The 119,728-nt window shown below is 39.1% G+C and overlaps 1 protein-coding gene and 1 long non-coding RNA gene across 6 annotated transcripts; one reads left to right on the top strand and one right to left on the bottom strand.

Moving 5' to 3' along the window:
* Positions 1-21,340: 21,340 nt before the first annotated feature.
* On the top strand, positions 21,341-62,197 carry ets1 (v-ets avian erythroblastosis virus E26 oncogene homolog 1). 5 transcript variants are annotated; one of them, XM_057348145.1, is made up of 10 exons: positions 21,341-21,450; positions 23,481-23,588; positions 30,420-30,570; positions 51,181-51,300; positions 52,636-52,836; positions 52,963-53,037; positions 53,241-53,486; positions 55,445-55,705; positions 59,394-59,512; positions 60,288-62,197. In XM_057348145.1, exons 2-10 carry the CDS (start codon positions 23,520-23,522, stop codon positions 60,501-60,503), a joined length of 1,458 nt encoding a protein of 485 aa, XP_057204128.1. In that variant the 5' UTR covers positions 21,341-21,450; positions 23,481-23,519; the 3' UTR covers positions 60,504-62,197. The 5 variants fall into 5 exon arrangements, with proteins under 5 accessions (XP_057204128.1, XP_057204126.1, XP_057204125.1 ...); XM_057348143.1 differs by having other exon boundaries at positions 52,960-53,037; XM_057348142.1 differs by having other exon boundaries at positions 52,636-52,842; positions 52,960-53,037.
* A 43,142-nt stretch (positions 62,198-105,339) lies between these two features.
* On the bottom strand, positions 105,340-118,218 carry LOC130563027 (uncharacterized). The gene is made up of 3 exons (XR_008964027.1): positions 118,030-118,218; positions 106,752-106,829; positions 105,340-106,593 (listed from the first exon to the last, which is right to left on the bottom strand). It is a non-coding gene; the product is annotated as an uncharacterized LOC130563027 (long non-coding RNA).
* Between the last annotated feature and the right edge of the window lie 1,510 nt (positions 118,219-119,728).

The following is a 119,728-nucleotide window of genomic DNA, read 5'->3' as shown; positions in this document are numbered from 1 at the left end:
TCACTAACTTCATTTCCTCACACCGAAAACTCCTTCAAAGAGACAGCGCATTTACAGTGAGGAAAGCTGCTGGTGCGTGACGCTTGACGCTCAGCAAGGAACCAAACGCCTGATAAAGACGATAATTGATCTAACGTGAAGGAGGGACGATTATTTAATTTATGCCTTTATGAGTGTTTAATAGCTGTACATTTGATTGGTTAACATACATTAGTGTTCATATTACTGTGTTTGCATAAGTACTGAGCAATACTATGAACAGCAACACCAATTGAACAACTACGTTTAAAGTTCAATTCCAGGAATGGCTTATGAAATTTCTATACTTATTGCTAATGCATTTAACTATACAAATCAACATAGATAATGTAATAAACGTGTATAAGTTGCCAAAAGTTGCACAAGACCTTATAGCAATTTGTTTATTTCATTATGACTAATGTTACAGACCCAAAAACAATGTGACTTATTTAAAAAAAATCTTATTTACAGAAAAAATGCACCTGAATTGAGTAAACTTAAGTAAACTTTACAAACGAACAACACACCACTTCCATGTAAGATCACATAAATTCTTTTGAACAATAGTAGGAAACTGCCACCTTAGCCAGACAGGAAACACATCTAGCAACAACCATGCTATGTGGTATGTCGATGTATCATGTGTAAGATGTAAAATAGAACATACAATAATGCAGTCTTGCAACCAACATTTCTGCAGTGCTCTTTTAAATTTGTTGTGATTTTTTCTCAAATCTATTTTGTCTGAGTATATGCTCCTGGCATCTTACAGTTGGGCCGCAGGATAAATGACGCACTTCCATCCAAATTCCTCCTGGTGAGAGTGAAGGAACATAAACAACAGTGCGAGTTAGTTCTCAGAAACTGGATTTCTTTTCTTCCTTTGTCTTGCTTCTTTAAAGCTTTTACAGTAATCACATAAAGAAAGCAAATCTGAGGTCAATAATAAGTGAATAATCCTCCTGAGTGCTTGTGCAAGAACATTACATTTTAGACTGTATGTGTCCTTTATGTTATTTCTGTAAAACAAGGGCCAGATATGAACTTAATAATAGCTTTAGTAAAATATGCAGTATTTTCAGTATTTTTGACCAGTTTTTGCAGATGTGCCAATAAAGACATGCCAATAAAGACATTCATGTATACTCATTTTTCTGATTTAAAAAAAATATTGGCACTGGTTATAAGATTCTACAGTTTTTTTGTCAATAAATAAATAAATAAATTAACCAAGTGTATTTATTGTTTGAATAAGTTTATTTGTTTTTCCTATTTATTGATTTATAAAGACCCTGCTTAGTGTTTAGTGATACTATACTATTTTATACAAATAAGAGAGAATTAAAAATGCTTATAAATTATAGGTTACCTGAGCATTCATCACAACTCTCAATACAAGTAAAAGGAAACAAGAAATGATATCTGTTCTGCCCAAGTTATGAGTTATGACAACAAAATGTGAACGTGAGGCAGAGTATAGCTCAAAAAACGTGTCAGGTTAATATTACGACTGAAATGTAAAAATTAACACTTTATGACAGATTAACTCTTTACCACGTTCTTTATTGTACCTTTCAGGACTGATAATTTAGCACCGAAAGTAAAGATGGGTCTGAATTTCATCATAGAAAAAAACAAAGAGGGTAAAAATCAGGGTCAAATGTAACTGCCTCTCATGCGAGCTAGCATCTCACAAACAGAATTCCCGTCTAAGATCAACCCCTGTGGAAACTTATCTCAAAGTTCTAACTCCACCTCCTGGGACCTCTAATTTACATTTATATTTACGCTTTTTGCAGACGCTTTTATCGAAAGCGACTTACATTGCATTGTACTGTACATTTTTGTATCTAAGTATGTGCAATCCCTGGGATGGAACCCATGACCTTGGCGTTGCTATAGCGTCATGCTCTAACCACTTATATCAGGCTAATTAGGAATATGCAGAAACATACAGACGTGTCTGATTACATCGAGTATGTAGTAATGAAGGCTTGGGTCCTCCAGCATAATGTCTATTTATTTAACTGGAGAAGCAAGAGAGCAGCAGAGATGAAGAGGAGATGGAGATCGCTCATTTTCCACATCTCTTTGTTTTCTCAGGGGGAAAGGGTAAATGCGATGCCGGCACCAGTAAAGGCAGGGCAGAGCTCTTTTCACGCTAACCCTGTCAAGGCCCACACGCAACAGGATAAACCCAGGGGCTTTGGACAACTCAACCAAACTCGAGACAATCATACTCTAAGCAACTATTGCGATTTGTTAAATTTTTAAGAATCCAAAATCTGGCCTGCAAGAAGAAAGTTGTTAAAGAACTGAATTGTGTATAGATGCATAGGAACCTCTTTAAGCACCATATTTGCTGAACTTGACCTCTCTAGATTCATGGTTTGTAATATCAATTCACAGACAGATGAAACCAGACCTGGAAAAGAATCTCTGTGCAAACATTAGACCACTTATGCGTGTCAATAGAATTTGCGAAGGGAAATGAACCGCTGTGGTGCGTATGTAAGAGGGCATTTAGTAAGCTTAGGGAGATGGAGGTGCTGAACTTCGAATAGCAGTTATCCACGGCTGTAAATTCAATCCAAACGAAGCGATTGACCTCGTGCTGGTGCCATACATCTGGTTCAATCACATTCAGTGCTGTCTTTCTGACAGAAACGTTTAAGTTTAGATATACAGTATATTGCGCACAACGGCCACGTTCACACAACAGAATACAGATGTTAATGTTTTATTGATAACTCACAGAAATAAATGAGCTGTGTCATCCGAAGATATTATTACATCCTGTTGCTGTCTTCGGTCAGAGATGATCTCATCCATTTGAAGGTAGTAATGGGCGCTTTCGAAACAGGCTTCATGACGCTTCGATACCAGTATCAAGTCTTTTGTATCAAATCAGTGCTTCGAAGTGCGTATCAAACTGGTTAAGTCACCTGATTTTTAGCAAACAAGGCTTCATTACGTCATTACTGTTTCTAAACATTTCAAAACTCGACAACATTTCGCCACTAGGGGGTGTTGGACATTTATTGGATCTGTGTTCCTTAGGTATATGCAGAGCTGGGTAGTAACTGATTCCAAAAATCAAGTACTTGTAATTGAACTACGTTACATTTTCAGAGTGCAGTTACTATTTTATTGTTAAAGATTACATTACATAGATTACATTACATTTTCCTTTTTACTTTTTTGATAAGCCTACCACTTTAACTGTTAAGACAACCAACCAACCCACGATAGTAAGTCAGACATGTTTTTGTTTACAAGCATTTTTGTTCGCTATGTATTGTTTAAGAAAAATGTTAATCTTCACAACCTAGCAACAATAATGCTATGATTTGCACGATTAGTGCAAATCACAACATTCATTGCAAAACTGCATTAGTCATAAATCCCAATAGATTTGTGCAGCTGCATTTTCCATGCCCAGCATTCACAATATATTAACCTTTTTTCAATTTTTTTGTTCACAAAGGTAATACATGTGAAACATATTGATATATCTTCCATTGTTTAAATAGGATTTTGTATAAAATAATCACAAGCACAGGTGGGTGATACATTTAATCTTTCACAACTTGATTTTATTGTTTTGCAACTGTGTGCACCTGTCATTTATAATTCAGTTTTTCTGTTGTGAACATTTACGTTTGCTATTAGCAAACTGTTTTTAATGTGGCTATAGTATATGCAGGTATTTATAAATCTAAATTATGTAGACAAAATCTTATAGTTTAGATTATAAACTTATTGTCAGATTGCCGTCTGAATACTTTTTGCTTTGTCCATCACTGAATATTACATCCATTTAAATTGATTTGGTATCTACACTGGATATGTACACTGTAAGGCCTTTTTTTCTATTCTTTAACAATTTATTTGTTGTATTGCAATCATTCAGTATAATGGCATTTGACTAACTTCGAGTACTTCAAGTAATTTTATATAATTTTAATGTTTTTAAAATTTAACAAGAAAAGTATTGTGAACACATAAGAGATACACCAGGTAAAGATCAAACAGACACTTGTAAACAGATGTAATCAAAAAGTAGTCAGATTACATTACAAGAAATGTAACCTAAGGGATTATGTTATAGGCTACTGACTACAAATTTTGACATGTAGTTTGTAATCAGTAACTGATTAAAATTCCCAAGTAATCTATACCCAGCTCTGGGTATGTGTGTGATTCACAGTGACTAAAAATTCTGGGCATCTCATGCCCAGTAATTAAATAACACAATTTTTAAGCCCTCACATACTATAAAAAGCTATACAACATAATACAAAAATTAACAACAAATTTATTATTCTTTTTTTTTTGTAAAACATTTACAGCCGTTTTCAGAGTAGTAAAATGAGGGCTTCAGGGCATTTGTAAAGACCCAGCATGAAGGAAAGTATTTCCTACAAAGCATTACTGAAGTACATGGTTATGGTATAAGTAAATTGATGTAAAAAAAAAAAGAAGTAGGCTAAGTCCTTCAACAGCAGAGCAAATAAAATTTTTGATTAAAAATGTTTTCATGTAAAAATGTAAGACATTGTGGTTTGATTTCATTTATTAGGCCTATCTTCATTTTCACTGCCAAAATAGCCCATATCATTTACAATGAAGAGCCTAAAGTTTACAAAACCAAGCTTAAGCAGTTGTCAGACATATAGCTACTTAAAAATACAAAATTTTCAACTGTAAATTGCGGCACATTTGATTAAACTGTTTCAGTGTTTCACGAAGCCTCGCTCAGCCCACCACTATTTGTAAGATGCAGTTGGCCACACTCGGTTGTAATGCATTCAATACGGTAAATAACTTGCAGGGGTAAATTGCGCACCTCTTTTAGACCCGAGCTTGTTGTAAGCAAACTGAAGCGCAATGGTCGTCGCCATCTTTGATATTAGGTGTGTTTTTGATTGCGCATATCCCAAACGGCGACTTCAAAATACGGCGAGAGTGATAAAAAAGAACAGACTACAGGTGTTCCCAGCTAGGAAAAAACGGACTGATATCGGTTAGCCTTTAAAAAGAGAATGACCCACATTGATAAACTATTTACAATAAACACTGCAATATTTCATGAAAAAATAGGCATTGTATTTTTTTATTTCACTGGGACTTTAATAACCTTTCAAGCATTTTATTAGATTTTCTCTTTGTATATTTATAATTGAAACATTTTATACAGTATTTTATTATTATGTGTCTTGCTGTATTTGTCTGTTCTGGAAGCTTCAAGAACCAAAGAAAATTCCGTGTGCAATAAAGCTTGGCTAGGAGTTTTCTAATCTGTACACTGTTAGACTTTTCATTGTATTTTTGCGGTAAGTCACTGGCAGCACTATTGCCAGTGACTTACTGTAAGTGCCCCCTTACAGCAGCTTAACTGTATATGTACCTTACAGTAATATGACTGTACTGCAACTTCTTTTTACAGTATAATATCCATACTGTAATGTCATTGTACAGTATAAAACCCTTACCACAATTTGGCTTCACGGTATTATAACTCTACAGTAAGTTTACTGCAATTATAACTTGTTAAATAGTATTGTAAAATGCATTCCTTTATAATAATTTTACAATAATTGTATTTCATATTATTTTACAATATGTGCCACTAGCAGTACAAAATCTCTATGATTAGTTTACATGAATACTGTTAAATTTGATAAATTAAAAAAAGTGACATAAGTACATGTACAACAATATTTTTATTCAGTACATTATTATTTTTTACATCTATTAATAATGGCTTTTTGAACAATGTGATACAACAATGCCTGATGACAACTGATGAAATCATAACAATATAACAGTATCTTTAAGAATAATCTAACAATAGGTTGAACACCGTAATTGCAGCCAATATTTTGGTTCAAAATCTATTACAACAAAACACACCAGGATGATGTTAATGAGCCTACAGGCACAAAGCTCACAAGATCCATTCTAGGCTTGTCACTGTTCTGGCGTTGAACTGGCACCGGTTCATTGCTAGACAGATGATCTAAAGAGAAACAAAAAGAAAATGTGTGAGAAATGGTCATGGATTTTCTCTCATTTAAACTGTCGATGAACAGACAGGCTAACAGTTTATGCAACAGCATAAAATACAACAATCAAAATATTATTTTATTTTCTTCAAACCACCAACTTTATACAGTTTATACGATTAGTTGGAATATGAACCAAACTTGTGTTATTTGTTAAATCAGACAAAACATAGCACATTTTCTTTCTGTTAATATTTTTTACAATTTCACACAAATAAACTAATAAAAATAATTACGTGTGAAAAATAGAGTCTCACATGGATGATGTTTTTTTAGTTAGTGCCGCACTGGTTCCCTCGACCGAGAGCCACTGGATTTTTTACATAGACATTTGAAAGATTGCAAAAAATTTGATCTGTGATTAACAAAGGTTTGACACTTATATGCTTTGTCTATCAGGATAATCTTTACAAATTAACACCACATGTATGAATGAGATGTATAACATGTATAACACCACATATATGAAGCCTATCGCCAGAAATAAAAAGCTAACATGAAGATATCCGGGTACAGTAGTTGACAAATAAATCGTGTCCTATGGTGTGACATAGCAAAATTTAGAAAACAAACTTTTTACATAATTTGATGTTATTAATATTAATATTTATAATATAAAACAGCATAAGAGAGATTTATCTTCATTGTTAGTTTTTTCTTAATTTTTGCCATCACTCCATAGGATGCATTTGCATATTAATTTGCCAACTACCCATAAACAGACTATACCATGGTTGCTCAACATCAATGTCACCACCACCAAGCCTTCAAAAACACTTTCAAACTTAACGTCAAAAATAACGTGTTCCCTAATAAGTAAGTAAGGTAAAGCTTTAAACAATTGCGAGCTGGTGTGTTGTATGCCGTATAATAAGATGTGAAAATATTTACAGGTTTTGTTAACCATATACCTTATTTCATTTACCCCATTAAAAAAACCTTGAATTTGGGGCAATGGAACCAGAAGTGGTTCCATTGCCTGCATTAGAATTAGAATTTTAAAGTTTTAATTAATATTGCATATAGGAATTTATAGTCTGTTTAATATTTGACCTGTGTTTCTCTCTCCTTTATCTTAAATGTGTGCTTTCACTGTGCGTGCGTGTGTGTCTGTGTGTGTGTGGGGGGGAAGGGTAAACCCTACGGTATGGAGACAAAATGTCCCCACAAAGATGCAATATCCAAAATCCTTGTCCTTGAGGGGACATTTTTGGTCCCCATGAGGAAACAAGCTTATAAATCATACAGAATTAACTTTTTTGAAAATCTAAAAGAGCAGACAGTTGTGTGTGATTGTTAGGGTTAGGGGTAGGGAATATGATATACAGTTTGTACAGTATAAAAACCATTGCGTCTATGGAATGTCCCTATAAGACATGGAAACCCAACATGTGGTGTGTGTGTGTGTGTGCGTGTGTGCGTGTGTGCGTGCGCGTCCGTGTGTCTGCGCATCCGTTTGTGTGTCTATGTCTATGTGTGTTAGTACGTGTGCATATTGTGTGTGTGGAGTGTTTTGTATGTGGGTATGTCTGTCTTCTGTGTTTTGACCTTTTTCTTGTTTTTACAGGTATAACTTTAATTGTTTTGCTTATAGTCAATATCTCTCATGTACAGCTGCTTTGTAACAATGAAAATTGTAAAAAGCGCTATATAAATAAAGTTGAGTTGAGAGGTGAGTAGTTGTACTGTATATTCCTCTGCTTTCACAGTCCATGTCACAGAGTAGGCTTAAATGTCTTTGTTCCATTTAAAGCCACAATATGCAAGAATTTTGTTATGAAATATCCAAAAATCACTTGTACAGTGTGATATGTTTCATGCAGTTGTGTACTTACATTATCCCAAATGTTCCCAAGAATGTGAAAATCCAGAGAAATTCCTGTTTAAAATAATGGCCCGTCCCTTGTCTCCCTTGTATTTGTCACATATCAGTGACTTAATATCCGGTGCTCCGCACTACCCTCAGTTCCGGGTTGTAGAAACTACGGCAACACGCAAATGCAGAAGTGGTTCTACAGCATCTGGGATGCAGCATCTGTTGTTCTGTTATTAAGTATCACAATTATTCTTTGGCAAGTAAAGGAAACCCAAAAAAGCTTTTCTAAGTGGAGAGAGCTTCGCGACCAACTTGGACTCGACAGAGACAGGAAAGCAATTTTTTTTATTGTACACGAAATAACGTTACTCATGCACAGATTATTTGAATAGTTATGAATGCAGTTACCCTATTGAAATACAGTATATGTCGCACAAAAATATGTAGCCAGTAACGTTACTTGTAAATACTGTGGGTTCGTTCAAATTTACTTTTTAAACGACGACTGTATAAACACGTAAAACTGTGTAGCATTACGCTACCAAATCAATTGACAAAGTCCAATATCAGTACACGTTTCTTGCAAGCTAATTCCTTACAATGACATAAAATTAAATTCATTCATTACCTCACATGATGTGCGATTTACATACGCATCTGGATGGTGAAAACTACATGTCCCATAATTCCACTCTCCTACATAACGTCATTTAGCTTCGCCTTTTGTTGTTGTTTCGAAAGTGCACCATCTAGCGATCCAAATATTCCATATTGTGGCTTTAAGGCTCCTGTTTTTGAAAAAAAAATTGGGTACAAAAGCACGTGGTTATAGTTATGTGACTTTTTAATATTAGAATTTTTGTTGGGGATTGCCCCACTGAAGGCAAGTTTTGGATATTACTGACTGCCAGAACTCCGGTCAGTGGAGTCATCAGATGATTCGTTGCCTTTATTATGCAGCAAGACCACATAGGCTACACTTGTAAGCATCTGAGGTAGTTTCTGGAGACAATACAACAATGTACAAATGAATAAACAGTTTGAACACCACCAGTATCCACTCCTCCACATGTATATGACGTTAAATATGTAACGTCATATAAATGTATAAATACAGCAGCATAATACTGAGACATCACATTGTGTTAGTGATATGGACCTGTATTAATCACAAACAATATCTTATTTTATTATATGTAGCAGCAGATTACCGAAATAAAGTGCATAAACATTAGCCACTTAGACGCCCCAGCGGATTTAAACCGATCGTGAAAACATGATTAAAGCACTCATTTGGAGCGTCTAAAATCGCGAAACGTAGACACACAAACCCTGATATTACATGTAGCAATGCCTGAATGATTTTATGGTTGTCATAAACATATAAGCATAATTAATTATCTCATTAATTTATCTGATGGTTAACCGCTACAGAGACATCAGAGCCAGTGGTGAATAAAGAAGCACTTGCCGTGGTGAGGCTGCGTTGGGCGGAGTACATGAGCTCTGAGCGCCCGGTGACTGTCTGGAGCTCATATCTCCGAATTCGTCCAAACAATTATTTTTTTTTAAAGACGCTATATCTTTATTAACCGACTGCAGATTTGAACTTTAAAACATGCATTCTCGCCTAAAATGTCTTAAAACGGCATTTTGTGACAAAATAACAGTAATATCATACTTTTGGCAGTTTTACTGCTCCACTGCATGTTAAATTTGGGAAATATGTCTCTAATTTCTCTATTTCTGTAAATTCCCAAAATACAGTATGTCACTGTAAATTACAATGTTACGTCATAAAAATACTCATAATGCAATGTATATTACAGAAATTAACAGCAAAAAAAATTATAGTATTTTACTGGGCATTTTGTAGTAAGTAACTGTAAAAATTACACCAAAAAATATGTAATACAAAACTCATAAAACTGGTAATATGGGTCAGTTGTATATTTGTGTTTAATATTGCCACAAATCCCTTAAACTATATGGTAACTGTACCCATAAACATGGCTAACTTGCATGTTTGTGCTGTAGATCACATACCTTCTGAGGACCAACTACATGTCATTAAACGTAAGTAGGCCTTTGTATAGATCTCTAAGAAAATAACAATGGTTTTTATCATAGTTTTTTTTGGGTGGATTTGTATTACTATAGTTTAACTACAAATGCATAGTTAAACTATGGCTACTGTAGATAAGCCATACATTTGTGGCTGTTATGGTTTTACAGTAACTCCAGAGCATCACTACTCAGATGAAATAAAATCCCTCAGAGGAACGCAGCAAATCCAGGCATGTGACTGCACACCTCGCCTGAAAAACTTTACAATCATCTCTCCTCCATAAATCCCCTGACCACTCATCATTCAGCAAGCTTTTAGCGGGCCCTTAAAGGAAAGCAACGAGTGAAATGAATCCGCTGTCACCTCTCATTTCTGTCCGCGGCCCGGCACTGTGAGAGAGCGCGTTGTTCCCGGAGAAGTGGGACGGGACTCTCCGGTTTAGCGTGCCGTGCTCTATTTCTCAGGCATTTGCTTTGAGATCCCCCCCTTCCCCTACCAGACGTGTCTGACAGCCTGAACTCGACGTGAGCCGCTCACCAGACTACAAAACTCATTCATCTGTGGCCTCCGACGGTCAAATCTGGATCCAATAAAGCATACTATTGATCCCTTGTCTCACTCAAGCTTGCACTGTCGGTTCCTCACCACTAGGGGGTTCTCTGAACCAGGTTTGAGACGTAATCGTGCAGTGAGCTGCTGCTTTATGTGTGTGTTAATAGGTGATATTATTAAAACCAGAGACAACTGTTTTGAAATGGGTTCCATGAGTCAGATATAGAGGCCTAACTCGCATAGGCCTATATCTAATATTGGGTACAGTGACACAAGCACATGTGGAACAAGGTTTTCATCGCTCTCCATGACATCTGGTCACATCTCAGCCCGCGAGCAGGTTTATTTCATGTCCATTCATACCAATACAAAAAGTAAAGGGGATGAAAATGAACAGATGCATATGTTAATATGCACTTGCAGATTAAACATCTGGCCATATTTTAAACCCTAAAATAAACATGATTTTTCTAAAAAAGGAAAACAGTTCTGACATCAAAAGATTGTTTAATTTCCAGCTCAGTAATCTAACATACGCACATTTATGACTGTGACTCCTTTGAACAAAAGGTCAGATTTCCTCAGTTCCATTAAACATTCCATGGAAATTCCCAGTTTGTGTTGGGATAATATGAGTCATCAGGTGTTGCACAAACTAGTACAGTCCATGCCAACGTGAGTGCATGCTTTCATTAGAATAGGGAGACATGCTTTCATTACAATATGGAGACACGCCAAATACCAAACAATATTAAATTTGTGCACATTTTCAGATTGTTTTTACCTCAAATAACTGTTACACTAATAATACATTTGGTGATGAAAAAAAAGTGTATTTAATTGTTGAATAGTATAAAAATAGAGGCATTGTCACTAGTGGCTTTGGACTGTTGTATCCCACTAGTCAGACAGCAGCTAATGTTTGTCTGTGTATGCAGGTATTTGTTGCAGCTGGCAAACAGAAACAGATCCAGTCACATGTTTGTCTGGTGAGTGAGAGGATTTACTGATCATTTTTTGAGGAAAAACGCTCAAAGCAAATAGAAGTGCAACATGACATGGGGTGTCTATCTAAAAAGATAGAGCCAACTTAAAAAAAAGAAAAGAAAGAAAAAGGGAGAGACAGGGAGTTGGGCTTAAACTGTGCATGTGTGATGCGGGCTGCTGCTCTAAACGCCCTGTCAAAAACCACAACATTCTTCTAAAACATACACAGATTAACATGGTCTTCTGTATGGTTGTCTATGTGAAACTTAGACAACTTTTACTTCTGGACTTTTCAACTATTGTTGTATAGTAATTGAACATGACCTTTTTTGTCTTACATGTCTAGCCCTTTAAGTTCAAATCTACAGAAGACATGCAGTAATGCACTAATCTCCATTGACTGATAGAGGGCAGAGTTGAGCTACGAACGAGACCTAACGTTTCACTGAGAGCGTCAGTGTCTATTAAAAATCTTAAAGAACCTTAAATGATCATTTTACCAAATATATAAATAAATAAATAAAATATGGAGTAGTAAATAATTAAAAAGCAAAATAAAGCTAATTCAGCTATGCATTTCTAAAAAGTAAACTTGACTCAAAATGTATGATAATCTCAATTAGAATGATTCATTTAAGAATTGATTTATTCATTTGTTTATGTTAAACTCAATTATAGCCAATGTAATAAGCCGCATATGTGCCATTTTTTGTTACTATTTGTTCTGTGCATGTTTTTCACAAGCTATGACTCACACACTTAATAACATCTGTAAATAAGAGAGCGAAACTCTAAAGCACATGCACACAGACATGTAACCAAGGCAAGCACGCACACATAAAAGTAAAGACAAATGTGAGAACACCCACATACGGTCACATTAGCATACATGCAAATGCGTGCTAGCGCTCCTTTAGCCGCACTGACACACTTCTCTCATAAACACCTGCAGTTTTTTCAGCATTATCTCAAACGTCTTGTGTTACAATACAGATTGAGCGTATTTTGAGGCGTTTTGTTAACTCTGTAATGATTTTCTTTACAAATTCTGTTGTGTTTCATGTATTTTCTTTAGGGTTGAGTTTAAGGTTTAATAAATGAGCGTTGCGTATGAAGATAACAGTGGTTGAGGATGAGAGGCTGCACATTTTTGCTGTGTGTTGGGCGCTCTGATTTGAGCTCTGATTAAAAGTGGGACATGAACCAACCACATTCACAAGATTGCTGATAAGAGCAGAGAAGGGTCTAAATCACCAGCGGAGAGAGTAAGCGAGGGCGAGAGAGGTAAATGAAGACTAGAGGAGGGAGTAGAGCAGTTCATTTCCTCACTGAATATCAGACTACAGGATAGACGCTACATCCTTAAATCAGTCTAAAAATACTCCTTGTTTGGTGTTAGGATTTTATGGGCGTGTGTGAGAGAGACATAGAGAGAGACACGCTGAGTACACATGCAGTATTGCCATGCTATTGTCTGGTTGGCTGTTTAAGCATAAATAAACTCACAAGCTTTTTTGTATGCGGTGAGAATCTGGGAGTTCCTTCATTCTAGAATGAAGTTTGATGGGAAAGTAGACTGATTATTTATGTTGTAATCTAACCCCATTCACCTGCGCTCAGATCCCCCCACTGTCACCATCCATTACTCAATGGATACACCATCCATATCCATGCCTCAATATGCTTTGTAAGGTATGACCGTCTTCTGTAGCTGGTTCTTACATCCTCACACAGGTTGCAACACCTGAAAGCCATTTCAGGAACAGTTGTGATGGCTGATGTTAGTGGACATTAAATATAATAGCTTAAAATTGGATTTTAGGCCAGGTTTGGGCTTGACTGTACACTGTGTGTATAGGCTACTGTATTTAGTAGTGCTTGTTGAAGCAAGTGTCATTGTTACTATGGCCTATGTGGTTTGGCTTAAAACCTTTAACCCTTAGCATTAAACTGTATTACATCTCTCATGCCGTTCATTCTACAGACCATCATACTTGGAATTATTGGTACCTGGGGCATATCTTAAAAATGAGTTATTAGAAAAAATAGTTGTTGAGCTATATTAACTTGGACCTGGTTAGTTAGTTAGTCTGTAATTTATTTATAAAGTACATTTAAAAACAACCCAACGGTTGACCAAAGTGCTGTACAGAACATTAGAAACAAAACATAAAAAGAGAAATTACAATAAACAGAATAAAAAAGACGCAATAAAATACATTAGTTGTTAAACGCCATAGATAAAAATAAGTTTTAAGCTTGGATTTAAACAAGGAGAGAGATGACACCTTTCGAATTGACAGTGGTAAGCTGTTCCATAGTGTAGGGCCTACCGTAGTAAAGGCTCTGTCCCCTCTATATTTTAGCTTAGTCCTTCACACAGAGAGTAATCCAAGATTCCCAAGTGACCTAGTAGGGTTGTGAGGGAGTACCAAGACAGAAAGGTAACCTGGAGCTAAGCCATGTAAAGATTTATAAACAAAGACTAAGATTTAAACTCTTTTCTAAATTTAACCGGTAGCCAGCGCTGAGACATCAGGATGGGAGTAAGTAATCAAATTTTCTACTACCGGTCAACAGTCTAGCAGCGGCGTTGTAGACGCCCAATGGATTAACTATTAACTCCGTGATAAAGTGAATTACAATAGTCAAGATGTGGGGTGATGAATGCATGAATAACTGTTTCAAAATTCCTGAGAGAGAGAAAAGTTTTAACTTTAGCAAGTCGACGTAAATGAAAAAAGCATGATTTGACAACAGAATAAACTGTTTATCGAACCGAAGTCCTGAGTCAAATAAGACACCAAGGTTTTTCGCACACGGAGTAACATGAGAACTTAAGCAGCCAGATCACCCCATCATAAAAATCACTAGGTCCAAACAATACAACTTCAGTTTTTTTCTCATTTAAGGCCGAATTTGTTTGTGGCTGCCATGATTTCACCTAGTTTTAAGATCTGGACTCCATTGCGTGACCAAGGACTGCTCATAAAACTTGTGAAAAAAATCAGGCTTCTTCCATTTTGAACTGATCCTAAATTACATGTAATATTTTTCAACATCAGGAATGGTAGTCACCCAACAGCAAAGTGAATGACTGAGAGAAAGAATGAAGATGCATAAAACATCTGATTGACATGTTAAGCAACTATTTTTTTCTTAAACACGTCGCACACATCTCCCGCAAATACTGTGGAATTCAACTTAAAATCAGATTGTCTTCAGAAGTGTTTGTGTGTCACGCCCATAGACCGTTGACTGAACATGGCGGAGGCTGTCTTGGACCTATAGCGACCACCTGGAACATCCTAGCAACCATATACCAATGCCCCAGCAATAATCCACCTTTTTCATAAAATGTAAAATCCAACACGATCTAGTAACTATTTTACGAGGTGGCTACTTTTGGCTAATTCATATGAATTCACACAATCTTTTTTGTACATTTTAGAAAGATTTTTTTTCACGCCAGTGATGTTAGGGGTGGGGCTTCAGTAGTAGTCGTACGTTTTTGAATGATTCACAATGTACGAATTCATACGAATTAGCCACCCCATAAAATGTTGAACTCTCGTGAGATCGGGTTGTATAATAACAGTGGATCAGCACAATGTGTCGTACTTTGACATGGAAGCTAAACAATGCCATTGGTTAAAAAAACAGAGAGCTAAATCGAATGTAATGTTTTGTAACGGTTTATCTCGTATCCTTTTGGTGACTTTCTAATTTGCAGTGAAAGCTGTGCTGTAAAAAACAGAGACCATGACAGCTGGACTTACTCAAGTCTTACCATACCCCGTCAGTACAAATACGAAATGGGCCATATTGAGGACATCCCTCTCATAAACCCCACAGACACACACAGATGAACAAATATTAATCTGTGTTAGGCACCCCGTCTCTTGAAAAGGGGAGTTTCTGTCATCTGCACAACTCTCTTCCATCCTAATTATGTCTATGTGTGTGTGTCTAAATACCAGATTTTATACTGCTAATGAAGAGAAGTTCTGGGTGCTGCTGGATGTTGATGCTTGTTAGTTTTGGACCGATCCCAGTATTTTATCAAGACTGAGAATACATTTTTATTTCTTTGTTGGAGTTCCCTCATTATAATCCCCTTTTCTTGCTTTCCAACACACTTGCTGGCACGTGTTAAACCCTGTCACAATTCATTTTCACTCTGAGATGAAACACCTGTTTAAAATATCACTCCAGGTTTGATTTTATTGTGCATGTTGCAGTCACAAACTTCAGGAATGATAGTCACCCAACAGCAAAGTGAATGACTGAGAGAAAGAATGAAGATGCATAAAACTTGTGAAATGAATCTGGCTTATTCCATTTTGAACTGATCCTAAAATACATGTAAAACATGAATATGAATTTGTTTTCTTTGCCATATACAAGATCTGCGAACATTGCATCCTCTTTTTTTTTACTTTGACCAGTCCCGTTTCAATTTCCTGCAAATAAAAAACAATATTTTCATTTGGAATATGGGAGAAATGTTGTCACTTTTTTTTCGCATCTGCACTGTATAGTAACAGATGTTTTCATAACACTGAATACTCTCCATATAGTGTCCTTTGCAAAATAAGGGTCGAGTCGCTGTGACCTTGTTGACGCTGTTGGCCAAACTTCACACCTCCATGGAGCAAAACTGTATCCGATCGTGGTCAAAAGTCCTCACAGTCAGACCCTCGCACGTGGTATCGGCCGAGCGACACTCCCTGCTCCCAACAATGTTCTTTTAACTGAGTTCCGGCTCTCGGGTCCTGACCATGGAGGGCGGCGGAGCTCTGTCCCATCGTGAAGCTCTGTGGAAGGGCAACTGGTCATTTTAGATCCTTCTTAAAACTTGAAACATCTGGAGAAGGCTGCACATTTTTCACAGCGTCAAATAGTGGGGATGTTTGTATGACTTAGCAGGCTTATTTAGAGGCTGTTTGCACAAATCATAAAAAGGATTGGGGACTTAATTAAAGATAATATCAAGGGCTAATGCCGCTTCCAAAGAATACAGCTTTTCTCAGGGAGCAACAAAGTCACTGTTCTTTAGATGCACTTGGAGTCACTGAATCATTGGCACGTTTGCATAAACTCCCTCATAAAGTCTCCCTGTCAACGCTACTATGTTTAGTCAAAACATGCAACGTTCTTACTGTAATACCAAAGTTTAGACTTTTTATTCATTAGGGACCCAACTTGGGTTTGGGCGATCAAGAGTCGACACTGTCACGGGGCATTATGTGTTTTCTTTGTCATCATAACCGTAGCTTTTATCTAAAAATAACTCGGCAAGAAATAAAAACAAGGCTTCAGCAGAAACTCGGCCCGTACCTCTCAAAGCAGCAGAGCTCGGAAATACAGCGGCCTAAAATAGACTCGCTCTTCATGAAGACCTTCTTCTTTGTAGTCGCTGGAGCAACATCTGTGCGGCAGTTTCTTTAGGGAAAGAGCCGGGCACTGAATCAAAGAGAGGAAAGATCTCCTGCGAGAGATGAGTAGGAGGAATTTTTATACGCATTAGGCACTATCACTCGCTCTTTTCGAAAAAAGGAACCTGCAGAAATCGGGACGTATCTAATAAAAGCCCATTAATATTGTCCATCCCGGGGTATCTTTGGAAATAACACATGAGGACAATATGGAGAAAAGTTGACTCAGACTCAAGTGTCATAAAATATACTTTATTTAGACTCTTAATGGGATAGTTCATCTAAAAATAACAATTCTGTCATATTATATTGAATCTCATGTCACTCAAAACCTGTATAATGGAAGTAAATGGGTCCAATTTTGCTCTACAAATTAGGGGGGCAACATTCTACAAAATATCTTCTTTTGCATTCTGCAGAAGTAAGAGAGTCATACAGGTTTAAAAGGACATTAAATGAATAATGACAGAATTTTCTTTTTGGGTGAACTATATATGCATATAGAAAGCAACTGTACCCAAAAAAGATTTAAGACTCAAACTGGACTTGTGACAAAAGACTTGACTTGGTTTCTCTTTCAGAGACATTTGAACATGTCTTAAATAGAGGATGTGAGGTCTGCTAGCACTCAGCAAAGCTCTGGGACAATTAAGGGAGGAAACTTTGATGAAACCCCAGTCAGGACGGCAGATGCTCTTGTCAAGACTGAGTCAAAGACTCCTATAATAAGCCTTTGATGTTGTTCTATCATATTTGATGTCTAACAAAAAGTCTAAACGCATTTAGACCCCACCCCATGTTCCTTTGGCCTACATCTTGAAAACCAACAGTGCAACAAGTGTGAGGTTGATAGCTGAGGTGTATTCAGGGCGACGAGAGGGTGAGACCTGGGGGGTTACAGATCTGTGAGATTTAGTTTAACGCCTGCTTTGCACTTGCAACCATGACGGCAACAGAACGGACATGAGCAGTAAAGCAGTCAGACACAGTGAGTGATGAACGTTTAGAGCTGCTGAGCTCTGTTTAATGTATAGCGTGACCAGACCGGAGAGAGGAAGAGACAGAGAGAGATATGCGTGAGAGTGCCAACAATGGATAGGAAAAAAGTAATAACGGGATGGGACAGAAATAATCAGTTTTAACTTTCTGGTATGACGCAACAGTAAAACATTGTCAATAAATGAGTTGTGTATGCTTAGGTCCTTAAAGGGATAGTTTACCCCAAAACCACTGAGACATTTCTCAAAACATCTTTTGTGTTCCACTAAAGAAAAAGAGTCATATACAGGTTTTGAACGACATAAGGGTGAATAAATCATGAAATTTTCTTTTTGAGTAAACTATCATATCTAATTGGTTTTTCAGACAGCAATGACTTGGAGATGGAGAGCATGGGGAAACTTTTGCATTAGTCACCTGTTCATGTGTGTCTTCTTCTCATGTCACAAATCCAAAATGTCTGCAATAAATGTAAATATGAACTCAGACATTTCTCAGCAAAACCAAATTTCCTGAGTTAAGCTACTCTATAGTTTATAGAGCTAGTGAGAAAGAGAGAGAGAAAGAAGGTGAAACAGAGATATAGGGAGAGAATGGATGAAAGGTGTTGGAGTGATAAGGAAGGCGTAAGGAATGCAGGAGGTGATGAGTGTCAGATCATGTGGAGCAGAAGTGAATCAGGCCTCTTCTTTGAACCGCTCATCATGTTAATTGAAACAGCATTGTAGGCACACGTGGAAGATCTGGATCGCATTCACCGCCTTTTATTCAATTTGGCTCATCAGAAGGGTTGCGTCTCTTACTCCTCCTCGCTCCCATTTCTTTCACCACATGGCCATAAGTCACACAGCAACCCTTTTGCCCCTGACGTGTTGCCCCTCCTGAGCCCGGGGGGATTGCTTTGCACCAGATTCAGAGCGATTCTCCTCCGAGACGGCGCAGGTTGACATGGCACCTCTTCACGCCTCTCACCTCAGACTTGAAAGCACATTCAGATTTACTTTCAAGGACCCGCATGAAAGATCTTTGACCACGCACTTTCTAATTCAAACAAATGAGAGCGCGGGGTGGCAGCGGAGGGCTTATCTCTCATCCACAAGGTGTTTCAGAAGAGACGCGGACGGACCGCTAATAAAAACTACTGTACATAGCAGCTGTAAACTAAACGGAACGCCATGAGTGACTGATCTGCAGTGCTGTATACTACTGCAACTCAGTTTGTCATACAGATTGAAGAAGGGGTGATAAAAACAGTTGTATAATAGTCCGTTTTTAATTATATTGAATAATAAATAATATAATATTATTATTATTATTATAAGAAAATGATTGATTTATATAATTCATATAAATTAATAATATATTAATAAATACAATAGTTATTGTTTTTAATAATCATTTTCTTTTTTATTATTATTATCATAATAATAATAATTGTTATTATTATAAAAACAAACAAACAACAACAATGATGATGATAATAATAATAAAATGATTAATAATAATAATAATAATTCATTATTGAAGTTTGATTATTTTGAAGTTTACACAATTGATGTAATTAATATTAAAAATTAATTAATATTAGCCTATATTAATGAATATAATAGTTATTGTTTTTAATAAACATTTTCAATATACAAAATATTCACTTTTCAATAGTTTTCAATATTTCACAAATCTTATTTAAAATACAACATTTTTCTAACTTTGTGTAGTTTAAAATGATGCACTACTTGTGGCAGTGCATTCTGGGATTAACTTTCTCCAAGAAGGATATATCTGATTCTAGTTAAGAAATGGGAAAAAAAACATCAAAATATATTGCCTGTCATCTGGCTATTGTATCAGGTCTGTAGCTTTTGTTTCAGGAGCCTCTACAGGTACTGCTCACTAGGTTTTGTAAGAGATTAAAAGCATGAATGCTGTGTATACACACACACACGACAAATAGACAGAACTCTTAAAAATCATAATACACCACTGAGGCTTCTATGTCAACGAAGCTGTTGTCCGAAACCGGACCAGATGTTTTAATGAAGACAAGATCGCACAGATCTCTGTTCACTTCACATTAAAACAATCCACATTTGTCACACACAGCTGGAGTCTTTCTCCAATACACACACACACACCTCATATTCCCTCAAACACATGAATATACAAACACACACGCGCAGGTCGTGACCACCCAGGCCTTATAACTTTTTGTTCATGTGCTCACAACAACACAGCTGTTTTTGTGAATGATGCATGATAAATAGTCCATGTTCTTCACTCCTCTATGTCCAAAACTCAGGAACATATCACAACTCCAGCCAAAAACTGGCTTCCTCCCACTACGAGCATAAAAAGGGGACCTTGGACAGGACACACAAACATACCACTCCCTAAACCTCTCCCTGACTCTACCAAAGTACCACTCTCCTCCTCCCCACCGCCGAGCAACCTGCAGGACAGATATCAGAGGAAATCCATTCATTGTGACCCCCAAGGCTTTCTTTTCCTTTTCCTCCGTATATGGACATTTCCTCCTGCCCTGTGCCGAATCAGAACAGGCTGTGGGACACATCATCAACTAAACTGGGAAACATCATTCTATACACTTCCTCTATAACCTCTGTTGCTGACTGTATGTGGTCAACAATAACTACAACAATAGTTGTTGAACGTCATGTGTGTGGCATAACATTAAAAGTTGAAATATTGAAAATATGAAATTGAAATATTTCCCACCACACACGCGGAAGTACAGTAATGTCTGGATTAACTAACTTCAAAAGTATTTAGTAACATTAAAACATTAATGTTACTAGTGATTTATAGCATCAAAACATCACAAATATCTGTTAACATCATCAGAGCACCGTTCCATAAATGATTTCCGGATTGAAGTGGGAATTAAAGAATTTCCGACAGCACGTGAAGGCATATGAATAAAAAGGGTCAATAACACACGGCATGTATGTGTATTCGTGTCAAGATTTGTGTCAATTTATTGGGAAAAAAAGTAAGCTTTTTAAAATAATTTTGATTCAGATCAGTTATAGGTTCAGATGGTATTCAAATTGTGTAGAAAATATAGACTTATATATACGGAACTTTAATATATATATAAAATATTGATATAAATATAATCCTAATATCAATATTTCCTCATCTTTCTATCATTCTATATTTTTCACAATACAAATAATAATAAAAATAATTAATATTCACAATTAATTTTTTTAAAGAAAAGATAAGAAAATATATTATTATTTATTATTAAAGATACTAGTAGGCTACAATCTTCTGATCTCATGACGTTGTTCCCAGATCAGTCACTGGACACTTGTTTGATGTGGAAAGTCTTGAATGGGTTTTGGAGTGAAGCGCTGTAATTGGGGAGGGTGGGACTCCGGCAAGTGCGCTTTATCCTTCCTCTCCTAAGACGAGCCAGGTACACACACCAGCTGACAGCTCACCGCAAACAACCTTCAGCGTATCAGCGAAATAACGGTAAGGGAAAGTTTATTTGATTACTTTGTCGATTTGTCTGCAGTAGAAAATGGTTCAAGTGAGCAATTTCCGAGCGCGTAAAACGAGCAGGCACTGGCGGTGCTCCGCTGGAGCGCTTGGCTTTGAACTTTCTGTTTGGATCAGGATGAATCGCGCCGTTATTCTGACGCCCAAAAACTTACTCAGCATCAAGAATTTGAATGGATATTTTAATAATGATGAAAGAACATTTTGTTCTCTGACAAAAATGTTTTTAAACGTTTTGCAACTTTTCCACTTTTCAGAGGTGGAGTTTTTAAATCCATTATGTAGCCTATTTCATTATTACGTGTCAGAAAATCTTACATTAACTTAATAGATGTATTAAATTTAGATGTTAAAATGTTATTGTGACTACAAAAATAGTTTACATTGAAATTACAAACTGTTTTATTACTATTCATCAAACGCTGTTCTTAATTTGCTATTCTGACCGTGCAATACATATTCATTCTGTGGAATGAGAGACTGTTTTGCTAACCTCTGGAAGATTCATCTGTAACAGCCACCTCAACCTTTGACTGAGTGTAACATCAGTTGCCACACTCTCTAAGCACTTCAAGATGTTCACTATCTCTCTTACACACACACACACACACGCACGCACGCACGCACGCACGCACACACGCACGCACACACACACACACACACACACACACACACAAGTTTCTGTTTTAGGTGAATCCTCAGTCGTTGCCCTGCCTGTCCGTGTACGCGTCATGAACTTCTTCCAGAAACAGAATCCTCACAGCTGGGCTCCAGCTCCCTCTGCTAATGGCTGCTCTAGTAAACAGTGATAAAGGCATGGCAGTAAGAGGACACTGACAGAATGAGTAGGGGGGTAGAAGGGGAGGGGTTGGGCAGAAACCAGGCATTGGACCGTTTCCAAAGAAACTGAACTTTTATACTGTACTATTAAGTTTTGATATTTAATATTGTTTTATTATTTAACACTGTCTTCTTATTAATGTTGCTTGCTGAACACAAAAGAAGATATTTTGAAGAATGTTGTTAACCGGCACCCCATGACTTGCATTGGTTTTGTGTCCATACAAAAGAAGTGAATGGGTGCCGGCGCTACCAACTTTCTTCAAAATATCTTCTTTTGTGTTCTGCGGAAGAAAGGTCATACAGGTTTGAAAAAACAAGAGAGTGAGTAAATAATGAAAGAATTTTCACGTTCATCACTTTAACAAACAAAAGAATGTACATTTGGCCTACACCATCTGTGTCATGAATTATGTGCTAATATTTTGGGATATCAGGCTATGTTTTTCACCTGAGCTGACATCACCATCGTATCATGTCGGTGAAATTTACCTGGGCTAACATCACTCAAAGTTAGTCCTTAAAATGTAAAAAAAAAAGAGTTATTTTTACTACTATGAAATAGTGATACTTATATTTAACAATTATATTTACGACTAAAACAGCCAACATGTTCTGTTTTTTAAGCATTTAATTGAATTTGTGTTATAAACAGTGACATTTAAATCTAATAAATTCCTTCAGTTACATTACACAATTGGTATTTTACCACGCTGCATGATTTCCAAACATAAATATCTATCAACTCATCTTTCAACCATTTAATATTGGAAATAGTAAAAAAAAGCTTCCATCCATATACTTTAAGTCATGTAAAGTCATGTAAAGTCATAGTCATGTAAATTTAAAATGCAGTGACTGTTCTTTAAATGATCTGATGTGTTGCACAGCGGTCGGTTAATACACACTTAAGCAACATTGCAGTAACATTGCGATATACAGCCCCTGTTGAACGCTATCACTCTACCATCAGGTCCCGCCCTTCTGCTTGTTTTGGTTCATCCAATGTCATTTATATATCTGAGTGACAGGTTATTACAAATCCAGGTTAACCGCCTGCAGGAGTCTTGTCTCCAGGATAAACAGTGTCTGATTGATTGAGGTCCGTGCCCTCACCCACCTTACCTCCAGTGTGGCCATGTGTTTGTGTCTTTTGTCCACAGGCTTCCATCGCTGCAGCGGTTCCAGCAACAGCTTGTAGAATGAGTTACTACTTGGATCCAGTTTCCTCCTATCAGACTCTTCAACCGCCCAACTGTCTGGGTGCAATGGTAAGACCCCTCCACCTTCCACTATAAATCACATCTGTTTGGCCTAAGCTGCCCCACTGGCCATGTGCAAGGCAGCAAGTGAAAACACATCCCTCCATCAAGTTGACGGTTGAGCGAGGGTCGGTAGGTTTTGCGTATCACAAGCATGGTTTGCATGGTAATTCAATTTAAGATAGATAAGTGCATGGGATGTGTTAAAGGGGTCATAAGGCGCGAGTACATGTTTTTATGTGTCTTTGGTATGTTATAAGTTGCCCATGCATGTATTAGACACGTAAAATTGCAAAAATTAAAGTGTCAGAACAAAAGATGCATTCTATCTAAAAGCGAATGCTCACCCAGACCTGCCTGAAACGCCTCGTGTAACCACACCCCCACAAATCTACGTCATTTCGTGGTATGACTTGACTAAGACCACCTAAATCTATACGCAAGTAAGGTGAGCGTAGTTGTAAATCTCATTGTATCGTCGCCGCCACAGCCATGTCGTGGAGACGCTGTGTGTTTCGTTGCGAAGAGAAAGCCTCTTTGTTTGCCCTTCCAAAAGATGAGACAACTAAAAACGAATGGTTACATTTTATTTACAATACTGTTCCAGAACAGTACAATCCGAATATTCAAGTGTGTGCAGCGCATTTCACAGATGATTGTTTCATGAACCTGAGAGAGATCAAGGCCGACTGTGCACGAAAGCTTTGGTTAAAAAGTGGGGCAATTCCAACCATTACAACTTCACAAGGACAGTCTGGCACTTCAGATTCACAGCCTGTAAAGATATTTTAATTGTAAAAGACTTTGTTACGGACTAACGCGAGTTTAGTTTCTCGTGTGTTTGTGATCTGCAAATGCAGACACACGCGCAACGTGAAAAAAGACAACATAAGTCCTAATAATCAGTAATTATGTTCCAACTAGAGGCAACAAATGTCGTGTTTATTATGGAGTTTATTGTCTTTGTTGAGTCGCGATGAGACATGGCGTAACACTGGTTGATCACTAACGGCAAATCTTTATAACATCGTATATAAAAGGTAAAACAGTTAGCTATAGTGTTTAACTATTTAACATAATATATTTTTTAAAAACGTTACCAATCGTTTACATTCTGCTCAAGTCGCGCTGGCAAAGTTGACATATCGGCTTTATCATTTTAATTTTCCGGATCAGATTCGGGCTCGAAATGATAAGGAAAGCACAGATGACAATTTATCACCTGTCAGTACAATTGCTTTGGAACCTGATGTTCCGAATATGGTAAGAGGCGTTACATTTCCGTCACACGCTTGCAGTATTCGACCAATCACTACGCACTGGTGAACTGGCCAATCATAGCACACCTTGCCTTTCAGAGCGATGAGCTTTGTAAAAAATCTGCGCGTTTCAGAGAGGCGGGGCAAAGACGAGATACAGTATGTGGAAAATACAGCGTTTTTTAACCTTAAATAGCGTATACACATTGCATTACATCTAAAACAAACGATAATATTCGTTTTAACCATGTCATTTGATCCCTTTAACTGCAGTTCTCTGCATGAAATTCAAACACGCTTATTTTAAATTTGCAATATAACAGTGGCAAAAATCCTTATTCTACTTTGCTTAATGCTTTGTTTTGCTTCCGCTCACAAGAACACAAGAAGTGTAAAAAATAGTGAAAAAAACTTTTTATAGTTCTTGTACAATTCTGTGGAGGAAATTATTGTGGTATTTGTGGTAGTATTTTCAAGTAGCATCAATGTTTTAGTGTATAGTATTTAGCTCAAATACATTTTGAGCATATATCATTAATTACGATATATAGGTATATTGCAAATAAATAAAATGTTCACATATTTGAAAAAAAAATTTACAAAAAAAAAAAAAAAAAAAAAAAAAAAAATCTGTAGCACAGGGAAGGTGGGAGGAAGCGATGGGTTCTCAGTTTGTGAGTTCAGTATTAGTCATAAAAGACAAAAACGATCAAATGTACACTTCTGAAGTTTTGGACAACTCAATTTTAGTAACTGTTATGTTAAACATTTGTTTTGAGCTCAGTGTTATGCCAGTAGCTTGTTATTTATGGGTACGAGTAATAATACAGAAATGTACAAATGTGTGAAAATATTTTTTTGTTTTTTGTGAGCACTGTCGATGGTAAAAAAATAATGTGATATTCGTATTCAGCATGTTAAACTTCATAAAGAAACAGTAAAAATTATAGCGAAATACAATTATAAAAATAAAAAAAAGTAACATAGTGTTATCTTCAGGCTCTTTCATCATGTTCATTGCATCTGAAGGTTGCGTTTAAATTCTGTTATCTGAGCAGTGTGCGGTTTTACAATGCATAAGATGTAAATGTGGATGTCAATGTGATTTCAGTGGTATTAAAATGATCTGAACCCAGAAATGACACCAAACCGCCCTGGATGCCAAACATTGGACACAGAATGCTCGGAGAAACGCTCATGTCTCAAATCGAAAGAAAAAAGGAAAAAAATTATAATGTGAATCTTTTAAGACAAAACATTAACCTCGTTTAATCCCTCACACGCATTATCTTGGGGTCAAGGTTGTTTGTTGGGTCGGTAAAAAAAGGAACATGTTAGCAGTCCTGCCGAAGAGAGAAGTCAGGCAGAGCATATTGGGATTCCACGCAGGTGAGTTCAGAATGAAAGGTGTCTAATAAAGATTCAGGGAGGACATTTAGGCATCAGTATGCACAGACAGGGCTGTTAGTCTTCGAGACGGAAAGGGTCGCATGCTAATCCGCACCCGACCCGGCCTCCTCATGCAGGAACTCACCGTTCAACTAATCTGCTCAGGTGGCCTCCGTGGCTTTTGAAATCGAGATGACTGTACGCTTGTCTCCAACCACGGTCAAAGGCTACGTGGAGGGGGCTTTCCTCCCGGTTCATTAATTTACATGTACTGAAGAAGAAAAAAACATTCTCTGATCTTATCACCTCCTCCTCCACCTCTCTCTCGCTCTCTCTCTCGTGAACTAAAGATGAGGAGACCAGAGGAAGCGAGATAGATAGATGTTCGTCTGTGTCATCAAGTAGATTATTAGCACCGAAGTCTAACAGAACAAGATTGCCTGGTGTTGTTGTTGTTCTGACTGAAGTACGTCTGTTGACACGGCACACTTAATTTTTCTTAAGGGCAGCTCGAGAGGGTTATGTGAACCCCACTTCATCACGGAACACGACTCTCGAAACGCATCGCATTTGGTCCTCTTTGATTGGATGTCAAAAAGCGCAAATCGTGTTGCTCTGCTAATTTTCCGCTCATCATCAGACATTCTGGCTCCCTGTTTCAGCCATGAGGATGGGGGACGGAGTGGCAACGCTCTTTGAATCGGACGGGACCCCATAAATCCAACTGCCGTCCTCCCTACTTCCTCTATATCTCCCTCAACAACCATCTATATCTCTCTCCGTTCCCCATGACCCCACTAGCGAAGCTTCAGACTAACCTATGATCTCCCAGCGCAACCAACCCCCCCATCACTGCCACTACAACGACTACAGCTCTATAAAGCTGCTGCCAGGTCTTGGTTGATAATCACAGGCTTGCCTCAACAGCAGGCTTTATCAGATGGGCAGTCAGTCAGGCTGCAGACGCCTCCCCTTTACTAAGAACAGGCCTGGAGACAGACAGTAGCTCAGATACCCGGGGCTTCTGTCACCAGAAACACTCGAGATGACAAATCTGTTGTCAACCTTTGAAAACTTTAGAAGTATAATACAGTGTCACTTTATTTTCTCTTTTGTCTTTACCTTTCGCAGCCTGTGGGGTGTTAACGTGCCGGTTCACCCAAAAATGAAAAATGAAAACCCCCATTATTTAGGGGGTACTCACCGTTATGTTGTTCCAAACCAGTTTAGCAGAATATCATGCATTAACTTTTGCCTTCTATAGATGGTTTCAAAATTACAACATAAACAAACGTTACTGCGCATGCGCGCGTTTGTGGGCTGAGCTCAACTTCCGATACACATTCACAAACAATAGAGTGCCTGTGTAGATTATTTCTGATAACAAGCAAAAGAAACCGAGAAGAACCATTACTTGGCTAAACTTGTCTCTCCGATATTTTGAATTTAGACTGCGATGCCAAGCTCAACCGCTAGATGTCAATGTACCATACGGTTTCTTTAAATGCGACCAAACTTCAGAACCCATTCAACAAAATGTTTATTTAATAAAATGAACATACGACAAAATTCGACAAATTGTTTATTTAATACAATCATTATACAAAAAATAATAATACAAATTAATATTAACATAAATAAAATAAAATATAAATAGTTATATTATTAGACACTATAGCCAAACACAGACTAGTTAACTGCAGTCCAGACGCGCGTCCAATGAAACGGTCTAAATAGTGAAAGTGGATGGTGACCAAGGGCTTCTTTTACAGGCTGTTTACAAAACAACGTTTTCAACAAAAAATGGAAAACTTTTGTTTTGGCTTTTTGTTTAAAACACATTTTGGGGCTGCTTTGGTGGACTGAAAACACATACAGGGTTAAAGGTTTTTTTAAAACAACGACATTGTCATTTCTGTTTAAACAGTGAAAGATTGACAGCATGCGCATGCATATTTCGTGTTCAGTCTGTATGCATGTTTCTTTACATCGCCAACTACTGGCCTGGCATGCATAATGCAGCGTTTTTTGTTTTTCTTCATTTTTGCACATCTTGGTCATTTTAACAACGGTGTCATGTGTACGTGAATGAACAGAAACAAAAAAATCGGTATCATGTAAACTTACTATTAGGCGTTTACATAGACAAAAAGAATCATAAAAGCAATTAACTTTCAAAGCACTTTATTGAAATAATTGCTTTGCATAAAATATTGTCATAGGATCATCCATATACTCACAAAATAAATAAAAAAGTGACAAAGATAATAAAAAAACATTAAAACCTTTTAAAAATGACCTGTGGATGGATAGATGTTGATCAATGCATTTTGCTATAAATAATTCAGAAACAGAAAGTCAGAAAGTTCAAAAGACATGAAGTGAATAATTACTTTTAGACCTGACTCTTTCTTTGAATACAAGACTTCTTTCTTGACTTTTAGCTTTAATTGGCATTATCTATAAAGAGCAAGAGTGGTGCTCTTATGAACCAGTCGCAGGCCCGTCAAAAGGCACACGTCAAACTCTTTTCTTATGCTCAACACTTTTGTGCTTGATAAATCTCATCAAAGCATGCAGCGTCTTCTTTTTTTCAGAAAGATAACGATTTAGACAGATAAATCTCGAGCAGTATCATGTGCAAGCACAGCAGTAATGCTGATTTATTTACCACAAAGATGCAGATACTGTATCAGTTAACCTGTTCCTGTGCCCTGCGCTTCACAGAATGTGTGTGACTACAGATCGCATATCAGAGCGAATTCAAGAATGCACAATAATCTCTCAAACTGAATCACTTAATGCCTTGCTCACAAAAATTAAATTGTTTCATAAATCTAAAACATTCTTTTCAAGAAGTTTACCGAGACTGTCAACAACCCAAGGACAATGTCTGTTTACTGTACACACAATCTTCTACACAATAACATGTGATGGCATGTGCTATTGGCCAAAGGAAGTTGATTTGGGTGTTTCAATGGACCTTTATCTGTGAGAAACCGTTTTTTGTATGAAGTATTTTCCCTAAGAATGGGGCTCAGAGGCTGTATTCAGAAAACATCCTGCAGATTAAGAACTGTTTGTGAATCTGTTCGGCCTGTACAAAAATCACAATGGAGAATATTGAGATATTGAGTGGCTAAAACACTGCAGCTCAGAGCAAACATTTGTTTGTTTTTATTTCTTTTCTCTTGTTAACTCACTCTTATTTAGTAACACACACAAGGCAAAGGCTGATTCTTGATCACTTCCTAAACAATTCAGCTTTTTTAAGTTTTGAGTAGTAAACGTTGTTAAGAAACCAGCTGACTCAGCAACGTTCTTTCTCTCTCTTTCTTCTGAATGTCTGACTTCCCCTCTCCTGGCCTGACGTCAGAGTCCCACCGAGATCAAAAGAATCAAAAATGCTTCTCAAGTGCTTCAATTCAACAGAAACCCGAGCCGCCTCAGGGAATTTCATATGTAGAAGACTGAGCGTTTGCTGCTTATTGGTGGTGAGCGGTCATGAATGAAACCCCAAGGATGACAAAAGACCTTTGACAGATCAAAACAAAGTTCCCAGATATGTATTTAAAACACTATAGCACTATTGCACTAATGAAAATGCATAGCATTATCAAAATATAACCATATGAACTTCAAATATACTGTATGAAACCATAATAAAAGCTGTACTTGTTTTTATTTGTTTTATTAAAGGACAGGAGATGCATGTTGTCATTAAAACACCAACAAGGGCGTAAAACCAAATTCTAAGAATATTTCAGCTCGTGTACATAGTAAACTGCCCCGAAAGTGTTCTGATCATTAATTTGTAATATTTTGAAATAAGAAAAAAGCACTTTTACTTTGTAATGTCTCACCAACCAGCAGCCAATGTCACAGTTTTTTGTTTTCCAAACTTAAATTTGGATGCCTGGATGAAGGATGTGTGCAACATTTGGTTCAGTATAATTAGACAGAATATAATTTTAAAAAAGGTTTATTTGCAATAGTCAAATAGTCCTGTTTTAAACTAACACCAGAGACAGTGTTGCTGTGTCAGGCTGTTAAGGATGCTCGAACAAGTCATGTTTGCACTTTTTGGTCTAAGTCAACCTTAACTATGTTACTTACAGTTGCCTCTGTGCATCATCTTTAAAAGATGTCATAGCGGCTAGTGGATGTCAAGTGTTTTGTTTTGCTGTTGTAGAGGCCAAGTGGTGGGATGGCAGTTACTATGGTACCACAGATGCAGCCTCCTGCAGTTTGCCACCCACAAAACCCAGCACCAGCCAGACACCTGTACGCCCATCACATCACCCTACAGGAGGTGCCCAATGGACCAGAGTACAGCCCCAACGGTAAGACATCACAGTGTTAGGATGGATTTTTTTGTTCTATCCGGGGGCTTAAAGGAATAGTTCAAACAAAATTCTTTTTTTTCATCATTTGTTCACCCTCATGACATCCCAGATCTATCTGAATTCTTTCTTCATCTGAACACAAAAATATTTATTAATCCATGGATTACAGTTAAGATGTCTGTATGTCCTTTTTGGACATTTTTTTTGTCTTCAAGTCTCTTTTTGGATGAGAGTGAGTAAATTTTGGAGAGAATTTTAATGTGCAAACAAAAGTCATGGGCTGATCAATGCACTATCATTTTGTCTGCTTTGTATCGAATATTTTTCTTTTAGTAAATTCTAAAAGTTTCATTAGTAAATTTTTTTCCAAAAATGAAAACTCAATAACCCCAAATGTTTTTTATTGCATGTTTTAAGTATGATTCTGATATGTTGTTTGACTCTGAAATGCATCATGAAATAGACATTCGAGTTTAATGCGAAAAAATGTGCAAGTTAAATGCCCGATCTAGTAAAGGTCAATACTCCTCTAACACAATGTAAAGTTCAGGGCCATTTGGCGTAAAGCACACATTTTTGTGTGTGACTGAAACGTACATATGTACACAACCTCTTTCATTTTTGAGGAGGAGGAAACTACAAGGCATCTGGTAAAGGCATCTCTTTAGGGTCAATGTCCCCATTAATTCCCCAGAGAACAATGTTTTCTCTGCCACACTCACAGTATGTTTAAGTATGTGTGTGTTTTTATTTGTGTGTGATGCGAGATGGGGGAGGCAGCTGCGTGCTCTGCATTTTTTCGTCCAGGACAATTTTTTTTATGTTTATTCAAAATGAGAACATTCCACCCAGTTTTGACATCAGCCTCCCTGCTTTACAGAATGATATATGGAAACACCAGCGACATGCGCCATGAACGTACAGAATGTGTATAAATGTGTTTGTGTTGGAGTTAATCCAGCGTTGGCACCAGTTCTCGGTTTACACCTCCACGCAGGACACAAGGCCACGAGGGTCCAAGGGCGCATGGCCTCAGCAGCGGCCATCGTTTTCCCAAGCCTCGGGGCCCCTTGGGGGATTGCGAGGGGAACCGGGCCGGGTCGGGTTTGATGGGATTTGCTGATGTTTGTTGCTGGAGACGATCACCAAAGGCCTCCAGCTTCGCCTGCTTAGGTTGCACCACAAACAATGTAAAATGGAAAAAATCGACCTTCTGAACTTTTTACTCCGAGGTGTTGTGTGGGGTGAGCGCTGTGGATAATCTAATGTTTCATGTTTTATTTAATCTGATGCGCCATGTGTTTAGGAGGTTAGATGCCTGGTTTCTAAGAGAGACTCTTTTTAAGTACTCAGTCTCGAGGTAAACCGTCAGACACACAGCAGAATCCAGAGATGAAACAATTCGGGTAACGGATTGCTTTGTTTCAGTTGTTGCTTTAGTCACGGGTGAGGCAGAGTCATGTGTAAAGTAGTGAAAGAGCTTGCCTGTGCGAGACGGTAACCTCAAAACAGACTCTTGAACTGTCACTCAAGCCACCGCACCTAAAAACCGTTGGACTGCTACAGATGTTAGTCAGACTGAAACGGGACGCCCTCCCGTTACCCAGAAGTTCTCATATAAAGCGGTTAGTCTAACTTTGACCTTATACGTCAATAACAAAAAGCTTGACTGTTAATAATACGCTTTTTTTCACCTAAAAAGTGATGCTTTGTAAAATGTATAGCAAGGGTTGTTGTCTTCAGCATGGTCTGAGATTGCTGACCATCAGTACACTATTAATAAAGTAATAGTAATTGCAGATGAAAAATGCATTTTAACAAGTATAGTTTTGTTAACCCACTCACAGCTTAAAAGCCAAATTGAAAGCATCCAAATTGCATGTGAAACTTGTAAAAAAAAGGTATTATACTGAAAAGACTTTTTTAGCGATTGCCTGCCACCTTTTGTGCATACATTGCATTTACTGTACATATAGCTCAACGTTTCACAACTTTGTATTGTTTTTACTTTGCCACCACTTGCTTTATACAACAATCAGTCGCACAATCGCCCAGTCGTGCTCTGTTCGACCCACACCAGTGGCCACGTGCAGATTCAACACTGTTTGGTCCATGAAGTTGAAGTGATAGTTCACCCAAAAATGATTTGCTCCCTCTCTCGTCATTTCAAACCCGTATGACTTTCTTCTGCAGGACACAAAAGAAGATATTTTGAAGAATGTTGGTAACCAAACAACGGCGGTACCCCTTGACTTCAATTGGTTTTGTGTCCATGCAATAGAATACGTCACTGTTCGGTTACCAACCTTTTTTAAAATATCTTCTTTTGTGTTCTGCAGAAGAAGAAAAGTCATGCAGGTTTGAAATGACAAGAGGGAATGATGGCAGAATTATTATTTTTGGGTGAACTATGCCTTTTATGCCTTCATGGACCAAACAGTGTTAAAGCTGCACGTGTCCACAGGTGTGGGTCGAACATAGGACGACTGGACAAATTGTGAATGAAACTATCCCTTTAAATGTTAATTCAACGCTGTCAACTCTGTTTTTGGTTCACAACGACATCTCTTTTTCCGTCATTTTGACGACAGCAAAATATTTCGGAAAGATGTGACTAAACGTCGTTCCTCCTACTTTCCAATGAGTAGACAGGCTCTCCATAGAATTCCTTTGACTCTACGATTTGGCTTTGTTGATGTTTCGACTTAGGTCACTTCTTCCTCTGACCTTTTCCATCCAAACCAATCGCATGCGAAAACCTCCCATATTAGCTTTAATAGCCTGACTTAAGACACTTAATTAATCAGTGCCATATTCCTGCATATGACGAGGTTGAATTTGTCTCCATGAGCTAAAACAACACGCACGCTCCAAACTTATGGAAAATTGGGTCGCCCTTCGGTTCGCAGGTGTGCTGTGAAACATGACGTGCGACACACCATAATGCACACAGACACGCGCAAACGCCCACATGCTTCAGACAGCTTGGCATTGGTGCACCGTTCCGCATAGCTGTACCTGTCTCACATCTGTAGGCTGTAGGCGCAGGTGCCGGCAGTTAAACCAGAGACGGGCTGTAAACGGCTTTTGTGCATTACACATATGGGACCTACATGTGGAGTAGAAAAGCTTGTGTCAGTTTTCTAGAGTGTGTCACACGTTGTTGCTCCAGAAGTCCATCAGAAAGAAATAATGATTTGTTTGTGTATGAATTCTTAGTTCTACAAAATCGACAAAAGAAGCTGTGTTTATTACTTGACATGCACAGTATAATTTGTCTGACACACTCCGTGTGTGAGTTCCTTTCTTCTGCAAAACACAGAAGAAGGTATTTTGAAGAATGTTTTTAACCAAAAACCGTTGGTCCCCATTGACTTCTATTGTATGGACACAAAACCAATGCAAGTCAATGGGGAACAACTGTTTCCTGTTAACAACATTTTTCGAAATTTCTTCTTTTGTGTTCTGCAGAAGAAAGAAAATCATACAGCTTTGAAATGAGAATAGGACGTGAAAATAATGACAGAATTTAAATTTTAAAGGTGAACAATTCCTATAATTGCACTTTTTTCTTTGCAGTTTTTGATATATTACCAATGCTGAATACAGTTTGAGACAATGTTGAGATCCAATGAACAAGAAAAATCTCTCTTTTTGCTATTCATTTGAATTATTTGCCATCTAGGGGAACGCTGAATGTCAATCCTGCTTGCCAGAAAAATTCCACGCAGTCTAGTTCACAAAACATACACATTTACAGTGTTTCATTGCACCATTTACACACACACAAATACAAATACAGAACATCCCTCTCAGACACATTTCAAACTACACATTCCCACATCTCCATCCTTTTGATTCACACAAACGCTGTGGACGCCCACATCAACTCTTTAAACACACACGCCCAACAGCAGCACATTGACAGCTGTGTTATGGAGCTCTGGGACCGCTGGCTTACGTTTTATGATAGGTGATTTGACAACTGGACAGCTGAATGGAAGGGAAATTGCAGTTCTAATAATGAAGAGTGCGTATGGGTCTACACACATAAGATGGTGTTGTGCACAAGCACCTTGCAGTTTGTGTTCGTGTGTGAGAAGGCTGAATCTGTATCTTTGTATATAGATGTGTGTGCGTTTGGGGGAGAGTTCTGTCTCTGATGAGGGGCACGTCCTCGCGGGCCAAGGCCCATTTTTTCTGGGTTAAAATAAACAGATGACTGGCGAGGGTCTGGGGGTTATGGGAAAGGAGGAAACAGTGATGCTAATCAGTTCTGCACACACTTCCCCCAACTGTAAAACAAAACAAGAGAGAGAGAGAAACACACAGATAGAGCGCGAGAGAGAGAGAGAGAATTTTTAGCGGTAAGTGCGCATGAGTGAAAGTTTAGAACTGCAGCTCTACTTAGCAAAGTCAAATGTCGAAACTTTAGTTCCTCTTCAAATAAATGTATTTCTTCATTACGGTTTTCGTAAAAGGCAATCCGTGTAAAATGATATTACAAAATCAAATTCATAGGCAACAGTTTCACAAGCAGAACCTTTTCAGGAAATTCAGAATGTACAAAATTAAAGAAATAGTGCAGCCCAAAGTGACTATTCTCCTTTCTGTCAAACTCCATAATGTGAGTTTGATGTTTTTGATGCAAAACTTCCAGCAACAGTAATACAATGTAATGCAATGTTTTAAAAAATCTGGAATATGCTATAACAATGGTGCTTTAAAGGAGCAGTGTGGAGTTTTTAGCGGCATCTACCAGTGAGGTTGCGAATTGCAACCAATGACTTGCTCCACCGCTCACCCCTCCCTTTCGAAGGACTACGGGGGCTGACACAGGACTAAGATGTCATCACATTTTCGCTTCTTTGCTGAAGGAGATAACGTATTTACAAAACAAGCTCTGTAGAGCAGCAGGGCTCTCCTGTTTTTGCCAAGTGGTTGATATCCTTAGGGCAACATCATGTTTACCCTGGGACAACATTTAAATCAACCAATCAGATTTCAGAAATAAGTTTACAGTTTATTTTAAATTTAATCTTCCAACCAGGATTAGGTGCTTCTAGACCATTGTTTTTCACTTATGATTTCCCTCTGATTTTAGGGGTAAGTTATGGTTAGGGTTGGGGTTTGGTGTGGGTTTAGGTTTTATTTATAAAAATGTTGTCCTTAGGTCAACAAAATATGTTGTCCTGAGGACATCAACCACTTGGCAAAATCAGGTCGAGCGTAGAGCAGTTTGTCTGTTTAGGGCTACTGTAGAAACAACATGGTGAATTCTATGTAAGAGGACCCGCGGTGATTGTAGATAGAAATAGCTCATTCTAAGATAATAAAAACATAACGCTTCATTATGTAAGGTCTTTATACACCTCTGAACACATAGTTATGTAAATTATATTAAATTTCTGTCAGTAAATCCTCCAAAAAATGACACACTGGACCTTTAATATTGTATATCTATTTTGGAGCTTGTCATTACATGGAAGACTCCTCAAGTCTCTTTCATATTTTGCAGATACACAAACAGCATACAGGTTTACAACAACAGCTGCAATACGTGGATAATAATGATTTATTTTTGGATCATTGATTCAGTCCATCTGTGTATCTTGGCATTCCTACAGTAATTGTTGGATTCATAGAGACTTAAGGCCTCTGACCTCTCAGATCAATGGACTGACGTACAGCAGCACTGTGGCCTGCTGTTAGTGAAGGCAAAGGATTTGCCTACTTTGTTAGTGTGTGTGCGTGCGTGTGTGTGTGAGAGTATATGTGTGTGTACAAGAGAGAAAGACTGGGATGCATATGCTTAGAGAGGGGAGGAGGAGAGAGGGCGTGATGGAGGGATGTAATTTAATTTGCCACACAATGGGTGAATAGCAGACACGTGGTGGAGCTAATGGACGAGAGAGATGTCCTTTTTAGCTGTGCTAATTGATAAGACAGAACTTAGCCATTATTGAACCAAGCCCCCTCCCTTCTATGGATTCGGCAGGGACACCATTGGTAAACCCCCATTCTCATTAACTATTCTCTTAGCACACACACAAAACAGCCTCCACCATCAATACACAAAGACAAATGTGTCTGCGTGATGTGTGTGCGTGTGTGTGTGTGTTTGTTGATCTGTGAACGTTACATTGTTTAATAAAGAAATATCAGCACAATGTGATCACAACTGTATTAATGTAGTATCGTTTCAACAAACATGTGGCGGAGTAATACAAACCAGTAAAGTTTTCTTCTGGTCATATATCATTACTTTTAAAAGACGTCTCATTCGATAAGATTCTAGGACTGGAATTTGTGGTGTGTTTTGGAGTTGTGGTGCGTTTTGATGAGAATAAGTAATGCTATTCACACTCATATTGTATGAGCTACTGTATATGGCTGTGGGGCTGCAGGTGTTATATGTTTTGGGAGACAGAAGAACTGTGTGCAAAGTTTTTTTTATTTTAGTACTTTTATTAATGTGTTTTAGAGTGACATTTGTGTCCATCAAATTTAAAGAGCAAAAACAATCACTATGTATTTGTTACATTGATTATCTACAAACAGACACGCATATATAAAATATTATTGTTTTTATTTAAAGCTGCGATCTAAAACCTGCAGCTTTACTTATATTCAGAACAGTAAGTTTATAATTATTTGACTTACATATCTGACCATCAAATTAAAAGAGCGAAAACAATCAAATGCGTACTATTTTTTGTTAAGTGTTTGATTATCCACAAACAGGCATGTGCACTCTGTGAGAGATGCGAGACCGGTGTAATGCACAGCTGACACTCATTATCACTCGAGCCACCGGCCCTGCGTCGTTCCCTCACAGCTCTTGTCCCGCCTCCCTCGTCACAATGTGTTTATCTGTCATGAACGATTTCACAGACTTTAATCCACATAAAATAAGTAAGCTGCATTTTTATGTTTCAAACAGAGATGGCGACATAGAGTCAAAAGTTACGGATTGCATCTTTAACTTTCTGTAACCATGATAGAGAATGTCATGCATATACTTTACCCAGCCTGATTTGAACCGTTGAAACCATGACAACAGCACTGTGAAGATCAGGGAGGCAAGTCAGCAGTGTCAGCACCAGTATCTGACTGAGAGGGTGGCTTCATGATTGAAGCATAATGAACTTCTTAACACAGCCGTGTTCCTCTCCTCAGGGTAAATTCCCAAACAACTATGAACAGTTCTGAGGCTAAACACATGCTTCCAGTAAGTGTGACGGGACATAGCGCGGGAGCGAGATGTGTTTTTCCTTTGCTGTATCCTGGAAACTCCTTGTTTTGGGGAGTCAACAACATAAGACGTTGCTCGAGATCCAAGTTGGAGAATGAATGAATTTCGAATTTGTGAATCAAAACCAAAACTCCCCCGTGTCCGTGCAGAATTTCTTATAGTTCCAAGAGCTCACATAACTTACAGGGGTTTCTGAGAAATCCTATTACCCTGCGATTACCTCAACACCAGTTGTAGCTGAGTCAAGATGGTGTGGACATGTAATATTACCGTTATGATATTTTCCACTTATGTTGCGGTGAGTTGTGATGAGTATAACGTAACTTTATTCACTGATATATTGTTTGAGCCATGCCGCAGTGATGGTATATCATATGGAAAATGGTATTTGAGACCAAAGGTGTTCTGTTTTTGTGATTTTGCCGTCTGCAAACATAATGAAAAAAAAGAAAGCATTACATTTTTCTGAACATTCAGCATTTTTAGCAGACTTCAGAAACCAGTTTTGAGACAATGAAAACATTCATGGATCAAGTCACTCCAAATACAGCCATTGTGAAATTTAATAGACTGAAAAAAGGTAAAACTAGTAAAATGGCATCAAAGGAACAGAGCGTGACAGGCTGCAGGCTGGACGTAGGCCTCCATTCTTATAAGGAGAAAAAGAGCCACTCAGCAACCTCTGGCTCTGATATTAGTCAGCAACCCCATTAGTCTTAATGGCCGCCTCTGGGCGCTAGGGAGCCTGGTCTTTCCTTTTAAAAGTACGTACAAGGAGCTCATTAAGACTTAAAACAAAGAGTATTAGTGAGAGGGGGTGGAGAGAAGGAGTGAATGATTGACTGACAGAAGGGAGAGAAGCCCCGACATCACCTCCTTCCATTAATGTGCCCTCCCCCTTCAGGCTCTCATTGACGGGCTCCGACCACAGAAGCTCCATAAAGGCCCAGCCATTTCCATAATCGCTCATATCTGTCAGATGAAACACTATCCAGACAGCTTAATGGACATTGTGTAGAATCCCTGTTTAAAAATCTATACCTAATCAATAAGGCTGGCTCCCGGCACCATTTGGAGATGCGTGCTGCCGTACCTGCTGCTCTGTAAGGTAGCTTAGTATTGACCCGGCTAATAGGGTTATTCTGGATACAGAGACCTGCGCTGGTCACGTTTGGACCCAGTTTTCTCTTCGTGATAAACACGGCGGGTCAAAATGAGTTTTACGGAAACACAACGATCCGTCGTGACGTAGCTAAGTGTTTCAGGCAACCGTTCCCACACTTGTCAAAAACGCTGGGCGCCACTTAGGAAACAAACTGATCAGCACATGAAAATCGCAAAGGCAATCTGTTACCATGGCAGCTTATTAACTTAGAGCAGTGGCAGGCCCTCAGCCCTATCTCTCTGCTACCATTCAGCACCTTTTTAGATGCGAGTAAATCTTCGCTTAAATCCATCAGCGGAGTGATTCGATTTGTAAAACTGAATTTGATCTGTTTGTGTTAAAAGCATAGGAGAAACATATATTAATGGTGAAAAGCCTATTATATATGAACCATAAATTAACTTTTTGACATTTGACGTACATTACGTATTTGTAATGTCTATAAAGCGCTTAATGAGCATCTTTTATGATTATTACAGGAGTGAGCTGTGGATGGTATGGTGAGAAGATCCTGCTATTCATTTTTTACTGATCTAGTCAAGGTGGGCAGGAAACACGCAGAGGTGTTTATGAGGGTTGGACTGAAGTTATGAGAGCGCCCGTTACTTTCAGATCATTTGCAGACGCGCCTTTTTATCCCCCTTTGTTCCTCATGCAGCTTTAAGCAGATTGGAGCACTTCAGTCAGAGTTAAACTGAGCATAACATCAGCAATTCAGAAAGACGAATGAGATACTAAAACATGATCCAGTGGCTTACACTGTTTATCAGTGTTTTTAAATAGACTGAATAGTTTTCTTGCCCTGGGCAGCTTTCCTTGAGAGTGCGAAGTGTGTCGCATTCATCATTTGGAGGTCAACTCGTCTTTTGAAATCTCCAAAGAACAGCAAGTACATGGATGTTTGTGAACTAATACTCTGATATGACACTTTTAGCAGATTGCATCAGTGGGGTTAGGCAACGTTTTTACTAGTGCTTTTTCTTAGCCTGAAGAAATTGCTCAAGACTGTTCACTCAGATAATGGACAAGATGTGACCTCAGTTTCTTTGTGTAATTGTGTTCTTTGCCAACATCAGCTCTGCTGTATTGAATAGACTCCTGACAGTAAGTGAAGCGAACAACTGGGAAGTTCCCACAATGGTTCAAGTGGCAATTGTGGGCAAAAATTGACCAACTTCATTTTATAGCTCACAAGTATATTAACAAATGGTGACAATACATTTAGGTGGAGTTTTTTGTGTTTATATAAAGGTATTAACACAGCAACCATGTCATAACATGTTTTTTTGAGGATGGCAATGGCTATTTTATCAAAAGAGTGATCTACACAATGATGTTAAAGTGCTCATATTCAGTAAAAGTATCATTTTATTATGCCTACATTGCTTACGATACTAGCGAGATATTCATTTTGTCTTAACTATACTATTTTAACTTATAAATTAGATTAGGAATGATTTATTTTTAAATTTTCATTTGTTTAATTCACATACTCAAACAACCATAAACAATGTCGGATTTGTCCGCCAGAGGCGCTGTGCCTACGCAAAAAAGCGACGCAAAACTAAAAACAAATGTATAAACAACAAAGCTGTATAGGCTACTGCAGGTTTACACCCCTAGTCCTGATCAAGTCGGCGTTTTTGTCGTGTCGAGTTGATATCAAAGTAGACAGGGCATAACTCTGAGGGTACGACAGCAGAGTGGTGTGTAATTGAATTGTAGTGAATCTGCGCGTAACACCGCCCCTTCAAGCGGGGATCAGCCTCTTCCGCGCCGCACACAGATCCGCCCTGACCGGGCTAACAAACAGAAGAGAGGCGATGAACGAGTGATTGAGATATAGAGGGAGAGAGAGGGAGAGAGAGAAAGAGAGAGCGAGGAAAGGACACACATCAATACTTCAGATATCGGATCGTGTTAAAGGGAAAACCTGTGTAAATCCTGAGAGACTTGAGGCACACATACGGACTTTGGAGAAGAGATTGGGACTATCCTAGAGGAGCACATACAACACAGAGACATTTAAACAGACTTTAGACATTAAATGCGTGACCATGACGGCAGCTGTCGACATGAAGCCGTTAACAATAATTAAATCCGAAAAACTAGACGGTAAGTAAACGCGACGTTTTCTCGTTTTTCATTCTCGGTTTGGTTGTGTAAAATGTGTCTTGTTCAGTTATGAGTAACTTTTGCGAATATTGAAACCATGCATACGTAAAACCTTTTTTAAGTCAAAATAATAGTGTAAGAAACACACGCCTTTTGGTGTCAAGCGACAACATTGCTTTAAATCGATGTAAAACACGCGTTGTCGATCTAACGTTAGTCTGTAAGTACAGACAGGTAACGTTATAACATATGTTTATATTCATGTTACTCTATATTCGACGCTCCAGATGTGTAGGCTACTTCGTTAATGTTTGTTATGCAAACAATCTGCGTTAAATACTGTAATGTAAAGTACTGTATGCATAGTATTGTATTTACACTCGTTTGTACAGATAAAAATAAAATGCATGCGTAAAACCGCACTCGTGTATTGTAAAGTTGAATGAAATAAATGCAACGTGTTGTTTTAGAAAACATTTTTATTCAAATATACTTTGGGGTTGTTAAAATGTTATAATTGCGTGCATGTGGAGGGTCTGACAGCGAGCAGATGTTGATGCCACACGCAGCCTCTGATGACATGACAGACATTTGCGCTCTCGTGCAGTCGCGTCATTTCATGCATGGCCAGCGGCTTCACATTTGAACTTTACCAGTCATTATTATAGTTTATTGAGTACGAAAACATTGCGTCCTTTATTGTGAACACGTTTTTAGTATTTGCAGATCTTTTTTCATCGCTTCAAGCAGATGTTTTGGCGATCTAGCACTGTTATATGTTGCTTAATGTCATAGTTCTCCCTCTCTCTCTCACATACACATACACATACACATACAAACAAATATGTCAAAGCAGGGATATTCCCTCTTGGCTAAAAATGGTTGGTCAGTCTCAACTGTATGATGCTTGATGTGATGCTGTCTCACTGTCCATTCATACCACATCCATTAACCCCCACCGCTGACTGACCCATTCCTGCTCAGGAGGGGCCGCATGCCTGACCAGGGTTTAGGGAGGGAGGGAAGATGCCATGCTGGTTATGCAGTCAGCACTCTCACACTCCTCCTGTGTACTCCTGTGGACAGGAATATGGCGAGTGTGCGAGTGGGATGTTAGCGCATGCCTTGTCCTGGTGTACTTTCACTCTATGAGAATATGACCCTCTTGTTTAGCCCGGAAGGACAGGGTGAGTTCAGTGGCTGCTAGTTTCCCTATGATAAAATGCTGACTGACTCAAGCCACAGCTGGTGGCTATACACACATCATTCCAAACTCCCTACCTCTCACTTACATATATACACACACACACACACACACACACACACACAGCATCACCAGCTGTTAATACATCACGGAAAAAATAATCACCTTTTCAAGCATGTCAGAACGAAAGTTAAACCTGAGGTTTAATGACTCCAGTGTGACGTGTAAGATGTTATATGAATCATTACCGAGCTCACATATTCGCACATGTACACTTGCACGCTCTATTTCTCACACACTTTTGCAGACTTTACAGATGCAGACTCTTAAGCGTGGCACGTTCGCAAGAACAAGCTTTGACACTTTTCAACAGACACAATGCAATAACGCACATGCCAGGCTTTCTCCCGCATGGAAAAATGGTTTAAAAAGTGCTTATACGTGCAGCGAGGTTGCCAGAATACAACGCTATCTTGCAAAACTATTTATCAAGACGAGCTCCCTCGAGTTCAGTCATCCGTAAGTGTTCAGGCCAGGGTGAATGCAGCTCACCGCTCAAGACTGTAAACTTCTCGTAAGACATGTTTACTACTGGTCTGGTGCTGCAGTCTTCCTGAAAAATAGATATGTGCACCTTGTGGGTACGTTTGACAGGTCGACACATGGTGTTTGTGTGTAGGAGTATAGAGCTCTGCAAGCTGGCACAAATTTAGTTTCCAGCATGTGTGTGTGTGTGTGTGTGTGTCGGAAATGTGTTGAGACCGTAGACATTAAGCACCTGATCCCAGTTTGTATTGGGTCGTAGATCAAGACAAGCAAGCAGTGTCATGAGAAGACAACGGCTAGCACAGACATAAGCCCTCTCTCCCCAATCCCCCCCCTTTGCGTTTTTGACTGTGTTTATACAGAAGTGATGAATGGTTGAATTCAATCAAGAGTCACACAAAAGTTGTTTAGAGTTCAGTCGAGATTATCTGATTTAACTAGAAGACATGTAGTGCATGAGAGGACAATGGGGGCTACACAAGAATCGGGCAGTCAATAAACACGCTTGCATTTGTTAATAGAGTTGCTAAATGAGATTGTGTGTGTAGCTCAAATGATCTCTATTTACCAAAGAAAAAAAAAACTGAAAGAGAGAAATGTTATTGCTCTTTGATGCCATTCTCAGTTACTGTATGTTTCAGTTAGTATCTATTAAAATTGTGTCGAAGAAATAAAAAGTAGACAATTGTCGAAATACATGTTAAATAAATGTAGAATGTTAAAAATGTGAATTTGGGTAAATTGATGAAAAATGTTTGAGTTCATATTAAAATTTTCAATAATCTATAATTCTCAACTCAGTTTGTGACATTGTTGAGAGCATTGTTGCTCTCTCCATTTAATGATATTGTTGTCGAAATAATTGAGATATCAAAGGAATAGTTCAACTTCAAAATAATAATTCTGTCATCATTTACTCAACTCGTTGTCATTTTAAACCTGTGTGATTTTCTTTCTTCTGCAAAACACAAAAGAAGATATTTTGAAAAATGTTGGTAAGCAAAAACCACTGGTCCTCTTGACTGCTATTGAATGTACACAAAACCAATGCAAGTCAAAGGTTACCAGCGGTTTTCTGTTAGCAACATTCTTCAAAATATGTTTTTTTTGCGTTCTGCAGAAGAAAAATAGTCATACAAGTTTGAAATGACAAGAGGTCGTGTGACTGATTAACATAATTTTTACTTTGAAGGTGAATTATTCCTTTAAGGAAAACTCATCTATAATTTTTCTTTCTTAAGGGAACGCACTGCCGATCTGGAGCAAAAAGTGTTTACATGAACATCAGAATATACTAGTCAGTTGCTAAAGAGTCCACAAGTCATTGACCAAGATTAAATCAAGTTATGGAGTTGCAGATGTTTAAACAGCCTTATGGGTCAACGCTAAACCCATCTTAATATTTAAACGTCTAATACTTTCTATACAGAACAAACACTGCTGTGCCAGAAGCCCTCAGCATCTTCAGAAGTCTGTGCTTTGAAATGGGAGTTGTCAAAATGCTTGACAACGGGGCCACTCCTTTCATCTTTGACCAAAGACTACTTAGCACAGTGAAATGAGTCAGCAACAACATGAGAGACTGCCAGGGGTCCCTCCCACTCATTTGTGCCTAGTAAAAGAACCATATAGAAATAGCCGTCGATGAGAACTTTGCCTCTTCCCTTTCTCTTTATTTCTCCCTCTCAACTCGTGTCTTGCTCAGGGTTCAGTGTTCAGTGAGTGACAGGAATGTTCGACAACTGGGTGGGCTGTCTGCTGCCCTCTTTTATCTGATTAAGACGCTCCACTCTCATCTCGAACCCCTGCTAGGCCGGGGTAAAGCAGAATCTGTGCATTATCAGGTGTGGTGCACAGCAAGCTTCTAGATACTATCCTGGATTCCCGTTGTTACGTAATGGATACATGCAAAAGGTTTCTGTAATGTCAGCCTCTTCTGATTTTCCCTAGGCCTGTGCATGCCTTGCTACCTGACAGCTGTGCAAACATGGATCTGGGCAATCAAGGTCGGTCTGATGTGGGTATCTGACGTAGCCAAACAAGTGACTCAGTCTGAATACAGTTTTTATAGATTGTCGAAAGGGCACGAGTCACTACGAAAAGTATGCACTGACATGAGGTGTAGGGCGTGTTGAACATTGAGAGGTAGCAGGATTAATATTTGACACTCAGAATTGATTCACCAGACTGGGAATGTCCATGGAAAATATTGCAGTGCCCCGGGCTGAGATGAAACACTGTTAGATCGGAGACAGAATGTCCATTGGTTAAATGACTCCCTTGTCAGAAATTCTTTCTGGTGGACGCACATTTTTATTGTTCCTTTTAAAGCTTAGTCATCAAAGGGTGACGGAAGGTCCTACCTTTTATTCGTTCAAGGTATTGGCCGTAAACAGCGCAAACAGACACTTTCTGAAGCGTTCCGTGCGTCAGAATGACCGAGCGATACGTCAGAGATATTTTCTTTGAAAACTTTCTCAACCCAATTCGCTGTTGAAGTTTGAAGTCGTGGCGAACGGTTATCTCTGGCCCTGATTCTCTGAACTTCAAAAGACCAAAACAAAAGCAAAAGACACAGCGTGTCCCAGAGCAGGGAAGAAATAACAACCAGGGTGTCTTTTTCCAACGTTTTACAGCACCATTTTCTCCCCTGTGTTCCATGTGTCTCTCGTCTGTGGGCCACATGGGCTCTTGTCTCCTCTTGCTGGTCTCCCCTGATGTGGTGTCTGTCTAGCCCTGTCTTCTCCCGCGTGCTAAGGGCTAATTACTGAGTCACAGCCCATGCCGAGCTGACTACAGCACCCACCCCTCCTCCCGTAAGACGTTAGCCCATCCCAGGCTCTCTGGTGGGCTCCAGACCGCCTCCTGGGTGGTGGGAGGCCCTTGAGGTGAGTAAGCCAGCCAGCCAGCCGGACCGGTGCCTTTCTTTCCATGGCACTCTGTTTTTTCACTTGGCTGTTTTACAGATGTCTCCCATGTACCGTGCGTGTTCTCAACTTTCGGAGGGTGCTGTTGGGTCTGGTTTTGAGATCAACGCAGCATCCTGACTGGTTCTGGATTAGTCTTATAGCTCAGGGAGGCAGTGGAAGACCAGTTCCCAGATTCTTCTCTCCCATCGGCGTATGCGCTTTCACCAAGTCACCTGTTTTAGGACTCAGTTGCCATGACTGTTTTTGTAATTATCCTATTTTTGTCTCACCTCTTGAGCTTGAGTTCCTGTATTGGAACTGTTTTGAAAGAATGCTCCTGGCCACCGGTCGGGTTACGTAGGGTATCACGTCGTTTGGGCCTTAAGCTTTACTGTAAGGAAAGTCCAGGTGTTTGGCTGTAGCTAGATTGTCTGTTTGTGAGTTCTGCTTGATGTGCAGCTGAATAGAAGGCACATGATCCTTGGCAGTCAGAGGAACCGACACAGCTGGGACTCTTTCTCGGTCAACCTTCTGCTGGCCATCTACATATTTCTGACAGAGAGGCTCTGCTCGGGCGATTTAGGGACGAGAGCAGTTAAAGGCGTTCTGTGTAGGTGTCTGGACCGAATCCAAAAGGCGGTCATAATGAGGGCTTGTCTTTGACATTGTTCACTCGCTGCTTTCTCATAAAACCGCAGGGCAGGGATCACTGTTAGTGTTTTCTCCCACTTGGAGAGTGTGTGAGGAAATATGAACACATGGGGCCGTTTCTAGCGGATCAGACTTTTTCTTACCCAGTCGTGAAGTCGTGTTAAATCGGTCTGTCGCTTTGTTTTTCTGTGAATCTCTGTGAACTTCTGCTGTTTATAGACACATTTGATGTTGAGCTGGTCACCATAGAAATATGTTCTCATGTTTACTGAAATTAAGTTTCGGATTAGTCACTTTGAAGATGCGTAAGAACACAAGTTCTGTTGCATTTCTGAACAATTTCTGGACTTCCATTCATCTATTTCGGGCTCATGGTCTCTTTTTTATTTCTACGGATGTGGTAGTTAATTCTGCATTCAGTTAATTGTGTAATTGGTCCATTTACAATTGAACTCAAATACACGTGGGTTTCAAGGTCACAAATTCTGAACAAACTCATAAAAAATATGTCCACATTAGCGACTGTAAAACAAGTCAGGAATGTATGGCACGATACATAAACACAGTGCGGTCTGTGGGGAATTCATTTACAGAGAATGCATCTGTTGGCCATCGACTGGCTTCACAATAGCAGAAACCATTAGCCATTAGCTTGCTAATTGCATGCAGAACTTTCCTTCCTTCATTTCCCCAAATTGGAAAGCTCCTTGCTCATAAACTCAACTCAGGCGTGACTGACTGCCCGTGTATGAATTTGCTTTGATCAGAAATGTCTTGCTATGCATTTAGATCCACGTGTCTTTTTCCCCTCCTCAAGTGTTGTAGTTTCAGGTACATTTGGAGGAGGTTTATATTGGGAAATGTTGCAAAGAACGTAAACTGTTTGTCAAGTTCAGCATTTGTTTGTTCGGAAGTCCAAACAGTGCGTGTAAGATGCAGTGATCCAAGCGGGCCCATGGCCTGGAGGACTTAAATGTGTTCACTCCAGCAATGCTGTTACGCTCTCTCAATTTGCATGTTGCAAGCCGCCTCTGCTTCTCTTTACAAGATGCATAGAAGCATTGCACTGCGTATCTAATACATAGCTCGACGTGTATTGCAAACTGTAGATCAAAGCTAGGTTGCGGTAGTGAAGTCAGTTGCATTTTGTAAAAATGCAGTGGTACGCACTTTGTTCTCACCAGCAGAATTAGGCCCTGGCATCATTTCAATCATGCCAGATTATATTGTATCTTTATTCACTTATTCAACAACTTTACAACTGAGCAAGAGCTTCAATGTGAATGGCATGCAAGTTTTTGTCAAGAAGTCATGAACTTCATTTGTGTTGAAGTGGTTACGAGTAACTGCAGAACGGATGCATTCTTTGTCCTCTCTTGTCAAACAGCCACTATGATTTCAATCCTCAATGTGAGTCCTGTGTGTGACTCACCGATGGTGATGTTGTGCATATGTGTTTGAGGCCATCCAGCGAACCCAGGGCACCCAGTGGCCGGGTCTCTAAGAATAGCAGCAGTGTTCCAGGGCGGGAGACCCCCGACGCGTGACCCCGGCGGGTCGGACAGGCTCGACACCGCCTTTGGGAGCTCAGTCGTGGGCCGCTACTATTCCTGTCTCGACCCGGCCCGGTCTGCATGCTTTCAGATGGAAATCTAAACAGTGGGCAGAACAAGCCTTTCTCTTACTGAATCCCCCACCCTTGTCCATGCCGTGTTCAGACTGAACCTGAGTGAAAGGCTTTCCTTCATGCAGGCCAGGTTTAGCAGCAGTCTCACTGTCACACGCTTTGAGAAAGATAGAGCGAGAGATAAAGAACTGAGGGTGTTTATGGGCCATCCTGACACCCTGTTGAGACGGCCAGTCGTCAAAGTGTTAAACCGGTTCCCATTTACGCTCCATTTGTGCTCCACAGACTTTCATCTGCGTCGCAATATTACTTTTTTTATATTCTTTATGTGCTCTACATCCACAAACAACACATGCGTAGTGTTGCAACTATGAAGCTGAAAGCAAAAAAAGCTTGTGTGGCACGATATGCTAATTCGACAAAGACACAAATACAGCCAGCACAAAAAAAGCTTTCAGAAGCTTAAATACCGTCCAGACTATTGAATGACTCCACTGAGCTATTTGGCTTTTATTACACACCCACCCGCTGTCTCTCACGCACACTTAGACAAAAAAAACCCGCACACCCCGCGCACACAGACACGCATTCTGTGAAGTGCATCTAATTTTAGCTCTATCCATGAACACCTTATCTTCAATGTTTTGTAAGTCCATAGATCAGCCCTGGCTAGATGTGAATGTGTTATTAAATTACCGAATACACTGCAAAGAAAAAAACACTTTAAGAATGAATTAACTGCATGGGCCGGGTGCTGTGGTCATGCCAGCGATGATGTCATCCCTTCAGGGACTCCATTCATGTTGTCTCGGATGCTCTCACATTACAGATAAGTGAATCATCCAACCCCTCCCCACCACGCCCGGCTCCTTGAGACCACCGGGGACCCATGACCATAATCGCAATTTCACAGCCCCCCTGACCAAAGCACAGAGCTGAGAAAGCTGGACAAACCACACGCAATGGCCAAATGCACACCTGCGCTCTTATTGCATAACATGAAGATTTCTAATGCGGGGCTGGATCAGGATGCTGAAATATCTTGAAACGAAATGAATAAAAGCCTTGGTTTATTCATTTGACTTCACCTGCTAAAGCAATAAGTTCTTTGCTTTGACTGATGAAGTGTCATGCGATGGGTTTGTTCTGCTGTTTGTGATAAGATGAACTTTACAGCGCTGTGATTGGTCAGTGTTGATGTCAATCACTGCTCATAGTTCACTCAGATGAGATCTGTGATGTAAAGCTTCATGGAGATTAAAGCTTTGCTGTGAATAAACTCCAGTTATTCCAGCTGTGTTAGCAGATGCTAATGTTGTTTCGGCCAAGTGAACACATATTTTTATGCAAGCATATTTTAGATGACATTCTGATTTACAAATGCAAATACTTTGTAAGATTGGATTCAGAAAAGTAAATGGAAGATAAATTCGGTTCTGTTCTGGCTGCACCTGACTTTTGTTTTGGACAAACAATTCTCCATGATGCCCTGTGACAGCTTTTAGGATGAAAACCGTGATCTTTTATATTTGAGCAAAGTTTTTCACAATGTTATCTGAAGAAACAGGCATTTCAAATCACCGCTCTGTTGTTGTTTTTTTCCAAAAGAAACTTTGCTTTAGCGATTAATGATAAAACCTCACTCTGACTTGTTAAGCCGACGTCTCTTATTTTGTCCAAATAAAACAAGCTTTCTTAACAAAGAAAAAAGCACACGCAGTGTCTTTCGAGTCTTTTTGTCAGTTTAGCTGGATACAGTCATATCACCTAATGTGAAAATGGGTCTCTATCTCTGTGAATGAAGTCTCTGACGTCCAGCTGGTAGGATGACCCCTCTAATGCGCAATTAAACACTGTAAATTGAGAACGCAGCATCTCGCTCTAATCGAATCAGACATGAGAGCCGCATTGTTCTTCTCCATTTAGACACTCTGCATAATGTATCGCCGCAAATCCATTTCTGTCAGACTCATCCAGGGAAGTAGCTTGAGAATGGGAGAGAAAAGGAGAAAAGAGAGGGAGGTTTGAAGGGACAGCTGTTGTGCATTCCTGGCTTGGTTATGTTTTGTTGTGGATAGAAGACAGTAAGCGCGAACCCATACGGCGCCCAGGGCTGGCAGTTGAAAACCACCCAGAGATGCCAGAACATCTGGATGTCGTCGAAAGCAGTCGCAGACAGCGAAAAAAGACGTGTCGTTTGCTTTCCACAGTGTTTGCAATCCTAGACTCTGAGTCACAAAATTACATTTAATCTCAGAAGTTGTTTGTCAGGTGACGTTATTGAGATCTACAATGTTTCTTGTAAAGTTCCCTTAAGAGGAACAAAAATAGACAGATGTTGACAGTTGTTGATAGAAAGATTAGAGAGATTATTTTGGAAGAATTAAATGCCAAAATGTTGCAAGAGAGGGCAACGTCACAGTCAAGTGACCAGCGATAGAATCATCACCATCACCTTTCCACATTCAAAATGACAAAAATTGGGTCACGTCATGGTTGTAAACTCTATGACCTCATTACTACCCATTTGAGTTTTGTCCTTTGGTGCATTCTTGGCTGAAGAATTGGCACTCTTTAGACCCTTTGGGGGTTTCCCCAAATCCTCTTTTTCTGTCTCTCTCTCCCACTCACAGCCACCCCGTCAGTCCTAATTGGATCAGTGGAAGTCATCGGGCACTGTTTAACTCATCAAAGACTTCTCTGTGTCCTGCTGGGTGCCCACGGGCAGAGAGGGCGAGTTTTCTAACACTGTGTTGTCTGTTCGGCACCCTGCAGCCTGCTGTGACATCATCACCCCTCAACCATGACCTCTCACCCTTAACTATTGACCCCTGGCAACAGAGACCCTTCTGTCTCTGGCTGGAGACAGAGATGAAGCAGCTTGCTGGGTAGAAGGCATTGAGGGGACATTACGAGGTGGTTATGGATAGGTGTAGGCTGTGACCTGTGATACTCTCAGTGTGTTTTTAAACGATCCTTAGCAGGGTGAAAAGAAGTCTGTGAGGTCAGCGTAGAGGTGGACTGTGTGGTGTTCGATTTTTCCCTTTTATTTTGTTTAACATTTAAAATGTCTGCAGTTTATTTGTTCCAAGAATGTGTGTGTATGACATTTTTCTTCTTGTGTTTGGTTAACAGATCTGGAATGTGCGGATGTCCCTTTACTCACTCCAGGAAGTAAAGAGATGATGTCACAGGCTCTGTTGGCCACGTTCAGTGGCTTCACCAGGGAGCAACAGCGACTCTCTATCCCAAAAGGTTCAACACTACAGCATCTGATACATTTTTCTTCCTTTTTCTCTTCAAATATTTGCCGTCTTTTAAATCTGCAATCTTTTTTTGTAAAAAATTAACATAAATCAGTTATTGAGCAAAAAAATGCCTCCTTAACCTTTTCGCAGCTGTACGCTTTAAACAATGTTTAAAATTTGAGCTGTCAGAGACAATGTCGTTCATACAGGAAATTTTGACTTCACATAAAGTACCAACAGAAATTGCAATGTAGAGGCAAATGTTATGTATTGCAGCTTTAAAGGGATAGTTCAACCAACAATTTAAATATTGTCATTATTTATTCATCCTCATGTTGTTCAAAACCTTTTTTCTGTCAGACAATAGAAGATATTTTGTGTCTCAGTGTTTTTGTGTCCATACAATGGAAGTCAGAGGGGGCCAGTATTATTTGGTTACCAACATTCTTCAAAATATCTTCTTTTGTGTTCTGCAGAAGAAAGAAAGTCATACAGGTTTACAATGACACGAGGATGAGTAAATGATGACATGAAATTTTCATTTTTGGGTGAATGATCCCATTATGTCCTATAAAACCCTTGTACTATTTGCTAATCGTGTTAAATACACATTTTTTATTTGCAAGAGGAGGAAAAATGATGGAGAATAATAGAATGAAAAAGAGGGAATATGGAACACGAGTGCAGTTTATTTGTTACTGGCTCAGTATTCCGGAATGCCAAAATCAGATCGCCTAAAAAGAGATCTCGCTAGATAGGCACACAGCAATGTTTAGCTGAGGTTATGAATTACGCTTCCCATCCATGGCAGACCGCAGGATAGCTTTGCTCGCTGTGTCTGGGGAGGCTGTAGTCTGTGTTGGGTCTGCTTCTGTCTGAAAATAGCCGTATGCAGTGAACTTGTGGAGTGGTTTTGTGTCGAGAGAGAGAGAGAGAGAGAGAGAGAGAGAGAGAGAGAGAGGGGTCTACAAGCTAAAATTACAGCTGTTTCAGTTCCTTCCACCCTGAGATCAGATTTATAGAAAATCACCTGATTATTTCCCATGAGCCACCAGGCCTGTGAACAAAATACTCTGCATTTTAAACATGTATTATAAAATATTACATACTAGCTAGTAGCTACAGTACTTTAAAACGAAAGCAAACAAACAATTTCTGTAGTTAAGAAGTGTTGAAATCACCCATTTTTAAATATTATTCATGCAATCTGTATGGAAAATAAACATCACGCATAAACATTCACTCCATTCATTGAAGTACAAGAGCTAATGATCAAGGCAAATGCAGCACATCTCATGTCATGCACGGTTCATATATTGACCCTGTCATTTCTCTTCTGCAGACCCACGGGAGTGGACAAATGCTCACGTGAGAGAATGGTTAACCTGGACGGTGAATGAGTTCAGTCTGAAGAATGTCGACTTCCATAAGTTCAGCATGGACGGGGCCACTCTCTGCGCTCTGGGTAAAGAACGCTTCCTGGACCTCGCGCCAGACTTCGTGGGTGACATCCTGTGGGAGCATTTAGAGATGCTGCAGAAAGGTGAAAGTCAGTCTGTCTGCCTGTCCGTTCATCCATACATTCATACACGCCTTCACGATTACAAGACATTTAGCTTGAGAAGTGTGTGTAGTTTCAGTAACACATGTTGTGCGTTTCACACAGAAGACCAGAAACATTTCCCCGTCAATGGTCTGACCTCCAGTTTCCAAGAATCCCGCTACTCCTCAGACTACTTCTTCAGTGAGTATCTCTTTCACTTAGCATCATTACAGTACCTGAGCACACTTTCATATCTTCTGCCAGATCTATAACAAGTAATGTTAAATGGTCTGTCTGCAGAAGCTGTTAACATAATCTCAAGGGAGTGCAGACGGTCTGTGGATGTTTGAAAGCCTATCGCTTAATATCCTAATGTCCACTTATCTCTGTTTTCTTTTCGTCAGATTACGGCATAGAGCATCCACAATGCGTCCCTCCTTCAGAATACGCAGAGCCGAGCTTCATAACAGAGTCGTACCAGACCCTTCACCCCATTAGCTCGGAAGACCTGCTGTCGCTCAAATACGAGAGCGACTATCCGAACGTCATCCTGCGCGACGCGCCTCTCAATACGCTGCAAGGAGATTACTTCACGGTCAAACAGGAAGTTGTGTCACCTGACAATATGTGCGTGGGCAGAATTAGCAGAGGTATGTCAGAGGTTGTCTTGTTTATATGGAGATGGTCTGTATTATTTGGAGAAAGTGTAATAGTTTGTTTCACTGTGATCAATATTATAATATAGGACTGCGAAATAAATCGAAATTATTGAAATATTGCAAAATGCATATCGCAATTGTTTGTTTTAATGCATTGCAACAGTAAAACATGGCTGTTGATGTTTAGAAGTTGTATTTGAAACACTTTGAGGGTTATGCAGTTTTCAGTTTTTGAATGTATTTTAATGTCATTTAAATTGATTTCATGAATTTAATGCAGTATCGTGTCGCATTTTTTTGCATTATTTTGCAAATTATTGCACAATTTTTCAATTTCGTACATGTAACCTTGCATATATGCACATGACACATGGTATGTGCATGCTGTAATATTTTAGGCCTCAATTGATAAGGCAAAGCACATGTAAAAATTGGGCGATACAAAAGTTGATTTCCCTCATTTTAGTCGTATATATTTACAATCCCCCATCGGGGATTAAATTGATCCCAACACCCCCGCAGCGATCAGCAGCGTGTGGTCCTGAAAGCGAAGTTTGTCACGGCCGTTCTCATCTCGCATTAGCACAGCCGCTTATGCACTGCCAGGGAATGAAGTAGACCGTTGGCTTAGATTGCGGTTTTTCTCGTACACCGTCTTATCTGCGCGCTCGACTGCGGTGGGGAAAACAGGAGCAAAAACAAAAGATGTTTGCATCAAAGGCGAGAGGCGTTTGAAGCCACAGAGCGCTGGTGTCAGAGGCTCTGCGTGAGGCAAAGTTACTGGGGTACAGGGTGTTTTTGTGAACCTACAGGTTCTCGTAATGAGCGAAAGACGCAAAGTGTGAAGAAAGTGTTCCGGTTTCTCATGAAGTGTTGTGTTTGCTTTACCTCATGTACGCCTGGTGCTTCTCTCCCACTCGGCTCTTAAGAGACGAATAAACAGCATGCATCGCTCTTAAAGTAATAGTTCACCCAATAATGAAAATTTTGCCATCAATTACCCATCCTCTTGTCGTTTCAAACCTGTATGACTTTCTTCTGCAGAACACAAAAGAAGATATTTAGAAAAACCATTGACTTGCATTGGTTTTGTGTCTGTACAATAGAAGTGAATGGGTGCCGGTGCTGTTCGGTTACCAGCTTTCTTCAAAATGTCTTTTGAGTTCTGCAGAAGAGAGAAAGTCATACAGGTTTGAAATGCCAAGAGGGTGAGTAAATGATGAAAGACTTTTCATTTTTGGGTGAACTATTACTGTGTCCAACTGTCTTGCAGCTGAGCAAATGATTATGGACGAAGAGATTTGTTCGAGTTAGTTGTGTGTTGTTGAACATCACAGAGATGTTGGCTTTACGTACACACAAGCTTTATACTAAATGCAGTAAATCCAAGCTTTGGAAAGAGCGCTGTGTTTTTCCTCTGTAGGAAAGTATTTGCAGTGCCACCAAACTCACATGTGGCTTCAATTTTTCAATAGAAGATTTTCGAATTCGACCCAGCTCTGTATTATCTTTCATTCTGTAATTGGCATTCAATCGAAACGGGCCTTTTATCTCCAGTTTAGCCCAAAATAGAGGAACACTTAGTTTTGATTTTCTTCCAATTAGACAAAACATGGAGATTGTGTAAGAGAAACAAAGTGCGGTGTGGACCAGTTCTAGATTTTTCCGCATGGCTGGGACCAGACTGCTTGTGAACTTTATTGCCTCATCGCTACCCCACATCAGTTATTCCTGGCCAAACATCACACCCTCTACAACCCAAGACATTGGGTTTATGAATCGAGATGAGGTCATATCCTTAAAAGAATAGATCACCAAATGTAAATTTTGTCAGGTCATTTTTTCCACTGTACAGAATCTTCTTTTCCATACAATGGCACTATATAATTGAGTATTTAAAAAAAAGACCAAATAAAGTGAGTTAATTGTAAGCTTCCTCTCTATTTCAGGTAAGCTCGGAGGCCAAGATTCATTCGAGAGCATCGACAGTTTCGAGAGCTGCGACAGGCTGACTCAGTCCTGGAGCAGTCAGTCGTCGTTCAACAGCCTACAGAGAGTTCCCTCCTATGACAGCTTTGACTCTGAGGACTACCCCACCGCACTGCACGGACACAAGCCAAAGGGTACCTTCAAAGACTACGTACGGGAGCGATCGGACCTCAGCAAAGACAAACCAGTCATCCCGGCAGCTGCGCTCGCTGGGTACACAGGTCAGTATTAACCCAAGGTCAATCATTCACCGGTTATGAACACAATGTGCTGATGCCAGTTATGACTCATAAAAGCCTGACTGCTTGTGAGCGGAGAAGGAAAGACGATACCGTAAGACATATTCCAGTTTCATATCAATGAGGGACGTTGTACTTAAAGCGATAGTTCACCCTAAAATTGAAATTTTGCCATTGATTCACCATCATTACTTTCTTCTGTGGAACAGAATTTGAGATTTTGAGAAATGTCTCAGTGGTTCTGTGTTCATACAGGTCAGTGTTGTTTGGTTTCCACCGTTTCTCAAAATATCTTCTTTTGTGAATTTAAGGAGAGTGAGTAAATGATGAAAGTATATTGTTAAAGCTGATTTGTAAACACTGGATCTTTGGTTCTTTTCAATAATGTTCGTTTAAGTGTTCTTATCGCAACATTGAACCAACCAATGGGACGAGTTTGAGGCAGGACTATCTGTTACCTATATACATACTTGAAAACACTTTTTTTGGCAATTCTGTTTCTGGCACAGAATTGATACATGTGCAGTTACACAAACCTGTACTCTGTACATCTACCAAAAGTTTTTTGGATGTTACAGTGGTGTTTTTTGTTGTTGTTGTACTATGTACCATGGTAGTGCAATTTTTTGTAGATATGTACCTTGGAGTGCCATGTAGATATGCTGCCATCACTTAGCTGTCTTTAATGTCCACTAAATGTAATTTACTGTGATTCAAAGTTAAAAATATTGTTTATCGTCGCTGTCCGTCTGAAACCTCGTATGTCCAAATTCTTTCTGAGAAAATATATTTTTTTAATGATTACATACTGTGTTGTCAAAGTTGACAAGCACTTTTTAATGCTTTTTATTGGTTAGATATTTGCAAAGCCCAGTGACAAACATAAAGGTTGAATAATAATAATGATTTATGGCAACAACAAAAAAATCACGAAATATGGAAGAAGGACAGCAGCGTTATAACCAGGAAGCATTTGGAATCACAAGTATGTGCATGTTTTCATCTAAGTGAGACACCTCGCCTCTTACTGGGACACGGTTGCCTCTGGATCGCTGAAGACGCGTTTTGCACCAGTTTTGAATGCATCTGTGCACTGAATAACCGCAGAGCCGCGTTTGTTACATGACTGTTAGGATGTCATCTCAATCTTCTTCTCAGCATGAGTGCTTCTGCGGGCAGCCCGTGTACCCGGCAAACGTGCCACGCCCTGGGTTTCTTCAAATGTAAATAGAGGCAGACTCTCTTTCATGCTCTTTTTACTGCCACCAGCTCTCCGTTTCTTTCTCCGCTGCGTTCTTTATCTGCGGCCCACATCTCAACCATTTCCCAGGTCGTCTTGGCAACAGAGGGTGCAGCACAAAGTGATAGCAGCCCTGTGCACTTTAGATGAGAGCTGCTTTATCGGCCCATCTTCGAGGAGCTCTTTAACCTGTGCTGTATTTCTCAAACCTGCACATGACATAAAATGTCTGTCAGGAGAACAGAAAAAGAAAATAAGCCCCACTCATTACATCAGGTTTTCGTTGAGCGTTTAAAGGAACAGTGCGTTAGTATTGGTATAATCAACATTTCTATGTATCCAACATAAAACGTACATTTTGTTCTTGTTTAGTAGTGCTTGTGCAAGTGTTTTTCTGCATGCACACAAATAAAAGAGCAATATTGAAACATTTTTATAGCATGTTGCAACAGATGTTCATGTGCGTGTTAGCCACAGTGTCAAAACACTGAGTTGAAGATAGAGATGAGGTAGATAAAGATAGCTTGCTATGTTTGTCAAAATGAATCATGTATGCAAGTACAAATCCATCAGATTGGTAGGAGAGCAACACAACCGCAGCACTACAATGTACATTTTTCAGCGATGACTGATTTTTAAATGTTCCTTTTTTTGTGCGTTTCCTCATACGTGCACAGTGCACACACATATAAGCTTAAACGTTGGACTAAAATGGCATGGTTATCATGGGGATTTTCTAGTGTTAAAGGAACAGTTCGCCCAAAAATGAAAATTCTGTCATGAATTACCCAGTGGTGCCCCAGAAATCTCATTTGCTAACATTCTTCAAAATATATTTGTGTTTAACAGAACAATGTAATTCATACAGGTCTGGAACAACTTGAGGTTCACGATTCACCAAAGTTCACAATCAGACACCTGAATAGTGTCTTAAAAATGCCAATAATGTGCTTATTTACACCACATTTCAGATACATAGTTATATTGAAATGCCATGCACATTTAACGTATTGTTCAATATGCAAACTTTCCTTTGTTTCGCAAAACCTTCTTCATCTTTACGTAACCATGCATTTATTGAATGAAACGTGGTCTTGGTGTACTTCAAGAGCTTTTCTACAAGACATTTGTGGACTTGTCTGTCAGATTCGGGTTAAGCATGCACATCATTTTCCATTCCCAGCCCTTTTGGGTCTAATGAGGGTGTGTTTTAGTTAAATGGAATATTTTAATGCAGTTACCTGCAAAAACAGATGACTCAAGCGTTACTGATCCAGGCGAGCGATTCAGGTGATTCATATGATTTATATGAAGAAAAAGAGAGCCGGACAGGCAGAAAAAGAGTGGGCGTGAAATGGAGCGTCAGAATGAAGACGACATAATCGCTTTCACAATTACATTAGCTATTTATTAATGGTTTTCTTAAACTCTCATCCAGAAGAGTTTCTTTCACTGCTTTTGTGCATTTGAAGCTGGCGTGGTGCGACAGTTTATTTTAAAGCAGACAAACCACAAGACGAAGAATGCGAGTGCACAAACTTCAACTGCTGCTGCCCACACACTGTGAAGCTCTCGATGGAGAGAACGTCTCGCTTGATAGGTCAACACGACCGCATAAACCCTGAACTCAAAGAGCTGCGCTTGTTGTTAAATCGCTTGTTGTATTAAAGTGCATTATGAATGCACGATTGCGATATTTCACATGTCTTATTTAATGTTGCGCAGTAAGTCTTTAAAGTTGACCCGATCACGGTACGGCAAACACAGTGTTGTAAAAATGCATTTTTGCAGATGGCCGTCGAGGGCTTCTCTCTCTCACACCCACACATGCCGTTTGCGCATGCGGATATCACACACATGCATTCTTTCAAACCCGACACTCAGACCTACACATCATGGCTCGTGTGATCAAACGCATTTATTCAACAGATATTTAGCCTCGGGGCAAAATCCAAAATGATGTCAGCCGTTTGGAATTCACATAAAGAGCTCAACTGGGACATGCAGTATGAGCAGTGCATGGTCAATACACCATTGTGTCGCTCAGGTCTGCTCTCTCATGGAGCGTGACGTACAGCTAATGGCAATGTGAGATTCGCTTTGGATCACATTAGAAATTCTGATACTTCTTTGTTGCTTAATACAACACTCTAAATACTTGAAAAGTATTAAACATTTGTTGTTCGTACGTATATGGTACTGGCTTGGTACTCCACTTCATTGAAACACAATGGAATTATCACGATTCATGTCTAAAACCCACAATAATTGTTTGCGAGTGAGATAAAAAGCATCAAGAGTCAGGATTGTTGTCCCAGACACTTATTAAAGGGGCCCGAATAAGTTTCTCTATACTGTATTCTTTCATTGAGTATCTTACTAGAAACTCCAGTAAAGATTGGATTGAAGATGTGTTGATTCGTTATTCAGGCAGTGGACCCATCCAGCTCTGGCAGTTTCTGTTGGAGCTCTTGACAGACAAATCCTGCCAGTCTTTCATCAGTTGGACCGGAGACGGCTGGGAGTTCAAACTTTCTGACCCTGATGAGGTGAGCGGTCACAAATGGTTATTTCCGTCTTTAACATTTTAACACGTTGATACTAGATTTTTTGACATGCACCATTGAAGTCCCATGGTTTTTAAGAAGAACATTCGATCCCTTACAAAAAATAAGCTATTCAAGTGTGGGATATGAATAGTTCTTTTGAACTAAAAATAATATAGTATACTTTCAGTCTGCTTCTCAGAAATATACCTAAAATGACACTTTGCATACTTGACTTATACTGACAGGAAGTCTAAACATAGTTGAGCTATACTTCTGTATAAAGTATAAAAACTAGTAGTTTACTGAGAGTGTACTTCAAAGTGTACTTTCATAAACTACAAATGTGCTAAACAAGTATTGAACTAGTAAACTATGAGTATGCATACGTTTACTTGTAGTGTAGTTGCAGTACAAACAAAAAAGAGTTGCAAACTGCAAACTAAATATACTTGTATAGACTAAAGAGTAGAATTCAAATCATACACTTACAAGTATGCGACAAGAACATTGACCTTACTACTGTATACTTAGTGCATAAACTACTTGAATATGCTTGCAAAAAAGTAACTTGAACTTTACTTAATATAAAGTGATATACAGTATACTTAATAAAATTAACATAAAGTATACTTATTTTACATGGTATATGAATATGGTAATAATTCAGTGTGGTATACTACCAAAGTGAGAGAAGTGCATATATGCATGACTACTGAGAATCACATTTGCGATTCTTGAGTTTGCTGATTCTAAACTGCTTCTCGCTGACCTCCAGGTTGCACGTAGGTGGGGCAAGAGGAAAAACAAGCCCAAGATGAACTACGAGAAGTTGAGTCGCGGTCTACGCTACTACTACGACAAAAACATCATCCACAAGACGTCCGGCAAACGTTACGTCTACCGCTTTGTGTGTGATTTGAAAAGCCTGCTGGGATACACTCCCGAAGAGCTCCACACCATGTTAGATGTGAAGCCTGACACGGATGAGTAAACTCCAGACTGGAGAAAGAGGAGATTGAGGCTGAAAATGTCCCTCAAACACCATGGAGTCAATTTCCGGCTCCAGTCACATTCCATCTGAACACCTAGTTGTGGTCAAGTCTTGTTTTGAGCTCATTGAAGAGACAAAAGAAAGCATCACAACATTTACCAAAGTTTATGACGTGTGGACTTTGTGCGTCTGTATTGTTTATAGCTCTGCAGGGGAAGAGAAAACTGTAAGTTCAGGTAAAAATGCCATTTTGACTCAGTAGCACAAACAGCAGACTGCGAAAGCAGAGAAATACAAGGACTTCTCGGACTGGTCATTAAACACGTTGCCAAAATTAGAGACAAGAGGAATATCGCAGAAATATTTACTACTACATTTTGTTTTCTGTTTCTCTCTCCTTGCATACACAACACGAGGGAAGAGTTCTCAGCCGGACCAAAATAACGAAAAGTGTTTGTTTATTTTTTTATTGTTGTGTAAAGATATATATGTGTGCCAGTATTAATTTCTGGAGATCACTTGCTGTTTTATTATTGTCTGGACAGAGATTGTGTCGTTTGTACATTTTCATACGCAGAAGATGAAGGATTATTAAAGTCGTGCTTAGACATTCCCCCTGCTTTTAAGGTCATAGTTGGTTGTGTTCTGCTCTCACCACAGTGTCCATGCCTGAAAAGACTGTTTTTGATCAACCAATCATAACAGATACCAAAGTCTCGCCTCATTTCTGTTGAAGGAGACGCGTCTCAGTCAAACTGAGAGTTGGCGAGAGGCACGTTTGAAAACGGCCGTTGACTGCTCAGCGGTGACACACAAGAGCACACAATCCACCAATACATCTGTGGTAGAAAAAGATGCCTGTACGCAAGACTGGCAGTTATATTAAGACAAAAAAACATCAAACATTTCTTGTCTTTTTTCGTACACTTCATTTTTCTCTGTAAAGCGTTGCCTTAATGGGATGTATATGTACTTGATGTGTTATCGTGAGGTTGATTGAAAAGTGTTGGGTAGGTTATGACCGAAGCTTCTATTCAACCATATTCAAACTAATCCGTTCGTGTTAACTGATCCAAAAGCCATAAACTCAAGATGTTTGAGTAGTGCAGTGTAAAGCATTCTTACCTTGTTGAAGACGTTATTGAGCCATGTTTTAAAGTAAAGATTGCGTTAAGTATCGTATGTGGTTCGGAAAGTGGAGAAAGATCTACTGGGTAGTGTTCGTTTTGTTTTTAAGATGGATTTAGAAAGTGGCTGTTGGCTGTTTATTGGGTGATACATGTAAAATCGTTCGCACGCTTTATATCCCAATGCCGTTGATGGTCTGTTGGCATGGTTCGCTGTGGCAAATGCCGCTATCGCAAACAAGATAGTAATGCACAATGGAAAGTGGAAGTTTGAGGTTTTTCGATGCAGTATTATGGACATTTAATTGTTTTAGTCATCACTGGCCGTTCTTTTTAGTTTACATTACAGCTTCCATGTTAGCTTTTAGTCACATAAAACTGAATTATAGTAATGAATAACATGCTTTAAATGCAGTAGTGAAACTGTGCATTTGGCGTAATTGTCAGTGCGGTTGATTACAATAATGTGCACAATGTGCAAGATGGAAACTGTAATGTAAACGTTACCAATATTTTATTTTTAAAGTAAAAAAACTAAATAGGCAATAAAGTTTATTTTGCGCTGGCTTTTATTGTGCCGAACGTCATTTGGACTGTGTTTCTGTGTGGGAAGAGTCTAACACACAAGACCTTGTGAGAAAAGCCAAAGTAGAGAACGTTCAAAGAAAACAAATATTATTGTTTACAGTGGTATTATGTTACCCATTCTGGGTAATGTAGCTTTGGAATTTTGACAGATAACATTTCATAAAGTTGCTGTATTAAGCAGAAGCCAGAGACAGAGCTGTTGTCATGTCCATATTCATGAGGTATTTTTAGCAGGAGAGCAGAAAATAAATATCTCCTTAATTCAGTGATAAATGGTGTGTTTCTACCAACATCTGAACAAGTCTATTGTTTTCTAGAAGTTTAAGGGCTTGATAGATTTGTTCACATTAGAGATTAGAGATGTTACTTGTTCTTAAACCACACATGAGAATGGCAGGGATATGTTACGTGGAAACTTTTTTTTTGAAGAGATCATAATGCAGTCCCAGATATGATTGTAATAATTGCGAACTTGATGCATTTGTGTGAAACTGAACACTTTTGACAGATGCATACATGCATATACATACTGATGAGTGTTTTTCTCTTTTATTTCCCCACAGTTTTGCCTTATTTTGTATATTTTATATTTCTGTATTTTTTGTTACATGGAAATTTTAATGTATTTAGTTCACAAACATTTGATATTTTTCAATAATTTATATTTTATAAACTTCGAAATATAAGATGCAGACAGCTGGTGCTTTCATGGGAAAATAAAGGTAGCGCAGGACAAAATGTAGCGAATTTTCTTTTTATACGAAAAAGAGAAAACATGAAAAATGTTGAATATAAGGAATTTAAAGACCTTAAAGACGGTTGTGTATAGATATGGCTGATGCTGGCCCATCAATATGTTCCGCTGGAGAGTTTTATAAACAGTAGCTTCTATTTCTTATTGTACTTTAAATTGTTATGTTATAAAATATATGTGGAGAAAACCACCCGTGTGCTTTATTCTTATAATGCAATAATGCTGAATCAAATGTTGCATGAAAGAAATACACCCATACCAACATTGTCCCACAATCACACACTTGCACAAACTCAGGTACAAAGATGCTACACACGCACTTCTCACCTTGCTCGCTCCGTGCAGGGTTTTGCAGGGTTTGTGGCAGGTTTGTGGTTGCATGTATTATGATTCTCGGTTAAATGAGCAACTTCTTTCTTTCATTGCTAATCATCACACATACCACATCTGCAGGTTTTCATATAGCACAGCTATTTGTGGACAGTCTTATCACGGAAACTCAAAGGCTGTTACCTTTAAGTATCTTACATATTGGTGTGTGCATCACCTTTGGGCTGTTTGATGGGCTCTAGGGGCTTCTGAGGAGGATTGGGTTTATTGTGAAGTGACAGGGGAAAAAAAACGAGAGCAATGGGGAGTCCATTCGTTGTAATGCAACATCAGAGTAAAATAAATCAACGTAACTAAATTAATAAATCAAAATAAATAAACAAATAAAAGCAGAATGTCCATCTCTTTCTTGTTCTTTCTGGTGATCCTGTTGTCTCTTGCCTCAAGACTTCAAAATAAGTTTTATTGACTATGTATGTGTTTACTCCATGTACAGTAAAATTTAAAGAAATTATACCGTCAGGTCCGGTACTAGGCTGGCTTGACTGAGGGGCATTACAAATTCTGTTGGGCAGATACTGTATATAATCCAAGTGCACGGCATGTATAATTTTAAAATTTTTCGGTGGTTAAATTGACAGACCGTTAATTTAATAAATAATACAAGTATTTAATAATAAGTATTGTCAGATGGATATTTTTGGAGGAGCCCAAGAAAAATCTGAGGGGGGATGCCCCCCTAGACCCGGCCCTGCCTACAGTACCGTAAAATAATGCTAGAACAATACAATACAGTTTGTAATAAAAATCAACTTCACATGCACAACAATCAAACACCTGATTTGTTCTAAATATTTAGATATTATGTGGCATAAATGTGTATAAATAATTTATCTATAGTTATGTACTTTGTGGTTTGCACTATTACATCACAGCTATCAAAGGAACTTTTTTCCTCCAACTTCCTCCACTTTCCTTGAGCTAAATATTACTTTTCAAACATCCGAGCTTTAACGCAACTCTCCCACTTTTCAAACCGCTCTTACGCCCCTGCACCTCTGAACTTGCTGGGTTTCACCTCGCATGTATTAGGAGATAGACTTCAGAATTTAGTTGAAAACCTTTGAAGTGGTTTGCAGGCCGTGGAAAGTCATTTGTGCATAAGTGGTCCATAGGTCAAGAAGAGATTTTCCACTTCATTTAGTGAGCGGACAGAATAAGTATGTTGGTTGTCAGGTCTATGTCTGCCGAGTCTGTATGTCTGGATTTGTAGTTTAGCGTTGGTCACGGTGGTCAGGTGTTCTGTCAGATCTGCAGTTTCTATTTAGAGGCATACAGTACTTTGATTTATTCTGTTTAGTAGTTTCATTCAAGGTTCTGACTTACACAAGGTTTTGAGGAACTTTTTAGTATGTTTTAAGTAATACACGTACATGAATGTCAGACGAATTTGTCATTCATAGAAATGTTTTCACACCAAAGTATGTTGGAGGGTTTGCAGGTGGTTCTTCTCTTTCCATCTCCATGTCAACTTCAGATCCACAGCACATCATACACAAGCGCACACTAACATTTTCAGCCTCATCATTTGACATTTTTTGTCAATATATATGCACACTTGTGTAACTGCGACATGAAGTTCATTAGCGGAGCGAAAGGAATCTTTTCTTTTTTCACTGCAGTTACAAATGTTAGAAATGGTTGTCAGGTTAAACAGACACTGTGTTTTTGTGGGTTTGAAGGCACCTACGGTTGGGGATTTCAAAGGGTAATTTTCATATCTGACTGAGGTAACTTTCCATTACGGTTGAGCGAAAAACTGAAAAAGGGCAAAAAGAACAAAAAATGTGTGAGGTAAAGTCAGGTGATGTGTGCCTGCATGCTGTTGAGGAACTTTGTTTACTTTTCTCAAGTACACATAACAGACACACTTACACGTTTTTTACTCAGGTGCTCTTATAGACATAATGACTTTTATATTAAGCTATATAATTATGCATTTTACTTTTTCAATCAAAATCTAACTTCCATAGAAACATGTTCACGTTATTATTCATGACAAAGTTAACATGATTTATGAGCATTTCATTGAAATAGTGAAGACCACTTCAAATGTCAAGTTGTTTTTTACTTGTTTAAATATATTTATAGAGACACTTTCATAAATTTGGCCCTCATAAATATAGCCAAACACACACACGCGCACATAGACACACACAGTTTAAAACATTCTGTGCAAGAGATGGACCAGTGTGTGCAGTTTCAGCACAAATATTTATGCTAAAGTCTATAGCCGGGCCCAGCTGTCTCCTGTACCTTCAGTCTGAGGAGATACAGAGAAACACATGTGACAAGTCCACCCCAAATTCCATTAAATGTAAGAGAAAAAAAACATATTGATTCTATATTAGCATAATTAATAGAGTGGTGCAGAGATGATGTCTTTTTGCAGGCCAACCCGGAAGTTAGCTCCGCACCGGCTCCCTCGAAAACATGCATTTTCCCCATAGACCTTCGGAAGGTCGCAAAAAAAATAAGCTCAGTGATTAACAAAGGTATATGATGTTTACACGTTTTGTCTCTCAAGATCATCTTTACCAACTGACATAATATTTGCAATTTTTGAAGCCTAAATACAATCGGCAGAACTAAGAAGCTAACACGATGCTATAAACAGACTACATTTAGGACGCTCGATATCAACATCACCACTACCAGCCTCCGACAACTCTTTCAAACTTCATTAAAAATGTGTTCTCTGGTAAATAATTGCTTCGTGAATGAATTTTTAGAGATTTGTGCCCATGTTGCATTATTTGTGAGATTTATATGCGCAATGACATCTAACATCCCCTCCAAAGGATGTAGTCGCTTTTAGCAACTTATTAGCAACCGGCATTTTTAAAACACAATAAAGCTTTAAAAATCACGAGCGGGTTATAACTGGCATGTTTTATGTCGACAGAATAAAATGTGAAAATATTTAGAGTGTTTGTTAGCTGCAGACATTATTCTAGGCATTTACCCAAAAGCCCATACAAAAAACCCATTGACTTTGGGGCGATGGAACCAGAAGTGCTAAAATGCTAACTAGCTTCTGGGTTTTGCATACAAAAATATGAAATCTCTATGGTACTCTATGGAACTGTGTCCTTTCTTCACCACTAGTGGTACAAAACACGCCCATCACTACTTCCATCTACCACATTCATTGCACAAACGTGATCTTTACCCAAGCTTTCATTAATTGAGCAAATCACCAATAATGTAGTGAAGAAATGGTGTAAAACTGGAAAAAAGTAAAAAAGCGCCCTAAAGCATCATTTGTTCACATACTGTACATGTGTTATTGACATTGGACTGAACTTTCCGGTTTGACCATTATAGGCTTTTATTGAATGCAACCCTTAATACATGTTCAAACATTCTCTGAGTCCCACAATTTGTGTCACTTTATGTCATTTCAGCCCGGTCATGTCAGCGGTGAAGTGAGACTATCTGTGTTTCTCAAGCTGACGTGAGTGTGATAAATTATCTCACAGAACTGTCCATGTGTCCCTGTGAGGAGATGTGAGAGAGATTGCCCTCATGACGCATGTTAAGCCCCTCTCACTGGTTCCATTACGCCAGAGATCGTGATATACGAGCCCATTCCCGGTTCCCCAAAGTCCTCTTCATAACAGCGGATTCTATTCTGGTCTCATTGTCCTGAACGGTCGAATCTGGTTTGGGTCAATAACACCAAGGATCAGTAACAGTCTTGGGACTTCATTACGTCCCCATAACTGATACTATTGGACTATCAATGTCGGATCTGTCTCCATATTCTCATGGTTTCAGCTATGACTCATGATGTTTTTTAAAAATATTATCTCTATTGGAATCTAGTCAAGCATTTAGGCAGCATAAGTTGCTGAGGACTCAAAACAACACTGGCCCACATCGACTTCCATTGTATGAACACAAAACCACTGAAACCATTTCTCAAAATATCTTCTATTGTGCTCCACAGAAGAAAGAGTCATATACAGGTTTAGAGGGTGAATACGTGATGACTGAATTTTTATTTTTAAGTAACTATCCCTTTAATGTATCTCAATCTTTGTAAAGTGTTTTAATATTAGTTCAATGTGTTGCCATACACTGTCTTTACATGTAAAATGCACATTAAAATTAAAACAAAAACGCAAAGTATGTCCCTACATTTTCAAATAAACCCTCTGGACATAAAAGGTTTAAGCTAAAAATTTTAAATAAGCTTGCTTATGTAAAAATATATTGTAATTCCTGTCAAAAACATCAGTTGACTGTTATGATCCCCATTTGTATTTACATTTAAATGTTTTCATGCGAAACAACAAAGACCTTAAAAATGTCATTTCATTCACTCAGCGTGCAGTGTGAAAGACTCTTTGATTTTTCATCTCTCGTTTCTCAACATCTATAGAGGAGCGAGGCCACCCTGACCCAGATGGGAAGTGTATTATGTGGGCGAACAGAGGTCGAAACCTGGGGCCGTCCAAGCTTTGGCTGCAATTTGCATTTTTATTACACTTGTTCTAGTACAGATCGCAAGTAATGTGCTTCTGACTCACACAGGCACCTCGAGAAACCCACTGTGTTCCTGTCCAGACGAGAGCACCTCGGACGGGCCGCGATTTATTCATGAGGGGCCAAGAGCCGGGGACCTGGCATTCGAGACAGGAAATGGAGATGTCTTCAGATGGTAATGTGGACTTTCCATCAGGAATGCTGATTGATTTTTGTTTGGGATGGCATGACAGCTCATGAGCTGGTAGATGGACAAAATGAAGTGTAAGTGTGTTTTGGAGCCAGGTCAGGGAGACGGGTACCTCCTTTTTTTTATTCAAAACCTGACATAGCCTACTGACGCCAAACGCATCTACTATTCTTCAATTGTTAAACAAGTCATTTTGCACCTCACATGGGATTTATGAGAAAATGTATTTCTTCGAAACCTCCGTTCCTTCTAAATTAGACTTATACACCCAAGTCAATTTCTTCTGGTCGCAGTATGTTATACCAAGCATGTGTCTGCTTTGTTTTCACAAGTGCACCGCATGCGTGTTTGTGAAGCTGAGAGTGTATGTGCAGCTGGCCATGTGCAGAATCTGCTCCATGTCCAGTGACTCGTTCAAATGTTTTCACTTCACTTTTACTGCACTTCGGCTGGGAGCTAGCACGCCTTTCCCAGGACATCTGCTCCCTGCGCCCACGGCTAGCCTCTCCTCCAATCGGAACACTTTTAACACCCTTCAAATGAGCCGACGCCACCCTCTGATTGGTCGACTGAGGCAGGGCCCAGAAAGCGTAGACATGAGCCTGAGAATTTTCCGAACCCCTCACCCCCTCTATCGCTTGCTCGGGCCAACATCTGCTTCCAATCACAGTTTCTCCAGAGACACCCCCCACCCCTCCCCTTCTCAAGGGCCCCCACCAGAGATCTCTTCTTGGGATTTTCTTAATGGACTCGGGTTCTGATCTGATTTTAACAGGGATTCTAAACCCCTATAAGATGTGAAGAGGTTTTATAGAAGACACATCTGGGTAAACGTAACACTTGGCCTGGAACAATACAAACACGGAATCTCCTCATGTAATGGGGGATTGATGGGAAATATGGTGGGAAAAGCTTTTTGGTGGGAAAAGCACTTGGGAATGTTTTGGCAGCTTTCAGAACAAGATGAAGTACTGTACACGGTTTAATTTCTTTCTTTTTTACACCCAAAGAAAAATATATCTAAAAAAGAGGCCAGAAGTGATGTCCAGGTGACATATTTGTGCATTATTTGGTAAGATTAAGACATGAGGTGAATAGTACAAAACGCGAAATTTCTAAAGGCATTTATTTGACAAAATAATTTGCCAAAAAGATAACTATAAATCAGGGATTAAGTTTTACTCCAATAGACCAATAAAAAAAACTGAAAAACAAATATCTTGCATAAAATAAAGCATACGTTGACTACAATTGCATCTGTTATTAATATTTGTTGATCCTCTGAGTAGTAATATTTTATAGTCATTCTCCTGGGCCTTGACTCGTGTGTTGTACATAACTTTTTGACAAACTTCCTTTAATTTTTCTCAAAGCTTAGCTTCAGTTTACACTCCATGAATAAAAAGTTAATTATACATCTTTTAAATGTATTAGAATGAAAATGAAAATCATTTTTAGCCACATGTAAAAAACGATAGTAAACCGGTGTAAAAACTGTAATATTCCAGCAGCTGGGGTGCCAGAAAAAAAAAATGAATTAACATTTTTTATAAAGTAGTGCAAGACACCCATATTTTAAATGAACCAAAATGGGAAAGAAATCACATTTAGCCATACTGTGAAAAATTCTGTAAAAAAAATATAGTTCAAGTTAAACAGTAAAATTTTGTAAAATATTTTTTTACAGCAGGACTGTATAGCAAGCTAACAAACACAACAACCCACTGTCACAACAGGTAAGGAAGAACCCAAGCGCAGGCAGCGGGGATGAAGGGGTTAACATGAGACTATTAAAACCAAACAAAACACCCACGATGGGGCAGAACAGCACAAATAGGATAAATAACAAGACGAAGACTAACTGACGCTAAACAACACTTGACAAAGTTAACTAAACTGACACTTACTAAGACAGATGAAACAGCAACAACGGGAACAAGAACAGGCAATGACGGCTGACGTTGGACAAGCAACAAGACAAACTGGATACAATGACCGAGCAACAAGACAATGAAACATGAGGGTATTATAAAGGCAAGACAAACAAGGGATAATTACACAGGGCAGGTGAGGAACATTAGACACAGCAGGGAAGCAATACATGAAACGAGAGGGGCGGGGCCAATGACAAGACACGAGAAAACACATGGAGTGTCAAAAGATAAACACCCCATGGTTTTCTCACACAAAACCAAAGGCTTTGTCATGGCTCTGCCACAGGACCAAGAAAAACATGACTAATAGAGGCAGAGCCATGACACCCACAATAAGAAACACTTAACTATTACGTATGTGTTTAATGAACTACAAAGTTGTTTAAAGTGTTTTTGGTTATTTCTTATCTCAGCTAGGCCGCCGAGTGAGCCCAAACTGCCACTGTCAACCCAAAGCTAACATAGGTGCGTGACATCCTAATGCTATTCAATGGAGTGCACTTTACATCTAGTCAACAAAGAGGCCCTCTTTGTGTTATATGATTGACCTGTGAGCACTTGATAGAACAAAAACAAGCTAAGCCACAGAAAAGATTAGGCTATGTTACGCTGATGGAGAAAGGTCTTGCTGCCTCATATGTAAATGTTTGAAGTGGGCTTTGGGGGAGCAGCATTGGTCTGGTTTACACAGAGCTGTATACACTCTCATAACTAGACCACCAAACTGCTGCAAGCACGCTCTCCCACGACATCTTAGGCCAGGGTCAGCACATTGTGTCTATTTCAAACTCCTCCTCTTTTTTCGAACTCTTCCCCTCTCTCGATGTCTCACTCTCATCTTTCGATACAAATCAAACACTGTTTGCATGGGTGGTCGCTGGTGCAGCTTTTCTTTTAATGACATTCAACTGTAATAGCAAAACAAACAGCCGCGTAAGTTAATAATAACAGGTACTTACCGTAACTATTCACGGTTAAGATTGTTGAATCACTATGGGCTAAAACAAACACACACAAAGATGGAGCCGCAGCATGGATTTCTATTACCTCTTCTATTTCTCTGTGCTTTCCTCTGCGTTCAGGAGATTCTATGAGAATTGAATGTTGGCATCTGGAAAAGAAACTCAGTTTTGGTGAAAAAAGAAAACAGGACATAAACAATGCTTAAAGAGATAGTTCACCTAAAAATAAACATTCTGTCATCATTTACTCTCCCTGAACTTGTTATTTTGAAGAATGTAGGAAACCAATCGGTTCTGGGGCACCATTTTGGACTTCTATAGTATTTTTTTCTTCCTACTATCGTAGAGAATAGTGCCCAATAACTTTAGGTGCACTATTCCTTTGAAAAGATTAGTAAGCATGGTTTGTATTTGCTTCAGTATACACAGTCAGAAAGAAAGGACAAAACTGTACAATAGCCATCACTTGGTATACCCTAAGGCCTCCGTTTGTACCTCTACAGGGACAAGACATAATCTCAACAGGTATTGTTCTGGCTTTTGTGGAAACTAGTAACTTGGTATCAGCACCAATTGTCGTATTGCTCCTGTACGACATAACGCTTTATTGCTCCCTGAACTCTCTGTAATGGCTGGAATACACTACAAGACTTTTAAAGTCTGAACAGATTTTTTTTTAAACTAGACATCATACACTTGCAGACTTTTTGAAAGTTTCAGATAGAAACACACTAACTGATAAAATCTGCAGACTGGCACAGACTTTCTGCAACAAGTCCAGACTGAAAATCTGGGCAAAATCTGAGCAAAAGTCTTGTAGTATATTTTAGCCTTAAGCACTTTGGATAAAAGCATCTGCTAAATGACTAAATGTAAATTTTGTAACAACTCCACCATTGTCAGCCACGCCCCCCGCATCAGCGCCTTCTCCCGGCCATTCCCGTTTCCATTTCACCGGACTTCTGACATCATGGACTACACTCCCCATAATCCCTTGCACCTGATTACAACAAGATTTCACCCGCACCTGACACTCATTACCTGGACACTATATATGCCATGTCTTTTGTTGTGTTCTTGGTCAAGTCTAGTTGTAAGTAGTTGTATTGTTTCGCGTAGTAGTTTAGGCCCTTTTGATAATGGATGTTACACGTTGTATTGACTTACCCGTGGATGTTACCTGTTGTATTGACTTACCCGTGGATGTTACCTGTTGTGTTCCTACCTCTCCGGCAGATCTTTCAGGGTGTCATGGAGGGGCTCGCTGTCCACTGCTCACCACATGATCACTTTGGTCCCTCAGGGATCGATGCTTGGACCGCTGTTTTTTTCCATCTACACGACAACCTTGGGGACCCATCATGCGGGAACATGGCTTCTACTATCACTGTTATGCTGACGACACCCAGATTTACATCTCATTTCACCCAGATGATACCACTGTAGCAGCTCGCATTACAGCCTGCCTATAAGACATCTCAGCTTGGACGAAAGAGCACCACCTCCAGCTGAACCCTGCCAAGACAGAACTACTCGTGTTTCCAGCACACCCCACGGTGAAACACGATCTCACCATCCAAATTAGCAATACCACAATCACTCATTCCAAAACAGCCAGGAACCTCAGAGTCATATTTGATGAACAGCTGTCCTTCAATGATCACACTGCAAAGACAACGCGGTCATGCCGATATGCCTTATTCAACATGCCGATATTCGCCTCGTCATCCAACAGCCCAAAAGGGCTCATGTGACAGCCCTTTTCATCTCTTTCCACTGGCTACTGGTTGAAACCCGTATCAGGTCACTAATGCTTGCCGTATCAGGTCACTAATTTAAGTCACTGATGCTTGCCTACAGGTCTATCACTGGATCTGCACCGGCATACTTTCACACCCTCCTACACCCCATCAAGAACCATACGTTCAAGCAAATGAGCAACGTCTTGTAATGCAATTAAATTTTATTTATATAGCGCTTTTCACAATGTGCATTGTTCCAAAGCAGCTTTACAGGATAAAATAAGAAAAACACAAAAAAGGTAAAACCATGCACTGTGCTGTGTGTTTAGAACAAGCAAGATTATTCTAGTAAATAATATCTAATAAATGCAGTCTCCCGGTGGTTTATTTATCTTATTTTGCATTAAGTGAATGCTTGGCTGAAATGATGTGTCTTTAATCTAGATTTAAATTGGGAGAGTGTGTCTGACCCTCGAATAGTATCGGGAAGGCTATTCCAGAGTTTAGGTGCTATGTAAGGGGGCTCTACCCCCTTTGGTGGATTTAGTTATTCTAGGTGTTATCAAAAGTCCCGAGTTTTGAGATCTTACAGAGCGTGATGGGTTGTAGTGTGGTAGAAGCTCTGTTATGTAGGTAGGGGCTAAAGCGTTTAAGGCTAATTAAAGAACTTTAAAGTCAATACGATACTTAATGTGTAACCAGTGAAGGGTTGATAACATTGGGGTTATGTGATCGTATTTTCTGGACCTGGTTAGAACTCTGGCAGCTGCGTTCTGGACTAACTGTAGTTTGTTCATTGATCCTGCAGGACAACCACAAAGCAGTGCATTACAATAGTCAAGTCTTGAGGTCACAAATGCATGAACAAGTTTCTCTGCATCAGCAACACATAAAATATTTCATAATTTGGCAACATTTCTAAGGTGGAATAAGGCTGTTTTTGTGACATTTGAGATATGATTTGTAAATGACAGGTTGCTGTCTAATATATCGCCTAGGCCTTTAACTGTATTTGTTGGAGTAAAAGTGCAGCCTTCAATTTGCAGGTTATAATCCGAAATATTCTGCTCATGTGTCTTTGGTCCGATAAGTAATATTTCAGTTTTATTAGAATTTTAATGCTTTAATGCCCTCTCAAAAGGGCAGTAAATCACTTTCCCGCTCATTCTCCTTCACAATTGGTACAATATTTTGTTTTGTATCTTTGTTTTTTTGTGCATCCAAAAAACAATGCACTATAAAAACATTCATTAAAACGTGAGTTTTTTTCACTCCAGTTAAACTTATATTGTGCTTTTCATGAAGGTGTATACATAGAAAAGCTCATAAAATTAAGAGAGTGACCACCCACCTGGTTTTGGAAATATTTTCGATTTCTGTTCAGGAATATGAATCATGCAATTCATAGAGGATACAACGCTACTTTTAAGAGACACAGACCTGTGGTTTTATAGCATATCATCATTTGACAACCTGATCATGCTTCTTGAAATCTTTTCATGGAACTTTACTGCTGTGCTATATGTCGAATGTATAGTAAAAAAATACCAGTCCTGTTTTAGCAGCATATTTTAACTTCCTTCCTGTTGAACCCTGTACACTTATGCCATACCATTTGATCCAGTGTGATTTATTGATAAATCTCACTGCCCTTCTGTTGTCTAATCATGACATACAAGGAAAATATCCAGTATAGTTCACTTTTAGGTCACAGTGTTCACTTTATAGTGCAGTTTTTCTCACTAAACTCACACACATCATTTGTAACGTTGTCTCATTTTAAGATTAAGACTTTCACTCAGTTGAACATTTGAATGCAGTATTGACACTTTTTAATAAGTAGAGCTTAGCAGGCCTTTGCATGACAGGGGTCTGAAATGACAGTTCACATTAGCAGTGGGCAGTGTGGAGTTAAGAGCTGACATTTATATTAATCTCAAATTAGCTGCTCAAATCTTGGCCTCCATTTTAGCTTACCACATTTGAATATTTAAAGGAGTAAAAGGGTAAAAAATGTTTGACTAGTACCAAAAATCAGACATATCAGAGCCTCGAATTAGAACAGCATGAGCAAAGAAAGATAAAGACATAAGGGAGGAAAAACAGTACTAGCCGCAATTTTCCATCATGAATCATCTTTGTTTGGTTTGCTATACTCATCAGATTCTCTGTCAGGCTCAAACCACCATCGTCTCACATGAAAGAACATCACAAATCAGATCTAAAAAAAAGCAAATCATTACAAGCCGTGTTATTAGGCAGCACTGACATTTGAAGAAGTCAGATAATTTATCAAAATTTCATCTACAAATCTTGGAAGGTGCTATTTTTTGCTATTTCTTCGGCAGAGATGGTGGTGTTATGTCTGCCTGTATCTAATCTTAACCAAATGGTAAAGAACTGAAATTCTGGATTAAATATTTGAGATAATATGAGATGGCATTTATGTTTCAAGTAGTATATTACAAAAATCTCTGATTGTCTTCTTTCATTTACAAACACAAGGACATAAGCAAACGAACATGAAGTGACTCATAGTGAGGCAGACTTACACATTGGCACACCAGATAACAACTTTGTAAGAGTCAGCCGGGAACCTCCGTAAACTCATTCCATTTCAGTGAAGTGTACGGGCAGATTAAGCATGAGAAAGGCTGAAATCACAAGGTGATGCATAATATCCATAAACAAACACATACACACTCACAAGCGTTTATGCATATTTGCACGTCCTATTGGTGCTTACAAAAGAATATGAATAAACCATAAAAGAATAAAAAGATGCAATGATGGGAGTGATTCACAACATGAAAACAGTAGCATGAGCTCGATGTGAATCAGAAAGTATTGATGCCATGCCGACCGGACACCACCCCTGGCTCTTAAAGGTGAAGTGCCTCAATTATGGCCATCAATTGGAATTGAAAAACAATTTGTTTTCAAATAGGTTGCCCAAATGTTGCCCATGTTTGAGAGGGGTATAGTCTCCTGCTGAAATCATGCCATTAAATGAGACAAAGTTGCTGTGTCAGGATGCACAAACAAACAGCAATGTTTTGATAACCACTAAACCACAGTGTTTACACTTTTGAAAACTCAATCTACAAATAACTTCTTTGAGAGGTATCTGGGACAGGAGAAAGTATTTTAAGTTAAAATGGAAATTGAAAATAGTTAAAGCATTACATAGATAGATGCAAAAATATTATTTATTTTACATTATTTATATGTTTTATAAGTCAAAATATAATGTAGGCCTATTTCTTTTTAACAAAGGAAAAAACAAAAATGTCCATTGTGTGAGGAAAACGTCTCGGTTACGGATGTAACCTCAGTTCCCTGATGGAGGGAACGAGACGTTGTGTAGAACCGACAGATGGGGTTCGTCCCTGAGAACCAATCGCTTCCGAATACTTAGAAAAGGCCAATGAAAATTGGCGAATGAAATTTGCCCCCGGATATCCGGGTATAAAAGGGAGACGGGGTGCTTCATTCATTCACCTTAGTTCTGAGGAGCCTGAGACCTCTCACGACTGCTGCAGTGGACAGCACGTGTTGTGGCAAGGAGGACACAACGTCTCGTTCCCTCCATCAGGGAACTGAGGTTACATCCGTAACCGAGAAGTTCCATTTCTGTCGGTCTCTCGACGTTGTGTCGAACCGACAGATGGGGTTCCTATGGAAAACGCCATAACACTGTGCCCTGTCACAATCTCTAGTGAAGCGACGGTGACTGGCCTGGGCGTGTCAGCTGTGAGCGCTACCGCGAAATTGTAACCTACCAGTGGGTAGGTAGGGGGTCCCAGAGCTTGCTTGAAAGGTGGGAAGGCCCCTGCCTTCGGCCTCACAGGCGGCGGCCTTGTTTCTCTAACAGCGAGAAGCCGCCCGGTACTGTAAGGCCACTGGGTAAGCACTACTTCCTCAAGTGGGATGCGCTACAGAGACCACTTCCTACCGCAGGGAGGAGTTTAGTTGAGATACCAACATGGTCTCACCGATGGGGGAGAACTCATGGGAAGAATGTGCGGACTGAAGGAGTTAACCGCGAGGTGGAGGTCCAAGGTGGGAACCAATCATGAGGATACATCAGACGGAACCACCCTGCTGGGGGGTTACAACGTCCGGTAGCACTAGGTCCGGTGAGAGCTATGTTGTGGATAACTCAGTTGGTACCCGGCCTAAGGGGCAGGGCTGCTCTGCCCAGCCCGCCCGCAGGAGGTGCTTGCTTAGTGATGGATGGAGTGCCTGTTCTTCACCCAGTGGGGGAAGAAGGGAGGCTATTTTAGTATGCTGATCCCCTTAGGAGAAAAGGGGGGAAGGTACTGTCATAGGCGTACACCCTACCGGCCGCCAGTCTTGCCTGATGCCTGCAAGACTCGAGCTGTCGGTTTTACGTGGAGGCTGTAGGACCTCGCGAAGGTGATGGGTGTAGCCCAACCCGCAGCTCTGCAGATGTCTGCCAGAGAGGTGCCTCGAGCCAGTGCCCACGAGGAGGCTGTACTCCGTGTGGAGAGAGCTCTCACCCAGTGGGCGCAGGCAATCTTAGGACAGGTACGCCGTAGTGACTGCATCCATGATCCAGTGCGCCAATCTCTGTTTGAGACAGCCCTCCCTGTAGGGGGCTCCAGGACCGCATCAAGGTCATAAGAGGGTACAGAGCGTGGGTGAGGTGCTAGCCTTCCAGCGCCCATAGGAACCAATGATCAGGTTGAGCTGTCCTAGAGACTACCAGCAACTGGGTCGTGATGAGCGGCAATAGCGGCTACATACACATTCAGTGTGGAAAGGGAGAGATTACTCTCGAGTCTCTAGAAGGACAGCACGTTCCCGATCGAGCAACTCCACGGGTCTTCTCTTCGAGAAGAGCACCAGGATGATAAGAGGCACCACTTACAGGCGTATAGCTGCCTAGTGGCCAGGGCCCTAGCCTGAGTGATGGTCTTAACCGCTGCAGGGGGTAGGCCACTCAGGATCTCCTCGTCCAGTCCAGGGGCCAGACATAGAGGTTCCAGAGGTCTGGCCTGGGATGCCGTAACGTGCCCTTCCCCTGGGAAAACAGGTCCTTCGTCAGGGGAATCGGCCAGGGGGGAGCTATCGTCAAGAGCATTAGCTCCGAGAACCAAGTCCGGTTGGGCCAGTATGGCGCAACTAGTACACTTGATGCTCCTCTTCCCTGACCTTGCACAGGGTCTGTGCAATGAGGCTCACTGGGGGGAAGGCGTACTTTCGCTTGTCCCACGGCCAGCTGTGTGCTAGAGCATCCGCGCCGAGGGGGCCTCGGACGGGGAGACTTTAGCGGCAATGGGTGGTGTCCAGGGAGGCAAAGGGGTCTACCTGAGCCCCCCCCCGAACTGTACCCAATGAGCTGGACTGCGCGGGGGGTGGAGTCGCCACTCTTCGCGAGGCGTCAATTGAAGAGAGAGAGCACATAGGCTGTCTGGTTCAGGTTGCCTGGGATATGTGTGGCTCGCAGGAAACTGATCACCTGCGGACTCCACAGGATGAGGCATCGGGCGAGTCGTGTTAGCTGCCGTGAGCGAACGCCACCCTGGCGGTTGATATACGCTATGGCAGTTGTCTGTCTGACCGGACCAGCACGTGCTTGTCCTGCACGAGAGGTTGTAGCCCCTTCAGTGCAAGTAGCACATCCAACAACTCTATATATGGACACTGCGTGCCCATTGCACACAGCACCCCAACCCTGCAGGGAGGCATCTGTTGTCACTACGACCCGCCTCGTGACCTGCCTGAGAGGGACCCCCATCCGTAGAAAGGTCATTGAAGACCAAGGGGTTAGGGTGCGTCGGCAGAGAGGCGTAATCACCATCCGCCTGTTGCCGGTGTGCCACGCTCTCCAGGGAACTCGACTCTGTAGCCAGTGTTGGAGCGGTCTCATGTGCATCAACCCGAGGGGTATCACCACCGCTGAAGATGCCATGTGCCCAGGAGCCTCTGAATTTCACAGGGACAGCTGACTGCTTGAAATATTCCAGGCAGTTCAACACTGACTGAGCGCGCTCTGTAGTCAGTCATGCTGTAATGGAGACAGAGTTGAGTTCCATACCAAGAAAGAGGATGCTCCGCACAGGGGAGAGCTTGCTCTTTTCTCGGTTGACCTGTGGTCCCAATCGATCTAGGTGCCGAAGCACTAGGTCCCTGTGTGTACATAACAGATCTCGCGAGTGTGTCAAATGAGCCAGTCGTTGAGATAGGTTAGTACCCGCACACCTCTCTCCCTGAGGGGAGTGAGGGCGGCTTCCACGATCTTCGTGAAGACTCGTGGGGACAGGGACAGACCGAAAGGGAGGACTCTGTACTAATATGCCTGACCCTCGAAAGCGAACCGTAGGAACGGGCGATGATGAGGGAATTTCGAGACATGAAAGTAAGCGTCCTTCAGGTCGATTGCCATGAACCAATCCTGACATCTGGTAGATGTCAGGATGCGCTTCTGCGTGAGCATCCTGAATGGCAGCTTGAGTAGGTGCCTGTTCAGGGTACGCAGATCTAGCAACCCCCCTTTTTTGGGGACGATGAAGTACGGGCTGTAAACCCATTGAACATCTCGGCTAGAGGGACGAGCACAATCGCTTCCTCACCAGAGGGGTGGCGACCTCGGCCCGAAGCACGTGAGCATCCTTGCCTCTGCTGAGGTTTGGAGGATGCCCGAAACTTGGGCGGGCGTCAGCAGTGAGGGCAGGACGTATCCACAACATCTGCCCCAGCGTGCTGGAAGCAGACATCGTGTCCGTCCCCCTCCTCGATGAGTGTATTACACCCACGAGAACAGCGGGACATGCCACGCTGGAGAAATTTGCTCTTTTAGAATGCAGACGGTGTGGCACCGTCTGCTGGCTCGAACACCTCTGGAACCGCCGAGACACCCAGGGGAAGTCGCCACAGGAAGGGACAGTCCGCTGCACCACGTCGTAGAACCGGCAATCTGGAGTTGCTAAGTAGTAGCGAGAGTTGATCTTCATAAGCGAAGGCTCCGAAGAACAAAAGGTGAATGAATGAAGCACGCCGTCTCCCTTTTATACCCGGATATCCGGGGGCGGAGTCCGGCATGCAAATTTCATTCGCCAATTTTCATTGGCCTTTTCTAAGTAGTCGGAAGCGATTGGTTCTCAGGGACGAACCCCATCTGTCGGTTCGACAACGTCGAGAGACCGACAGAAAGGGAACCATAATTCATTCAAAATAATACAATAAATTAATAATAATTTATACATGGAAAGCTGTAATTTTAACATGGAAACATAAACAATTCACATCAGTTACAAAGGCCTGTTATTTATACTTTTCTTATCACAATGTATAATCTTTTACTAAAGACCATCCAGCTCCAATCTCTGGACTCCAATAGCGTCTAGACTGATATTTTTCTCCTATCGTCTCTTAACTGTTTCTCTGTGAGACTTCTTCATGGTTAGGCCCTACTCAGTGCCAGGCAGTGAGATTGTTGGTTTCTGTTTGATTTCTGCAGTCGGAGTCTAAACAGACTGCTGTGTATTTTATCTTTCAAACAGGGACACTGTAGATTGCATTATCATAACCATGCCAAAGGCTGGAACACTTTTAGTTGTGTATTTTCGGATAATTATAAACAAAAAATGAGCGGTAATAAGGCTGAAAGTATTTGCTGAGTTGAAAAGAAAGGATACTCCTTGACATAAACAAAACCAGGCAACTTGACAGAGATAAAAGTTACGACAAAATACAACACAAAAGTTATTTGACCTCCTATATGGCAAGTTTTTGTCTTCCGCAGACATAGGTAAAGTTTGGATAGAAGTTTTATCTTTTTACCCAGTCGGTTCATGCGGGCGTATAGGATCCTCTGCTTGATCCCCTCCTGGCCTATTCCCACATTAGCAGTGTCCACGCTGCTCTCCAGAGCCAGGACGCTGGGAACGACAACAGCCTGGCGTTCTCACATTCATAGACCAGTTGTACACTGGCCAGATGTGTGGATGAAGAATAGACAATCACACCAGTTTAGAGTTCAGAGCAACATAGCGATCAGTAGTTCAACATGAAACTGAGAGTTTTCTCGCTTGATTTAATAGAAAAGATTTAGAGTTATATTCAAGTCTATGCTCAAATGATGCTCAAAATCACAGTAAAAATCCTGTAAAAAAGCAGAAAATATCTAACAGTAAATTTTGTTGTAAATTTTCTCATATTTCAAAACTGTGAAAAAAAAACGATACAATTTTGTGAAATTACGGTTTTTACATTATACATAAAAAATCTGTAAAAATAACAGTTCCATTCTGTAAAATTGCAATTTTGTACATTATATGTAAACATTTGTAAAAAATAACGTTTTTTAAAGTGTATATACGCCTAAAGTTGTTGTTGTACATTTTTTTGTAAGTTTTGATTTATTTTTCTGCCTTTCAAAATGTATACAAAGCCATTCAAAATGACAAAATAAACATTTTAAATATGCTTCAGTGAGACATTAAATTATCAGGGCCAAAGTGAATTATTAGGTGGAATGTGCACTGTACAATATATAATAAATGTATTTATTATTATTTTGGAATTCTAATAAATTATTTTGGAATTATGTCAAACACTAGCTGTTTTACTTTTTTCTACATGTAGCGCATTGCGTTTGCAACCTACACTGAGTAAGCCTATGAGACACAAAAATGTGTCCCATTTCTTTTAAAAAGAACAAGATAACTTCATTTACATGTTTGCGGTGCAGTGCTTTCAGAAAATTACCTGTAGGTGGTTTGTGAAAAAGACACAGGTTTTGTGCAGAAATGTGACAATGCAAAAAAACTAACGGTTGAACGTTAATATTTTTATAAAAGCCCCTTGCATTTAATTTCTTTATAATAAAGGACAAACTTGGAATAAGGGGAGCGAAGAGCGAAGATAGAGTGGTGAAGCTCATCAAACTGCAGAATTGCAAACCGCAGCTTGTGCTGAGACAGAACACCTTTTCTTCCCATGCTGTGAACGAGTGCAAGATGAGTGGGCGGCAGAACACCAGATAAGAACGAGAGAGAGAGAGAGAGAGAGAGAGAGAGAGAGAGAGAGAGAGAGAGAAAGAGAGAGAGAGAGAGAGAGAGAGAGAGAGAGAGAGAGAGAGAACACTGTAGCTGAAACATCTTCTGAGGCTGCAAACAGAGGCCTGTTGAGCGCTCTCCTCATGGGTGGACCTAAGGAACTCGACCTCCTATGTGTCGACACCTTCCCCTCAGCTATCGCTACACTTTCACAAGCAAAGTGGAGCATCGACAGGAAACCACTTTATCAGGAGCGCAGACGCTTTCAGAAAGTCATCTCAAGTTAGACACAATGAAAATGGAGTCTGATTATAAACACTATTCAAATTGCAGAGCACTAAAGGTTATAGGTTCGACTTCTAGGGAACACACGTTGATCAAAATATGTACCTTCAAAGCTCTGGAAGTTGCAACTAAAAAGTAATGTAAATTAGTATACAATGGAATTAGCCTCAAACTGAGGTGACTGGAGGTGTGGTTGCTTTCAAATGGTTGTTTTGGTGTTATTGTCTTTCTATTGAAAAATATGCTGATATCAGTGTTTAGTATGAACCAAAGACCGATGCCAAAAACACCCACATGCTTCTTTTGACCTGTGACTTATGGTGAATAAAAACAAACTTGAGATAAATAAGGGCAGGGACAGTTTTGTGTTTTTCAAGACCGGTGCCCTATTTAACAGCTACATAAGCACCAAAATAAAACATGATCATATGTTTAAATAGAACAAAGATTCAAAGGCCTAGGTTGAATACACTTGAAAATCCTGCAAAATGTCATATGTGCATATACGTAGTTTCAGCAGTGTTACACCTCATATAAACCATATTAAACCTCACACATCAGAATAAACCAGTGCATGTCAGGTTTCACACCAAGAGGACAGAAGGATCCTGCAAGGAATTACTTAAACCACTCTAAGGTTGCTTAAAGGGACCGTTCTCAGAAAAATAAAAAATATGTCATCATTTAATCATAGGGGTGTAACAATACTTCACATTACGATATTTCGAAATGCAAAAATGTTACGATGCGCATCGTAGAGAGATGGGGATATTTTACGATATGTTTCATTCTATTCGTTCAGCGGTCAAGACGCTATGCTCTGCGCCAGCGCTCGTGTTTCTTATCGTGTGATTATCTCACATTGCGGTAGAGAGAGAAGCACAAGGCACAATCTGTGTCTCCAAGTGGTTTACAAAGCGTCATATTTTCCTTCACAATCGCCGGTAAAACACAGCAAACTTGAAGCGTGACTGCAGGTGAGTCACCCCGAAACTCATTACAAAGGCAGCACAAACGTTTTTAAATGCCAATGTTCAATTATCGTGAGCTGCTGCATAACGTGATATGCAACATAAAGTAAGCCAAAAGAAACCAGCGCTGTTCCGATCAGAGAAGCGATGAAGTCAGTCGTACTGTAGATTAAAAGATCGAATGACATGCTAAAAAACAAGTATGTGATTTTCATGATTGAAGAAATGTAATACAGTTTACGTAATATGTCTTTTTGAAAGATTGTTCTCATTCATTACTGTCTGGAGCAAAGAAAGCGCAGCTTCAAAGAGACACGAGCCAATAGCGTTTGAGCGTGAGTTCTGTCAGAGCGTTTCATTGGTTGAATGTACTGAATGAACACGCCCTTCACTGAACGAACGAGTCAATTGAGTCAAAATGAGACTGAATGAACTACATGAGCTGCATGTTGTTCATGGTCTAATATTCTCTGAGTTACAACCAGAGGTGGGTAGAGTAGCCAAAATCTTTACTCAAGTAAAAGTACAAGTAACTAGAGAAATTGTTACTCAAGCAAAAGTAAAAGTCACTATTTGCTAAACTACTTGAGTAAAAGTAAAAAAGTATGCAATAAAAAACTACTCAAGTAGCTAGTTACTTAGTTACTTTGTATCTGATTATATAGGCCTACTACATTAAATTAATATTAACGCCAATATTTTAATATTACATTTTATAGGAACGAAGTAACGTCACGCAATGTAACGAAGTAAAAGTACAGATTTTCTATTAGAAATTTACTCAAGTAAAAGTAAAAGTACACACTTTTAATTTTACTTAAAAAGTACATATTTTCAAAAATGTTACTCAATTAAATGTAACTAAGTAAATGTAGCGTGTTACTACCCACCTCTGGTTACAACAATGCATATCCAGTAGTTACTCAACTTTTCTGAAAAATAAAGGTAATGACCAGGTTTAATTTAATTCCAAGGTAAAGTAAATTATGTCGAAACAGTTAAATCTTTGTATGGAACATTTAAATAAATTGCATTTTAGTCAAAAGACTATGACTAAACCTAAATCAAAATTTGCTGTCAAAATTGACACTGATCTTAATTCTAATTTCAGCTAAGCCTTAAAATGTTAAAATTCTTTATTATGTTGTATGTGCAACAAAATAAGTTACTGAAATTGTTAATATTTTGAAAATAAATGTTATTTGAATTATTTGAAATTTTTGTTCAAAATATCGAGATGTGTGTCGTATCGTGAGCTGAGTGTATCATTACACCCCTACTTACTCACCCTCGAGTTGTTTCAAATCTGTATACATTTCTTTCTTCTGTTAAACACCGAGAAAGATATTTGGAAGAAAGCTTCTAACCAAACAGTTCTGGGGCACCATTGACTACCATAGTAGGAAAAATGACAACGTAAGTCAAAAGTGCCCCAGAACGGTCTTCGTGCCCCAGAAATATCTTCTTTTGTGTTCAACAGAACAGAAATGAATAAAGCATTTTTTCCTGTGGTAGTCAATGGTGGCCAAGAACTGTTTGGTTACAAGCATTCTTCCAAATATCTTTGGAACAACTTGAGGGTGAGTAAATGAAGAAAGAATTAACATTTTTTGGTGAACTGTGTCTTTAAGTGTGCGACCACAGTTTAAAAACTGTTTATAAACACATGCGTGGACCCTCCGTGTATGAAGAGGATATAGAAGAAGCAGTACACGTCTCTGCTCTAAAAGACATTAATGTGAAGCATCTGTGGGGCTGGAGAGGATCTTTGTATTTTTAGCTGGGGGACGTGCCTCTCATTTACCTGCAGATGCATAAAGCAATGATTTATTGATCTCACCGTTTGGCCGGCTGCTCTAAAGCCAAATTAATCAGGTGCGACACACATGAAGTCTTCAGACAGACAAAAAAAAGAGAAGAGAAGGGAGATAAGAGACACAGGAGTGTCGGCATGAGCCAAATTGAAAACACATTCTTTTCAACATGTCCAATCTGGCTGAGCGCATCTTATCTTGAGGTGAGAGAGGATGACCAGCTGTAGAAGGCTGGATCGAGGGTGAGAATAGAGGGCTTGGCACTCATCTGGGTGGAGCTTCTGGGCCATGCCTAATCCTCGCTCTATCCATACCTTCTCTTTTTCAGTGGCTTTGATGTACAACTGAATCATATTAGGCACGCTCTGTCACCAAATCACTATTTTCATCTGCTCTCAGGTGGGATTGAGTCCAGATGGGCCACTTGCTTCTGTGGGTGTGGCTTCCAGCATGAATGCTTAACCCCTTTAGTGCTGGCTATTCAGACTGTAACTATGTTGTCTTTAATATTTTAGTATGAAGTATGGACAGTGTATAGTGTACAGTATGTAAACTTTCTTTATATAAATATAAAGGTGTTAAAGAACATTTGGCATCTTTATCTTTAAGAGTTCCTTTCGGCAAAATGTGTAGGACACTCTTAAAAATGAAAGGTTCTTCACAGGGATGCCATGTAAGAACCATTTTTTGGTTCCACATAGAAGGTTTTTAAAATCCATATCTTTATTACCTTTCCATAATCTGAAGAACCTTTTTTCGGCACAAAGAACATTTTGTGAAACAGTAAGGTTCTTCGGATGTTAAAGGTTCTTTATGGAACCAAAAGGTTCTTCTTTGACATCACCTTTATTTGAAGCACCTTTATTTTTCAATAGAGAACATTGCAATGCTTTCTCCAACAATACAGACTACCATGTTATCTTTTATTTTGTCAGTATATCACTTACCAAAGAGAATTAATATTAAAAATAATCATTTAAAAATGTTAAACATTTATTGTCAAAAAGTATTGGGCACAGTAAGTAAACTTCATGAACAGTGCATCATGATAGTACTACATTTGCCCAAAGTGCAGTATACAATAGAGCAGTAGTTCTCAAACTGGGGGCCGTGACCAGGGGGGCCACAGTTTTGTAGAATTTTATGAAATATAGACATTTATGATGAATTTTGTGTAATCAATTGTCAGAAAAATAAGACCACCAACCAAAATAATTTATGTTCCAGCATTGTATTAATAAATTTGTTTTTGGTTTAATTAAAATGTTATGTTTAAGATCATAAGTCTTTCCAATGTGCTTGACTTGACCTTCAATAGGGAGGCTCAGAGCTGACGTCTTTTTGTATGCAAAACCCGGAAGGGAGTCAGCATTTTAGGACTTTCGGCATCGCTCCAAAGTCTATGGGTTTTTTGATTGGGTTTGTGGCAAATTGCCCGAAATAAGGTCTGTGGTAAACAATTTTTTTTCAAACACATTTTTAATAAAGTATCAAAGAATTGTCAGATGCTTGGTGGTGGTGACGTTGATATCGAGCGACCTTAAGTGTAGTCTGTTTATAGCATCCTGTTAGCTTTTTACTTCTGCCGATTGTATTTCGACTTCAAAAGTGACAAATGTTGTGTTCGATTGTAAAGATTATCTTGAAAGACAAAATGTGTAAACATCATAAACCGTTGTTAATCACAGAGCTTATTTTTTGCGATCTTCCAAAAGTCTATGGGAAAAATGCATAGGCTTTCGGTTGAGGGAACCAGCGCGGCGCTAACTTCCGTGTTAGCCTACAAAAATACGTCATCTCTGAGATGCTGGATTTCCAGTGATAAGAACAAATTCAGTGCCATTTTTAACATTAAGAATCTCGCATAACATCAATCTGTGATTTTGGCAGTTGTTGACACGTCTGATATGCAGGTCAAAAGTAACAGTCTGCTCACAGATCAGGGTGTTTTGGGCCAGGTCCAGCCCCGCAGGAAGTCTGCAGGATCCTCCTTAAAAGACTCGGCTTCCTTTGGCTTTGAAGAGACCATAGCTTCTGCAAGTAGGGCAGGGTGCCATACTCAGATCTGACGGATTTCCTTTTTCCTCAAAAATTCAGCTGAATCTCCTCTTTTAAAACACAGGGCGAACAAGAAAGAAAAGGAAAAACGTGGAGGAACTGAAAGGTGAATTAAAAGAGAGCATCTGTCGGGCATTCACTATACCTTGAGCCAAGATGTCTGGAGAGAATCTGATCTTGGCATTGCTATAAATATAATTTTGTCCATGTAACTCTCATGAAAAACGGGAGGATATTAAATGAATCCAGTGACTTCTGGATGTTCTTAAATTGATCTGACTGGAGGAAGTAGCCGATAGCAAATCACGATATATATAATGCTGCGCGATTCATGCAAAAACATCACATGTGTCATTGGGTTTCTGCAGAGGTGATATTTCACACAAAATCCAAAGGCTGACTAAGCAGTTGTGTATATCGAATTCAGAAAACACACAAGTAGACTAAACAGAAAAATGTCTGGAACATACAATTAGGCAAAAAGATATCCTGTGACTCACATGTAAAGTGACCAACTACAGTAAACATTGCATGTAGGCAAAAATAAAACTGCAGGGTTTAGAATGAATTCGCCATGTGCATCCTGATAACAGTAGTGTCTTAAAAATAAATGAAAAGTATGAGTTTCACATGGATCTTGCTTTCAGACACACACATGCACATGTTTGCAGACTCTGTGTGTTTTTGTGTGTGTGTGGGTGTGGATGTGAAAAGAGCAGTGGGTGGTTAAAACCACACAAAAAACATACATGCATAAGATTAGCGCCGAAATGCAAAGCACACATCTTTAAGTGTGCCTCAGGTGCAAAGAGGGAAAAAACTGTAGTGTATGACATCACGATGATGTCATAAAGGACGCATGGATCCACAATGTGCCTCACTTGAGTCTTACTTTGTGGAAGAAAATGAATAATATCATTTTTCTTGGTAATTTCTAATGAAGAACTTTGTGAATGACTTCTTAAAGGAGTTAAATAGTTCGACAAAAACAAAAATAACTTTTACTGACCCTATGCGTTTTTCTGTTGAATACAAAATGAGTTACAGTATTTTCAGGGGCTGTCATTGTCTTAAACTAATTTAAAAAGTGTCATATCTCCATAGATCTTATTCATGATCATGTGTATTTAAATGTGCCACATAAAACTTGTTGCACAAAGTTTCGACAGCAACACCTTAACCCTTTCATCTGTGAGTCTGGATTCCATGACTGACCTCCCAATTTTTTTTGTGCAATAATGAAACTACTTGCTACTTAGGATGCAAACCTCCGTTTAGGGTTAGTCAATTTGCTGACTAAAGGAGAATGGTCTGGGCAATCACTAGAGATTCATTTTTATGTTCCTGTTAGTGGAGAAATTTTTTATCGTATTACTTATGTGATTGTATGTGTCTGTGACATAAACAAACACATAATGTGCTTAGACTTTGAGTGTCTGTGTGTTCGAGTAAAACCTAATCATCGCCCCTCCCTATATCAACTACTGGACACGTCACTGCTTGTTTATAATCACAAATATGTGACATACCAACATAATCTTATGAGAATTCGTAACTATTTTACGCGATTGCTAAGTCATATCTTATTCAACGTTTTAGTGCGTTTTGCTTTTGTGTAGTAAGTTAGCTTTAGCAACACAATCTCATGTAACTATTTTACGATGTGGCTAATTTTGGCTAATTTGTATGAATTCGTACAATCTCATTCATATACATTTTAGTACAATTTGTTTTCGCGCCAGTGACGGTAGGTTTTGGGGAAGGGTTAGGTGTGGTGCTTCAGTATGGCTTTTTCTAGTAATCGTGCGTTTTTGTACAATTCACAATGTACAAATTCATACGAATAAGCCACCTTGTAAAATAGTTATGAGTTGGGTTTAGGGCAGGGGTTAGTGGAGGGGCTTCAGTACAGCTTTTTTTAAATTTTCTTATATTTTTGTATGATTCACATAGGAAATCATACGAATTAGCCACCTCGCAAATTCATCTGAGATCCGGTTGAACTCTACCCTGTGTATGCAAGCTTTAACCGTCACAAATGTTTGATAGTACAGCGAAAGGAAAAAAAATTAAATGCTTAATTTTTGTTTTCAATGAACTGTTCCTTTAAAAGCGCAGTTCTTAATAAACAGCGGCCACTAGCGTTGTATTATAGATTTGCAACGAATCGCTCAGTCCAAACACGACGGTGGCCACCACAGTACAAAAAGATGTCGTTCTCATGTTGACGCAGGGAAGAGATTTTGCGGGCATTAGAAATACTGTAGAAAGAGCTATGACTTATGTATTACATAAAATAAAAGGTTTGTGGATTTTAAGTTTAAAAAGAAGGATACAAGTCAGGCAGGAGCTAGGACCTGCGTTAATATTATAAAGACTTTCCAGCAGAGACGCGTTAAGACCCGCGGTACTAAGGCTTTTAGCAGATATGTACTCACAGATATCTATGGAGATACTTTCCAGCAGAGAGAGACGCTTTGATTTGGATCAGTATGTGAGTAACATACTAACATACCAAGATATGTTGTTGTGTAATGTTAGCTGTGTGACAGAGAAGTTTTGAGCGTCATTGTTTATCTGGAACAGCTTTAATATTGTACTCATCCAGATACTGGAGAGAGAGAGAGAGAGCGCGTTGGAGCTGAATCTGGAGAGCGAGCGAGAGCGCGTTTTACTTTCTTACTCAATGATGAATAAACTTTCAGTTAATCCGCGGGACACATGCGTTCCACACCGAAGAGCATGATCCGTACGGATCACGGATCATCCCGTGATCCGTTTCACCACGATACCGCAGCGGAGAGGAAGAGGAAAAGCGCATTGTAGAGTTGTTTGTCCGTTTAGGGCTTCTGTACAAAACATGGCGGCGAATTCAATGTATGTAGGGCCGCTCTGTATGTAGATATAAACAACTTATTCTAAGGTATTACAAACTTAACGGTTCATTACGTAAGGTCTTTATACACCTCTGAAGAAATAGTTTTGTATATTATATTGTATTTCTGTCAATAGATCCTCCTAAAAATGCAGTATTGTTCCTTTAAGAGCTGTCACGAAAGTCAAACAAAGCAGAAGTGTGATTCAAAACTGTCTGTGTTTAATCACCTGGCTTGAATCCATAAATGTTGTATCCGTTGCTATGGAAACCATCACATCCTCTTATCTGCCACCTGTTTGCAATCTGGACTCATACAGGTTAATTTGGGCTTCGTCCAAGAACATGTTTAATGCCTCAAAAATTTAAACAAAAGCAGCTGGACAGTGAGATGCATGCCAGTTACGTAGACGAATAAACCACTCTGACCTCTCTCTCTCTCTCTCTTTTCAGACTATATAAAGACTCTTTGTATAATGACCTCCATACAGTAGATCAACCATTCAACTATATTTGAACTGGCCTAAAGTTCTTCAGAAATGTGCAGTGAAAATCATATAAATATTTTATACTGTAATGCATTATTTCTATACACTTTAAATGTAATTCATTGCAAAATAAATGTCATTTCTGTCATTCCCAGCTGCAGAATTGTTTAGTCTTGTTGCTGAGTTACCCCTCTGTGATAAGGAGCAGCGTAAAAACAATGTGCAGGACCCGGACAGGGTGTATTCGACCGAGGCTGACGGAGAAGACGAGAGAACAGTCTATGGCCCTCTCATCAACCACAGGCAGATCAGGAAACATCTGGGTCAATGAAAGCAACAGATGTCGTAGGCTGATAAGGGAACAAGTTAACCCCCCGTCTGACTCCCCACCGCACTGAACTGGTCTCTCTCATCTCCAGGTGGGTCGTAACCTTGGCTCTGACTCTCCGAAGGTCTAAATAATCAGACCAAGTCTTTCTTTTTCCACAGCAGGGACAAACACCTGGCCTGACTGCGGGATTATGACATACAGCTATTGTTTGGTTATTATTGTTTGCTTGTGGGTTTGATCTATTGTCTAGTTGGGGTCTCCAGAGAATCCCTCTAAAAGTGATTTAGTTGCTCCGTGACCATCTGCGTCATTTCCTGTTTCGCTTAATCTAAACTGTGAATCAATGGTGGGTCATTCATTCAATTCTCTGGTTACTAACAATTAGTCTGAACTGACTGAACTCAGAAAGAAACTAGTGTGAACTCCTTAAAGAAATACTTTAACCAAACTGTAACGTGGTACATAACAAGTTTTATAAATCTATCAAAATCTAAATAGCCATATTATAAGCCATGGACACTTTTTATGGGTTATTTAAAGGGATGATTCACCCAATAATAATAATGTGTGGATGATTTATTCACCCTCATGTCATTCCTAACCTGTATGGCTTTCTTTCTTCTGCAGGACACAAAAGAAGATATTTTGAAGAATGTTGGTAACCAAACAACATTGGCTCCCATTGACGTCCATTGTATGGACACAGAATCACAGAGACCTTTCTCAAAATATCTTCTTTTGTGTTCCACAGAAGAAAGAGTCATATACAGGTTTTAAACAACATGAGGGTGAATAAATCATGACAGAATTATTATTTTGGGGTGAACTATCCCTTTAAATAACCCATAAAAAGTGTCCATGGCTTATAAAATGGCTATTTGTACATATGTACAATGCACACACTAACATGAATTTTGAAATAATGAATTTTGCATAATGAATGCACAGCAGAGGTACACCTGTCAGCCATAACCAGCGTGTTAAAACAGCACTGAAGACATAAGAGACAAGATTCACTGAGTTTAGGAAACTTTGTTACACTCTCAGCCATTGACAGTCTCATGAGACCATCTGCATCTGTTCCTTCTCAGCTAAAAGAAAACTCTCATGAGATTCAGTCATCAAGCACATGTCTCTTGTCGGCCTGATCATGCTTTGAAAATCATAAACGAAGTCTTTGGATCTTATCATAAAAGAAATAAACAAGACATTGCATTTTCCACTACTTAGAAACTATCTGATATGTAACGTTTAACGGCAGGCATATGTGTGACTATCAAATAGATTGTTGTCAGATTGAGATTTGGCATACATGACAGATTTTACAAATACATGTTGTAATGATGTGGACTGTGGTTATCTGAGGACAAGTATGAATATGAGCGGAGGATTTTGTTATTTTCGTTACCAGGAAGTGCATCTCAGGAAAGCATAAACTGTATGGTCTACTCTATCTACTCTGAAGCTACAAGCAAATTATATTTCGTTTTGAAACTATAAGACACAAACTTCTCATAATTTAAAAGAATTACACAATACAAACAAGAAGTAACTAACTCAATTTCAACTATTTATAAAGTAATATCTTAAAAAAACGCTGCCCTGATTGAAGAAGCTGATTTTAGTTTAGACTGGATAGAGACAACACATAAACGTCCCCTCCCCATCACCATTTGGAGTAATTAGCCAAACAACAGTCTGAACGACCCCCAGAGGGGTCCTGGGTCTGCGCTGGGATGGGCAGCCTCACAAACAGGAAGTGGAGGAAACAGCAGTGAATGTAAGAGGAAACAGGGACGTAGGGAGAGGTGTACGCCACAATGCTGATGGAGGAAACATAAGATTATAAATAGACGCACGGCCTTCCCCACGCTGAGTGCCGGGTCACGGCTGAAACCTCAGACAATAGAGAACCCGTCCTTGAGGTCAGGGCTGAAAGAGGTTGGGTGGTGAGGCTGGGAAAGGCTCGGCCGGGCTTGGCTGTGTTAGGCAGTGACAGTGCGGAAGGACAAGTGTGTTTATAAGATGGACTGAGATGAGTCATTGTGTTTATTGTTACGGTTATATTCCTCCTACTTAAGTGTCATTAAGTACAGCATCAGCTTGATATATGACAGAGCTAGGGAAAGAGACTGGGAAGTAGTGAGAGAATTATGAAACGATTTGAAGATTTAGCCTAATGATTAACCAAGTAAAAAGTCTAACAAAAGATAAAAAAAATTGTTTAGACTACTTGAAGTGTCATACTTTTAAAATAATGTTTACAGTATTTTTATAGACAGTATAATCGAACGCACGCGCCTGACGTTACCTTCTGGTCTGTGTTGGATATAATATAACAATTTATTTTAGATTTAATTTATATTAAAGAACCATTGTGTAGTTTTTAGCGGCATTATAGAGGTGAGGTTGCGAATTGCAACCAATGGCTCGCTCCACCCCTCCCTTTCGAAGCACTACGGAGGCTGAGAGAGGATTATGATGACATCATGTTTTCGCTTCTTTGCCAAAGGAGATAAGGTATTTACCAAATGCGTTCTGTAGAGCAATTTGTCTTTTTAGGGCTTCTGTAGAAACAACATGGTATTTTTGAAGTGTCATGTAAATGCATGTTACATCAATATAACCGTAAATGTAAATTGCTGTACCATGGTATAATCCAATTATTTGCCCAGGGTGAGAATTGAGCATATTCACACAGCTCAGCTTTCAAAGCAATGCTTTCAAAACTCTGAACAAGCCACAGGTGTGATTTAAATAGCTCATTTATTCAAGTCAAAGCTGAAGAATATACATTTCAGTAGCTACATCCTCTTTGCTAAAGGAAGTGAATCTTGTTATATTGACTATGCAAAGAGCGGCTAATTGTGTTTTCATCTGCTCCAGGGATTTAAACAAATCATGCAACTGCACACGCTCACACAGGGCCTTTGCAACGAACCCAATGAAAACATGAAGATATCAATCACTTTTTACAGAGCACCTAAACTGAATTTGATGGTCACCTGTTGAACCCACAGGAGCCCAATGGTGAACCACTTCCTTTGTGGTAAAATTAATAATTTTCTGTTTCGAACAACCCTGAACCTTTGTCCTGACAGCCGAAACTACACGCGACGTTCCCCAAGCAATTTCAGTCCATTAAATCAAGTGGCAGCTTCACAGATACAATTTGACAGGTATGATTCTCACAGGGTCCAAATGTCTGTCTCAAATCAGCCATCAATTATTGCATCTCTATTGTCTCTGACAAGCTGAGACTGAGGACATGAGCATGCAATACTCTAAATGAGTTTTATCCTCTCATTGTCATTTTGATAAATGATCAGGTCACATGACAGGTTGATCATACAAAATGACGAGTAGACTGAAATTGCAACTCTGACAAGGACATGCATAGATAATTAGATTATACTTTGAAACAAAAAAGGACATGGTAAAGTAAAAGTTCTATCTGCATTCTGAGTAGTTTTGAGATATTGAGATTTAAAGTTTTTGCATTCCATTTGACTTTGTCGATAAAACCTCTTTGTTTTCTAAAAAAAAGCCCTAAAATGTACACAACGTAAAGGAAAAACATCACACAATGTAAATACATTTTCAGAGAATAAGAATATGCAAATAACTAAATTTTGACAAAAATGTCAGATAGAACCTTATGATTCCAAGACGACGGGATATAGACTGAAATTTGATTTAACTCTGTAAATAAAATTAGTCCAATAGCGGCCTTAAATTTTATATTAAACTGATTATACAATATAGCTGAAATTGGTTAGATTTAAATTGTAGATTTTTATACAAAGTTATACGAAATGCAACTAGCTTTTTAAGTGAGTTTAATATAAATTCAGCTGACTTGAAAGCCAACTTTAAAATTTAAGGCAGCTTTTGAACTTGCTTTTTTAAGTAAATCTTTTAGTCAACTATTCCTTTAAGATGTGATCAAAATCATCAGGTTATTCACGTTGCACAAACAAGATGACTAGGTATACATCAAATTGTGCATGCGGGTTGCCAGATCTGCTTTATAAAACCAGCCCAAAACTGACTAACTAAATAGTAACTACAGTAACTAACTAACCTAAATACCTAAATTCAAAATGTATCTCTTCCATACATAAAAACACATTTGTCACTGCAATGCATTATGGTAGATATCATAAAAGGTAGTCTGTTTCATAACTTAATCTTACCTTAAGAATAACAGCTGATTAACAAAATCTATCCACATCTATTCTGCAGAAACAAAACAACCGTTACAACAGTTTAAAAGTAGTCCTTATATGCAAGAAACTATGGACCTGGCAACCCTGCTTATGGCATGTCTTGTTTACACAATCACATAATAAGCTCCTTTGAAGGAAAACTATCAAAAAAGCCTTGAAACTCTTTAATTTCCAAAAACTTAATGTCCAGAATATTCAGATGAATATACAAAATGTCATCTCTTGCATGTTTCCAGTACAGGGGTCAAGATTTGAGAAAAAAAGTAACAAAAAAAGTTGCACAGTCTTTTCCTAGTAGCTCTTTAGGTCGTGATCCTCAGGCCTGTTAAAGACCCCCATGGGGTTGAGTCTGTAACCGGATATTTAAAATAACAGTGACTGGGCTCTGGTGAAGCACTGCGCTGTGTGGGGAGGGAGCACTCCCTGGAGCTCTCGCTGGAGGTCACCTCTGAGAGGTGAAAGGCCATGAGAGGCCACGACACTGGGCAACATACATCAACCAGTGCCAGCGTAGAATGAAGAACTCTCTCAAAGAGACACAAAGAGTGAGAGTTGCGTCGAGCAACAAGTGACCACCTCAGAATACAAATAAGACTGAAAAAAAACGTATCAAAATACAACTATGTTAGGTTTTGGGTTAAATAGCATCTTCACGGGTCAAAGGTCGACCCAGTATCTGTCAAACTAAAACAATAGAATGAAAATCCTGGCAGTAAATATCTATTCTTGTTCTCTTCCCACTCCTCCTCACCATACATGCACAGATCTGACACGCAGTTCTCTAACTCATGTGTGCAGTTTGGGCTTCATACTCCCAGAGCGAGAGGTAGGGGTGAAAGGGAGTCGCTATATCCACCGTAAGGTGAAAGCCATATGTACCGATCTAAAGACAACGGAGGTCAACCCACACAGAGAAGTAACTCTGGTGTTGTGGAAAGGCATGACTGCACACTTGCAAAGAAAAACCTGATCAAAATGTTCACACCAGCAGTGTGGCTTTCACAGCCAAACAAGAAAGGTCTCACAGCATACAGGAGACATTGCTTATATGTTAGTGCCAAATATTTTTTGATAAGCTAGTAGTCAAAAGTGGGTCACATAAAGATTTTTCTCCACCTCTCCCCCTCCCTTTCGAAGTTCTATGGTGATGACAGAGGACTAAGATGTCGTCACGTCTTCACTTCTTTCTCGAAGGAGATAACGTATTTACGAAACACACTCTGTAGAGCAGTTTGTCCGTTTAGGGCCACTGTAGAAACAACATGGTGAATTCCATGTAAGGGGACCCGCGGTGTATGTAGATAGAAATAGAGACCTCTAAAGACATAGTTATGTATATTAAATTGTGTTTCTGTCAATAGACCCTCCAAAAAATGACACACTGGACCTTTAAAGTATGAGAATAATATTGTGAACAAAGATTGTAAACAAATTGTATATGTTAGCTTCTTCAAATTACTCTAGGGCAATTCCATGCAAAGAATGTTGTCTCAAAAATGTGCATCTTTATTTGTCACATGCATAATGCAAGACTTTTTCCCTTTTAGAAAAACTGGCAAACATAGAAAAATCAGGCATAGACTGAAATTCCTCTGATGTCTGGACTCAGGGTTTTGTAAAATATAAACAGGTGGCTCAATGTATTGGTAATAAATACATTCTCTGAGAATTTGTACTTCAAGTTTTAACAGAAAATGTCACATCCATCATCCTGGAATTGCCCATTACAGTTTCTCAACCAGTTCCATTAGGTTTCACCTGGAGATGATTTTAAAACTTCGGCCTTAAACTTTAAGGTTTTATATAGACTTTATGCTGGCCATTTGATGTCCCCTTGACCCACCATCTGATCCAACTCACCCATCAAAAAGTGTATTTTGAGATTTGAATCAAAAAGTGAATTTTTACGCAGGCCCAATTTTGTAGGTTTGTCTGCCAAACTAATATCTAGCATTTACCAGTATAATTCTTCGTTTTAAAAGGTTTAAAGATCAAACATATTATTTTGTTACAAAACATTGTACAGTGTTCTGTAATGTTCTCTCCTCCTGCTTCCTCGGATCTCTTTAACGTCTCAAATAAGCGGTTAGCCAATAAAGCGTCAATAAAGTGGTTAGCACAGAGAACTCGTTCACTGCCTGCAGTGGAAAGTAAAAGGTCAGAGCTGTGGCTGTTTACTGACTGCTGACGTTTTGAAAAGAGACGTTGAAACGTGTGTGAAAACATGCGTGTTATCTGTGTTTTTGATAAATGGAGAAAAAGACAAAAACACTTTGCATGGGCATAAGTACAAGCGAAAGACAGAAAGAAAGAGAACAAGGTTGAAGGAACATGACAATTATCGCGAAAGAATAGAAGTACGAAAAAGAGAAAACAAAGCAGCTCACACCTTCACAGAAAGTGATAAACAAATCCACAGATCCCCTTGGTGTGTGTGCAGAGGGGAACCGCACGGTCCTCATGTTCTCCCGCTGCACATTAGCATATTTATAGACCCTTTGAAAACCCAAAGGCACCACAACAGTGGCCTGCAGCACATTCACACATGCACGCATTCACACACCACACACACAGAGACATGCAAACACACACACTGAAGAAAAAAAAGACACCTGTTGTGCAAACCGCAATGTTTACTGAGGGCCAAATTAGAGCATCGCCTTGGCAACAACAACAGATTGAATCACCACCGATGGCCTAGAAATAAATATTTTACCTGCATGAAAAAAAATACATTTGAGCATTTAAAGTACAAAAAATAACGAAAAGTTCTGTAATACATTGTTTAATACAAACACAAGACTATACTTGCAAAATATGATTAATGTATGTAATCCTATATGTTCTGCAGTTCTACTTGATTTGTGATAAAGTGAATTTATTTCCAGCAAGAAAAAACGGGTTTACACAGCAAAATATAATGTAACTTAATTTAGCTCAAATAAATCACTTAAATCATACATGAGGTACTTTTGCTAAACTCTCCTGGTCTGCAGGTGTGTTCTTGTGTGATTAGAGCTCCCCTAGTGGTTCTTTATGAAATTACAACATGCACGTGTTTTCTGCATGGCAGTTAGTAGACAGTTAGTAGACTGCTTTTCGGTTTCAGACATCTGAGGTTCTGTGTGACAAATTTATGTAAAACCCACTTTTAAAAATACTCAGTTACGTTTGTTGTCAGCAAAACAGAGGATGAAAATTACATGGACTTGTAACTACACATCACTCTTATTTGTATGGTTCAAGTTTAATTCTTTTTTGTAAATAGAGCTTTTCACAATGTGCATTGTTACAGGACAAGAAGCTTCACAAAAATAGTTAGGGTACTATTATATGTGTTAGAATAGTGTATAAAAGCTAATATATTTATAGTTTCACAGAAGAATGTTATTGTGAGTAAATATTAGCAATTCAGTAAACCATTGAGAAAATATTTAGGAGCAGAAAGTTAGGGGTCAAGGGATAGTCATGACGTGTCACAATCACTGTCTGCAAGTGCAGTTTGCATGTAGGATGTTCTGGGACCCCCTGTTGTTCTGTAATGAAATTGATTAGAAGCATGTGTGTGTGTGCATGCGTGTGTGTGTGTCATGTTGGGGGTGGAAGAAGCTTATATTCTGAATGAGTGCTCGGCTGATGAGAAAGTAAAAAATAGCGACAACGTTTTAGAGCTTCTTTTTTGTGTGTAGTGTGTGGGTGCGTGTCATGCGTGCATGAATATATCTTTTAGGGCATGAGAACATAAACCCCCACATAATTATGCAGATTGTGAAAGGCCCGGGAAGCTGGGAACCATCGTGGGGGTGTTAGACAACAGGGGAGTGGGGTTGAGTTTTTAGCTTCAGGAGACGAGGTCCCGTTGCATCACATATCATTTAATAAGCCTGGTGCATAAACATTTTAATCTCTTTATGAGAGAGCCGAGGTCTAGAGGCTATGTGCTCTGACACATGTACAAACAAATGTAAATGACAAATTACAAAAAAAAACAATAAAGACAAAATTAAAGATCAACCATAATAACTAACTCGGATTTATCTGAACTATATCACATGATAATATGAATTTATTTTATTTGAAAACACGATTATTGTTCATTCAGACACGTGAATGTTCTCAGGAGGGAACATGCGAAACCACAAAACCAAAAGCACACAGGTAGTGACCTTTTAACCCCCTCTACACTTTCTCAGTCTCTATCCTTGCTGATTTACACAGTTTCATAAAACCGGCCCAAACTGTTTAGAGAAGCCAAATCTTCTATTTTCCCCATCGGCCCAGTGCCAAGAAAGTAACGGTTACGGCTCTACAAAAAGAGAGAGCAGTTTTCATTTATTAGGATAAATTACAACAGGAGAGAGGTAGTGAATGAAAAAAAGGGGGCTGTGCAATAAAAGACATGAGTGATATAAATAGCTAGGCTGGGTGGAAGGAAAATGAGACAGGGTTTAGAGTAAAGATCAACTGGGTCCGGAAGCACACTCCCCAACATCACACACACACACACACACACACACACACACACACACACACACGCAGCACCTGAACCCTGGGTCTCATCACTGCTACCTGGCAGGGCTTAAGCTTGGCTGAGCTCTGGCTCGTATCACACACACGAAGGCTTGGTAATGGAGAACAGCTGGGGAGAAGCAGACAGACTCGCTCATAACCCACAGAGCTCACATTCTAATGAGGAAAATGAGTGAATGGTTTCGAATAAAAGAATTGAACTAGGTGCATCCTCTTGAAATTATTGGAGCGTGTCAACCTGTTCGCTGGAAATGAACTTTTCCGTGTTTTGTCTCCTTTTGAACTCCCCTGGGTCTGCTTTGGCCTTCGGGTCATGGAACGAGCTGAAGAAAAACAGATGATGTTTAAAGGAGAGTTTGTGACTGTATCGCGATTTCAAGAACAGCAATACAGAAATCTAAATCTAAATGTTCTGGATTTCACTCCATCTTTTATAACTGCAGAACCATCTATATTCAAGTGAACTTGGTCAAATGAAGTTTTGCAGATTTAAAGTTTATTTAAAACTATTTCAAATAAACAGCTTTTCACCTTTTGTCCAATCAGATTCTCCCTAGATCAAGAATGTCCCGCCCCCAACATCACCTCCATCCAAACATCCGGGATCAGGACAGGCCTACTGGGGCAACTTTGTAATATTATGGTAGATCATTGCATGTGTCACATTTTTCTGTGATTAAATTGACAGGTCATTATTTAATAGATTATATGAATAAGTATTTCATGTTTATTTTTTAATTGTACACTGGAAATTTCAGGAGGGCCCCAAGGAAAATCTGGGGAGAGGCAATTCACCTATAACACCCCCCCCCCCACCCAGACCTGGTTCATGGATATGATGTAACTAAAGCCTATTGGCTATTTAAGAAAAAAGAATCATACCTGCAATGTACTGTATCCCTCCCAATCGTCCTGTTTTTAGGAAACACAACACTAAACTACTTTTCTTCTCTCATAATAACCTTGCAGTTGGTAATGACACTTTTAATTGCTAAAATCTCCTTCTTTATGTAGATACCTGAAGAACACATCCTCAATGTAACCAGCCTAAAAACTATCTGTTTATATACATGTAGAGATGTTTTTGTGGACGCAGCAGATGATAGGAAAACTGCAGCACTGTTGATCTCAACACACATCACCTCTGTAGACATTCATCTCATTAACCTGCATCATTTGTCCGCCAGCACGTTCAAGAGCTAGCACGGTTTTAACAACCCGCAGCGTGTGTCTGACAGAACCAAACTTGTATAAAGTATCATGACACCATGCAGAGAGAGGGTAATACATACCATGTGTGTTGTTTTACAGATAGAGCTGGTCAGAGGGAAGATATCTGAAAAATCTGAACTGGTCTTGTGTCTAGAGCTTCCTTTATAGGGCCCAGGTTAGCACACATTGTAGAACATTGCATTCGATCTGTGGTAAAATATCAATAAATCCAACTGGAAATCTATATTCTGTGGAATAAGAGCTTTCATTTTTTTGTAACTTGAACATGTTGGACATATTTGAGCGTTATGAAAAATGTTCATGATCATTAAAGGGGTTATATAACACGGCTAAAACGAATATTATCATTTGTTTTAGATGTAATGCAATGTGTAAACACGATTTAAGGTTCAAAACCGCTGTATTTTCCACATACCGGGCATGTTTATATCACCTCTTTGCCCCGCCTCTCTGAAATGCGCAGATTTTTTACAAAGCTCATCTCTCTGAAAGGCAAGGTGTGCTATGATTGGCCAGTTAACCAGTGCGTAGTGATTGGTCGAATACTGCAAGCGTGTGACAGAAATGTAACGCCTCTTACCATATTTGGAACATCAGGTTCCAAAGCAATTGTACTGACAGGTACGCCCACCTTACTTGCGTATACATTTGGGCGGTCTTAGTCAAATCATACCAAGAACTGACGTAGATTTGTGGGGGTGTGGTCACACGAGGTGTTTCAGGCAGGTCTGGGTGAGCATTCGCTTTTAGATAGAATGCATCTTTTGCTCCGACACTTTAATTTTTGCAATTTTACGTGTCTAATACATGCATGGGCAACATATAACACACCAAAGACACAGAAAAACATGTATTTGTGCCATATGACCCCTTTAACATACATGATTTTAAAGGGGCTATTTACATGGGGATATGATACATCTCAGCCTAAATAAGTTATTTTATATACGATAAATGCCAAAATGGTGCACTTCTCCAGAAACTAGAGACTCTAAGCTTTCAAATTACACCCCATATGATAGTTAAGAGTTACAGAAATATATGTAAACATTAAGGTAATACTTTTATGAAGTCATTTTGACGTAACCCGCCCACGGGTCCATAGAGTTTAACAGGTTAAAAAGGTGCCCTTTTATTGTTTTTTCCCAAATTTTTATTTCAGGACTTACCTACAGACTTACTGTGCGTTCACACCGCCGCCGTCGAGAGCGTCAAAGTGGCCGGAAGTCATTCATTTTCAATATGGGCCAGCAGCAATCAGCGGCGAGTCTTGGCCGTTGAGGGTGTCGAGGAGAGTTGAAATCAGGTCAACTTTATGGTAATGACCTATGACGCGGTTTGGCGGCAACCAATCGGAACGTAGAAGTCCACCGCTTGAGAGGATTCCAGAGAACGCAGCCCTGTAAACTTTGGTCTACATCAGTGCCAGAGCGTCCACAAATCTTTCTACAGCATTGTTGGCAGGGTGGCCAGAACAATTTTTGACACTCTCGATGGCGGCGGTTTTTGCAAATAAACTCTTTGCTTGTCATTGCTTGTTTTTAATTTGGTGTCATTGTGAAGTCACGACTTTGTCTGACCCACCTTATCCCACTGTGTGAGCCACAGATTTAAAACTAAAAAATAATAACAATAAATTGAATTTGGACCTATTGCACGTTTGCAGTGTTGGAGAGTAGCTAACTACAAGTAGCGACGCTACGAACTTAACTACATTTTTCAGTAGCTTGACAGTAGCTCAATTACTTTTGAAACAGTGTAGCTTTTCCAGTATTAATTACTTTTTTAAGAAAGTAGTGGTGTAGCGCGAACAAAAGCTACATTCCGTTCTGCCTTCAAAGCAGCGCTGTGTAACGTCTTCTTCTTCTTACTGTATCACAAACTGAAGTGATTCATTATCGCCATCTACTGCAGTAACTATATATTGCGGCTTTAAGCTTCACTGAGAAAAGATCGCAAAGGAGGTACATGAGTGTGTAAATATTTAAAATTCGAAACACCCATCCTATTAAGTATTAAATATGAATCTTATGTAATGAAAATAATAAATAAACAATACAATGATAATGGTATTGTATTACAGTTTTAAAACAGTTTTAAATTTATTTAAAACATTAGTCAATAACCAGTGTTGGGAGTAACGCATTACAAAAGTAACGATATTACAGTAATTTATTAGTTGTTGCTGTAATGCAGTAATGTAACGCATTACTAATAACATTTGGGTAATATTATACCTGTTACAATCTCAGTAACATGCGTTACAACAATGTATTTTCCCCCTGAAATTCTTTTTTTATAATTTACCAATAGGCCTACATTCCATTTCCAGAAAAACCTAATCTGTGATTAAAATACTATGATTGCTATACTATTTCCTGTAACTGAAATCCGATGGTTGAAATAAATGCAACAGATTCTAAAAAACAATAGAAACAAAACGAAAGTAAGTAGAAAGAGGTTATGCGTTTTACCCTGTCATTTGGCTATAGGTTGCATTGTAGTGGGCTCTACCTCTACCATAATTCATCAGATGGCAGCTTGTCTAGTTTTGCGATTCTGACAGCGATTGTTAGTTAAATTGTGCCATGAGCCTTTTCTATGCCTCTCATATTTGATGCTCCACATATTTCACTCGAGTATTTAAACGCGTCTGAAAACACCGACTGTGGGAGCTCGACAACGCATTGATGCACATTGTTTGCCTTGATACGGAATGTCCGCCTAAGTATTGTCAAACTAGTATTAGTCTCGCAGATAATTTGTTTAGTTCTTTTTTTTAATATTGTGGTAGTCCATGGATCGTATAGTATTAATTCCTGCATTGTTTTTATGCATTGTAGACAGACATGTTGTTGTAGCCTACAGGTATTTGCCGATTGCTGATTGGATGGCTGAGGAAAAAGTGACATTGACGAGCACAATCATTATGCATTAACACATCGCCCTCCACTGGATGTACAATGAGCAGCAATAAACTATATTTTAGCATTTTAGAATGCACACACTGCTGAAAAAGCGATAGAAACCATCATATAAATTTAAAATTTCCAGCACATGCACGATTCAACACGATCTCACCATCCAACTTGGCAATACCACAATCACTCCAAAACAGCCAGGAACCTCAGAGTCATATGTGATGAATAGCTGTCCTTCAATGATCACATTGCAAAGACAACGCGGTCATGCCGATATGCCTTATTCAACATTAGAAAGGTTAGACCCTATCTCACTGAGTATGCGGCACAACTCCTTGTCCAGGCTACTGCAATGCTCTCCTTGCTGGTCTTCCTGTAAAGGCTATTAAACCACTCCAGCTGGTTCAGAACGCAGCAGCACGCCTCATCTTCCAACAGCCCAAAAGGGCTCATGTGACGCCCCTTTTCATCTCTCCACTGGCTACCGGTTGAAGCCCATATCAGATTCAAGTCACTAATGCTTGCCTACAGGACTATCACTGGATCTGCACCGGCATACTTTCACACCCTCCTACACTCCTACACCCCATCAAGAACCCTGCGTTCAGCAAACCAGCGGCGTCTTGTACTGCCTTCTCATAAGGGCAGTAAATCGCTTCCCGCTCATTCTCCTTTACAACTCCTTCCTCGTGGAATATTCTTCCTAACTCAGTCCGGTCAACCACATCTCTCACAACATTAAAAAAACTACTTAAAGCCCATCTCTTCTGTGAATACTTGACAGGCAAATGAGAAGAAGAAAAACGAACCCTCTCTCTTTCTCTCAACAGGTTTGTTGTGGCTTTTGTGGAAACTAGAAACTTGGTATTAGCACCTATTGTATTATTGCTCCTGTATGACATATCGCTTTATTGCTCCCTGAACTCTCTGTATGTCACTTCGGATAAAAGCATCTGCTAAATGACAAAATGGAAATGTACTCGATTTAATGGTTATGATGGGAATTTTTTTGGTTGTAATGGAAACAAAAGTCTCTACTGGTGTGTGTTGGGTTCTGTTGACGAGATTATCAAATCATGCTCAAATAATGTCCAAAACACACTACAAAAAAGGTATTTAATAAAACCTAATGGTTTCCAATGGAGTTTTAATGGAAACCATTAGAATTCTGTGGTGTTTCTTTGAAGCAGGGTAGTCATACTTTTGTGGTTATTTTGATTAAAGTAACTCAAATGTAGTGTAACACATTACAATTCAAAGACAGTAACTAGTAATATATAACTTATTACATTTTGGAGGTAACTTGCCCAACACTGTCAATCACACATGTGTATCACATCACATAAAAATATAGTATACTTTAGTATTTACTATAGTACATTGTAGTATATTACAGCTGTCGAATATTATGGTAACTATCAAACTCTATTATCAAATACTACAGTATTCTGTATCTAGCTATAGTAAATTGTTACAATTTATAAATTATGTAGTATACTTTAATATTTACTAAAGTAAAAAAAGGTACTATATCTAGGAAATGTACTATACAGTTTGCTAGAATAAATATTACACTATTACATTTTTTTAATGTGAGATTGTAAAAATAAAAATGTAATTTCAAAGAAGCTAGCTACCTTTTTATAGTAACTTGTAGTGTAGCTAACTACTTTTTCAGATGGGTAGGTAAGCTGTAACTTAACTACTTTTATTCATGAGTAGCTTGTAGCTTATCTAACTACAATTTCAAAGTAGCTTCCCCAACACTCCACGTTTGTTTAATAAACTTATCAAAATCTCATTTGAACTTGACAACATTTTTATTGAATGAATGCATCTTGTGGGTGGGTAAATGATTATAAAGTGTTACCATTTTATATTTTTTATATATTCCAAAATAATGAGGGAGCATTGTCATGCGATGAACATTTTCATTATATACAGTATACTGTATAAAAACAACACCTAAACGACATTAAAAACCCTTAAGAAAAGCTTTATTAAAGCTTTATATAAAGCTTGAATATGGCGCATGTGTCATTTCAGCTTATTTACTGTGATCAATATTGACATATTCACATGTGTAATACCATCAGTCACTTTCAGAGTTATGAAGTCTTTATTATATGTTCATGAGGTGTTGTTTAACATACCCACAGAGCTCTTCCTCATTCGACCCATGAGAACTTACCACAAGCAGTGTGATTCTCCTTATAGCATGACAAGGCCATGCGGATATTCATGTTGAGTTCAGATGGAGTTTAACCAATGTATCCAGAGCGTGTGCGTGTGTGTAATTCACCCTCAGGATGAGCTGAGCTCAAGGCCCAAGCTAGCCAGAGACAGCCTGATGTCCCACTGGGTGACTTCCTGTTAGAGGGGTCTTCTCATTGCCGAAACGCGATCCCTCCATCTAAAAATAAAGACGGACACCGCAGGAGCTGATGGTTCACAGTGAAGCAGCAACATCGTTCGGTTTCTAAAAAGTGGTCAGATTTCACAGATATGATAGAGAATGAAAATTTGCTGTCAGTCAATGGAGCTCAGATGATGGCAGTACGATAGCTGGTTTTGTCTTGCATACACTGTCAATCAGAATTCAATATTCGTTTATATCTGATTTTCCTGTATATGTGAGAGCTTTCGTTGTTATTATTCATCATGAATTTTGTCAAAGCTCCTCTGGAGCTCGAATCATTGGTTTATGAATATACTTGTTCGAAACAAAACTCTCCAAAATCAAATGCTCCATTAATATTTGTACTTTTGTAGATCGGTCCACATCTGCACAACAGAGCTATAGATTTCTTTGTTTATTCTACCAAATTCACATCCATTAATCCAACACAATTTTAGGGCAGTTCTTATTTCCAAAGTGTCATCGAGTCCAGCTGCTGATGGAGTGGGCAGTGTTTGTAAGGGTGTGGTTGATTCGCTGTTTGAATGATAAACTGGCAGAGATTGTCGGCCACCTTTGAAATCTGTGGGGTTTAATAGGGTGGCCGTTTCCATCGGCCTCTGTCTGGTCAAGCAGAGAGGCATATTTGTGCAGGGCGGCTTGTGTTGTTTCAGGGCCGTGGAGCCACAGCGATTACAGCCGTTGTTCCGGGTCATTGAGTAGCCATACAGTGAGTCGTCTTTTTTCCCATGCCTATAAAACCACAGGATGAAGATATCAAGAAGGTGGAGTTAATTGAACTGAATGATTTCACATGAGAGATTAAATCAAGAAGTAAGTATGAGAAAAAAACATTTATTTTACATTGGAAATATTTCACAATCACCAAACGCTGTGTATTGTTCCCGTACCATAAATACTCAGTATTCAGACATCCTGCTCTTTTGATGTGCTGTTTTTTACATACTGTGTATGCGGGAGAGCAGAAACTGTGAAACAACAGACAAAGATTCTGAGTTTTTTTTTAAGAGTAAGCACATTAACAAAAATAGAAACAGAAAGAGATAATAATCATAATAATAATTAATGTCAGAATGTTCTCATAAACTGCCATATCTGTGTATACAACTCCATCCTTTTCATATAAATATTATTGTGTGATAAACATTTTTGTATCTTATAAATCCTCTTCTAGACACTTCATTGCCTGGTTACACAGACTAGGTTTAAGGCTAATCCCAGACTAAAATTAATGTTTGAGCAGTCTTAACTGAAAATAACTCACCTTAAAACATCTTGTCAGCGACTTTGTTTAGTCTCAAGATGCACACCAGTAATATTTTTTACTAGGGCATTTTTATAAAAGTAGTTAAATATCCCACTTTCACTAAGGGTTAGTCCGGGCTTAAACTAAGCCCTGGCTGTGAAACCAGGCCCATATCTAAACATCTGCATGCAGACAGAATAACATAACAAGCACACAATGTTGTGTGTTCTTGCCAACATTTTTTTCTATTGGTGCAATATTTCTTTACAGTGACCTTTATTTTGTACATTCATTGTGATTGAAATTGTTCTATACTGGCATGAATCTATTTTTGGCAGCTCAGTAGTGCATCAGGAAGTAATGCGGGGGATGAAGAACGGGGGCTAGGACATGGAACTCAAGCTCATGTATCCATTCAATTCTTCTGTATAGTTTTGTTGTTTTCTGGCCAACACAATTTTTCTAAAAGTAAGAATAAAAAGATGTATTAAATAAATAAATGTTATATAAAAATATTATAATATATATTATAGAGTAATTTATAGTAAATATTATTTATTATTTATAAAAATATAAAGGGGTGTTGTTAAGCCACTGACATGTTTCATGAAAAAAATAATTCTTAAATTTTTTTTTTACAAAAATTACAATACAAAAACAAAAAATGGGTTAAGTAAAAGAGACTGAAAAGAAGGGTTGTGGGTTTCAGAGTACAGGGTAAAATAAAGTACAAAGAGGGGTACCCACAGATCTGTGTCATACCAATATTTTCCATGAGCAATGCTAGTACTTGTGAAAAGTTTCTCAGAGGCAGATATAGAGTGAATGTGGGTAAAATGGTCTTTATAATTCTCACCTTAAATGAGACTAAATGGGGGAAGCGTGTGTTGACATTAAAAAAGCTTGTACACATACCCAGAATTTGCTTAGTCAAAGTAACTACTTACAGAAATTTCAATTAGTACATTGAAATACAAATTTGCTTGAAATGTAATTGAATTTAAAGTGTGAAAGAACAGAGACACTTCCAGCACATCAGTGTTCATAATAATTATGAATACATGATCACATATTGACATGATCTTAAAACAGACCCTGAACAACAAACGTTTCAGAGCTTATTGTCTACTTACAGAAAATGAAGCAAAGTAAATTAAAAGATATCAGGCAAGCATATCGACAAAAAAATGTAGTCTAATACCCACACAAAGCTATCATCATGTCAGCTATCATGTAGTATGGTCTAATATTATGACACTTGGTGCTCACAGTGTAGTTTTTATTTGTTGATTAATATATTTTGTCTATTTGAGCTTGACAGGTGTTGGCACTGTTACTGTATTTTACTATATGTAAAGACTTGCATTAAAAGGCTACCATAACAAAATAATAGTGTAAAATAAAAATCTGCTTTTGTGTTTCACAAAAAAATACTCCAAAGGCGAGTAAATCCAGAATATTCAGGTTTGGGTGAGTTATTTCTTTAAAATAAACAAGAAGCAAGTAAAACAGTCACATGAGTCTTGACCTGATGTTTACAGATTGTCTTGTAAGGGATAACTGTGTCAATATATGGCTTATTAACCCTATAGATGGTGCAGAATAAAACCTGCTAAATAAACTGGAAAACAAGCAACTGTCGCAGGTTTAACACAGATGTGTCTCGCAGAAACCCAGTGAAGTTAAATCTGTGCTTTAACAACGAGAAAGGCATTCTTGCATATCAGGAGCATCTCTAGCAGAACGTGCTTTATTGCTTATCCTTGGCTTCATTCTATACTAGTGACAAATAGCTTTACTCGGGAAGGAGAAACGTCTGAGAAGTGGCTGGCAGAAAATAAAAAATGTGCAAGAGTGTGGTTTATTTTTTTTTTTTGTAGTGCTCTCATGTTCTCAGAATCAGACAGCTCTACATGGAAAACCCACATTGAAAGCGTGAAACGTTGAGATGCCTCTACAGTAAGTATTGTGTGAGATTCAATCGCAGCTCATTACCGCCCCCATCTGACCAAATATATTACTGCAGGCTGAAAGTGTCAGATCTGTGACGTATTTTGGATTTCTAGTTGAATTCGGACTACCCAATTTCAGACAGCATGCCTTCACAAAACTACATTCAGCTTAACAAGACAAACCGTAATTCTCGGGGAATTTATGCAGAGTTGCTTTCTAACCTCAGGCATATTTTACCTGTCAGAAAATACGATCACAGTAAGTGCCAGAGGAATAACACTTCAGTCTCTTTAGTCTCACCAGCTCGCATAAAACAGATGAAAATCGGTTTACAACCACAGTTATGCACATGGCAGTTAAAGAAGCCACAGCACCAGAGCTGGCGTGTCTGCCTGACTAATGACATTGATTTCCATCTGGAGCTTTGTCACTCCAGCTTTTCTTTTTCTCTCTGTGTGAGCTGGTTGCTTTCCACGGGCACAAGTGCAGACGCGGCAATTCTGAGGTACAATGTGCCTTTCATTTGGCCTGTTACTCCCAAACTCAGAGCACATGTGGTCCAAATATGCAGCTAACAGCTCCAACACAAACATGCTGCTCTCCATCCAGTCTGGTGCTGCCCAAACACACTTCAATCTCTCTCTCTCTCTCTCTCTCTCTCTCTCTCTCTCTCTCTCTCTCTCTCTCTCTCTCTCTCTCTTTCCTTCGCTCTATTCATTTGAATGTTTTTTTTATCCTTTTCTGACTTTTGTTTGCTATCTATCTCCTGCTTAACAGTGCAGACTTTACACGCACATCAATGTCCATACAGCCACCCACATCATACACAAACACAGAACTGCATCCAAATCACACACACACACACACACTGTCTCGCTCTCAGAAGCAGAAAGAAAACACCTCTTAGTCAACAATGCCTCAGAGAACCTTCATAAAGGATGAACGTCACAAAAGAATTTATTGAAATAGTTTTCTGAAAATCCTCTCGTCATACCCTAGTAATCATATCTCTGAACAGCCGAGTCATCGTTGTTAGTCATGGATGGACTGTTTACCTCACATCCAGGAACATCCAATAAATTAAACAATGAAGATCAAGAGTCATGTGAATATTTGTCTTAAAACTGAATGAATAAAATAGCTATGTCTATGTACAGTTAAGGAGTTTCATTCTGAATATGTATGTTAAAAACACAATTTATCACCTGTAGACGGAGTAGAACGATTGTGATAAATATGTGACATTAACCAGTCTTAACCCTGCGTACAAGCGTGTCTCTTTAAAATAATCCTTTCCAACTGTGATGGAGCGGTACTCATATCTCAACTGCACTCTGAACACGAAACACATTTATCACATTAAAGCCGCAAGAGAGGCTCAAATGAAAAAATAAATAAACAATGTTTTAGTTTTTATCACATGTCGTTTGTTGTCTTTTCATTTCATCACCTAAACTATCAATTTCATGCAGAATGGTTATATAAAAGTTTAATGGTCTTTTTGATATAATTAACATGTAATAACAATGTAATAACAAAGACGTTTTGTTTTTGCTGTTGTTCCAACAAACAAGCACACCAACTTTCAATGACCACGCAACTTTGATTAGCTTGGAGCATCACCGTTTATCATTGATGAACTTCAGCATCACTAAATGTATTTCTGGCAGTAGTTATTCATAATTTGGCCATATCCTCTGTCTGTAATGACTTTCAAAACAAACGAAGAAAAGAAAGGCTTTACCAACAGTTGTTCCAGCCAGATTACTCCCAGACCTTCTCATGGTAAGCCAAGTCATAAAACATCCATTGCATGTTCATTCAAAAGGAACCTTTGTCAGGTTGAGAGTGAGCCGGGAGACATGATAGATAGACAGTGAGAGAGAGAGATAGGTAAAAAGGTGAAGAGTGAGACAGACAGACAGACAGACAGACAGAGAGAGAGAGAGGGTGGGACAGAAGCCAGTGGAGCACACAGCAGCCAGCTGCTTGACAGAAACAATGACATGTCATATCATTCTATAAATGCTACAAGCAGATGGTCTTTATAAATATCAGACCATTATTAAGCTGTGCCACAGATTATTCCCCGCTTATCAAGCCCACAATTAATAACCTTTCAGAGGACAGGCTGACTATGAGGAACAGACCGTACAGTCGGAGAGAACTGGCAATGCTAACGTATGTTACGTTTGAGCCATTTAGACATGGGGGTATTTCATTGCTCTCGCTAAAAAGCTCCTTGGGGAGAGACTATTAAAAGTATTTGTGAGACCCCATCTCCCCCAACCAGCAAACCCACAAACCGAGAGCTCATGCATACATGAACCATGTAAGCTATAAAGGTTCTACAAGATCTGTAAGACGTAAAGGTAGCAGAGACTGGGGTCATGAGCGTTGGGTTACAGCACAATGCAATATAAACCACAGACTCTCCACGGTTTGGTTTGCTCTTCAAGAGTTACGAGTCATGCCAAAACATTACATTGCAGTTTTAATGTGATATTATTTTGCACACACTGGCCTAAATTTGAGCAACAAAATGCACACTAATAAAATCTCTCTCTTTTTGTCTATGATCTTTCGGAAGGCTGATTTAGATTCTTGAGCCAGTTCGTTCAAATGGTTCAACTGAAGAAACAAATGATTCACAGATTTTAATTAGCAATACATTTCTGGACTTCCTACTTCAATTAGCCATGTGTTTTGTGATTTTGTAGCTGAATTCAAATGTACTTTGTTTTCAAGTGTACGTGTATTGTTAATATGTTTTATTTGATGTTGTTACCTTGATATCTTTTTGATAAACAGAGCTCTTTTGAATTCCATGTAACATTGTAAATCAAGTAACCATAGAATTATAAAATGTGAAAGATACAGCCCTTGATATGTGATAGGCATGTTTCATTTTATTATTCGCTAAACTGTTTTCATGTCATTGCACCGCATTTCCACGAGGCCTGGAATTTACGATTAGGAAAAATGTTATACAGCTATTAATGGTTCAACACAAGTAGTTTTTGCATTAAATCTTAAAATGTCTTAGTTCACCTTCGAAATGAAAATTCTGTCATCATTTACATGCCCTCTTGTCATTTCAAACCGGTATGACTTTATTTCTTCTGCAGAACACAACAGAAGAGATTTTGAAAAATGTTGGTAACAGAACAGCACAGCCCCCCATTCACTTCAATTGTATCGACACAAAAACAATGCAAGTCAATGAGGGGCTGTTAACAACATTTTTCAAAATATCTTTTTTGTGTGTTCCGTGAAAGAAAGTCATACAGGTTTGAAATGACAACAAGGTGAGTAAATGATTAAAAAATTCATTTGGCAGGTGTACTCCTTTAAATCCCCCCCAAAATGCAATGAATTTATTTCAGCTGCTTCAATGTTTTACTATACAAAACATCCCAGAAGAAACATTTCCATGTGGATTTCAGATTGACGCTTCAGGAGAATTTTGTGTAACAAACAGTACAAATGTCAATGTGCTGAATATCTTTGAGATGGTTAGTGATCTTTTCCATACACATGCAGTACACTCTTCCATTGGTAGTATTCAAATAGTCTATTTTTTTAGATTAGTTTAAATCTAAACAGTTTGCTTAGCAATACAGCAGCCTTGGCCTTTCTTTCCATAACAGTCAAATCATAACAGCAGTCTCTCTCTCTCTCTCTCTCTCTGTCTCTCTCTCTTTCTCTCAGCCCAGCTGTTTCCTGAAGCAGTAGCGGCTGTCTTCCAGACCTGTCTAACATTCCCCATTCAACATGCTACTGGTCACCTCACAGCACTTCCTGTTTGCGTTGAGTCATTTCCTGTTCGCTCCTTGCAGGGGAGTCTGTTGGTTTTAGCAAAGCCCTCAGCGAGGCTGGAGAATAGAGGGAAAAAAGTTTCCTCTTACACAATACATTGCAACAGAAGCGCTGTCTGACAGCCCAAGAATGTGTGATGCTGTTATAGATTTTGGAAAAGTGATCAAGCAACATGTTAAGCTTACAAAAAAAACTAAGGCAATGACTTATCTAACATGTGAATAAATTATGACTGTATTACTTTCATCATTTTCCTTAAAGGTCCAATGTGTAATTTTTAGGAGGATCTATTGACAGAAAAGAGATATAATATGCATAATTATGTCTACAGAGGTGTATACCTAACACAATGAAGCGTTATGTTTTTATTATCTTAGAATCAGCTATTTCTATCTACATACTGTACACCGCGGGTCCCCTTACATGGAATTCACCATGTTGTTTCTACAGTAGCCCAAAATGGACAAACAGCTCTACAGAGAGTGTTTCGTAAATACATTATCTCCTTCGGCAAAAAAGCAAAATCTTGACGACATATTAGTTCTGTGTCAGCCACTGTAGTGCTTCAAAAGGAAGGGGTGGAGTGAGCCGTTGGTTGCAATTCTCAAACTCACCACTAGATGCTGGTAAATTTCATCCACTGGACCTCCAAAAGAGTGATTTGTTGGATGATCTCACAGGAATTCATAGCTATTTTATGAGGTGACTAATTCGTATGAATTCATATGATGTGAAATGTACAATAATTCGAAAAAAAACAAGCTTTTGTTAGTCGCTCTGGATAAAAGCTCTGCTAAATGATTCAATGTAAATGTATGTTTAAACATAACATTCCTCACTGCTGTTGCTCCCACAAAGAGCCACAGAGAAATTCCACCCTCCCTGTTATTCTCAGAGGACACCAACAGAGTTCGTAGGACCCATAACTCAGCAGGGTGTAGAGCTGGTGAAGCTTTTGAATGTTCACCCGTAAAAGACAAGGTTGAGTGAAGCCCATAGCTTTTCTAGCAAGCTCCTTCCTAACAAAATAACGTTTGTCCTAGTACTCATTCTATCCAAAGACAATATATAATCAGATGATATATCAAACAGTTCAAATGAAGCCTGAATGATCCGAACTCAATGCAATTAGTTCCACAATATCTACAAGTACAGACAGTTGGAATAACTTTTGAAAAAAATGCTGGCAGGGGCATCAAAGTGCCTTAAATGAGATGGTTAGTAAACAGATGGGCCCTGAAGTACGCACAACACAGGCCATGAGGGAGGGGGGTGTGGCCAGAGATCATTTATCCATCAAGCAGAGCATATTTGCCACAATTAAACCGATGCCAGATAGCAGCATTATCACAGCTGCCCATCGAGTTGCCTGTTTATCTTTTATTGCAATTTGGAAAGAAGTTTGGGACAATTAGTCCTGGGAGTGACTGTGCACACCCAACCCTAAACAAGAGCGCTGTGTTGTGCCCTCTTTGCACGCTGCAGAGCTTCAGGGAGAGAGAGAGAGAGAGGGAGACTTTGATATACACAAAACTTCAACTCAACTTCAACTTTCATTCATTTAGCCAAAAATGGATACATTTTGGTCTGTTTTTCTTTCCAAAGTGCATTCCACATTTTTATTAGCCTATATGTGTGTTCCCTGGGATTCGAACTCATGACCTTTTCAATGCAATGCACTCTTAACGAGAAGCTCTATTACAATGAAAGACTTCCTTATTAAAAATATTAAATTATTTTAGAGTTTTTGTTTAGCAGTGTCTGAATGTAAGTTAGAGTTTGCAGTAAATAATCAGAACTGAATTGAAAAGTGAAAGGCAGGTGTCCTGTGTAACCTGGTAAAGTTATTAAAAACCCCACGAGAGGTCATCAACTGAACAGGCCTGATCGGATCACACGAGATGGGAATTTGTGGTCAGAAACAAATGTGATTCGATTTTTTGAGACGAGTCTGCAGATATTCTGAGCAGTTCACGTGTACGTGCATCTGGTAAAGTCATTGGCAGAACTGAAGATTTTCCTGCTGTTGTGTATCATAAATCTATTTGGAGAAAACCAATGTCATCTTTTTAACATCTGAGCATGTTTGAAAACACGATATTGATGTAACTGTGCTCATAGTAAAGCATAATCTCCGTTAACGATTATTTAGCCATGTGTTTACGCGCGCTGTGGTGTGTGTGGCTATGAGAACACTTTAGAGGGCTTTGGGTGCCATCTGCTGACCATTATGTGACATTACAATATGGGAAATACCGTGATAAGAGCAATTCCACTTCACAGATAGGTTTAATACATATATTGCCAGAAACATAATAAAATAAATAACATCAAAAATCAATTTATTTTCAAAAATTCTAAAAGTTTCCATTATAAATGTTTGATATGAGCCATCTCAAATGTTTTATATGAGCCATTTTATTTGTCTAATATTGTCCTTTTTGTCAAATGTGTATTGTCTCTCACATATTTATTTATTTTTTTACGTTTTGTCTATGCCTTGTCACTTTTTTAACCTGTTTGTGCACTGGAAGCTTCTGTCACTAAGACAAATTCCTTGTGTGTCCAAGCACACTTGGTAATAAAGCTCTTTCTGATTCTGATCTGTAACTATTAAAACCATGGCAAAATGTATTTACTGTGTTTTGGGCCTCATTCCGGTCAGATTTAGATATTTAACATCCAACCCATAAAACTCAACACATTACCAGTAGTGACCAACAGAAACCATTGTAGTTTTCATTAAAACCAATACATTTTCCATTATAACCATTAAAAAATTATAAATCCATTTACATTTTTGTAGTGGTTCAATTGTTTTCTTCTCTACCCTGCTGCAAAAAACCCCATAGAAACTCAATAGAAACCATCACAGAAATTCTATTGGTTTCCATTAAAATACCACTATGAACCAATAGCTTTTTCTTTTAAACCATTACAAAATTTCTTTTTGTATTGTGTTTGGGGCATTATTACAGTAGGATTTAATATCCCACCAATAGAATCCATCACGCACCAGTGGACACCATTATAGTTACATACAAAATCCATTAAAATACAAATCCCTTAAAACCATTAAAACCATTACAACCTCTTTAATGGTTTCTGTATTTTTCAATCAGTGTAAAGATTTACTATAATTTAAAAACAAACAGAAAGGTGCATTGGATTAGAGAGGTTAAAAGCATTGATCTGAGAAAATATTTAAATTAAGGCTGACTAGAGAATAGTCCTGCATTCATGTCTCTCCAGCGTGATCAAGATCTTTTGGATCCATAAAAGCATGTGGAAGGAGGTTTTCCTGCCGCATAGCCAAGTGAATGAACAGAGATGAAAAGAAAGAAAAAATGAAGAGGAGGATGGGGGGGGGGGTGGAAGCAGAGGAGCTGGCAAGCCTTGGGTGCTTTTAATTGGTTCCAAGTATCCCAGATTTTCTCCCATTGGAGAGCCTTTCTGGTCCTCCGACCTGGAGCTCTTCTGGAACGGCCTCCATAACAGAATGGACTCCGTTTGCCCCCAGATTCTTTATTGTTATTAGGCAATTTCCTGAAGAACTTCTAGACTGCAGTACAGTGCAGGTTGGATAAGGTTTGGTGGTGACCCTGTGGATGAGGTGGGCCAGGCCTGGAACTCTAAAACACCCACATGACAGCTGCTGCTTCTTACATCATCAACACTGTGCTTGTTTAAAAACAATGAAAATATTATTTAAAGTAAGAAATTCATAAAACATGAAAAGTGTATTGCAGTGAATTTCATAATTTGATATTTGTTTCATTATTTGCATTACAAGCAACAGCCCCAAATCCAAGATTTAATGACTCTTTCACTGGCAAATTAAATATTACACAATGTGGATAATAATAATAGAACTGAAAAAACGTTGAAAAAACAACAGCAAAATATAATACTTTCTTGTTTTCATGACTTGCTGGTTTAGTAAATCCCATGAATCATCCATAGTTTTAGTGAATAATATTAGCTTTTTTTATTGCAATAAGAACATATAGACAACAAATGCAACTTTTTTCCTGCCAAGTTGTCAGAAATGTTTGAAAGAGTGTGTTCAGTAACTTATAGCTTTTGACAGCCTGCATTTGTCATTCAGCTTTTAAGCTCAAAGGCTCAAAAAGCTGTAAATCTCCACCACCTTTATTCAGCTCCTGCCAAGTGTCTTCAAGCCTGTATCAGCACCTCTCTTCTCTGAAGCTCAACAGTAAAATCTTCCAGTCAATCACAGCCATCCATCATAGATACACAGCTAAGAACTCAATTGAATAGATACAGAAGACCCAAAATGCACCTGTCAGCCATAAAGCAATAAAGTAAATTCATATTTGAGGCACAAAAGGCCTACGACTTTTGCAGTTATTCAGAAAAAAAATAGTAACTTCTTGAATAATAATAATAATAATAATAAAACACCTAAACCACCTGGCACCTCACCAATGTTTAGATCATGCAGTTGCATTGCATTGTGGGAAAAACAACAGGGCTCCAGACTAATGTTGTTTTTGTATTTAGATGGATACTAAAATTTTAATGTCTTTATAATTAATTTAACACAGTTTAACACAGTTTGACTTTTTTGACGCAGTTCGAGTTTTTTAAAGGCAAAGTTGATGAATATTGAAAGTTGTATTTATTCATTTCATTTATTCATTCAAACTTCAGATCTCATATGTTATGTTTCTTTAAAGGCCAAACAAAAGAGAAAAACAATATAAGATTTGTCAGCGTTGTTTATGTGATATATTTCTAGAGCCATACAATGTTTGTGTGAGTTTGTGAATAAATTGTTTTTCTTCAATGTTAATAGAGTTTACAAACTAGTCTGATCTAATAAAATAACGAATAAATACTTTTTATTTTTTTGGTGATCCAACTTAACTTTGAGAGTCTGAAATCCTACAAATATTTTTCTCATGAATACTACTTTCACAAACTAAAAAAAAAAAAACGACTCAATTTAACTAACTAAACAAACAATATCAATATCGCTTTGGAAACCGTGCTAACTTCACCCAGTCTCTTGTTGTGGTTTTCTTGTGTTGTTTTAGCTGGCTCACAATCCAGGGACACAAAAAAATCTACAACCAAACACAGCCAACCCAGTGATATCCCTCATTCATCAGCGAGAAGGGACAGACCTGTGAATGCAGATGTAGACAGGCCTCCCGCTGAGAGGGGACAGACCACCATGCAGAAGCCCCCGTGTCTCTGGATCCCCTCCCTTCCTGTTTCCACACTGCCTGGCCCTGATAAGTCGTCTCAGTTGGGAGGAACAGCGATGGCCTTTGCCTGAGTCAACGGAAATGAAGGAAACAGAATTCCTGACGTGACAACAAGAAACAATGAAGAAAGAAAATAATGACATGGAGAAGACGAGAACAAATGAGACAAGAAGAGATAGTCAGGTAGCACACAGGCATGTGTCAAGAATTTGACAATTTCTATAAGTGACGATGAGAGAAATGAAGTCTTTCACGCCAGTGGCTACATAGAGAGCCCAAATTGTGCATTGGGAATAAAGTGAAGATCAAATGCAGTAGAAAAAAGACTGCTTATTGGAGAGATGAATTAAGATGTCCTTAAAATGAAACGTTAACCTATTAATGCTATTTTAAAGAAATAGTTTACCCAGAAATAAAACATTTTTATCATTTACTCACCCTCAAGTCATTATAAAGCTGTGACTTTGTCATGACATAATTATTATTTTTTGGGTGAACCATTAAACAGCACAGTTCAAACAAATTCAAAATAACATGCATGACATACTGTTACGGTATAAAATTCAGAAAAACAAAAAAGTGATTTATTAGAGTTACAAGTATATGGAGCGTTTAATGCATTCTTCATTTTATTTGCATATTTCGTTCATGTTTCTTAAAAGGCGATTACATGTCACAGCCTTGGCATCTGTTTAATTTCACTAGCTCCAACTGAGTGACAGAATAATTTGCACCAAAACACTGTTGCGTTTTAGATGCGTGACATCTCCACATAATGAAGTTATATTTTAGCTACACATTTCCTCAGTCTCAAAGGAATCTGCCTGTGGATGCAATCAGAAATCAGGAAACACTAAAGCCCCGGACAGTTAACACTTCTGCTGCGGGAGACAAACAGCGACATGTATATTTGTATGCGTGTATGTATGTACATTATATGTGTGTGTATGTTTAATTTTTTAAATATCCAGTGTATAAAATGTAGTGGCATCTAGTGGTAAGCTTGGAAAGTGCAACCAATGGTTCACCCAGCATCCCCCCTCCCTTCGAAGCACTACGGTGGCTGACACAGGACTAAGATGTCTTCAGGTTTTCACTTCTTTGCTGAAGGAGATAACGTATTCACAAAACATGTTCTGTAGTACAGTTTTCCCCGTTTAGGGCTAATAAATGTCCATGTAAGGGGACCCGCGGTGTATGTAGCTAGAAATTCTAAGATAATAAAAACATAACGCTTCATCATGTAAGGACTTCATACACCTCTGAAGACATAGTTATGTATATTACATTGCATTTATGTCAATAGAAGGGTTAGGTAAAAAATAAAAGTCAGTGAAATGTCTTCATTTACAGTACATTGTGCATGTGTGTGTGGCGGTTAGTCTCAGTGGCATCTGTGTGTGTGAGCTGTTCAGCTGCAGTGACAGTGCTGCCACTCTTCGGCTCTTTCGTTCCGCTCTCTCTCTGATTTACTGTCTGGAGTTTTTATCGCACGGCCGCATGCCGGGTCCTGCGGTACACCTCGCCTCCACCGCACGGACAGGCAGTTAGGCCTCCCCCGAACACCCTGCCAAACCTCCAGTGACCCCCACACACGCGGCAGCACACGCACCAT

This window comes from Triplophysa rosa, linkage group LG12 (assembly GCF_024868665.1).
Source record: "Triplophysa rosa linkage group LG12, Trosa_1v2, whole genome shotgun sequence".
Taxonomy (NCBI): Eukaryota; Metazoa; Chordata; class Actinopteri; order Cypriniformes; family Nemacheilidae; genus Triplophysa; species Triplophysa rosa.
The sequence above is the reverse complement of the archived record's forward strand: the minus strand, read 5'-3'. Positions and strand labels throughout refer to the sequence as shown.

Coding starts and splice junctions, on each gene's coding strand:
- ets1 (XM_057348142.1), top strand. CDS start 23,520: ATGAGTTACTACTTGGATCCAGTTTCCTCCTATCAGACTCTTCAACCG. Junction 30,571..51,180: donor ACCAGAGTACAGCCCCAACG/GTAAGACATCAC, acceptor TTTGGTTAACAG/ATCTGGAATGTGCGGATGTC. Junction 51,301..52,635: donor GCGACTCTCTATCCCAAAAG/GTTCAACACTAC, acceptor TCTCTTCTGCAG/ACCCACGGGAGTGGACAAAT.